General features: G+C 49.4%; 1 long non-coding RNA gene across 2 annotated transcripts; it reads left to right on the top strand.

Annotated features, from left to right (window-relative positions):
• The first annotated feature begins 42,919 nt into the window (after positions 1–42,919).
• LOC141258314 (uncharacterized) lies at positions 42,920–136,717 on the top strand. 2 transcript variants are annotated; one of them, XR_012318285.1, is made up of 3 exons: positions 42,920–43,034; positions 46,148–46,237; positions 136,474–136,717. It is a non-coding gene; the product is annotated as an uncharacterized lncRNA (long non-coding RNA). The 2 variants fall into 2 exon arrangements; XR_012318284.1 differs by lacking the exon at positions 136,474–136,717 and adding an exon at positions 123,797–124,016.
• The last annotated feature ends 7,462 nt before the right edge of the window (positions 136,718–144,179 follow it).

Here is a 144,179-nt window from a genome sequence, read left to right as displayed (position 1 = left end):
CTACGATGTAACGGGGAACCTGATCCTGCGATCAGACCCGCTAAAGTCCTCGGCTAGTCTGTACGAAGACCTATAGATGCAAGGGAGGGATCCCTACAAGAACTAGGGACTGGGATAAAGTTGGGCACCTCCTAGCAGAAATTGTAGCATTAAAAGACAAACACACAACATAGAACACAAAGGTCCGAAGACCAAGCTAAATTGACTGAGAAAGGTAACTAAGCACCAGGCTAACTTAAGAGTAGAAATTACAATGAAGTCCAGCAAGGCCAGGAGGGAGGAGCAGGACCAAACAGGCAAACAAGATCACGTGACCAGCAAGATAGAAAAAACCTAACAGGAGAGTTCTAACAGGTACAGCAGGACTGTCTCGAAGTTCTTATGTCCTAGACAGCACTCCATCAACCGCTGGAAGGTTCCTGGGGCGTGGCAGAGCCCGAATGGCATGCAGTTGAACTCGCTGAGGCCCATCAGGGTTGTGAATACGGTCTTTTCTTTATCCGCCTCTGCCACAGGAACCTGCCAATACCCACTAGTGAGATCCAAAGTAGAGAAATAATTAGCAGATCTTAATGCAGCTAGTGACTCCTCAATCCTGGGTAATGGGTATGCATCTTTGTGTGTGATGCGGTTAATTTGCCTGTAGTCTACACACATTCTCATTGTGCCATCCTTTTTCTTTACAAGAACTAATGGAGCTGCCCAGGGGCTACAACTGTCTCTTATCACCCCAGCCTCCTTCATCTCTCGTAACATCCCTTTGGCATTTTGGTAGTGTGCAGGGGGTACAGGCCGGTACCTCTCTTTAATGGGTGGATGGTCTCCCATGGGGATATGGTGTTGAACCCCTTTCACCTGCCCGAAGTCGAGCGGGTGCTTGCTGAAGACCTTTTCATACTCCTGGACCACCTGGTATACTCCATGTTTTTGGTGTTGAGGGGTGGAGTCAGTGCCCACATGCAGCTTCTGACACCAGTCCTCCATCTGTCCCTTGGAGCCATTATCCTCCGCCTGTTTGGATGGAGGCAAGGGTTCCACTGTCTTTATAGAATTGTGGCTGACGGTGAATAGTTTGGCCAGGGTAGCATACCGGGGCAAATGGACTTCTTTTTTCCCAATATTCAGGATGCGGACGGGCACCATCCCTGGCGAACATCAACCACCCCCCTGGCTGTCAAAATGGTGGGCCTACTGTCGGAGGAGACGGGCTCTACCAGGGCCTGGTAATATCTACCCCGGAGACCGATTGCTGCCCGGCACCATATCAGCATTTCACTTCTTGGGGGCATGGCAATAGGGAATGGGTCACTTATCCTGACACTGCCAATTTCACCACCAGACAGTTCTACCTGTTGTCGTCTCATCAGGGCTCTGATCTCTCTCTGCAGAACCCGCTGCTGACTGGAACTGGCGGTTTCCGCCACCTGCTGTAACAAGACAATAATTTCTGAAAGACAATTTTCAATGACATTAGTGCCTAAGGTTATCATGGGATGACTTTCTCGGCGATCAATGTCAACAATTATCATTCCTTGCGCCGGCAATTCCACTGTGCCAACCTTTATGGTCACTTCTTTAAACCCCACTTGAGGTACTGGCTGTCCATTGCTGGCATAGATGCTTAAATGTTCATCTGGACGGCGGGTAATGTCCGAATCAGTCCAGTATCGCTTGTAAAGAATGTAGGGGATAGTGGTCACCTGGGGTCCAGTGTCCAGCAAAGCACTCATTGGGGTGCCATCAAGCACGACAGGTAGGACCGGTCATCCCCCCACATACTTGTCTCGCCAGCTGTGTGGGCCTGGTGGTCTTACGCCTGGGGGTTGGCCCTCTGCCCCATGTTTTGCTCGTTTAAATTACAGTACCTAGCATAATGTCCTGGCTGGTTACAGCGGCGGCAGATGGGTTGTCCGTCCTGGTCGTAGCGATCACTGTTCCTCCCTCTGGTTGGTGGAATCCTCCTCGGTTGTCGCCACGGAACGTCCTCCGGACTGGAAGCCAGCTGTATCTTTCCTTTGGGAGACACCTGCAAGGACTGCACAGTTTTGGTTAGTGCAGCTACACTTTTAGTCAGTTCTTGGACCTGATGGTGCAGGTCTGTAGACGGGGCATTGTCCAGAGTCTGTGCATCAGCTCCTACAGGCTCTGGGGAAAAGGGTACCACCTCCTGGTGGTAGGTGATAGCTGGGCGCCGGTGAGATGTAGCGCCACTTGGTGTTGACTCTCGCAGCACCCGGATGGCTCTGTCTTTAAATTGTGCAAAGTCCAGATCAGGATTTTGCAGAGCCATTATGCGTAGCTGGGTTCGGTGGGTGCTGGACAGTAGACCCTCAATAAACTGCTCAGTTAACAGTCTGTTCTCATCATGCACACTGTCGGGGTCTACCTGTTTGATGGCCCTCAGCGCCTCCTGCAAGTTTAAAGCATAGTCCTGTACACTGTCCTGCGCCCGTTGTTTGCACCTATAAAACTTCATTTTTCTCTGCCGTAGTGTGGGTGTCAAAAGTGTCCTTTAGGCGGGCCAGTATCTCTTTCACAGTCCCTTTGTCTCTGGCTGACCAAGACTTCACTTCTCTCTGGGCTGCTCCAATTAACTGGCCTATGAGGATGCTCACTTTCTGCTCTTCGGACAGGGGATACACTTTAAATAAGCTGCTCAGTCTTTCTTTAAAGTCACTCAGGGTGTGTGACTCTCCTGAGTTCTGGGGCAACCACGCCGCCACGGTATATATGGCATGGAGAATAGCATTACCGCGGCAGCTGTCGCACCTGCGGCTGAAGTTCCCTCCATATTGGACGTCTTCCTCCCCCCTAGTGAACCGTGACCTACCTTCTTTCACTTTGCTTCCTGGCGTCGCTTGCTTCTGACATCAGTGCTCGCTGGGGCTCCTTCCAGGACCTGTTGGTGCGTCAGTGCGTGAGGCGGGGCTTGGGCTTCGCGCGCTTCCAGTGGTTACGCCCCTCTTCTTCCCACGCGGCGATCCGGAAATGGCGGCCAATGGCGGGAAACAGCGGTAATTGGCGGGGAAACTTCACCACGGTATGCGACACAGTTCGTGAAGGTGCACAGTACCCGGTGGTAACGGGCACGTAATCCTGCCGACTATGCCAAAAGTTGACGCACCCCCTGGGCCGTGGGGTACCCGGATCCGGGCCTGTAGACGCTGGGGGTTGTAGTGACCGTGGTGGCGACCCGGTCAGTGACCCAGGGCGGTCAAACCAAGGGTAGTCACAGACACGGAGTCAGATAGTGCAGTCCCAGGGTCTTTACTCGTGGCAATTATACAGGCGCCAACGGGAGTACTGGCTAATAATAAGGGTCCGGTCGGTCTGGGAGCAAGCATAGAGTCCACCTGGCCAGGTGGAGTTGTAGGCCTGTTGTTCTTGCTATGCTATTTGCCTATCCTGCTTATAGCTGTGTTGTAGCCCACGTTCCTGAGTGTAATGTGCTGTGCTCACCCATATGGCTGGCAACTCGGGCCTTGTGGATTCCTCGTTCCTCTGTGGCGGTACTGGTCCCCTTGTGCTGCTGAGCCTCCGGGCTTCTGATGGGGCCAGGAGACCTGCAATCTCCTGCCCTGCGGTATCTGCTGCTGGGTTTGCAATCCCCACAGCCTCGGACTCCGGTGTCCGGTACTCTGTGTATACTGGCCAGGACGAGCTATCTCCAGCTCCAGTCCCTGGCTCCTTGCTCCTTCGTGTCCACAACTCGACTCCTCACACTGAACTCTCCTAACCCCGCCTCCAGATCCAGTTATATAGGGCAGGATCCTCCCCTTTCTGGTCTGGAGTCAGGATGTGTTGCATGTATTAGGTTCCTGACCAGGAAACCCCCACTTGCCTCCAGACATGGTATTACCTCTTTTAAGGGAAGCAACACCACTGTGGCAACCAGACCCTCTGAGGTGCCACAACTATGTCACATTTACCCGCCACAAGGGCGAGCATGGGTGGTATGCCCTCCAGGTATACCGAGTGACGAAGAGGAGAGACATGCCCCTACAGTGCGAGGCTGAAGACCCGGCTGGGTCAGCCTGCAGGAACCTGGAGTTCCCCTGGAGGGAGCACCCCTGTTAAACTGTTTAATTGAAAGGAACTGTCTATAGTTACCTGGAAGGGTACAACTCTGCCAGTTTAAAAAGTTAAATTGTGTGCCTTTGAAGTTTTATAGTTACCCATTTAAAAGGACTATCAGGTTATGGACGGTGAATAACCAAGGTACTTGCCGTTGTAAATAGTTGCACTTCTAAAGTGGCCCTTATTGGTTTTATACATACAAAGCTGACCTCAGAACAAAAACCCGTTTGGCGTGGCCGAAGACGTGGTCCAACACCTGGATCATCCATGCCCTGCAGCCAAGCCCAGGGCCTACGTTGAGGGTTTTCGGGCGGGTCCCTCATGTTCACTGAATAGCACCTTGTTAAAGAGAATGAACACCCGGTTGCAGATCGTGCTGCGACCTGTTGAAAAATGTTTTATGAGAAAAATGTTTTATAAGAATAAAGAAAGATGTTCGTTAAAAAAAATCTTATAATGTTTTGATACAAACGTAACCAGTAACGTTCAAGAAAAAGTGCCTCCCATAAAGGGAAGAAATGTTATGTTTATGATCTTATATGTGATGCATCTAAAAATTGCATGTCTGCAAAATACCCTGTGTTTTACTCTGTTCCAGCCTGCGGACGTGCTGTGTTTTACCAGGGGGGGTATGTGGCGCCCCTGAGGGTTCGGTCGCCACAGAGGTACTCCATCTCACCCAGAGGTGTGGTATCTCACTCTCAGGTAAGGAAGGAGTACAGCTCGGGACCCTAACACCTGCATCCAACACATTCCACACCAAAGGGGGCAGGGCGAGATTGCTCCTAAGGGAGAGCACAGTCCCTGGTCCCTATCTGAGGGGTGGAACTATGTAGTGGGTGTGGGTGGAGGAAGTAGCTTAGGGGAGCACATGAAGGAAAGTATAAATAGAGAAGCCATCTTGTTTAGAGAAGAGAGTGAGAGTGGTCAGTCAGAGAGAGGAGTTGGGAGCAGGAGCTCTGCTCAGGAGGAGGGCCTGAGGAGAGGCCCAGGACTGAAGGAGACAGGAGAAGGAAGGGCTCCAGAAACGAAGAAAGGACCCCAGGGGTACGGGCAGGGCTGGAGGCCACCCGTACGCCCAAATCTACCAGGAGGTGGAGGGGTCAGGACACACAAAGGGGACCGGTCCCTCAACTAGCGGAAGACGGTATGTCTCAACTAGAAACCGGAGGCTGCAGTATTTCAAGTCCTGCAGCCAACCGTCTATACCAGTCTCACCAAGAAGGTAGCTATAAAGAACCCAGGGGACGGACAGACGTCGCCCGACAAGGCCCGCGGGTACTGGATTGGGACACTAGGTATGAGGTGCAGGGAGATGGCCAGAGAGAGAACACACAGAAGGGGGTCCCGCTAAGTACTTCGGGGATATCTGGGGGTTGACTGAACCCCTCCCTGAGTAAGCGCAGCACGACGAGGGAAGTTACACTGGTACCTGTAACTTGGACTGCAACAACCGTGAGTAAAGACCCTGAAGACTGCACCCCACTGTCTCTGTGATTATTATCTGCGCCATCACCCCTGCACTACAACGCCCAGCATCATCTACTTCACCTACAACATCTACACTGCCCTGGAGCTAAGCTCTGCCTGTGGAGAGCTGAACCAACCCTGCTGCACTAACATCAGCTCCAGAGGTTCTGCACAGCAGCGGCAGCTCCACATAGCCGCAAACCACAGGTGGCTCACGAACTATATATATAAAACTTTATTAATTCCCCTGTAAATATTCCCCTTTGGATTGACCGCCCTGGGTCGCGGACCGGGTCACCGCCACTGTGACATCTCCCCTTGCAACGACCGGCCTGGCACCGAGTACCCCACAATCCAGGGGGCGCGTCACTATTCCATCCGGTTTGCGTTTAGTTGGACCACCATTTATTTTTCAACAGGAAAATGACCCCAAACACACCTCCAGGCTGTGTAAGGGCTATTTGACCAAGAAGGAGAGTGATGGGGTGCTATGCCAGATGACCTGGCCTCCACAGTCACCAGACCTGAACCCAATCGAGATGGTTTGGGGTGAGCTGGACCGCAGAGTGAAGGCAAAAGGGCCAACAAGTGCTAAGCATCTCTGGGAACTCCTTCAAGATTGTTGGAAGACCATTACCGGTGACTACCTCTTGAAGCTCATCAAGGGAATGCCAAGAGTGTGCAAAGCAGTCATCAAAGCAAAAGGTGGCTACTTTGAAGAACCTAGAATATAAGAGTTATTTTCAGTTGTTTCACATATTTTCAGTTGTTTCACACTTTTTTGTTAAGTATTTAATTCCACATGTGTTAATTCATAGTTTTGATGCCTTCAGTGTGAATGTGCAATTTTCATAGTCATGAAAATACAGAAAAATCTTTAAATGAGAAGGTGTGTCCAAACTTTTGGTCTGTACTGTACATTAGTCCCATTGTCTTCTATGTGATTAAAAGTATATACACCAGTCTCAGTGTCTCCTATGTGATGTATATACTGCAATCGTAGTGTCTTCTATGTGATGTATATACATCATGCTTAGTGTCTCCTATGTGATGTATACAGGAGACCTTTCACTGCTTGAGTTTAATAAATGTTAGTGATGAATTTCCTACTTTGAGGAGACATGCAGTGTAATATACATCTGTGTTCAGAACAACTTACTGCTCCAAGTATTTCTTTACAAGAATTATCATTGCTAAGAGTCGACTGCGCTCCAAACCGATGCATACCTGGAAAAGCAATTGTGAGTAGCAACATTATCAGTACCACCTAACATCACAGGTCTCACCAAAGAGAAGCAGTCCCAGCACTCACATTAGGGGGTGAGTTAATTAAGTGTTTCACCAAATATAGCAAGCTAATTTTTAAGTTGAAAGTTTTGTATGGCCCACAACTGATGCTTTAAATATTTAAATTGACCTTGGGAGAAAAAAGGTTCCTCACCCATGCTCATGTGGCGCATCTTGCTGGTCATGGCTAGTGCACAATTAACAATACAGCAATTCTAGTCAGCATCGGCGTTAGGGGGTGAAGACTGGGTAATTGCTTAGGGTCCCCATTCCCTTGGGGCCCCCCAGCGTCTATAGCAGGAGCTTCACTGATAATTGCATTATCACTGAAGATTCTGATGTGGAGACTGCTTCAGGACTTTTGGTGACATCACGATCATGTGACCGGTAATGTGTTAGAACCCTCCTGTTTGTGTTTTCCATCTTGTGTTTTGCGGTCACGTGACCATCTGCCTTTATATTCCAGCTTCGCCATTTTGGCTGTGCTGTACTTCAGTGTTTGACTGTTTCTCTAGCCTGGTGCTTCGGTGTCTTTCTTTGTCAGTTCGCTTGGTCCTTCTGGGACCGCTAGTACCTTTTTGTCAGTTTGTCTTTTTGTGTTCTGCAACAACTTCTCTGTTTAGGAGGTGTATCATTTTTGTCCCAGTCCTTAGTTCTTTTAGGGACCCCTTCCCTTATGCTATAGGTCTTCGTTCAGACTAGCCAAGGACTAAGGCAGGTCTGTTCACTTGGAACAGGCAGCCCGCTACATCGTAGGGATTCAACTTAGTCTTACTGTAGGGACAGCTTTCCCCTATCTTTCCTTAGTACATGCTGCAGATCATAACATAATGTGACCGTGATGTCACCACAGGGCTTGTACTTTGCGGGTCTTCAGTACCTTTGGTGACATCACGATCATCTGACCAGTCGTGTGACCGTGATGTCACCAGAAGCCCTGTACGCTGTGGTAGTTAGAAGGACTGAAGAGAAGATAGACTGGTAGTAAGTGTGTGTGTGCCTCAGTGTGTGTCTCTATGTGTGTGTCTCTCTGTGTGTATGGTTGAGCCTAGAATGTATGGGCTCCTGGCAGGTCCATTCAGATAGATACCTGTGTATGGATGTTCTTCAGTTGCTAAATTTAACCCCTTCACAACCTTTGGCGTACATGTACGTCATATGTCGTGTCCCTCCCTTTGATGCAAGCTCACAAGCTCACATGCTGAGCCCGCATCTTTTCCAGCACATGACAGCTGATTTAATCAACCATCATGTGCCTCCAACAGATGTGGGTGGAGCAGAGCTCTGCCCGCGGCTGTTAACCTGTTAAATGCCGCTGTCAATCTCTGACAGCGGGCTTTAACATGCGTTGTCAGGGGGACGCGTCATTCCATGAGCCCATCAGCGTGCCCGTGACATAATTGAGGCATTGTCCTGACAATTATCTGTTGCTGATAACCTCCGTACCTGTCATTATGATTCTCCTTTGAACACTGGTTTGAAGCTGGCATTCATAGGAGGTTGTGGTTTTCTCTATACATAGCAGTGATGATGCACTGCTATGTATAGCACAAGTGATCAGACGATCACAGCTTCAAGTTCCCTAAGGGACTATTAAATACAGTAAAAAGTTAAAAAAAAGTTTTCAAAAATATGAAAAAAAACAAAAAACACAAAAGTTCAAATCACCCCCATTTTGCCCCTTTAAAAGTAAAGCAATTAAAAAAAAATACACATATTGGTATTGCTCCATTTGTAAAAGTCTGATCTAGCAAAATATAAAATAAATTAATCTGATCGGTAAACAGAGTAACAAGAAAAAAATTTAAACCAGAATTACATTTTTTTTTAGTACCACAACATTGCAATAAAATGCAATAAGAGGCGATGAGAACATTGTATCTATCCCAAAATGATATGAGTAAAAACGTCAGCACAGTGCTCAAAAAATGAGCCCCCACACGGCCCCGTATCCTGAAAATTGAAAGCATTACGGGTCTCGGAAAATGGCGACAAAAGCAAAATTATTTTTTTTTTTACAAATATCTAAATTTTTTTCACCACTTAAATAAAAAAAAACTATACATGTTTGGTATTTGGGTACGTGTACTGACCTGGAGAATCATATTGCCCAGAAAGTTTTACCATATAGTAAACATAAATAAAAAAACAAAAAAACTATTGTGGAATTGCACTTATTTTTGCAATTTCAAAGCACTTGGATTTTTTTGCCCCTTTTTCAGTACACTATGTGGCAAAATGAATGGTGGTATTCAAAATACAACTCGTCCTGAAGAAAACAAGCCCTTAAACAGCTATATTGCTGGCAAAATAAAGTTATGGCTCTTGGAAGAAGGGGAGGAAAAAACAAAAATGAAAAAAAAAGGAAAATCATCTGGAGTGAAGTGGTTAAAATCCTTGTAATAGCCATGTTACCAGCACAAGTGCACCCTGCAGGCTTCATTCTTCAGATGTTCATGATGGGTATACTAACAAACTTAAAAATAATCATATCTATAAAATGTAATTAGGGACCTCCTTAATTCCTAAATGTATAGATAGTTATCAGGCAAAACTTAGAAGGCATTAAGTTCAACATTTCCACTAGTGACCCCTTAACAACACAAGACAGGAAGTGCTTTCATAGGGACTTTGGAACACCAGAATGGTGCTTAATAATTCCCATTCAACTTTATTTTTGTGTAAAATAGACTTTAGTATGAAGTATATAGGAGCTTTTGTTAAAAATTACATTTAAGCAGATGATCCTATGAAACCGTTCTTACTGATGCTCCAGTTTGTAAAACCTATTTTATTAAATAATTCTTAATTAATATAAGGAGTCCTGTGTTCAGAATCCTAATCTCTTGGTCAGAGTATAAGTGTTTACTAGTGATGAGCGAACGTGCTCGCCACTACTCGGTACTCACCCGAGCATCATGGTGCTCGACAAGCTCAGCGCTCGGCTAGTATTTCTGGGTTGCTCGAGCAGGAGCTTGGGTCCCCGCCCTGAATGTTTGGCGCTCTTTAGAGAGCCAATGAACATGCAGTGATTGCCTGCCACGTACTGTAATGCAGTAGCCATGTTGGTTGTGGGCATTACAGTGATTGGCTGGCCGCATAGCGTCATGGGGTCTATGTAAGACCTGGCGCCGCCATGCTCGTCACAGTCTACCCCGGAAACAGGCAGAGTAGGGAGAGGAGCTGCTGAGTCAGGGAGAGATTTGCTTGTTTATAGTTAGTATAGGTATTCCACAGCATATATCTATATCCATCTGAACTAACAGTCCTTCTGAGGACTAATCCAGCTGCATATATTTAGTGGTGAATGGTGATAGCAGGAGTTAGGCAGACAGGCAGGGTTTGTGACAGACTGCAGTGCATACAGCACAAGAGGGTCCATTGCACGTTCTGTCTGCTGCTGCTGTTGTTACAGATATTTGTAGACATAGCCCCAGATATCAGGGGCCAGGGCAAATTGTTTTTTATCTTAATCCTGGTTATTTGCTTAAAAAGCAAGGCAGGCAGTGTATGTGGCAGACTGCAGTGCATATAGTACAAGAGGGTCCATTGCACGTTCTGACTGATCCTGCTATTACAGATATTTGTAGTGTAATGTAGTGGCTTGCTGCATTGCTAAAATGTCCAGGGGGTGTGTTCTGGCTGACCATTTACCTCCCCGTCGGGTGACTGATCACATGACTGTGACATCATCACAGGTCCTGTGTGCACAAAACGATATATAAATCCTGTTGATTTTGAAACAGAGAAAGAGAGAGGCCTGGTGAGGCTTGCTGAGGCAAGAAGCCTGGTCCCTGTGTCTGGGACTCCATTAGCCTGGAAGGCAGAGGCTGGATCCCTGTGTTTGGGATACCAGTAGCCTTGGAAGGCACGTGGCCTGGAGACTACGTCTGGGAGCCTTAAAGCCACGGCTGTGGAAGAACCGAGCTGACAGAAGCAGCTGAGACCCGGCAAAGGTAAATCGGCGCTTTAAGTGAATATTGATGCTGTACCCTGCTGAAGTCTGTATTTGAAGCCAAGCGGGCATAGCTGCCACTGAAAAAGCTCTAGGATACATGCGTAACATTCCTGCGAGCCACTGAGATGGACTATGTTGTGAGCGGTTTACGATGTGTAATAAACTGCTGGTCTTCATATTACCGGAAAACGTTGCATGTGTGCTTTAATTGATCCGGTGAAGCGAGGACCCCCAGCGTGATGAATAGCGCTACCTTACAGTAGACATAGCCCCAGATATCAGGAGCCAGGGCTAATTTTTTTTTTATCTTAAGCCTGATTATTTGCTTAAAAAACAATCCAGAGTACACAATTTTTCTGCTCCATTTGCTTGTTAGCACTGCAGAATACAGCCAAATCTTTTCCATATTACAGCGATAAAAATCCTGAAATTTGAACTGAACGTGGAAAATATTGGCCTCCACTTCCATTTTGTTGCAGTGTGTCGGTGAAGCTATTCACACGAGGTTGCTGTGAAGAATAGTATTAGTAAACTACAGGCCCGCTTTTTAAAACCGTGGTTCTCCGTCAGACGTATCGCATAAAACTGCAGTTCAAATCTAGCCATTTGTAGTGAAAGTGGAAAATATTGTCCTCTATTTAAAATGGGCAAGGTGCGTGGCAAGGGACGGGGAAGTGGACGTGATGGAAACGGAAGCTTTCCGCAACCTGATGGCAGCGACTGTCTCTCGGGTACTCGGTCCCCAGTCACTATTTCTCCCAGTGTGCCGTCCCTGCATTACATGAGCACGTGTCCCACAACATTAGACGTGCCCTCAACAACGCAGTTACTGGGAAAGTCCACCTAAACACGGACACGTGGACAAGTGCTTGTGGGCAGGGATAGTACATCTCGCTGACAGCACACTGGGTTAATATAGTGGAAGCAGGGGCACAGTCGGACCTTGGGATGGAACACGTCCTCCTGATGCCGAGGATTGCGGGCCCTGGGTCAATCAGGGTTGCCCCCACATTCTACAGCTCCTGCACCTCCTCCTTCTCTTCAGCTTCCATCTCCGAAATGACCACATCAGTCACAATATGGAAGCACTGCAGCACTGCCTCGGCCAAGCGGCAACAGGCTGTGCTGAAGCTAATATGCTCAGGTGGCAAACAGCATGGATTTATATAGTGTGACCCGAGAGAGTGGTAAAAATAAAAAAATAAATGTATACTTACCCTCCGATGGCCCCCGGTGTCCCGCTCACTCCGTTCTCCCTTGCTGGCAACAGTGAATTGAAAGACCTGCCGACGTCAGCGGCACGTGACCCGTCACATGACTCTGACGTCAGCGCAGGTCCTTCAACTCACTGCAAAGTGCCGGGAACCAAGCAGGAGCGCTGCGCGGGCCAACAGAAGGTAAGTATACATTTATTTTTTATTTTATTCTTTTTTTACAGATTTTTTAATGGTACCTGGGTGTGGAGGAGAGTCTCCTCTCATCTACACCCGGGTACCATCCGCACATTAGAACGCTTGGATTACGCATCTACATATACAGTGATGCGTAATCCATGCGGTCTAATGCAAGTCAATGGCGGCGAAGACGCAGCACTTCCGCAAAATAATTGGTAGAGCTGCGTTTTTTTCCGCAATGATAATTGGGGAACATTGCTGCCCTTCTACCATGCGTTTTTAATGCGTTTTTAATGTGTTTCCGCAGCTGCAAAAACGCTGCGGAAACGCATTAAAAACGCATCGTGTGCACACAGCCTAACCAAGTTGTCAAGCACTTTCCAAGTGATGCTAAAATCGCTTGGAAAGCGCTTGCCAACCCGCATGCGAAAATGCAAGTGAAGAACGCTTCACATCCGCATGTCCCTGGCAGGAAAACGCATGTACAATCCGCATGTAAAATCCGCATGTACAATCCGCATGTAAAATCCGCATGCGTTTTTTCTGCCAGGGAGATGCAGAAACGCTCAAAAAAAATCCGGAACATTTCTGTATCGTGGGCACAGAGCCTTACATTAATTTTATGACTCAATATTGAGCACACGTAGCCATCTATACACAGCGGGAGGCTGCACGGTGCCATCTATACACAGCGGGAGGCCGCACGTAGCCATCTATACACAGCGGGAGGCCGCACGTAGCCATCTTTACACAACGGGAAGCTACACGTAGCCATCTATATACAGCGGGAGGCCGCATGGCGCCATCTATGCACAGCGGGAGGCTGCACGGCGCCATCTATACACAGCGGGAGGCCGCACGGCGCCCCCCCAGAGACAGCAGGAGGCCGCACGGCGCCATCTATACTCAGCAGGAGGCCGCACGTAGCCATCTATACACAGCAGGAGGCCACACGGCGCCATCTATACACAGCGGGAGGCCACACGGCGCCCCCCCAGAGACGGCAGGAGGCCGCACGGTGCCATCTATACTCAGCAGGAGGCCGCACGTAGCCATCTATACACAGCAGGAGGCCGCACAGCTCCATCTATACACAGCAGGAGGCCGCACGGCGCCATCTATACACAGCAGGAGGCCGCACAGCGCCATCTATACACAGCAGGAGGCCGCACAGCGCCATCTATACACAGTGGGAGGCCGCACGGCGCCAACTATACTCAGCAGGAGGCCGCACGCAGTCACGGACACACACAAACATATACAGACATATACATACACGCATAAACACATTTGAAACACAAAAATACATATAAAGAGACATCACACAATGATATCTGCCTGCACACACACACACACACACACACATACATACATACATACATACACACATACACACATATACACACATACACACACATACACACACATACACACACAGACTCACCATCCCCTGGCTCCATTCCTCCTGCCTGCTCTGACTTCTCCGTTGCAGCAGTACAGGCCGGGCGCGCACTGCGTGACGTCACAGCTAGGAGACACGGCCGCGCACATGACCGTGTCTCCTAGCAGTGACGCGGTCGGGCCAGCACAGGGAAGTTAACTGCTGCAGTGCTGGCTCGGCCGATGAACAAGTAGCGGCGGCCGCTGCTGGGGGAGCGGTCCGGGGCCCCCCTCCCGCCATTGCTACTGGTATGTGCCGCGGCGGCCCGCACATATAATGAGGGCAATCCGGCATTAGACACCCCGCCCGGAGCCGCGGGCCCGCTGCAGGCTCGGGGCCCCGGGCGGTAGCCCGGATTGCCCTCATTATAATCCGCCTATGGTTCCCATCGATCTGGGCAATTTTTAAGCCCTCTGCAGACTGCCTGGGGGAGCCACTGGAAAAATGCTCGAGTTTCCCATAGACTTACATTGGGCTCGTTGCTCGGATCGAGCACCCGAGTATTCCAATTTGCTCGACCCGAGCAATGAGTACCCGAGCATTTTAGTGCTCGCTCATCACTAGTGGTTACAAAAAGCGTCCCTCTCTGGGGGACCCATCCTGTATGACAGAGATAGCCCAATTATATGAATGGACGTGTGCAGGGTCGGACTGGGGTGTCTGGGGCCCACAGGGGGAACTGACTCTAGGGGCCCACCTACAGCAATATGCAAATATCTGTTATCCACTATCCCTGTTATAGTGGAGCGTCTCCTGGCGCCTCCTGCACATCTACTGTGCACATACTATAACTGGGATCTACAATTACTGTAGTTTGCATGAAAGAGCTTCTTCGTTTAAAACAAGTTATCACCGATCCATGGGCTACACAGGATACGTGATCACTTATTGATCGTTTGGGTCAGAACATTGGAAAACGCACCTATCGGAAGAATGGGGAAGTTTTATCCCTGACAAGACACTTATCCCCATTTTAAAATGAAGCGCCAGGTGGGACGTCTGACCGCAGCCTCATTCGTTCTCTTGGGGGCTTCCAAAAAAAAGCAGCGCTCGCAGCCTCTGAGGGAATGAATGGATCAGTGGTCGAGTCACACATGAGCTCCAGTCTAATGGGGATAAAAGCTCCACATTCTGCCGATCGGTGCAGGTCCCAGTAGTCAGACCCCCACCAATCAATAAGTTATCACTTATCCTGTGGAGAGGTGATTACTTGTTTTCCCCGGAGAACCCCTGTAAGTGCATCTCTGCTTCTCTGGTCCAAGTATTTAATCTCTAAAGCCACAGCCCCACTATCAGTATTTGGTCAGTACTCGGTCAGTATTTTTTCTCAGGAGTGGGAGCTAAAACCAGGTGCGGAACAATCAGAGAAAAGGTATAATAGAAACAAGTCACCAATTCTGTATTTATCACCCACTCCTGGTTTTGGCTCCCACTGCTGAGAAAAAATACTGACCAAATACTGATAGTGGGGCCGTGGCCTTATGGCAAAAAATATTTTCCTAGTTAATATCAGCGAGAACAAATGACCGCCATATACAACATAATCCACTATACCAACACCAATAACACCACATACAAAAGGGACGAATATCACCACACCATGATCAGACCACATATTACCACCACATAGTGACCAAATAATACAATACTGATCAGGAATACAAACCACAATACTAACAAAACTGTCACTATACACATGAGCTCTGTATATAGTGTCAGTGTACAGGTAATACTGTGATCACCAGTGACATTATAAACAGGAGCTCTGTATATAGTGTACAGGTAATACAGGGATCACCAGTGATATTATACACAGGAGCTCTGTATATAGTGTACAGGTAATACAGTGATCACCAGTGACATTATAAACAAGAGCTCTGTATATAGTGTCAGTGTACAGGTAATACAGTGATCACCGGTGACATTATACACAGGAGCTCAGTATATAGTGTACAAGTAATACAGTTATCACGGGTGACATTAGACACAGGAGCTCTGTATATAGTGTACAGGTAATACACTGGTCACCAGTGACATACACAGGAGCTCTGTATATACTATATAGTGTAAGTGTACATGTAATACACTGACTCACCAGTGATGTCTCTAGGTGAAGTTCTTCATCTTCGCTTTTCTTCTTCATCTGGCACAGTCCGCCATCACTTCTTCCAGCCAGGATTCATCTCTGCAGAAAATAACACAGTTATCAATAACTGATCTCTTTTAGAGCACATTCCCACTTTTCCCCGGGCTTCTACACTACACCAGTTGAAGAAATAAAGCGACGTACTGCCGCCCTGCACAGTAACAGGACCCCCCTTTTGTCCCATCCCATGGAAAACCGTTTCCTAAAAAGTAAATTATATTACAGAAGTAATAATGTCCCTAATTGGACTCTAAAGTAATAATGTTCCCCACTCGCCACCATAAACTAATAAAGATCCTCAATCTGGCCCCCAAACAGTAATAAAGTTCCTTGTCCAGCGTGGCCCCCCATCTGTCCATCCTGGCCCCCCCATCTATCCATCCTGGCCTCCATGTGTCCAGCCTGCCCACTCCCATATATCCATCCTGGCCTCCATGTGTCCAACCTGCCCACCCCCATATATCCATCCAAGTCACCCCCCCATATATTCATCCTGCCCCACCCCATATATCTATCCAGTCCCCCATGTGTCCAGCCTGCCCCAGCCCATATATCCATCCTAGCCCCCATGTGTCCAACCTGCCCACCCCCATATATCCATCCTAGCCCCCATGTGTCCAGCCTGCCCCACCCATATATCCATCCTAGCCCCCATGTGTCCAACCTGCCCACCCCCATATATCCATCCTAGCCCCCCCATATATCTATCCAGTCCCCCATGTGTCCAGCCTGCCCCACCCCATATATCCATCCTAGCCCCCATGTGTCCAGCTTGCCCCCTCACACCCATGTATCCATCCAGATCCCCATGTGTCCAGCTTGCCCCCCTTCACCCCCATGTGTCCATCCAGGTCCCATGTGTCCAGCCTGCCCCCTCTCACCCCCTTGTGTCCATCCAGGTCCCCATGTGTCCAGCCTGCCCCCCCTCATCTCCATGTGTCCATCCAGGTTCCCTTGTGTCCAGCCAGCCCCCCTCACCCCAATGTGTCCATCCAGGTCCCCATGTGTCCATCCAGCCCCCCTCACTCCCATGTGTCCATCCAGGTCCCCATGTGTCCAGCCTGCCCCCTCACCCCCTTGTGTCCATCCAGGTCCCCATGTGTCCAGCCTGCCCCCCCCTCACCCCCATGTGTCCATCCAGGTTCCCAGCCTGCCCCCCTCACCCCCATGTGTCCATCCAGGTCCCCATGTGTCCAGCCTGCCCCCCTCACCCCCATGTGTCCATCCAGGTCCCCATGTGTCCAGCCTGCCCCCCTCACTCCCATGTGTCCATCTAGGTCACCATGTGTCCAGGCTGCCCCCCTCACCGCCATGTGTCCATCCAGGTCCCCATGTGTCCAGCCTGCCCCCCCTCACCCCCATGTGTCCATCCAGGTCCCCATGTGTCCAGCCTGCCCCCTCTCACCCCCATGTATCCATCCAGGTCCCCATGTGTCCAGCCTGCCCCCTCTCATCCCCATGTAACCATCCAGGTCCCCATGTGTCCAGCCTGCCCCCTCTCACCCCCATATGTCCATCCAGGTCCCCATGTGTCCAGTCTGCTCCCCTCACCCCCATGTATCCATCCAGGTCCCCATGTGTCCAGCCTGCCCCCCTCACCCCCATGTGTCCATCCAGGTCCCCATGTGTCCAGCCTGCCCCCTCTCACCCCCATGTATCCATCCAGGTCCCCATGTGTCCAGCCTGCCCCCTCTCATCCCCATGTAACCATCCAGGTCCCCATGTGTCCAACCGGCCCCCCTCACCCCTATGTGTCCATCCAGGTCCCCATGTGTCCTGCCTGAACCCCCCATATATGCATGATGGCCAATGCTGGGAACACTCACCCAGAAAAACGTGGATATTGCACTTGACTTGAAGTTGAAGCAGGGAGAGCTGTAGGCCTGCAGCCTTGTTTCCAGGGTGACGGTGAGAGAGCAGAGTGCAGATCACCACATACTCAGCCCAGGAGCCGGCGTTAAAAGGCCAAGAGAACAGGAGAAAAGAGGGCGGTGCGCGGTGCTGGTGCGGTGTTACATACCTGGACGGGAGCCGATGTTACAAGGCCAATTCCAAGGGAGCAGGAGCCGGGACTGTAGAGCAGAGCGCTGCGTCGGCGTATCAGAAGCCAGCCGGGGAGCAGGTAGTGCGACATCGGCATGTCACCTGACACACCACTGCCAGCCACCAGCGGGAAAGCAGAGCGCGGTGCGTGTCACCGCCCACCAAGAACAAGTCCTCCTGTCATGTGAGTATGCGCGTCACCCGCTGTCACCACTGAATAGTATGAGCGTCGCACGTGACGCTACATTTCCCTCGGCTGTGCTTTTAAAGGGCCCGCGCTTTTAAAGGGCCCCGCTACCAATTCTCTCACTCTCTCATCAGGGCCCACCAGGCCAGTCCGACCCTGGACATGTGTGTATGTCTCTATGTGTGTGTGTGTGTCTCTCTCTCTGTGTCTCTTTCTATGTGTCTCTTTCTCTGTGTGTGTGGTTGAGTCTAGAATGTATGGACTCTTGGTGGTATATATATGTGAAGATATATATGTGTATGTATGTGCTCTGTATACATGTGTCTGTGCTCAGTGTATACATACATGTATACATGTTTGTGTGTGCAACATACAGTGTTTGTGTCACATACTGTGTGTGTATGTAGCATTCTCATTTATAAATCCTGGCAGCGCAGACAAGAGTTCATAGGTGTAAACATGTCAGCAATCGCCCAACGACGAGCAAAATGCTGCTCATTCATCAGATGATTGGATTGTTTATGGCAGACCAAAAATCATTGTTCTCAGCAGCACATTGCCCGGAGCAAACTGCAGATGTGCTGCTAATACTAACATGATACTGTATGGGGACAGAATGATCTATTAGTGATTGTTCTGTCCCCAAATAAGAGCCGAAGTACTTCAATATTGTCGATCGCGCTTACTTAATGGTCTGAACTCAGCACATGTAAATGCAACTGAAATGTTTGAGTGTGATGGTGCATGTGAGCATTTAGGACCCACCTTAAAATTTTCTCAAGTCCCCACTTTGTCTAACACCGGCCCTGATTCTAGCTATGGTATTGGAGAAGCAATGTAGGATGTATTCTGTGACTACCGGTTCTCTAAATGAATCGTCTATATGGATTGTAACACATTGAACATAGTTGAAATTCCAGTGTTATTTATCCTTGAAGTTGGTGAGCTTAGAACAGGAAATTCCTTTCACAGCCTTTGTCAGGATGATTAATTTATCCCTGTAGATGATAATATCAGAGAGCCGTAACAGCTCATGCTACTGGATATGGCACATTGACATCCATGTTACAAGCCTGACTCATGTACACTGACTGCTATATAATGCTGCCTTTAAAAATAAAATAAAAATTATATATGTGTATATATATATATATATATATATATATACAGTATATATATATATATATATATATATATATATATATATATACAGTACAGACCAAAAGTTTGGACACACCTTCTCATTTAAAGATTTTTCTGTATTTTCATGACTATGAAAATTGTACATTCACACTGAAGGCATCAAAACTATGAATTAACACATGTGGAATTATATACTTAACAAAAAAGTGTGAAACAACTGAAAACATGTCTTATATTTCTAGGTTCTTCAAAGTAGCCACCTTTTGCTTTGATGACTGCTTTGCACACTCTTGGCATTCTCTTGATGAGCTTCAAGAGGTAGTCACTGGAAATGGTTTTCACTTCACAGGTGTGCCCTGTCAGGTTTAATAAGTGGGATTTCTTGCCTTATAAATGGGGTTGGGACCATCAATTGTGTTGTGCAGAAGTCAGGTGGATACACAGCTGATAGTCCTACTGAATAGACTGTTAGAATTTGTATTATGGCAAGAAAAAAGCAGCTAAGTAAAGAAAAACGAGTGGCCATCATTACTTTAAGAAATGAAGGTCAGTCAGTCCGAAAAATTGAGAAAACTTTGAAAGTGTCCCCAAGTGCAGTTGCAAAAACCATCAAGCGCTACAAAGAAACTGGCTCACGTGAGGACTGCCCCAGGAAAGGAAGACCAAGAGTCACCTCTGCTTCTGAGGATAAGTTTATCCGAGTCACCAGCCTCAGAAATCGCAGGTTAACAGCAGCTCAGATTAGAGACCAGGTCAATGCCACACAGAGTTCTAGCAGCAGACACATCTCTGCAACAACTGTTAAGAGGAGACTTTGTGCAGCAGGCCTTCATGGTAAAATAGCTGCTAGGAAACCACTGCTAAGGACAGGCAACAAGCAGAAGAGACTTGCTTGGGCTAAAGAACACAAGGAATGGACATTACACCAGTGGAAATCTGTGCTTTGGTCTGATGAGTCCAAATTCGAGATCTTTGGTTCCAACCACCGTGTCTTTGTGCGACGCAGAAAAGGTGAACGGATGGACTCTACATGCCTGGTTCCCACCGTGAAGCATGGAGGAGGAGGTGTGATTGTGTGGGGGTGCTTTGCTGGTGACACTGTTGGGGATTTATTCAAAATTGAAGGCATACTGAACCAGCATGGCTACCACAGTATCTTGCAGCAGCATGCTATTCCATCCGGTTTGCGTTTAGTTGGACCATCATTTATTTTTCAACAGGACAATGACCCCAAACACACGTCCAGGCTGTGTAAGGGCTATTTGACCAAGAGGGAGAGTGATGGGGTGCTACGCCAGATGACCTGGCCTCCACAGTCACCAGACCTGAACCCAATCGAGATTGTTTGGGGTGAGCTGGACCGCAGAGTGAAGGCAAAAGGGCCAACAAGTGCTAAGCATCTCTGTGTCCAAACTTTTGGTCTGTACTGTATATATAAATATATATACACTGCTCAAAAAAATAAAGGGAACACTCAAATAACACATCCTAGATCTGAATGAATGAAATATTCTAATTGAATACTTTGTTCTGTACAAAGTTGAAGGTGCTGACAACAAAATCACACAAAAATCATCAATGGAAATGAAATTTATTAACCAATGGAGGCCTGGATTTGGAGTCAAAATTAAAGTGGAAAAACACACTACAGGCTGATCCAACTTTGATGTAATGTCCTTAAAACAAGTCAAAATGAGACTCAATATTGTGTGTGGCCTCCACGTGCCTGTATGACCTCCCTACAACGACTGGGCATGCTCCTGATGAGATTGCGGATGGTCTCCTGTGGAATCTCCTCCCAGACCTGGACTAAAGCATCCACCAACTCCTGGACAGTCTGTGGTGCAACGTGACGTTGGTGGATGGAGCGAGACATGATGTCCCAGATGTGCTCAATAGGATTCAGGTCTGGGGAACGGGCGGGCCAGTCCATAGCTTCAATGCCTTCATCTTGCAGGAACTGCTGACACACTCCAGCCACATGAGGTCTGCCATTGTCCTTCATTAGGAGGAACCCAGGACCAACCGCACCAGCATATGGTTTCACAAGGGGTCTGAGGATTTCATCTCGGTACCTAATGGCAGTCAGGCAACCTCTGGCGATCACATGGAGGGCTGTCTGGGCCTCCAAAGAAATGCGACCCCACACCATTACTGATCCACTGCCAAATCGGTCATGCTGAAGGATGTTGCAGGCAGCAGATCGCTCTCCACGGCGTCTCCAGACTCTGTCACGTCTGTCACATGTGCTCAGTGTGAACCTGCCTTCATCTGTGAAGAGCACAGGGCGCCAGTGGCGACTTTGCCAATCCTGGTGTTCTGTGGCAAATGCAAAGCGTCCTGCATGGTGTTGGGCTGTGAGCACAACCCCCATCTGTGGACGTCGGGCCTTCATACCACCCTCATGGAGTCGGTTTCTAACCGTTTGTGCAGACACATGCACATTTGTGGCCTGCTGGAGGTAATTTTTCAGGGCTTTGGCAGTGCGTCTCCTGTTCCTCCTTGCACAAAGGCGGAGGTAGCGGTCCTGCTGCTGGGTTGTTGCCCTCCTACGGCCCCCTCCACGTCTCCTGGTTGAATGGATTTATATAGTGTGACCAAGTTGTCAAGCACTTTTCCAAGTGATGCTAAAATCGCTTGGAAAAGCGCTTGATAACCCGCATGCAGAAATGCATGCAAAAACGCTTGACAAACGCTTCTACCTGGCAGGAAAAACACATGTAAAATCTGCATGTGTTTTTCCTCCCAGGGAGAAGCGGAAAAAATATGCAGCATTTCTGCATCGTGGGCACTTAGCCTATATATATACAAAAGTTTTAAGCTGGTGTGCAAAAATGCTGCAAAGTATGAATGCTTTCAACAATACAAGTGTTTATTTTTATAAATTAAAAAAATGCAAAATAAGAAGAAAAATCTAAGTCAAATACACATTTGGTGTGACCACCCTTTGACTTCAAAGCAACATCAATTCTCCTAGGTACGTTGCAAAAAATCGAGGGTTTTGTAGGATTATAGTCAGATGTAAGAGTAACAAATTATACCAAACAGGTGATAATGATCATGATTTTCATATGTAGTTTAAAACAGTTATTAACAGAAACAGAAAGAGTTTTATAAGAGGCGTAAAACGGGATGAGGAACTGACAAACACTGCTACTAACGTGAGGTTGTGTAAGAGATTTTCATGTTACAGGTCATACACCATGGCAAGACTGCGTGCAGCAACAAGACACAAGGTAGTTATACTGCATCAGCAAGTATCTCTCTCAGGCAAAGATTTCAAAGCAGACTGGAGTTTCAAGATGTGATGTTTAAGCTTTTTTAAAATAAAATGTAGTAAGAGGCGATGAAAACATCAACATCTACCCCAAAATATTAGTAAAAATTTCAGCTCAAGGCACAAAAAAATAAGCCCTCACACAGCCCCATATTCTGAAGATTGAAAACGTTACGGGTCTTGGAAAATATCAACAAAAGCAAAATATTTTTTTTTTTTTTACAAATATCTGAATTTTTTTCACTACTTAAATAAAAATAAACTATACATGTTTGGCATCTGCGTACTCGTACTGACCTGGAGAATCACATTGCCCAGTCAGTTTTACTATATATAGTGAACATGGTAAATAAACCCCCCTCCCCCCACCCAAAAAAAATTTGTGGAATTGCACTTTTTTTTGAATTTCCATGCACTTGGAATATTTTTCCAGTTTTTCAGTACACTATATGGTAAAATGAATGGTGGTATTCACAATACAATTACAAAAGATGAAAAAAAAAAAGATCAACATTGAGTACCGTAGACACTTATTGCAACAGATGAAGGACCTACAATGCTTACTCCACTTCAAAATTGGAAGATGTACAGCAGTGCCATCAGCTCAGGACTGGCAGCCGCCAGTGGGACCCAACTGTATCCATCTACTGTTCAGGGCTTCTGGCCAGAAGTGGTCTTAATGAAAGAACTGTGGATAAAAAGTGATAGCCAAGCAACTCAATTATGCGCGAAAACATAGGAACTGGGGTGAAAAATGGTGGCAGCAGGTGCTCTGGACTGGGGAGTCAAAATGCCCATGAGATTGTATCTTTGGATTTGATCGGTTTCGTCATACTACTGAGGTTTGTCATTTTGTCGCTCTAGGTTTGTTGATCATTTTTATATGTATTATAACAAAAGTTACATTTTATTTTCCACATGTGCAACCACTGTCTTGATTAGCAGTACCCAAATGACAGCAGGGTCTGCTTCTTTTACATCAGGCATGGAAAGCTGAAGGGGTTTTGTTGTGCCTTATGGACATGTGACTTATGTGATTACACAGTCCATATGTGCAACATGTACAGTCATACAAGGAAAAGACATAAAGAGAGTGAGCAGGGGGCCCATATACTGTTCTTGTACAGGGCGCTTTGCTGTCTGTGACCACCATGACCTCTCATTGCTTAAGGAGGCTTCTCTGACCTTGAGGCAGCTTTCTCCACCATAACATATTACAGATTCTTGGCCAAGAACAGTGGCTTTTTTCCACCCTCCCTGGCACTTAGCACTCAAGGCATCTGCCTCTGTGGTAGTGTGACACCCCAGGGGTCTGGTTGCCACAGTGATAGAGATATTATGTCTGAGAGCAGGTGGGAGGTCCTTTGGTCAGGGATCCTGTGCATGCCACACCTCCTGCCCAGTCTTGGGAGGGGAAGAACTTCCCCTATATAAACCCGGGGCTGAAGCAGGGTTAGCAGTCAAGGAGAGTAGAGACAAGAAACAGCAGAAGCAATACTACTACGAGTCAGGGGCTGGCAGCTGCAGAGCTCGCCCTGACTGAGAAGCTTTCTTACCGGACCCGGCGTCCGAGACTGTGGGGACTAACTCTTACCCAGCAGCAGAAACCGTCCGGCAGAGGATTTCAGGTCCTCAGGCCCAGAAACCCGAAGGCACGGTCACACGCGTGGGACCAGCACCGCCATCGTGGAGCGGAAGCCATTAGAAGGCCCCGAGTCACCGGCCATACGGGTGAGCACCACACGGTACACTCAGGGACGTGGGCTACTTATATCCGCTTCTAGCAAGGTAGCCAGAAGAGTACAGTCAGTTTGGGAGGCCTACAACTCTGCCTGGCCAGGGGAGATCCCATCTGCTCAAGGACTGACCAGGCCCCGTTCACTAGCAAGTACTCCGGGAGGGTCTATCGTTGTTACCAGTAAAGACCCTGAATTACACCGCACCGTCTCTGAGTGGTTCCTGCTACCCCCATCATCCACATCTGCTGCCCTGAGGCCATACCCCTCCCGTTGGGGGTTATACCATCTACGCTGCACCATCCATCCACCGGCCTCAGCGGACTGTCCTGCAGCGGCAGCTCCATAGCTGCATTCAACGGGTGGCGTAGTCGTCCTGCATCTACCGCTGTTACATCGCCGCTCAGTTTGACTCCCTGGGCACGGACCGGGTCACCGCCACGAGACTACAACCCTCAAGAGATCCGGCTCCGGGTAAGCTCCCGCGTGCGCAACGCAGCGCGACACAGGCCCAGGGGCGCGTCAACTTTGGCGTAGTCGGCAGGATCTCGTGCCCGCAACCACCGGGTACTGCGTGCCTGAAAAAGAGACTTTTCAAATTTACCTGTGGTGAAGATTCCCGCCATCCGGCGCCATCTTCAGCCTTCTTCCCGCCATCGGTGAAGTTTTCCCGCCATTGGACGCCATCTTGAGGACGCCGCGCGGAAAGAAGAGGGGCGTGGACTCCGAAAGCGCGCGAGAACTGAAGCCCCGCCTCACGTCCGGACGTTGCGTAAGGTCCTGGAAGGAGCCCAGCAGACGCCGACGTCACAGGAGCGCGACAGAAGGTCCTCAACCCTGACGATCCACTGCGGAGCCGCAGCCTACGGAAGAGGATCATCGCAAGGTAGGCCACGGTCCACTAGGGGGGAGGAAGATGTCGGATACGGAGGAGAGCTTCACTGCCTCAACCCCTGCCAGCGCTACCGCTGCTGCAGTTATGCCCTTCACCATGCCCTATATCCCGGGAGCAGCTTGGCTACCCCAGTACTCAGGGGAGTCACATACCCTGCATGACTTTAGAGAAAAGCTGGATAGCCTCTTCCAGGTGTACCCCCTCACAGAAGAGCAAAAAGTGAGCATCCTGGTGGCCCAACTAACCGGGGCAGCCAAAAGGGAAGTAAAATCCTGGCCACCTGGGAGGAAGACTGTCGCAGGGATACTAACCCGGCTGAAGGACACCTTTGATACCCGCACCTCAGCCGAGATTAAGCTTAGATTCTACGGGTGCAAGCAGCGAGCGCATGAGAGTATAAGGGACTATGCACTAAACCTACAAGAGGCCCTGAGGGCCATTAAGCAGGCCGACCCTGATGGAGTGGGAAACGAGGACAGGCTGTTGACCGAACAGTTTATAGAGGGACTGTATTGTAATACCCACCGAACCCAGTTGCGGGCAATGGCCTTACAGGATCCCCATCTGGGCACAGTTCAAGGACAGAGCCATCCGGGTGCTCCGAGAACCGGCACCGGGTGGCGTTGTGACCCACAAGCGCCCTGCTATCACTTACCACCAGGAGGCGGCGCCCTTGTCGGCAGGGCCTGTGGGAGCTGATGCGCAGGCTTTGGACAATGACCCGGCTCCAGACCTACACCATCAGGTCCAAGAGCTAGCTAAGAGCGTTGCTGCGCTAACCCGAACTGTGCAGTCTTTACAGGCTTCCACCCCAGGGAAGATCCAGCTGGCATCCGGACCGGAGGACATCCCGTGGCGTCGACCAAGGAGGACCCCACCGGCCAGAGGAAGACCCAGTGACCGATACAGCGAGGACGGACGACCCATCTGCCGCCGCTGCAATCAACCTGGACATATGGCAAGGTACTGTTCTTTAAACGGGCACAACCTGGGGTAGAGGGCCAACCCCCAGGAAAAAGATCACCAGGCCCATCGAACTGGCGTGACAGATATGTGGGAGGACGTCCAGTCTTGCCTGTGGTACTGGATGGCATTCCCATGAGTGCCCTACTGGACACCGGGTCACAGGTCACCACCATCCCGTACGTGCTCTTTAAGCAGTACTGGAATGACTCGGATATTACCCGCTACCCTGACGACGACTTGAGTATCATCGCCAGCAATGGCCAGCCCGTGCCACAGATTGGATTTAAAGAGGTGACCATCAAAATCGGTAGAGTCGAACTGGCAGCACAGGGACTGATCATTGTAGATATTGACAAACATGAGAGTCACCCAAAAATAACTCTAGGAACTAATGTAATTGAAAATTGTCTTGCAGAGGTGATTTTCCTTTTACAGCAGGTTGCCAAGAACGCCAGCTCCGGCGAGCAGCGGGTGCTCCAGAAAGAGATCCGGGCACTGATGCGACGGCAACAGGTGGAACTCTCCGGCGGTGAGATTGGTAGCGTAAGAATGTGTGACCCTTTTCCTATTGCCATGCCCCCAAAAAGTGAAATGATGATTTGGTGCGGGGCAGCTATTGGTCTGAGAGGTAGAGATTACCAGGCAATGGTAGAACCAGTTTACTCAGACAGTAGGCCCACCATCTTGACAGCACGGGGGGTGGTTAATGTACGCCATGGGAGGGTGCCCGTTCGCATAATCAATATCGGGAAGAGGGAAGTGTACCTGCCCCGGTATGCCACGCTAGCCAAATTATATACCATTAACCAAAATGCTATACAATCTGTGGAACCCTTGCCTCCATCTCACCCGGAGGAAGGTAACGGCTCTAAGAAAACAATGGAGGACTGGTATCAGCAACTACATTTGGGTACTGACTCCACTCCCTCACATCAGAAACAGGGAGTCTATCGGGTGGTTCAAGAGTACGAGAGAGTGTTTAGTAAACACCCGTTAGACTTCGGGCGAGTCAAGGGGGTAGAACACCACATCCCCACGGGAGACCATCCTCCCATAAAAGAGAGGTATCGACCCGTACCCCCTGCACACTACCAACACGCCAAGGGGATGCTTAGAGACATGAAGGAGGCTGGGGTGATCAGGGATAGCTGTAGCCCCTGGGCAGCTCCACTAGTCTTAGTCAGAAAAAAAGACAACACCATGAGGATGTGTGTAGATTACCGGAAAATCAACCGTATCACACACAAGGATGCGTACCCCTTACCAAGGATAGAGGAGTCATTGGCTGCTTTAAGATCTGCTAACTTCTTCTCTACCTTGGATCTCACTAGCGGGTACTGGCAGGTTCCTGTAGCAGAGGCGGACCGGGAGAAGACCGCATTCACCACCCCGATGGGACTTAGCGAGTTCACCTGCATGCCGTTCGGACTCTGCAACGCACCAGGAACCTTCCAACGACTAATGGAGTGTTGTCTGGGCCACAGAAACTTTGAGACGGTCCTGTTGTACCTGGACGATGTCATCGTATATTCCAAGACGTATGAGGACCACCTGAAACACCTGGCGGAAGTGTTCGAAGCTCTGGCGAGTTACGGCCTAAAGGTGAAACCCTCCAAGTGTCACCTCCTGAAACCAAAGGTGCAGTACCTGGGACACGTGGTGAGCGCTGACGGAGTGGCTCCCGACCCTGATAAGATCACCGCAATTAAGGAATGGCCAAGCCCCTCCAGCGTAAAAGAAGTGCGGCAGTTCCTCGGGTTGGTAGGCTACTACCGAAGGTTTATTCCCGGTTTCACCAAAAAGGCAGCACCTATGCAGGACCTCCTGATAGGCCAGTCCCGGAAGGCCAAGAACCAGAAGCCGCCCTTCAAATGGGAGGAGCTGGAAGAAGAGTCCTTCCGCCAGCTGAAGATGGCCCTCACGGGGGACGAAATCCTGGCGTACCCGGATTATAGCCAGCCCTTTATCCTCTACACCGACGCCAGTAACATCGGGCTAGGAGCCGTACTGTCCCAGATCCAGCAGGGGAAGGAACGAGTAATCGCCTACGCCAGCCGAAAACTGCGACCCACCGAAAGGAACCCCGAGAATTACAGCTCATTTAAGCTAGAGTTCCTGGCCGTAGTATGGGCAGTCACCGAGCGCTTTAAGCATTACCTCGCTTCTTCCCGGTTCACCGTGTACACGGATAACAACCCGTTGACACACCTGGACCCGGCAAGACTCGGTGCCCTGGAGCAGAGGTGGATGGCCCGTCTGTCCAACTACGAGTTCACAATCAAATACCGGGCAGGACGCTCCAATACCAACGCGGACGCCCTGTCCAGGATGCCCAACCTGCCGGACGGAGGAGAAGATCCGGAGGGACTGGAAGAAGTTGAACTCCCTGCGTTCCACCGTCATGGGACTATCCAGTATTCCCACCGGGTAAGGAGTAAGCAGGCTGCTACGTTGAACCCCTTACCCCACTACAACTGGGCGGAAACGCAAGACAGCGACCCTGCCGTCCGACTGGTGAAGGAGATGCTGACTCGGCCGGAGGCTCGCCTTGAACCAGACGCTCCGGAGGAAGCCAAACAACTATGGGCAGAGAAGAGTCGACTGTTCCTTTACAAAGGGAAGTTGTGCCGCAGAATGGTTAACTCCCGGACGCATGAATTACTCTGGCAAGTAGTGGTGCCACGAAGAGACGCAGCCATGGTGATGGAGGCATACCACGACGGAGCTGGACACTTCGGGTGGAAGAAGCTGGAGTTCCTGCTGCGCGAGCGGTTCCACTGGGTAGGCATGAGGGGAACCATCGAGAAGTGGTGCAGAGACTGTGGCCCGTGCAACCTGAGAAGGAAGGACCGTGCCAGCCAGAAGACTCCCCTGCAGTCCATCGTCACCCGGCAACCGTTGGAACTGGTAGCCTTGGATCATGTAAAACTGACCCCAAGCAGAAGTGGCTACGTCTACGCGTTAACCATCGTGGATCATTACTCCCGGTTTCTGGTTGTCGTCCCCGTCAAGGACTTAACGGCTCAAACAGCAGCTAGAGCCTTCCAGCAGCACTTCTGCCGTCCACACGGGTACCCGGACCAAGTGCTGACGGACCAGGGACCTGCCTTTGAAGCGGAGGTCTTCCAGGAATTCTGCAATCTGTATGGCTGCCGGAAGATAAGGACGACACCCTACCATCCGCAAACTAATGGACTTTGTGAGAAAATGAACCAGGTGGTAATGGATCTTCTAAAAACGTTGCCCCTGGAAGAACGCAGTCTGTGGCCTGAGAAGTTGCCCGATCTGGTGGACCTATACAACCACATCCCGGTAGGTTCCACCAACTGTACCCCGGCTTACCTAATGAGGGCAAGACCTGGTAAGTTACCTGTTGACCTGGAAATGGGAGTCCTGACACCCGAGGACACTTCACCAGAAACAGACTGGGACACAGAGAGGCAGCAGCAGTACCGGAGAGTACAGGAGAGCGTGGAGCGAAGTCTCTGTCAGGCTAGGGAAAGACAAGAGAAAACTTACAACCAGTATGCTCCCGCTGTTCCCCTGGTACCCGGAGAGCAGGTCTTGAAGAGGAAGAGACGGCTCCACAAGTTGGATGACCAGTGGGAGAAGGACCCGTACACCGTACTGCCCTCAAGCCACGAGAACCCGAAGGTTTGTACCATCAGTAAAGACGGAGGGGAAACCACAGCCATTGTATCCCGGGACCACCTGAAGAAGTGTCCCGAACAACTGAGGAACCCTGAAGAGGAACAAGAAGACCATCGACCCGTAGAGGAAAGGGAAGATATGGTTAGTACTGTGCTCGGGGACTTCCCTCGGTCTTGGACTCAAGTCAATGGTGCAGTTGTGGTACCCGTACTCACCTTCCTCCAACCAGCATCCCAAGCACCTACGGAGCAACAGGTAGAGCTGGAAGAACAGCCGGTCCAGGAGGCAGAAGACTCCACACAAGCAGAACAGGAGGATCAACCCTCTGCTTATAGTGAGTCTGCCGTACCCCTAGTGAGACAAAGAGCCGGTAGACAGCTGCCCAGTTTACCCTTGACAGCTCCTACACCCTGTAGTTCAGGGCCAGACAGTCAGCTCCGTAGGTCCACTAGGGCCACTAGAGGCCAGTTACCCGCACGCTGGAGGATTTGAAGTGTATAAATTATTTTATTTATGTTTATCTGTGTATTGTTGCTTGTGTATAATTTTGTGTTTCCAGTTATTTTTAGGAATCCTTGGTGGATTTACCGGGAACCCTTGTACATAGTTGGAGCGTAACCCAGGATGGACTAGAGACTGTTAAGGACTCGGGGTAGGACAGACCCCTACCTGGTTACGTCTCCCTGTTTTGGTGAAATGGACACCTTGCTTTCTTCAAAGACTGCACCCGGTTACGGACATGCCGTGACCACCTTTATGTGTTTCTTATTGTATTGTTATTGTTATATCTTGTTATGTTTTTCTAAAATATGTTTAGTCCCGGAGTACTAAATTTCACTAGGGGGGAATGTGACACCCCAGGGGTCTGGTTGCCACAGTGATAGAGATATTATGTCTGAGAGCAGGTGGGAGGTCCTTTGGTCAGGGATCCTGTGCATGCCACACCTCCTGCCCAGTCTTGGGAGGGGAAGAACTTCCCCTATATAAACCCGGGGCTGAAGCAGGGTTAGCAGTCAAGGAGAGTAGAGACAAGAAACAGCAGAAGCAATACTACTACGAGTCAGGGGCTGGCAGCTGCAGAGCTCGCCCTGACTGAGAAGCTTTCTTACCGGACCCGGCGTCCGAGGCTGTGGGGACTAACTCTTACCCAGCAGCAGAAACCGTCCGGCAGAGGATTTCAGGTCCTCAGGCCCAGAAACCCGAAGGCACGGTCACACGCGTGGGACCAGCACCGCCATCGTGGAGCGGAAGCCATTAGAAGGCCCCGAGTCACCGGCCATACGGGTGAGCACCACACGGTACACTCAGGGACGTGGGCTACTTATATCCGCTTCTAGCAAGGTAGCCAGAAGAGTACAGTCAGTTTGGGAGGCCTACAACTCCGCCTGGCCAGGGGAGATCCCATCTGCTCAAGGACTGACCAGGCCCCGTTCACTAGCAAGTACTCCGGGAGGGTCTATCGTTGTTACCAGTAAAGACCCTGAATTACACCGCACCGTCTCTGAGTGGTTCCTGCTACCCCCATCATCCACATCTGCTGCCCTGAGGCCATACCCCTCCCGTTGGGGGTTATACCATCTACGCTGCACCATCCATCCACCGGCCTCAGCGGACTGTCCTGCAGCGGCAGCTCCATAGCTGCATTCAACGGGTGGCGTAGTCGTCCTGCATCTACCGCTGTTACATCGCCGCTCAGTTTGACTCCCTGGGCACGGACCGGGTCACCGCCACGAGACTACAACCCTCAAGAGATCCGGCTCCGGGTAAGCTCCCGCGTGCGCAACGCAGCGCGACACAGGCCCAGGGGCGCGTCAGTAGTATGATTGTATTATTTGGGCACTATTTGATGCATCATAAGGGTAACATACTGTACTGGCACCGTCCAAGGTGAGGGTGACCATGTTAGTGATTGCCACATTGTTTCTCTAAGTACTTGTCAGTCTACTTGCAATTTTTCCTGCCTAACAACCTGTCTCTGCTAGTGCATTTGGGGACTTTTAAGTCCACAGCCACTTCATCTACTCAAGATATCATATAAGGAGGGGCACTACATACTCACATTATTAATAACTTCTACAGTAATAATAACTTTTCTCCACAGAAGAATAAATATTGTTATCTCAACTTAAATATTAAGTCAAAGATATTCCTCCAACGTAAAAGTTTTCTTTCTTCTCTAACATTCTTCAAGCTTTGTGGAACTGAAGAATCATGTAAGTACTTGTACCGAGAATGTGGCTGAGAATTCCAGAGAAAAATGTCAATGAACAGGGCTATGTCCGCACCAGACCTGAAGAGATGATACAATATTATATACACTGAGTCATATACTTGTGGCTTGTGAAATTGTACTGATAAAAATGCTAAAAAAAATCCAAATATTTCTGGAAATTGCATTAAAGCGAATCATCACGAAGAACTACAGTTACTCATAGCTGGGAGCTTTAGTCATGACAGAAAGCAGCATCCTAAACAGCTACCGTGACCTTGCTGATAAGAGTCATGATGCTGAGAAAAATGAAATGAAGCTCAGGAAGACATATATTGTAAGTCAATGGGCCCAACAATTACCCATCTGCACTATGAAAACACATCACGCCGTCCTCCAGAGCATGGGTACAAAACCGGCTCCTCAGGGACCACAAGTGTCCCTTGATGCTATTCTTTATGGTACCCAGCCATCTGGTTATAGTCATTCTTGTCTGTGTCTGGTGGCTACGTGAATTTGTCACATTAGAGAGAAAAGGGGCAGTTAAAGGGGTTATCTGGGACTTTGCTTTTTTTTTACTATGGGGCTAAGAACTTACAGTTAGTTGCTAGCAACCTGCCTGTTCTGCCCAATGCCAAACTTTGTTCTTCCGCTTCCGGTGATATCATGTTGACAGAGCAGATTCATCTCTTCTGCTCCGCTCTGATGACATGGCGTCACTGCCGATGTCATGTTGATTGACAGTCACCTCCCCTAACTGTGGAGAGCCGATGTTCAATCAGCATGACATCAGCAGTGACGCCACATTGACACAGTAGACCGGAAGAGGAAGAGTTGCTCTGTTGATGTGAGGTCAAATGAAGCAGCAGAATTGCTGGCAGCAGCGGTTTGTGACTGCTCTGAGCCAGCAGAGATCGGCGCTGGACAGAACAGGTAGGCAGTTAGCAACTACCTGCCTGTAAGTTTTTAGCCCCATTGCAAAAAATACGCAAAGTCGCAGATAACCCCCTTAAGTATGGATACAGGGATGGGTAAGTACTCAAGGTGCATTTGACGCGCCCCCTGGCCGTGGGGTACTTGGCAGCCGGGCCTCTGGTTGCCGCGTGATATCACGGTGGCTGGCCCGGTCCATGATCCAGGGCGGTCAGTGAAATGGGGGGTTTCTTTTATATGGTGTTTTTTCGTGACGCCACCTGTGGTGTCTGGTGAGGATCACCAGCGCTGCAACAGTCCTCTGAAGCAGATATTAGGGCAGCAAATGGTGGGACAGCTCCCCACAGGTGGAGCAGACCTCAGGGCAGTATAGAGAATGTACTGGATGGTGGTGCAGGGGAGAGACGGCAGGTCGGTCCTAGAGAAAGGATGGACACTCACACAGGGGTAAGCTTCAGTACCTTTACTGGTGATGCTGCAGGCACGGTCCAGGGTACTCCAGGTGAAGGGCGCACTTCTGGACTCTCCCCAGTGAGCGGGTATAGGGCATCCTGATCCGTTGCTTTATTCTCTAAGCTTCTGGCCTGCCTGGAGCTGGGCCTAGCTTGGTTACTGTCTCTCTTTGCACCTGCTAACCTGCTGGTAGGGCCTTCTCTTTGGAGATCACTCTCCATAGACACTGGGACCTCTGTGACTCCTGGCTCTGGTACTACAATCAGCATTAGGTGGACCTGGGACCTGTAGTTCTCCAGGGGTTCCGGTGGTTCCTACTGGGTATAAGGAGTCCCTGTAGGCGCGGACCCGGTGTCCGGTATATAAATCGGGGTGAGCTTACTATGCTCCTCTGTCCCCTTAGTTCCACTCTCCTTTTCTCCTCACCGTTGACCACACTCGGGGCCCTTACTACTTGGCAGCTAGCGTGCTGCGTCTTCACCGCTCTCTGAGCGTTGGCACGCTCTCAGCTCACTCAGAGCTGTGTTCCTCTCTGAGCACTCACTGCTGAATCACCTCTAGACTCTAACTGAGCTGCCTGGCTCCACCTTCCCTTTATATATCCCTAACGGGCTCCCTCTGCTTGTCTGAGGTGGAAGGTGGATTTGTATGAATGTAGTGAGGGCCTCTTGTGGAGAAGTCCGTCCATGCACCCTTCTGGGTTCTGTGGCACCAATGCGCAGCAGGGGCGCCACATTTCCCCCCAGTAAAACTCAGTACTCCTAGACTGAAGCAATTTTCAAAACAGGTTAACAATAACATTTCTTCCCTTACGGGAGGCACTTTGCTTGAACGTTACAGGTAACATTATAATACAATAATAACATTAATACATTTTCTTATATACAACACTCTTCTTAAAGTCTCAGTGAGATCCATTAACTGGTGTCCATCTCACTGGTGAAGATGAGCAGCATGAAGGACCCGTCCGAAAACCCTCAACGTAGGCCCTGGGCGTGGCTGCAGAGCATAAGTGATTCAGGTGATGGACCACGTCTTCGGCCACGCCAAACGGGTTTTTGTTCAGTGGTTACCTAAGGGGCACTCCAGGGAGTGCAATTATGTACATGAACAGTTTTTGGGCTGCTCACAGTCCTCAGCCACAGAGTATTTTATATATATATACCCTTACGGGTAACTAAATACAATGCTAAGTGTCCATGTCACCTAAATTGTCCATTGTAAGCAAAACACATCAATAATTAAATACATGAAAATCACACAAGAATAACGTACCCCAGGGACAACTATTTATACTATCAGAGTTTTCCTTTCTATTCTCTATATCTGACAGGGGTCTGACCTTGCGTGCTACGTGTTGACCTACGTAGTACTGGCATGCGTGTGGTACTGGTGTTTGTACTACCTCCCATTCTGTCAGTTCTAAGTGTGGAAGGACTGCAAGACTGACTTTACCTCCCTACGGGACTGGCAATTGTACCATTGGCTGGGCCTTCTTGCTCTGCTCCTACCGGGGATCCTTCTTCCGGGGATTCTTCCTGAGCAGGCTCTTCTGGGGCACTTACAGGTTCTACTTGCTGTGGAGGGTCTTCTGGCTGTTGGTAGAAGGGGATCAAAGTATTATCACTGCTCCTCCTAGTTGGGGCCAATCTGCCAGGAAATCTCCTAATTCAGTATGTATCACTGCTTCTTTAGGCTCCTCCGGTACGATGAGAGGCACTTCTTCCTGGGGCTTTAGCAGACCTGGACACAACTTCAGATGGTCTCTAGATACTGTTGCAGTCGTTCTTCCTCCGTCCTTGGTAATTAAACAGGTCTTCCTGTTATCAAATCTTGAATTTAACACAGTGTAGGGTTTCCTCTCCCACTGGTCATCAAGTTTGTGGCTTCTCCTTTTTCTTTTTAGCACAACTTCTCCAGGTGTAAAGGGTTCTTCTTGTGCACTCTTGTTGTACTGTGCTTCCTGCTTGTCTCTTACCCTATTCAGACTGTCTTCGACACAGGCTTGTACTCTCCAGTACTGTTCCTGTCGCGTCGTGTCCCAGTCCTCAGTGGACATATCTGCTTCGGGTTCTACTACACCAAGCTCCAGGTCCATGGGCAACTTTCCGGGTCTTGCTCGCATAAGATATGCTGGAGTACAATTGGTGGAACTCACAGGTATGTGGTTGTACAAATCTACCAGGTCAGGTAGCTTGTCTGGCCAATGGTTTCTTTCTTCTAGCGGTAAGGTCTTTAACAGGTCGATGACGATGTTATTCATCTTTTCACATAACCCATTGGTTTGGAGGTGGTACGGTGTAGTCCGGATCTTCTTACACCCGTACAGATGGCAAAACTCCTTGAACAATTCGGCTTCAAAGGCAGGGCCTTGATCTGTCAGCACCTGCTTCGAGTATCCATGGGGCCTGCAGAAGTATGCCTGAAACGTCTTCGCTGCAGTTTCTGCCGTCAGATCCTTGATGGGGGCGACCACCAGGAACCGGGAGCAGTGATCCACCATGGTCAGGGCATAGGAATATCCTGACCTGCTGGGTGACAGCTTGACATGATCCAGGGCCACGATCTCCAAGGATCGAGTTGTCTTGATGGGTTGCAGGGGTGCCTTCTGGCTGCTGTAGTCTTTTCTTCTGAGGCTACAGGGTCCACAATCCCGGCACCATCTCTCTATGGAACTGCGCATTCCAACCCAATAAAACCGACTTTTCAGCAGGGTTTCTAGCTTCTTCCAGCCAAAGTGCCCTGCTTGATCGTGGTAGGCCTCCAACACCATCTGGATGTCCGTCCTGGGCACTACGATCTGCCATACCATCTCATGGGTCCTCGGGTTGAAGTACCTTCGGCACAGCTTCTCTCTATAGAAGAACAGCCGGCTTCTCTCATTCCACAGTTGCTTGGCTTGTGGAGACGCGTCCTTCTCCAGGGAGGAACCTTCCTGGGTTATCAGTTCTTTAATACGGCTGACAACCGGGTCGCTGTCCTGGTTCTCCTTCCAGCTGTGGTGAGGCAAAGGGTTTAACGTCCTACCACGATGCCTCCTGGAGGCTCATTGCTCGTGGACCATTCCATTGCGGTGGAAGGAAGGTAGCTCAATCTCTTCCAGGTCATCCACTTCCTCTTCAGTGTCCGACTGGTGAGGCATCCTGGACAGGGCATCGGCGTTGGCATTCTTGCGGCCTGCCCGGTACTTAATGGTGAACTGGTAGTTTGACAGCCGAGCCATCCATCGTTGTTCCATGGCTCCTAACTTGGCTGTTTCTAGATGAGTCAAGGGGTTATTATCAGTGTAGGCAATGAACTTACTGGAGGCTAGGTAGTGCTTGAACCGCTCGGTGATGGCCCAGACCAGGGCCAGTAACTCCAACTTGAAGCTGCTATAGTTCTCTGGGTTCCTCTCGGTAGGGCGGAGCTTCCTGCTTGCATAGGCGATCACCTTCTCTTTGCCATTCTGCTTCTGACTCAACACAGCTCTTAATCCTTCGTTGCTGGCATCAGTGTACAGCAGGAACGGTTGGCTGTAGTCAGGGTAGGCTAGGATCTCTTCGCCGGTCAGGATCCCCTTCATCACCTCAAAGGATTCAGCTTGCTCCTTATCCCACTGGAACAGGGGTTTTCTGCCTCTCCCGGACTGTCCTACCAGGAGATCTTGCTAAGGTGCCGCTTTCTTGGTATAGTCCTTCACAAACCTCCGGTAATACCCGACTAGTCCCAGGAACTGACGTACCTCCTTGAGGCTCTTTGGCTCCGGCCATTTCTGGATGGCAGTGACCTTCTCTGGTTCCCACACTGGTTCCGGTGCTACTCCTTCTGGACTCACGATGTGCCCCAGGTACTGTACCTTTCGCTTGAGCAGGTGGCACTTGGAGGGCTTCAGCTTCATCCCATACCGGGATGCGCCATTTCTGGGGCGGCTGACGGCTGGTGTTTCTAGCCTGGGAGGGGGCCAATATTCATGGCACCCTTCCTGGGCTATTAATATCAGCCCCCAGCTGTCTGCCTAGCCTTTGCTAGCTATTAAAATAGGGGGGACCCCACGTCATTTTTTGGGGGGGGTCCCCCATTTTAATAGCTAATAAAGGCTAGGTATTCAGATGGGGGCTGATATTAGTAGCCTGGGAAGCTCCGTGGGTTTTACCCCCTTCCCAGGCTTCAAACATCTGCCCCAGCTGTCTGCTTATCCTCCGCTAGAGACTAAAATTACGGGGAACCCCACGCCAATTTTTTTTTTAATAAATCCTTTATTTTAACACTAAATGACAAGTACAGTAATCAACACTATCACTGCACTTATTATATATGTGACTGACATGTTTCTATCTATCTAATCTATGTGTGATGCTCTATTCTTTCTGTTCTAAATTGTCGGGTACCGATGCTGAATTGTCGGCCGGCTTTTTTAAAGAGAGTGTCTTCTGAGCAGTTTGTCAGCTTTTGGACACCTTTGAAGGTGTTTTCTATGTGTTTTTATTTGCCTGCCATTGGTTTTAATGGTGTTCGACGGTGTTCGACATTGTTCTAAGGTGTTGGACGAACAGTTCCACGAACATCCCGGTGTTCGATGAACCGAACTGCACCCGAACACTACGGGGGTGGCTCAACACTAGAGCCGAGGTCATGTCCAATGAACTCGGCTCACCTCATGCACGTCACTGACAGCGTGGGAAAATTCTTCTGCGCTTGCCGTGAGCGCAAGAGAATTCTCTCACGCTGGGATGGCATTCTGATGACAGGCTGGATCGCAGCTGAGCGCTGCCATCCAGCTTGTCATCCTTCAGAGACACTGCAGAGCTCAGGCATTATGGGAACTTCCGATTCCGGTATTCAATATTCTAAAAGTATCGGAACTCAGTACCGGAACTCCGATACCGCGAATATCGGTCGATACCCGATATTTCAGTATCGGAATGCTCAACACTAGTCCCTTGTCCTTCAGTTCCACTCTTCCCACTTTTACTGCCACATCCTTAACCCCGACTAGGTTAATGGGGAGGCCATTAGAGGCATACACGGAAAGGATTGGAGCTGGCGGGTGAAGTTCGTCTATGGACCAGAACCTTTTGTAGAGGACATCAGGCATGATGGTTACTGAGATCCTGTGTCCAGCAGGGCAGGTGTCGCGATGCCGTCCAGCACAATGGACAGGAAAGGTCTTCCTCCCACGAACCAATGGTACCAGTTTGATGGGCCTGCTTGATTTACTCCTGGGTGTCGGCCCTCTGCCCCAGGGTTTGCTCGTTTAAAGGACAGTTCCGCGTGGTGTGGCCTGCTTTATTACAGCGGTAGCAGATGAAGTCTTCTGGAGGGTGCCGTTGGTCGTTGGTCCTCCCACGGGTTGGCGTTGTCCTCCTCCGGGGTGGCGTTGTCCTCCTACGGGGTGGCGTTGTCCTCCTTTTTCTTCTCATCCAGGGGACATCCTCAGGGCTATCGGCTAGCAGGATCCTTCCTTCCGGCTCAGGCTCCGTCTGTAGCTGCAGGGTGCTCATGACAGTGGCCAGGGTTTTACTTAACTGGCGCACTTCAGAGCGTAAGCTGTCCAGCTCGTTAGGGGGCACTGTTTGCATCCTTGTTTCAGCCGTCAATGGAGGAACAGTGGGTGCTGTGGGCACTGGGGTGGCCCCACCCAGGTAATGCTGGATAGCAGTGTCTGTGATTTCCAGGGGCTGCAGGCCCTTTAAAGCCATGTCCTTAAGGGTATCAAAGGTGGCATCTGGATGGCCTAAGGCCCACCACCATACAGTTCTGCTCTCCTCCTGGGACTTCAACCCCTGGATGAACTGTTCCGTCAGCATTTTATTTCCTCATGGATGCTGACTGGACTAACCTGTTTCAGGGCCCGCAGGGCCTCCTGTAAGCGCCAGGCATAGTCCCCGATACCGTCCTCGGGTTTCTGGACACACTGGTAGAACCTCATCTGGAGATCTGTCTCAGTGCGGTTTTCAAACGCTATCTGCAATCTTTTAAAGATGATGGACACTGATTCTTGGTCTTTGGCTGGCCAGGTTTCAACTTCTCGCTCAGCGGCACCAGTCAATTGTCCTAACACTACAGCGGCTCTCTGCTTGCCAGTCATAGAATACATATCCATTATGCCGCATATTTTACTCTTGAATCCAGACAGTGTGTCCGGTTTACCATTATACTGGGGGAACCACTTCGCTCCAGGGATATACGGCAGGGCCATAGGGATCAACGGAGTTACGACCCCTGCTGGTGGAGCGGCCGCTCTGGCCTGTGCGGCGCCGGGCGCAGATTGGGCATCAGGAGCGTTAACCGGTGCTCCGGCGGCTTGCTGGTCGTCGGCCATTGTTGCGCCCCCCTAGTGAACCGGAGCCTACCTTCTTCCACAGGTAGGCCGCAGCGACGGTCTTCTTTCAGGACCTTGCGTCGCTTGCGTCTGACTTCAGAGCGTCCTCTGGCTCCTTCCAGGACCTGACGCTTCCTGGTTCGACGTCAGGGGCGGGTCGTGTCCTCAACTTTGCGCGCTTCTAGCGGTTACGCCTCCCAGGTTCCCGCGGTTACGCCCTTCTTCCCGCGCTGCAGCGCGATAATGGCGGCGTTCCTCACAGCAGTTTAACACACAGTTCAGTTCAATAAAGGCGCACAGTACCTGATGGCAGCGGGCACGCAATCCTGTTCGTGACGCCAAAACATGACGCGCCCCCTGGGCCGTGGGGTACTCGGCAGCCGGGCCTCTGGTGGCCGGGGGATATCACGGTGACTGGCCCGGTCCGTGACCCAGGGCGGTCAGTGAAATGGGGGGTTTCTTTTATATGGGTTTTTTTCGTGACGCCACCTGTGATGTCTGGTGAGGATCACCAGCGCTGCAACAGTCCTGTGAGGCAGATATTAGGGCAGCAAATGATGGGACAGCTCCCCACAGGTGGAGCAGGCCTCAGAGCAGTGTAGGGGATGTACTGGATGGTGGTGCAGGGGAGAGACGGCAGGTCGGTCCCGGAGGAAGGATGGACCCTCACACAGGGGTAAGCTTCAGTACCTTTACTGGTGATGCTGCAGGCACGGTCCAGGGTGCTCCAGGTGAAGGGCGCACTTCTGGACTCTCCCCAGTGAGCGGGTATAGGGCCTCCTGATCCGTTGCTTTATTCTCTAAGCTTCTGGCCTGCCTGGAGCTGGGCCTAGCTTGGTTACTGTCTCTCTCTGCACCTGCTGACCTGGTGGTAGGGCCTTCTCTTTGGAGATCACTCTCCCTGGACGCTGGGACCTCTGTGACTCCTGGCTCTGGTACTACAATCAGCATTAGGTGGACCTGGGACCTGTAGTTCTCCAGGGGTTCCGGTGGTTCCTACTGGGTATAAGGAGTCCCTGTAGGCGCGGACCCGGTGTCCGGTATATAAATCGGGGTGAGCTTACTATGCTCCTCTGTCCCCTTAGTTCCACTCTCCTTTTCTCCTCACCGTCGACCACACTCAGGGCCCTTACTACTTGGCAGCTAGCGTGCTGCGTCTTCACCGCTCTCTGAGCGTCGGCACGCTCTCAGCTCACTCAGAGCTGTGTTCTCTCTGAGCACTCACTGCTGAATCACCTCTAGACTCTAACTGAGCTGCCTGGCTCCACCTTCCCTTTATATATCCCTAACGGGCTCCCTCTGCTGGTCTGAGGTGGAAGGTGGAGGTGTATGAATGTAGTGAGGGCCTCTTGTGGAGAAGTCCGTCCATGCACCCTTCTGGGTTCTGTGGCACCAATGCGCAGCAGGGGCGCCACACATTGTGTGCATATCTCCTAAATATTGGCATAAATGGGAGGGTCTCTTAGCCCTTCCAGAAAGAATTAGGTAAAGTGGAGAAGTGGCCATGCATGAGTGCAGCTGTCTTTTTTGTAGTTTATGGGAATAGTGAAATACTTAAAAGAGTTGTCCCACAAGAGGCATTTATCCTCTGGGTCTCGATTCTAACCCCCCAATCTGGATGGTGTCTAACCATGAGTGAGTGGAGAAATGTTAGCCTATGCACCCGCTCTTTCCATTCTTTGCTATCGGAATTCTGAATGCTGCTGAGAGTATTTGGTCGACTGTATTCAAAACGCCTATCGGAATGAATAGAAGTGGCCAATGCATGCTCTGCCACCTCTCCACTCACTGGTGGTCGGACACTGGACAAAATAGGGTACTCTTGTTCTGGAGATAGATGTGGGTCCCAGAGATGAGACCCGCAGTTATCAGACATTCATGGTGTTGGAACCCAACATGGACAATATCTATAATATGTGTAATATGAATGACTGAACTCACAATTTGATCCACAATCTCTGTATTTCACTACAGGTCATCAAAGGACTACATTAAAGAGATCGACCATGTGCTGTGGGTGGTCATAAAACCTATGAGGTATGAAGGCAATTGTGTGTCCTGTTGTGTGGTGCCTTTTGTTTTAGTGATAAAGTAAAGGTTGCATCTACATACGAAATGAGTATTGGCCCTACAGCCTCTTGGATGATACAGGTACACACATCTTCTGTGGTGATCTTGAATGCAGATCCTGTTCGTCACCCATTGTAATCTACATATGTACACTGCCCCTGTGGGTTTGGATTATATACCATTGCTCCTGAGGTAGACATCCTGTCTCTGGCCTATGGATATGTATATTGGTACACAATGCTTATGGCGTTTTATTCTTTTGATGGACATCTTGGAGCCAGCCGAAAAGGAATTGAACCTGTCCTCAGGCCACTTGATACAAAGACCTTTTGGCTGTATGCCAGACACCATCTGCAGGAAGATGAAGACCACTGCAATTATGTATGGCCCTTGACCCTCTTATCCATTCTGGACCTCAGAGCGCCACCTTCAGGAGAGTATCTGCATCAGCAACCATGTGCATGTTTATGGAGAACTCCAAAGACTGTGACCTGATTGGATGGTACCATTATGTGGAGGTGTTACAGGGATGGGCATTGTATGGGCCATGTCTGACGACTGTGTAACTGATATAAAGGTAGCACATCAAACTAGTTAGGCATTCTTCTTCCCACTTCCCATCTTCTACCACCCTCTCCTTTTACCTTTTCCCTTACATTGTTCCCTTGTCCCTTAGTTAGGTTTCCCTTATGTATGTTATTGTAAATATCCTAGTTGTAATAAATCCTCTTTTAAAGATCCACTAACTCTTGTTAATTAATATTAACTAGCACCCCAAAAACTCAGCAGATTCTACTTATGGCATATCCTTTATCGTGAGACACCTCCTTTAATTCTCCTAATGGGTGAATAGAACCAATACTTAACTGACATTTATGGAATTTAATTTCAACATACCAAAAATAGATGGTAATAACCTTTTACGTTATATTACAGTCTTAGGTGTTGGTTTAATCTGCAATGTATCACTCTGACCAGCAAAGATTTTGCATCTGTCGTGGCTCGACTATGGGGCTCAATCTGGTGACCTCTGGTTATGGTTCGGTTTCCTTCTCTGTTGGACCGCACCCTGTATTTTCTCTGTCCAACTGCTGATAATGCTCTTGTCTTTGCTTGGCTTTGCCCTGCAATGTTGCTTCTGTGCAGGTGTTTTCACTTCCTCATTTGGTTTGTCCTATCTTGGGAGGGGCTATTTATACTTTCCTGGCACATGAAGTCTTTGCTGGATCTATTCCAAGTTAGATGGATGTTTGGAGTCCCGGCTCCATAGTCAATGATTATCTTAGTGAGGTTTTCTCTATTACTTCTCCTGCAGTTTGTTTGGGTGTTCCCCTTTGCAGCACTCTACCCATTCTGTTCTATTAAGGGTCTGGGGGTTTCCACGTATACCGAAGGTATTTTTGGGTTCCTTTCTTTTTCTTCTGTTTTTCATGCTTGACTGAGTGAACACGTCTTTAGACCTGTGTCTCACCATCTTTCTGTGTGCACTACGTTCTGTTGTTGTTTTGGGTTTCACTTTGTGTATAGTTGAGGGTGCAGTTAAGGACACTTGGGGCCAGCTGATGTTGATTGGGGGTGCCATTGCATAATTTTAGGGTGCCAACCTTCACAGTCAGGAATGGACAAATCAGGGTCAGGTTAGGGATTTGCCTAGTCTGTATAGGAACCTGTGGTGTGCAGGTTTAACATCTCCCCTGGTTTGTTCATCCCTGTGTGAGTGTTAGGGCTTATTCATAACAGCATCACTGCTCTATATGATGTACATAATTGTGCTCCACTGTGTTTTCCCTTGCATTTTCCCTTACATGTTCACCAGTTGTCCTATTAATATAATATCTTATAGCTAGATCAGAAGTATAAATGGCACACACACATTTATAATTAAAATGTATATCTTTTATTAATCATATTAAAATGTACACATTTATCATGCAAAACAAGTGAATTCTCAAACAGGTTGGAAATAGCCAAGGGGTTGTATCCAATCCCACAGATAATATATTTACATCCAATTAGTTAACACATAATAGTCTTTATTTATCCATCTAATTTATTTAAAAAATTAATTAAATAATAGTTTGGATTCTATTCTCCTAGGTGCTAGGACAAAATATCAAATTGTTGTTCCATGATATTGTCTATACTGTATACTTATGGACAGATAGAAAAGTGACTGGTGCAGCAGTTACAATAAATAATTAATTGATTAATCCTATATCAATTCATCATGTCATTTACTGTGTTTAATAGTAAGGTGATCAGTGCACCACAGACATTGCATGTAAAGTGACTAGTGCATAAAGTTAAATAGATACTCCTTCTTACATCAGTTAATCATGCCATGCACTGTCCTAGAAATAGTAAGGTGACTAGTGCACCATTAGCAGCATTATTATCAGTAATGATCCTCAAAACACCAATGAAGAGAATATACCAGAGAAAGATATAGGGATACAAACCCGCTGCTATTGCCACATGCCCGACGCACGTTTCGTCTTGCTTTCCCGAGGTTAATAAAAGATGTAAATTTTAATTAGAAATGTGTGTGTGCCACTTATAGGTTGTATAGCTAGTAAGCACACACCTACTGTATAATCTGTTGAATTTGTCACTAATAGTGACAGAAGTAGTGTTATCAGATATCAAGCATAAATTTAAAAACAAAGTCAGCTCACCAAAATTTCTATATCCTGCAGGTCAGGTACGTCCCATGCACAGTAAGATGAATGTAGGAAAAGATGAGATTCAGCAGTAGAACTCATGCCTTGTTAAAATTCATCTTCTTTTTTTATAGACTTGGAATCAATCATACAAAAGTTAAAAGTCGCAAATGAATTTCCGAGTTGTGACCATAATAATTGCAGTGATTAAGGATACAGCTCTGAAACCCGTTTGAGACTTTTAACTTTTGTATGATTTATTCCAAGTTGTTTTACTGAGTTACAAAAAAGAAGATGCATTTTAACCAGGCATGAGGTCTAGTGCTCGATCTTATCTCTTCCTACATTTATCAGATATCAGTCCTATACTCCCTGTGGCCAGGGCCGGCCTTTGGGGCGTGCCAGCTGTGCAACTGCACAGGGCGCCTCAAACTTGAGAGTGAAGGGGGGCGCTGCGCTGGCTCCCTCCCCGTCGGTATTTTTCTTATGGAAGAGCAGAGAGGGAGCGCCCAGCGTTTCTTCTGTGCTCAGGCGCCGGCGCCCCCTCTCTGCTCTGAAATGTCCGGCCGGGACCCGGGCGCGCTGCACTCTCTCCTCCTCACACACAGGGGCGGAACTACCGCCCGTGCAGCCGGTTCATTGAACGGGGGCCCCGAGGGAGAGGGGGCCCCTTCAGCCTCCAGCAGGGCCGCCATCAGGGCATGACTGCCCTGACTCCAGTATGGGGCCCGGCCGGTAGGGGCCCCCTTGGGGGCCCCCCTCTTGTGTGTCTCTCTCCTCATGGGGCCCCCGGCCCCATGCTAAGCGCCGGGGCCGGAACATCTCTGTCATGATTTCTCTGACTTCCGGTCATGTGACGGCACCGTCACATGACCGGAAGTCAGGAGAACCTGGTGTCATCGATTTGGACGAGGATTCTGCAGGGATCGCATGGGGGTAAGTATAACAAGTTTTTTTTTTTTTTTAAATACAATTTACTAGGAGTGGGGGGAATGGGAGGTGCACATGTGGGGGAGGGGAATGAGAGAGGTGCACATGTGGGGGAGGGGGATGAGAGAGGTGCACATGTGGGGGAGGGGGATGAGAGGTGTGCACATGTGGGGGAGGGGGATGAGAGAGGTGCACATGTGGGGGAGGGGGATGAGAGAGGTGCACATGTGGGGGAGGGGGATGAGAGAGGTGCACATGTGGGGGAGGGGGATGAGAGATGTGCACATGGGGGGGATGAGAGAGGTGCACATGTGGGGGAGGGGGATGAGAGAGGTGCACATGTGGGGGAGGGGGATGAGAGAGGTGCACATGTGGGGGAGTGGGATGAGAGAGGTGCACATGTGGGGGAGGGGGATGAGAGAGGGGCACATGTGGGGGAGGGGGATGAGAGATGTGCACATGGGGGGGTGAGAGCTGCACATGGGGGAATTGGGAGAAAATGAGCTGCACATGGGGGAATTGGGAGTAGGGGGATAATGAGCTGCACATAATGAATGTGGGGTGGGGGACAGTAAATGATGATGGGGTGGGGAGAGCAGGACATGATATAATGAATTGGGGCAGGGGGTGCATGTAAATAATGAATGCGGGGAGCAGGAAGTATAGAGTAGGGGGCGTTGCGGATGCAGGAGTGTAACTGGTAACAAATTGGCGGAAAGAGTAGAGGTTCTAATTAAATTATATATTAAGTGCCTATTTACAGTTAATGGGGGCACCGTGGTGGATTACAATTTATATTTGGAATGGTAGGTTGTATAATAACTAACCATATATTGATGGTGGATACACGTCTGTATTCAGCTGCGTAATGTAGAAGTTGGGGAATGTGCTCTAGATAACTGTGTTATTTTATGCAGAGACGAGTCCTGGCTGGAAGACGTAATGGCGGTCTGTGCTGGATGAAGGAGAAAAGCGTAGCTGAAGGACTTCACCTAGAGACGTCACCAGTGAGTCAGTGTATTACATGTACACTTACACTATATACTATGTACCGGGCTCCTGTGTATAATGTCACTGGTGATCACTGTATTACCTGTACACTGACACTATATACAGAGCTCCTGTGTATAATGTCACTGATGATCACTGTATTACCTGTACACTGACACTATATACAGAGCTCCTGTGTATAATGTCACTGGTGATCACTAGATTACCTGGACACTTACATTATACATACCATGTATAGAGCTCCCGTGCATAATGACACTTATGGTAATATTAGTAATGTGGTGGTAATATTAGTAATGTGGTGGTAATATGTGGTCTGGTCATGGTGTGGCAGTTTTTCCCCCTTCTGTGTGGTATTATTCGGTCACTATGTTGTGGTAATATGTGGTCTGGTCATGGTGTGGCAGTATTCCCTGTATGTGGTATTATTGGTCATTTTTAAAAAAAAATGTATATGACACATTCCCTTAAAGAAAACTAAATAAAAATATATCTAAAAAGAGTATTGGATATTTTAAGAAAATTTTAATAGGTTAGAGTAGGGCCCTGCCAGAAGAGTCTACCTTATCGTGGTGGCGGCTTTAAAACTTTTCAACTTTTGTTGCTTGTTATTACTTGATCATTTGATTAATAAAAAATGCACTTGTTGTTTTCACCTACATGAGTTTAATTTTTTTTCTTTGGGGGGGGGCGCCAAGAGGGATTTCGCACAGGGCGCCATATACCCTAAGGCCGGCCCTGCCTGTGGCATACGGTGCAGAAAGTAGAAGCTAAATAAAATGAACCTTAGATTGTTAGATCTGATGTTCTATACTAAAACAACCATATATGACACTTAATATTCTTGTAAAAGTAACAGTCAAGGAAATTCATTAGGAAAAAGTCCTTTATATTAAGATCTATTGTCTGTAGAAACTAATGCTTGTCACGTCTATAAAGTTAGAAGTTTGTTCCATATGACTTGCAAAAATATGTGCACTCCTGGAGTTTTGGATCTACTCATGTATCTTGGCATCAAGAATAAAGTTTGGATCACTGTCTCCAGGGGCAAAGCAAAAACACTTGCATCGCCTGAATTTATTTTCTATGTAAACATCATTGCAAAATATATTTGGCTTGTAATGGAATAAATAAAACAAAGAAAAATACAATTACAAAATCTTATCATATCCAATGGACCATTTCACTGAATGAACACTTTTTGGATCTAAATCCCTGCCATAGAGCAAAATGAAAAACATAAAATGCTGACTGGCTGCAGCTGCCACTACTAGAGGGAGCTTTAGAGCTTACTGTATATTGAAAGGGTATGTTCACACTTAGTGTTTTTGCTGCATATTTTATGCAGCATATTTGCGCAAAATACATAGTGTTTTACAGTATCAGCATATTCAATGAGATTTCTGAAATCCTATGCACACACTGCGTTTTTTTTTGTGCATGTGTAGCACCCTGAGGATTCGGCTGCTACAGGGGTATTGCACCTCAACCCAGAGGTGTGATATTCCACTCCCGGGTAAGGATGGAGTGTGGAACTGAGCTCAGTCAGCTGCATGCACTACACACATCCCATTTCCGGAGGGCAGACCAACGGTACTCCCACTTAGAAATGTGCAGGTACGATCGAGTTTGTCCTTGGCTGGAGTGGGAGGGGGGTGGTACATCCCAGTAGTGTAGGGGCAGATAGGGGGAGCAGCCTGGGTAAAGTTAGGAGCTCATTGGGTGCTGGTCACCTGAGCTCACACATAGAGGGAGTATATAAGGTGGGCACCATCTAAGATCAGGGTCAGTCTGAGAGAAGTCAGTCAGCCACAGTCAGTCAGTCTGTGAGTCTTTGCAGAGCAGTGGAAGAGAGCAGAAGAGCAGAGCAGCCCCAGCCCAAGAGTGAGAGAGGAGAGCAAGAAAGACCCAGAGGGGGAGAAAGAAAGAACTCTGAGAGCCCAAATATAATCACAGGGTGAAGAGTTGGCAACAGGGTACCGGATCCCAAACTGGTGGGGGCTACAGCATACCTCAGCCAGAGACCGGAGGCCGTGGGCAGCATCTGCCACGGCCACCCACCATATCCACCCGGAAGGCAGACCACGCGTAGGGTCAGGGGACCCAGAGACAAGGGTTCGCCAACAAGAGGCCCGAGGGAGCCGGACATAGGTGGATCCCTGGTGGGGAAGGCCAGAGACAAGGACAGGACAGAACGGGAGCTCAGAACCACGCTCCAGAACTACTTGGGAGTTGGCCGAGTCCAGGACCTGGTGGACGCAGCACGGCTCGGGTGGTCACTCAAGGCCAGAGTGACCGGAACATCTGCAGTAAGTAAAGAACCCTGAACTGCACAACCCGACTCTGACTCTCATTACCATCATCCCTGCACTTCCACAACCACCATCCTCTGCACCTGACCCCCTGAGGCTATACCCCTCCCGTTGGGGGTTTTACTACCTAAGCTGCACAAACACCATCAGCCTCAGCGGACCTTGCTGCAGCGGCGGCCGTAGTGACCGCAATTCAACGGGTGGCGTAGTCGACATAAAGAACTTTAGTAACATCAGTAAGGACTGCCACACACTGAGCTTGACACCCTGGGCACGGACCAGGTCACAGCCACTCGGAGACTACAACCCCCATCTGATCCGGCTCCGGGTATCCCCAACAACACTGGCCCAGGGGGCGCGTCAACTTTGGCGTAGTCGGCAGGATCTCGTGCCCGCAACAACCGGGTACTGCGTGCCTGAAGAAAAGAACAAGTTTACCTCAAAAAGAAGTCTCCTGCCGGTCCCGGAGGGTCCCCGCCATCGGACTCCATCACAGATCGATTCCCGCCGGTTGTCCGCCATTAACAGCTTTTTCCCGCCATCTGCAGAGTTTCCCGCCACTGGGAGACGATTCCCGCCATTTCCAAAGGTTTCCCGCCTTGGAAGAGCGGACGCCATTATGGGTGTGCCAGAGGGTGGCAAGAGGCCGCCTCCCATCGTGGGCCAGGACCGAACATGGCGCCAAAAGTGGAAACCGCCCCCACCAACAGAGACTGTGATGCTAGAGGTGTCTGTCAGCGTGAAAGAACTGCCCCTGGAGCTGACAATCACCAAGTGGCCCCGGGACCGCCCTCGAAGTGGGAGGACTGAGAACAAGAGAACAAAGATGGGTGTCGCTTGGAGCAGTCTGGAGAGAGCGCACCCGGAGACAAGAAGCCTGGAGCAGAGTCCAGAAAGAGCCTACCCGGAGATGGAGGGAGAGCCAGGCAGCACCGACCCAGTGGTCAGGAGCCTGATGCGAGCCGCCACTCCAGGCAGCACCGACCCAGTGGTCAGGAGCCTGTTGCCGGTCGCCACTCCAGAAGGCCTGCTGGAGACAACGGGAGGAGAGCAGAGCAGCACCGACCCGTTGGTCAGGAGCCTGCTAGAAGCAACGACCCCACTAGGCTTAGTGGAGGTCCTGGCACAGCTCCCCCGAGATCGGGAGTGTGCGCAGACTGCGCTGGAGGGCCTCACACAGAGGTTGGCCCGGGTGCAGCGAGAGACGTTGGCGGAGTGGAGCCGAGAGATGGCCCAGCAGACAAGAACCCGTCAGCGGAGCACGCCACCCGAGACGAGGAGACAGACCGCCTCTGAGGATGGCGCAGGAGGACTGAAGGCCGGAGACGGCGCCGAGAAGGGAGCCGAACGAAAGGAGGCAGGTAAAGGGGACGTCTCTACCCCAAACCGGGAAACCGCGTACCTGCCCCAGCTCCCCGTCGCAGAGCCCGAAGTACCCCCTGCCGTGCCCGTAACCGCAACGTCACCGCCGCCGACTAGGCCTCAAACGGAAGCCGCGACCCCTGTGACGTCACACGCCTCGACCCCGAGCGTGACCAAGCAGGAAGTACCACCAGCCTGGTCGCAAGGCCTAGTACCCCTGGGCGCCGCAATACCAACAGCGCCCCCTACCTCCGCGGAGCCACCGGCCTGGTCGCAGGGCCAAGTAACACAGGGCGCCGCCGTCCTTACGGTGCCCTTTACTTTCAAAGTGCCCCAAGCCTGGTCGCAAGGCTTGGGCAACCCGGGCGCCGCTACCACCACAGCGCCCATAACACCTAAAGTACCGCACCTGGGTGAGGACCTGTTCGCCCAGCATACGTGCCCGGATGGGCAGCCCTTCGTATGGCCCCAGGAATACATCCAGCTGGAGCTGCAAAAAGCAAGGGCCATGTGCGAACCCCTGATCCCGGCTCCAAAGCCCATGAAGAGGATCTCGCCCCCGCTAGAAGAGACCCAGTTTGAGTGGGATCCCACTGGAGAAGACCTCATGGGGTTCACTCAGGAGACTCGGGCAGCCGCAGCGGAGCGTGCAGAGTGCTGCCGCCAGCAGCTCGAGGTCTTCGAGAGGGAGCGGAGAGAGAGGCGGGTCCGGGAACAGCAAGCCCAAGTCAGGAGCGCGGAGCAGAAGAGCCGGACCAGGAGAGACCCCCGTGCAGCGCATGGTTCCCGAACTATCGGGACTGTAATAAAATTTAATCTGCCGCATGGGTGGGGTTTCATCAGGGATCACCGCACCCCAGGCGACGTCTTCGTGACCAGGAGAGACGTTGAGTCCCACCTACCGGAGGGACACAGAGGTCGTGACCTGTATGTAGGGGACGAGGTCACCTTTACCCGGCACAAGTGTGCCAAAGGACCCTACGCCCTCCATGTGCATCGCCTGACGGAGGAGGAGCTGCGGTGTGAGGAGGAGCAAGAGGACCCGGACGGGTCTGAAGTTAAAGTTAATCACAAAGAAAGAGCAGGAGGACGTCGTCGTTGAGTACAGCAGAGTAGAAGCTGTATATAGTTGCCCGTTGGGGCACAGTGAACTGTTACTGCTGCTAGTTAAAATATAGTCCCCGTTGGGACCAGAGAACTGAACTGTTCCAGTGTGTCCCATTTTCCCACTGACCGAGGACTGAGAGCGGCCATACCCCTTGTATATAGTTGCGCTTCCTAAAGCGCCCCCTACCGGTTTTATAGAAGAACTGATTTTTCTTCAAGAGACTGTCGCACTTTACCCGGTCACAAGTTGCACCGTGACCGGAGGTACCAGAAGATAAGAAAGTTTTATATGAAAAGTTTATGCTGATATATATGGTGTTTTATATGTTTTATATGTTTATGTTTATGCAAAAATTGTATGTTTTGGTGTTGTTTATATCTTACAGCCCGAGGACGTGCTGTGATTTACCAGGGGGGAATGTAGCACCCTGAGGATTCGGCTGCTACAGGGGTATTGCACCTCAACCCAGAGGTGTGATATTCCACTCCCGGGTAAGGATGGAGTGTGGAACTGAGCTCAGTCAGCTGCATGCACTACACACATCCCATTTCCGGAGGGCAGACCAACGGTACTCCCACTTAGAAATGTGCAGGTACGATCGAGTCTGTCCTTGGCTGGAGTGGGAGGGGGGTGGTACATCCCAGTAGTGTAGGGGCAGATAGGGGGAGCAGCCTGGGTAAAGTTAGGAGCTCATTGGGTGCTGGTCACCTGAGCTCACACATAGAGGGAGTATATAAGGTGGGCACCATCTAAGATCAGGGTCAGTCTGAGAGAAGTCAGTCAGCCACAGTCAGTCAGTCTGTGAGTCTTTGCAGAGCAGTGGAAGAGAGCAGAAGAGCAGAGCAGCCCCAGCCCAAGAGTGAGAGAGGAGAGCAAGAAAGACCCAGAGGGGGAGAAAGAAAGAACTCTGAGAGCCCAAATATAATCACAGGGTGAAGAGTTGGCAACAGGGTACCGGATCCCAAACTGGTGGGGGCTACAGCATACCTCAGCCAGAGACCGGAGGCCGTGGGCAGCATCTGCCACGGCCACCCACCATATCCACCCGGAAGGCAGACCACGCGTAGGGTCAGGGGACCCAGAGACAAGGGTTCGCCAACAAGAGGCCCGAGGGAGCCGGACATAGGTGGATCCCTGGTGGGGAAGGCCAGAGACGAGGACAGGACAGAACGGGAGCTCAGAACCACGCTCCAGAACTACTTGGGAGTTGGCCGAGTCCAGGACCTGGTGGACGCAGCACGGCTCGGGTGGTCACTCAAGGCCGGAGTGACCGGAACATCTGCAGTAAGTAAAGAACCCTGAACTGCACAACCCGACTCTGACTCTCATTACCATCATCCCTGCACTTCCACAACCACCATCCTCTGCACCTGACCCCCTGAGGCTATACCCCTCCCGTTGGGGGTTATACTACCTAAGCTGCACAAACACCATCAGCCTCAGCGGACCTTGCTGCAGCGGCGGCCGTAGTGACCGCAATTCAACGGGTGGCGTAGTCGACATAAAGAACTTTAGTAACATCAGTAAGGACTGCCACACACTGAGCTTGACACCCTGGGCACGGACCGGGTCACAGCCACTCGGAGACTACAACCCCCATCTGATCCGGCTCTGGGTATCCCCAACAACACTGGCCCAGGGGGCGCGTCACATGCATTTTGAACTCTGCTGCATTCTTGCCATATCAATTCTTTCACATCTTTTGCAATGCTTTTCACCCATTCAAAAAACAGCAAAAATGCAATATGCGAACATACTGATAGGGTATGTGCACACGAGTATTTGCAGAAGGATTTTCTGCACCAAAAGCCAGCGTGTTGGCCGTAAAAATGCTGCCTAAAATACAAATGTTTTTCACAGGTTTTTATGCTAGTTTTATATGCAGTATTAATTACATATTTTTCCCCTTCTGTCACGGGTGTGTCAGGTGTAATAGTCAGTCACTCTGGATCTGGCTGTAGAAGGTCACTGCGCTTGGCATTACACACGCCTTCTTAATCCTTCTGCCTTTAGGATCCAGCTGCAACCTCCCTCCTGCTGCTGATTGACACACCCTTCCCTGGGGGTTTAAAACACTCAGCTTACTCCAGGGAATCGCCGGTGATACTTCTATGTCCAGGCTTGGAGCACTAGCAGTCGGCTAGCGTCTTCTCTGGTGCCCTTGGAGGACAGTTGGCGTTACTCCTCTGGTGTCTGCTCAAGCTAAGTTTATCCTCTTTGTCTGTCTACCTTGTTGTCTTTAGTTTGTAGTGGGGCCTGACCAGTGCTCACTCCTCCCCCTCCCTATCTAGGGCCAAGCTCTAGGGTCAACCAGGGTTTAGGGTCCTGCTCGGCGATAGGTGTGGATCCTATATAGGGACTGTAGGGTAGGCAGGGTTATATTAGATATGCCTAGGGGTCTCCACTCCCCCTTTCCCTAGTGTTTGGGCGTCCTTCCCCTCTTCCCTTCGTGTTGCACTTATTCTTTCCCACACCTTGCACATTCATTTGAATGGCTGAAAATTGGTACAAAAACGCTGAAAAAGTTGATATACTGCAGAGAAACGCTTTCATGGTTCAAATTTGTCTCCCTGCGCAGCCAACACAAATATGAAGTTATCCTGCTTTCTTGTCTCTTTGTAGCACATGTCCAGAAGCAGCTTGGCCCACACTACACAACTGTGAATCCAGCACTGGGGTGAGATAAACCTCTTACTAGAAAGGAACAGACAACAGTGTTTGTGCTTCTCTCTGCCTCTCTAACTCTTCTCCTCCATACTCCTTCCTCTGTCTAATTTTGACCATTGCAGATTTTACCTGTTTTTCAGACTGAATGATGAGTTCAAAAAATGGGAAGAAGTAGCTTATAAGTGGAGAAAAAGCAGATTTCGCTTATAAGTAGTGTTGAGCGATACCTTCCGATATCAGGAAATATCGTATCGGATTGGATCGGGCCGATACCCAAAAAGTATCGGATATCGCCGATTCCGATACCGGAAACCAATGCAAGTAAATGGGACACAAATATCGGAATGAAAATAAACCCTTTCTTTCCTTGTAGGTTAATTCTACATGAAGTAAAACAACTAAGAATAATGTAGAATGACATGAAAAGCCGGCAATTCAGCAGCGGCATTCACCGGTACCCGACAATTTACAACAGAAAGAATAGAGCATCACACATAGATTAGATAGATAGAAACATGTCAGTCACATATATATGAAGTACAGTGACAGTGTTGCTTACTGTACTTGTCATTTAGTGTAAAGGATTTATTAAAAAAAATATTAGTGTTTTCGTGCACCGTCTCTTTAAAAAAGCCGGCCGGCAATTCAGCAGCGGTACCCGACAATTTATAACAGAAAGAATAGAGCTTCACACATAGATTAGATAGATAGAAACATGTCAGCCACATATATAAGAAGTACAGTGACAGTGTTGCTTACTGTACTTGTCATTTAGTGTAAAGGATTTATTTAAAAAAATATTAGTGTTTTCATGCACCGTCTCTTTAAGAAAGCCGGCCGGCAATTCAGCATCTGTACCCGACAATTTAGAATAGAAAGAATAGAGAATCACACATAGATTAGATAGATAGAAACATGTCAGTCACATATATATGAAGTACAGTGACAGTGTTGATTACTGTACTTGTCATTTAGTGTTAAAATAAAGGATTTATTTAAAAAAAAATTGGCGTGGGGTTCCCCTTAATTTTAGGCTCTAGCGGAGGTTAAGCAGACAGCTGGGGCAAATGTTTGAAGCCTGGGAAGGGGGTAATACCCACGGAGCTTCCCAGGCTACTAATATCAGCCCCCAGCTGAATACCTAGCCTTTACTAGCTATTAAAATGGGGGAACCCCCCAAAAAAAATAACGTGGGGTCCCCCCTAATTTAATAGCTAGCACAGGCTAGGCAGACAGCTGGGGGCTGATATTAATAGCCCAGGAAGGGTGCCATGAATATTGGCCCCCTCCCAGGCTAGAAACACCAGCCGTCAGCCGCCCCAGAAATGGCGCATCCATAGGATGCGCCAATTCTGGCACTTAGCCTCGCTCTTCCACGCTGCCCTGGTGCGGTGGCAGGGGGTAATAGGGTTGGGGTTGATGTCAGCTTATAATGCCAGCTGACATCAAGCCCAGGTTAGTAATGGAGAGGCGTCTATAAGACACCCCCATTACTAACCCCATAGTCAAAGTTAAAGAAAAACACAAACACCCAGAATAAAGTCCTTTAATTGAAATAAAGACACAATCCTTTATTGTTCTAAATTAAACCATACTTACCATCACGCCCATTCCAGCTGAAGCCAATGATCTCCTGCAATAAAAGTAAAATAATAAAGCAACCTCATCCTTACCTTTCCATGGTTCCCACGACAGCTTCAGCTCTGCTACATCGAGATGACAGGCTGGACCGCAGCAGAACGCTGCCATCCAGCCTGTCATCCCGCAGACACTGAGAAGCGCAGGCATGCTTGCGCTCCTCAGTGTCTCTCTGTGACGTCATCCAGATGAGCCGAGTTCATGTCCAATGAACTCAGCTCACCTCATGCACGTCACTGACAGCGTGGGAAAATTCTCACGCTGAAGTGCTGAGTGCAGGAGAATTTTCCCACGCTGTCAGTGACGTACATGAGGTGAGCTGAGTTCATTGGACATGACCTCGGCTCATCTGGATGCCGTCACAGCCAGACACTGAGGAGTGGAAGTATGCCTGCGCTTCTCAGTGTCTGCGGGATGACAGGATGGATGGCAGCGTTCTGCTGCGGTCCAGCCTGTCATCTCGATGTAGCAGAGCTGAAGCTGTCGTGGGAGCCATGGAAAGGTAAGGATGATGTTGCTTTATTATTTTACTTTTATTGCAGGAGATCGTTGGCTTCAGCTGGAATGGGCGTGATGGTAAGTATGGTTTAATTTAGAACAATAAAGAATTGTGTGTTTATTTCAATTAAAGGACTTTTTTCTGGGTGTTGTGTTTTTTTAAATACTTTACTAGAAATTCATGGTGGTCATGTCTAATATTGGCGTGACCCCATGAATTTCGGGCTTAGGGCCAGCTGATAATGCCAAGCTGGCCTTAACCCCTTTATTACCCAGTGAGCCACCGCACCAGGGCCCTGGATGAGTTGGGTACAGCGCCAGAAGATGGCGCTTCTATGAACGCGCCATTTTCTGGGGCGGCTGCGGACTGCAATTTGCAGCGGGGGTGGCCCAGAAAGCTTGGGCCTCCCTGCACTGCGGATTCCAGCCCCCAGCTGCCTAGTTGTATCTGTCTGGGCACAAAAATAGGGCGAAGCCCCACGCATTTTTTTTTTAAATTATTTCATGAAATTCATGGAATAATTAAGAAAAAAAGGGCTTCCCTATATTGTTGTGTCCAACCAGGTACAAATAGGCAGCTGGTGGTTGGGGGCAGCCCATTCCTGCCTGCTGTACCTGGCTGGACACAAATATAGTGCGAAGCCCCACGTCAATTTTTTTTTAATTATTTCATGAAATAATTTTTTTAAAAAAGGGCTTCCCTATATTGTTGTGTCCGGCCAGGTACAAATAGGCAGCTGGTGGTTGGGGGCAGCCTGTTCCTGCCTGCTGTACCTGGCTGGACACAAATATAGGGCGAAGCCCCACGTCAATTTTTTTTAAAATAAATCCTTTATTTTAACACTAAATGACATTTGAGGAGTTAATAAAGATGCAGTCCCTAAATTATTATTTATTTTTTAATTAATTTTTCCCAAAACTTTTGACGTGGGCTTCGCCATATTTTTGTATGCCAGCCAGGTACATCATCCAGCTTCTATGAACGCGCCATTTTCCGGGGTGGCTGCGGACTGCAATTTTCAGCGGGGTGGGGCAGAAAGCTTGGGCCTCCCTGCGCTGCAGATTCCATCCCCCAGCTGCCTAGTTGTACCTGGCTGGACACAAAAATAGGGAGAAGCTTCAAGTATATATTTTTTTTAATTATTTCATGAAATTCATGAAATAATTAAGAAAAAAAGGGCTTCCCTATATTGTTGTGTCCAACCTGGTACAAATAGGCAGCTGGTGGTTGGGGGCAGCCCGTTCCTGCCTGCTGTACCTGGCTGGACACAAATATAGTGCGAAGCCCCACGTCAATTTTTTTTAAATCATTTCAGGAAATTCATGAAATAATTAAAAAAAATTGATGTGGGGCTTCGCCCTATATTTGTGTCCAGTCAGGTACAGCAGGCAGGAACGGGCTGCCCCCAACCACCAGCTGCCTATTTGTACCTAGCCGGACACAACAATATAGGGAAGCCCTTTTTTTCTTAATTATTCCATGAATTTCATGAATTTAAAAAAAAAACGTGGAGCTTCGCCCTATTTTTGTGTCCAGCCAGGTACAACTAGGCAGCTGGGGGCTGGAATCTGCAGCGCAGGGAGGCCCAAGCTTTCTGGGCCCCACCCGCTGCAAATTGCAGTCCGCAGCCGCCCCGGAAAATGGCGCGTTCATAGAAGCACCATCTTCTGGCGCTGTACCCAACTCATCCAGGGCCCTGGTGCGGTGGCTCACTGGGTAATAAAGGGGTTAAGGCCAGCTTGGCATTATCAGCTGGCCCTAAGCCCGAAATTCATGGGGTCACGCCAATATTAGACATGACCACCATGAATTTCTAGTAAAGTATTTAAAAAAAACACAAACACCCAGAAAAAAGTCCTTTAATTGAAATAAACACACAATTCTTTATTGTTCTAAATTAAACCATACTTACCATCACGCCCATTCCAGCTGAAGCCAACGATCTCCTGCAATAAAAGAAAAATAATAAACCAACCTCATCCTTACCTTTCCATGGCTCCCACGACGGCTCCAGCTCTGCTACATCGAGATGACAGGCTGGACCGCAGCAGAACGCTGCCATCCAGCCTGTCATCCCGCAGACACTGAGAAGCGCAGGCATACTTCCACTCCTCAGTGTCTGGCTGTGACGGCATCCAGATGAGCCGACAATGAACTCGGCTCACCTCATGTACGTGACTGACAGCGTGGGAGAATTCTCCTGCACTCAGCGCTTCAGCGTGAGAATTTTCCCACGCTGTCAGTGACGTGCATGAGGTGAGGTCATGTCCAATGAACTCGGCGCACCTCATGCACGTCACTGACAGCGTGGGAAAATTCTCACGCTGAAGCGCTGAGTGCAGGAGAATTTTCCCACGCTGTCAGTGACGTGCATGAGGTGAGCTGAGTTCATTGGACATGACCTCCGCTCATCTGGATGCCGTCACAGCGAGACACTGAGGAGCGCAAGCATGCCTGCGCTTCTCAGTGTCCGCGGGATGACAGGCTGGATGGCAGCGTTCTGCTGCGGTCCAGCCTGTCATCTCGATGTAGCAGAGCTGAAGCTGTCCTGGGAACCATGGAAAGGTAAGGATGAGGTTGCTTTATTATTTTACTTTTATTGCAGGAGATCGTTGGCTTCAGCTGGAATGGGCGTGACTGTAAGTATGGTTTAATTTAGAACAATAAAGAATTGTGTCTTTATTTCAATTAAAGGACTTTCTTCTGGGTGTTTGTGTTTTTTTTAAATACTTTACTAGAAATTCATGGTGGTCATGTCTAATATTGGCGTGACCCCATGAATTTCGGGCTTAGGGCCAGCTGATAATGCCAAGCTGGCCTTAACCCCTTTATTACCCAGTGAGCCACCGCACCAGGGCCCTGGATGAGTTGGGTACAGCGCCAGAAGATGGCGCTTCTATGAACGCGCCATTTTCCGGGGCGGCTGCGGACTGCAATTTGCAGCGGGTGGGGCCCAGAAAGCTTGGGTCTCCCTGCGCTGCAGATTCCAGCCCCCAGCTGCCTAGTTGTACCTGGCTGGACACAAAAATAGGGCGAAGCCCCACGTATTTTTTTTTTTAATTATTTCATGAAATTCATGGAATAATTAAGAAAAAAAGGGCTTCCCTATATTGTTGTGTCCGGCTAGGTACAAATAGGCAGCTGGTGGTTGGGGGCAGCCCGTTCCTGCCTGCTGTACCTGACTGGACACAAATATAGGGCGAAGCCCCACATAATTTTTTTTAATTATTTCATGAATTTCCTGAAATGATTTAAAAAAAATTGACGTGGGGCTTCGCACTATATTTGTGTCCAGCCAGGTACAGCAGGCAGGAACGGGCTGCCCCCAACCACCAGCTGCCTATTTGTACCAGGTTGGACACAACAATATAGGGAAGCCCTTTTTTTCTTAATTATTTCATGAATTTCATGAAATAATTTAAAAAAAAAAATACTTGAAGCTTCTCCCTATTTTTGTGTCCAGCCAGGTACAACTAGGCAGCTGGGGGATGGAATCTGCAGCGCAGGGAGGCCCAAGCTTTCTGCCCCCCGCTGAAAATTGCAGTCCGCAGCCGCCCCGGAAAATGGCGCGTTCATAGAAGCTGGATGCTGTACCTGGCTGGCATACAAAAATATGGCGAAGCCCACGTCAAAAGTTTTGGGAAAAATTAATTAAAAAATAAATAATAATTTAGGGACTGCATCTTTATTAACTCCTCAAATGTCATTTAGTGTTAAAATAATGGATTTATTTAAAAAAAAAATGGCGTGGGATCCCCCATAATTTTAGTCTCTAGCGGAGGTTAAGCAGACGGCTGGGGCAGATGTTTGAAGCCTGGGAAGGGGGTAAAACCCACGGAGCTTCCCAGGCTACTAATATCAGCCCCCAGCTGAATACCTAGCCTTTACTAGCTATTAAAATGGGGGACCCCCCCAAAAAAAATGACGTGGGGTCCCCCCTATTTTAATAGCTAGCAAAGGCTAGGCAGACAGCTGGGGGCTGATATTAATAGCCCAGGAAGGGTGCCATGAATATTGGCCCCCTCCCAGGCTAGAAACACCAGTCGTCAGCCGCCCCAGAAATGGCGCATCCATAGGATGCGCCAACTCTGGCACTTAGCCTCGCTCTTCCACGCTGCCCTGGTGCGGTGGCAGGGGGTAATAGTGGTGGGGTTCATGTCAGCGCCAGCTGCCATGAAGCCCAGGTTAGTAATGATGGGCGTCTATAAGACACCCCCATTACTAACCTACAAAGTGTTAAAAAGAAAAAACACACACTACACCCAGAAAAAAATAATTTATTTGAAATAAAACACACAATTTTATTTAATTCTTAGTTTACTAAAAATAATAGTTACCTGTCCACGTTCCTGCGCTGATCTCCCATGCACAGCTGTCACATCTGGAGATGGTGACAGCTGTGCATGGCTGCTGTAAGCTCACGCTGCCGGGAACACGTCCGCTCCCGGCAGCGGGAGCCACTGACTGAGGTCACCGGAGTGCATTCAGTCAGCGCAGCTCCGGAGACCTCCTTTACGGCACTGCTGTACCGTGGGAATTTCTCACTATACAGCAGGGCCGTAAAGCAGCTAACCGGAGCAGCGCTGCCTGAACTCCAGTGAACCCGCTTATGCTGTCATTCTAGCGGCGGCAGCGGTTCAGAGCGGTCACATTCTATGTGGCTGCTCTGAACTGGAGATCTTCGTGGGACACTCGTGGACTACTACGGAGGGGTAAGGATAAGGTTGTGGTTTATTATTTTATATTTTATTACAGGAGATCGATGGCTTCGGGGAATTAGGTGTCTTGGTGAGTATAGGTGTAGTTTTTTATTTTTTACTTTATTTTAGGTGGCGATCGGCGGGGACAGGTAATGTATGAACTAATTTCTTTTAGGTAACCACTGGCCACCAATGACATGTATTTAACATTTATTGGGGACACAGTAGGGCAATTTAAATAGCAGGATCAGTCTGATGGGAACTACTGCTCCCATCGAGCTGATCCTGCTGGCAGGAGTGGACGGGGGACAGACATAGGCCGATGGGAGTAGTAGTGTCACATCGGCCTATGTCTGCCTGCACGCACACACACCGCACACACCCGCACACATCGCACAGACACCCCGCACACACACCCCGCACACACACCCCGCACACATCGCACAGACACCGCGCACACCCGCACAAACATCGCGCACACACCCCGCACACACACTAATCATGACGGGTCTGGGAGGTGAGGCTGACCTGTGCGGCCGTGGGAAAGTTCATGTGAGTTCATGCAGTCAAGCATGAACTCACATGAACCCTCTGAGGGCAACGCGGCGACTTCAAATGAACAGCTGATCAGCATCACCTGATACCTCAGCTATTCATTTGAAATAACCGGCGGGAAAGCGCAGCACAGAACGGGAAAGCCGGCGGTGAAGTCTTTTCACTGCCGGCTTCCCCGCCCGGGTCCTTCACTCCCCGCTCCTTGGAGCTGCGCTCCCCGCCCGGTCCTAACTTACGATCGGGATGGGAGGTGGCGAGGGGAGCGGAGGATCGGGGTGGGAGGCTGCGGGGAAGCAGTATGGGGCTGTGTGATTGTTTAAAAGCCGGCGGCTTTATACCGCCCACCGGCTTTTAAACAATCAGGAGAATTCTCCCCCGCTGGGATGGCATTCTGATGACAGGCTGGATCGCGCTGCCATCCAACTTGTCATCCTTCACAGACACTGCAGAGCGCAGGCATTATGGGAACTTCCGATTCCGGTATCCGATATTGTAAAAGTATCGGAATTAAGTATCGGAATTCCGATACCGCGAATATCGGCCGATACCCGATATTACAGTATCGGAATGCTCAACACTACTTATAAGATATATTAAACAATTCTTATATTTCCATGTACTATTCTTTATTTGTGCATAATTTGTTAAAACAGCAGTGACCATTTAGATGTGTGACTGTGCTGGAGAGTTGGATCTCTATGTTATAAAAACAGAGCTCTGATGGCTATCAAGATGTATTAAGAAAGTAAATGACTAAGTTTGGACCACTAGTGTAAGCGCTTGTGCACACATTGTAGATTTGGTGCATTTTTGCCATGCAGATTTGCTATCAAAACCTGAAGCAATCCTGATGCCAGCAAAGTGAATGAGAAACCTGAAGTGCCATGCACACGTTGCTTATTTGTGACTTTCAGATTGGTGCAGAAAATTATCTCAACTCTCTGTGCATTTTTGCCTGAGTCTTTCACCATTGACTTCACTTAAATCAGTCAAAACCGCAGGACAAAAACGCATCGAAAACACATCAGAAATAAGCTTTTTTGAGCTGCTTCTTTCCTGCCAAGAGATGCAAAAATTGTGCAGAAATTTCTGCATCTATTTACTCAACGTGTGCAAATACCCTAAATGTATCCGCAAAAAAATACATTTGAATACCTTTTTTTATATTTAAGTGTATACATTTGGCAGAGAACATTAAAGGGGTTGTCCAAAACGAACACTGATTAGTAACCCCTTAAGGACGGAGCCAATTATGTCCTTAATGACCAGGCCAAATTTTACAATTCTGACCACTGTCACTTTATGAGGTAATAATTCTGGAACTCTTCAACGGATCCCACTGATTCTGAGAATGTTTTTTCGTGACATATTGTACTTCATGATAGCGGTAACATTTATTCGATATGACTTGCATTTACTTGTGAAAAAAATGAAATTTTGTGAAAATTTAGCAAATTTAGCAATTTTCAAACTTTGAATTTTTATGCCCTAAAATCAGAGAGATATGTCACACAAAATAGTTAATAATTAACATTTCCCACGTGTCTACTTTACATCAGCACAATTTTTGAAATAAACATTTTTTTTTGTTAGGAAGTTATAAGGATTAAAAGTTGACCAGCAATTTCTCATTTTTCCAACAAAATTTACAAAACCATTTTTTTAGGGACCACATCACATTTGAAGTGACTTTGAGGGGTCTATATGATAGAAAATACCCAAAGGTGACACCATTCCAAAAACTGTACCTGTCAAGGTGCTCAAAACCACATTCAAGAAGTTTATTAACCCTTCACGTGCTTCACAGGAAGTGAAGCAACGTGGAAGGAAAAAATGAATATTTAACTTTTTTTCACAAAATGTTTACTTAAGACCCAATTTTTTAATTTTCACAAGGGTAACGAGAGAAAATGGACCATAAAATTTCTTGTGCAATTTATCCTGAGCAGGTCGATACCCCATATGTGGGGGAAAACCACTATTTGGGTGCACTGCAGAGCTCAGAAGGGAAGGAGCACCGTTTAACTTTCTGAACGCAAAATTTGCTGGAATCGAGAGCGGACGCCATTTTGCGTTTGGGGACGTGATGTGCCTAAACAGTGGAAACCCCCCACAAGTGGCCCCATTTTGGAAACTAGACCCCTCAGGGAACTTATCTAGATGTGAGGTGAGTACCTTGAACAGCCAGGTGCTTCACTGACGTTTATAACGTAGAACTGTGAAATTAACAAATCAAATTTTTTTCCACAAAAATGTACTTTTAGCCCCAATTTTTTTAATTTCACATGTGTAACAGGAGCAAACGGACCCCCAAAATTTGTTGTGCAATTGCTCCTGACATACCCCATATATAGGGGAAATCTATTGTTTGGGAGCATGGTAGGGCTTGGAAAGGAAGGAGTGACGTTTGGAGCAGATTTTGATGGAATGGCCTGGAGATGTCATGTCGCGTTTGGAGAGCCCCTGATGTACCTAAATAGTGGAAAACCCTGACAAGTTACCCCATTTTGGAAACTACATGCCTCAAGGATTTTATCCAGGGGTATAGTGAGCTTTTTTAACCCACAGATACTACACAGAATTTGATAACATTAGGTCGTCATGTTGAAAATTTTCATTTTTTTCACGAAAATGTAGTTTTAGCCCCAAATTTGTAATTTTTGCAATGGATAATAGAAGAAAACAGACCCCATAATTTGTTAAGCTATTTATCCCGAATGCGATGATGCCCCATATGTCATCAGAAATTACTGTTAGGCCACATATCAGGGCTGAGAAGGAAGGAGCACTCTTTGGCTTTTGGAGCATAGATTTTGGTAGAATAGTTTGTGGGCGACACTGGCGGAGCCCCAAAGGTGCCAGCACAGCAGAAAAACCCCAAAAGTGACCCCATTGTAGAAATAACACATCTCAATGAATTCATCTACGCCTGCAGTGACTATTATATAACATTCACGGCAGGCTTTATTCTCGAGAATTACAAATATGCCAGCTTAGTGCCCATACATAGTGCCTCCATAAAGTGTAGTGCCCCCATATATTGTAGCACCCCCATACATTTCTCCTGGCGACACATACCCCGTAAATTGTTAAGTGCTCTCCCCGCTCCAATAATGCCAAACATGTGGCTGTTACTGCGGTTTAGGCACAGTGGGGCACAGAAGGAGGTGTGTATTTGGATTTAGGAGTGCAGAATTCACTGGGTTTTATTTGAGGGGGTGGAAGCTGTCGCTTTTCCAGAGTCTTTGTTCTACCAGTAATGTGGGACCCCCTATAGTCCCAGTGCCAAATGACAGACCTTAGGCTGGTTTTGTGTGGGATAAATTAGGGGTTTTATTGGTAACATTTTGGGGTACATAATTTTTGATTGCTTCCAGAATAAGACTGGATTGCCGGTGTACTCTGAGCACTTACGTCGGCGTTTCCATGTAAATCCCACAAACATGTGACTCGCCCCCTGGGCCGTGGGGCACCCGGAACCGGGCTTCTGTGCGATGCTGGGGGTAGTAGTGGCAACCCGATCCCGTGGCTCAGGGTGGTTAGACCAAATGCTGTGGCAGTCTATTTATAGATTTGGGAATGTCCGACTACGCCACCCGTGGATTGCGGTCAGGGATGACCACCGCTGAGGCTGGTGTTGGTGTGCAGCACAGGGATAGGATAACTCCCCACGGGAAGAGTGTAGCCTCATGGCAATGTAGGTGGATGCTGGGGTTGAGGGGCTCGGTCAACCCCCAGGCAACTCAGGAGTGTGGCACAGGACCCCCTTCTATCCTTTCTCTGGCCTCTCGTGCCCCACCAGTGACCACGCTTCTGTCCGGCTGCCTCGGGCCTTCTCTGGTAAAACTTGGCGCCAGTTTCCCTGACCCTATGTGGTGCCTTCCTAGCGGGTGTAGCAAGGGGTCGCACCAACAAATGATCACGACCTCAGGTTCTTGGCTGAGGGATGATTTAACTCCACCAACTTGGGAATCCGGTACCCTTCCGCGGCCTGACCCTTCACCCGATATAACGCGGGCTTGCTACAGTTGCTGTCCGTTGTGCTCTCTTAGGGTCCCTTCTGCCTTCTTGTTTTTGGGGCCTTTCTACTCCTCTGTCTCTCCTCTCCTCTTTCCTTCCTTCTCCTTCTCCTCTTCTCCTCTCTGGCCCCGGCCTTCTCTCCAGGCCTGCCTCGTGGAGCTGAGCTCAGGCTGAGCCACAGCTCCCTGTCAGCTCTCTCTCCTTTCTCCACTAAACTGAACTCTCCCACTCTCCTCTCTTCTGACTTATGATGGCTCCCACCTTTTATCTACCTCTCTGTGTCTGAGCTCAGGTGACCTGCACCCAATGAGCTCCTTCCTATGCTCCAGAAAGCGTCCCCTACTGCTCCTACATCACTGGGTTCTCTCCCCCCTCCCCACTCCAGCCAGGGACATGGTCAGTTGTGCCTGCATAAATGGGAGCACCGTCGAGCTGTCCCCCGGAAATGGGGTGAGTGTGTGTATGCAGCTAACTCAGCCCTGGTCCACACTCCATCCTTACCTGGGAGTGGAATATCACACCTCTGGTTGAGGTGCAATACCCTTGTGGCAACCGAGCCCTCGGGGCGCCACACATGCGATTCTGACGAAACCCCCCAACGGAACCACCCACCACAAAGAGGCAGATGGAGACTCTTTGGAGTCCGTTTGACTTCTGCTCCGGTGGTCTCCATCTTTTTAGGCTTGCACAGATCTGTGGTCGTCCACACTTGACTGCTAAAAAAAAAAGCCTAAAATGATGGGACGCCTCCGGAACAGAGACCAGTCCAATGGGACTCCATCAGCCTCTTAAGTGAGTGGCTCCATCTGGATTTTTTGTCTGAATTGCGGTTTTGGTGAATTTACACAGAAACCCCGATGTAGGTGCTCAGCGGAGAGCGCAGGATAAATGTGAGCCGAGCCTTATTCCGATTTTTTTGGAGGCAGAATGAACAAATAGACAACAGTACAAGAATAGTTCTTATTTTTATTTTTGTGGGGTTCAGTATAAGTGATCAGGCAGATTTATTTTTCATGTCGATGCGATTAAGCGATGCCAGATTTATATTGTTTTTTTTTTTAGGTTTTGCTGCTAAAAAAAATTATTTTTTTTATAAAAAGTAGTTATTTTTGTCACCATGTTTATCACTTTTTATTCCAATTTTTCAGACACAGAATGAACAACAAACAGTAATTCAGTTTACCGTGTGGTAAAAGCACGATTACAGCGATACCAGATTTATATATTTTTTTACGATTTGCTATTTTTACACACTAAAAACTGTTTTTTTACAAAAAAGAATTTGATCTTGCGTGGTCACATTCTGAGAGCTGTAACTTTTTTATTTTTTTTGCCGAATAAGCCATATTATGGCTTGTTTTTTGTGGGACGGTGTGGCATTTTTATTTCAATTTTTTTTACATACGACTTTTTGATCGCTTTTTATTCACTTTTTTGTGAGTCAGTATGATGAAAAAGCGTCATTTTTTTACGTGTTTTTTATTTTATTTGTTCATGGCGTTCACCAAACGGAATAAATAACATAACAGTTTTATAGAGCAGGTCGTGTCGTTATGTGTATGTTTTTTTGTTTATTTTTGTTTTATCACAAACGCTGTATTTTGAGCGGCGAAAAAGATTTTAGTGATGTGTGTGAACTTTTTTGTGCGTTTTTTTTTACTTTTTTACATATTTTATTTAACTTTTTTTACTTTTTCACTATGTCCCACTGTGGGAAACGTGTAATTTTCACCTTGATTGCTGATCTCATACACTGCAGTACTCCTGTACTGCAGTGCATGAGACCTGTCAGTGAGTCACTGAACTCACTGACTCTACCTGTGAGATCCAGCTTATTGGCTTATTGCTGGATCTCACTGGCCACCGTACCCTGGGATCATCACATGATCTCAGGGTACCATGGTAACCATCGGGACCTGCGATTCTTACGCCCCACTTGTAACCACTTAAATAGCACTGTCACGATTGACAGCAGTATTTAAGGGGTTAATCAGCCCCAATTGACAACGAAACCGGCCAGGGCCGATACTGCTGGGTGTCAGCTGACACATACAGCTGACACCCGCGGGAATCGCCGTCACCGGTGCTATACACTTATGCCTCAGCGATGTGAAAGAGCAGCGCTGAGGCTTAAGCACCCTTAACTGTCCCCGTAAAAATGCGTTATTGCGGTCGTTAAGGGGTTAAAATAAATAGATATTTAGGATTATAATCTAATGGCTTTTCTAATATACAGTACTTTAATTAAAGATTCCCTGTCTACTCTGCTTTATTTATTTATCCATTTTACTTCCAGTTTGATGATGATTTGTTTGAGAACCCCCACTTAATGCTGGGATACTTAAACGAGTCATCAAGGAGCAGAAGCTGTGGTTACTGCCTCAGCTGCTGTCCCCACCCTGAAATGAAGCGACATTAGTGATGTTCATTTCAGAGGCTGCGCTAGTCCCTGCTCTACTGAGCATGCGCCGGTTCTCAATGCCGACATATGCTCAGTATCAGCTCTCTGCACGATATTATTTTTCAATGCACAGTGACGGTGCTCTCTCTTGCTGGCTATAATGAAAAGTGACAAGCCGGAAAGAGAGCGCACTTTCAGTGTGCATTGAAAAGGAGAGAATGTGGAGAGCAGCATACGGAGAGCGGAGACAAGCCAGCTCCTTAACCCCTTTCTGGCCCAGGGCGTACTAATACGTATGTGTGCCCTGGGCCTTATGGGCCTGATACTTATTAGTACGCCCTGGCGATTTCGCCCGCACACAAGCGGTGCGGGCGAGATCGCCGCCGGGTGTCAGCTGATTGTTACAGCTGACACCCGGTGCTATGATCGATCACAGCATTCCGGTGGCAAGAGGAGGTTAGCGCCATACTTACCTTCTCTGCCGGCGTCCAGCGGCGTCTGATTACGGTCCCGGATGTTGCCACGGTGACCTAATGTCATCCTGACAACATCCGGGTCACAAGGAGGCAGGAAGTTGCTTTGGTCATGCACAGTGCACGACCAAAGTAACTTCTCCCTGTGCAGCGCTGACAGGCTGCATAGCACAGGGATGGTTCTGCATTCCTGCGCTATACAGCCGATCAGGCTGCAAAAAGTGAGAGTCCCATAGTGGGACAAAGTGTAAAAGTAATAAAAATGTCAGAACGTGAAAAAAAAAAAATTGTAAAAATATAAAAAAAAAATGAAAATAATAATAATAAAAAAAATAAAAATATATTGTACCCATAAATAAATAATCTTATGAAAAAAAAAAATAAACCAATAAAAGTACACATATTTGGTATCGCCGCGTCCGGAACGACCTAACCTATAAAACTGTCCTGCTAGTTAACCCCTTTAGTAAACACGGTAAAAACAATGAATAAAAAATTAAACATAAAACGATGTTTTATCATCATACCCCCAAACAAAAATTGGATTAAAACGTGATCAAAAAGACGAATGTAAATAAAAATGGTACAGCTGAAAACGTCATCTTGTCCCACAAAAAAACAAGCTGCCATACAATTATAGCTCTCAAAATATGGCGATGCAAAAACTAGTCTTTGCAAAAAATGCGTCTTTTAGTGTGTGATAGCTGTCAATCATAAAAACCCGATATGAATCTGGCATCGCTGTAATTGCACCGACCCGAAGAATAAAGACGTCTAATCACTTATACCGTACGAGGAACGCCGTAAAAAATAAACTTTAGATTTAGGGTTGTGCTAGGGTTAGGGTTGTGCTAGGGTTAGGGTTGGGCTAGGGTTAGGGTTAGGGTTGTGCTAGGGTTAGGGTTGTGCTATTGTTAGGCTAGGGTTAGGCTAAGGTTAGGGTTAGGTTAGGGTTAGGCTAGGGTTAGAATTAGACAAGGGTTGGGCTAGGGTTAGGGTTGGGCTAAGGTTAGGGTTGGGATTTTTTCAGAAGTAAAGAAAAAAAAAAAGATGACGATAAGTGCTCGCTATTTGAGTTTGCATCGGGTACTCAGGTATGCACCGAGAATAGCGGGTGCTCGAGTCTCTGCCCCAAATGTTTTGCAGCTGTTATACAGCCAAAAAAACCTTCCAGGGATTGCCTGCCATGCACGAGCGATCCCCGCATGTTTTTTTTGGGTGTCTAATAACCGTGAAACATGCGGGGCAGGGACTTGAGCACCCGTAATACTTGGTGCATACCCGAGTACCCGATGCAAGCTCAAGTAGTGAGCACTTGCACTCAAGACTAATGACAACTTATTCAATATGATGACCTAATGTTATCAAATTCTGTGTTGTACCTCTGGGTTCAAAATGTTCACAATACCCCTTGATAAAATCCTGGAGGGGTGTAGTTTCCAAAATGGAGTCGCTGGGGGGCGGGGGTGATTTCCACTATTTAGGCACATCAGGGGCTCCCCAAACGCAACATGGTGTCCGCTAATTATTCAAGCAAATTTTAAATTCAAAAAGTCTAATGGCGCTCCTTCCCTTCCAAACCCTGCCGTGCGCCCAAACAGTGGTTTTCCCCCACATATGAGGTATCAGCGTGCTCAGGAGAAATTGCACAACAAATTTTGGAGTCCATTTGCTCCTGTTACCCCTGTGAAAATAAAAAAATTTGGGTCTAAAGTAACATTTTTGTGAAAAAAGTTAAATGTTCATTTTTTTCTTCCACATTCCAAAAATTGCTGTGAAGCACCTGAAGGGTTAATAAACTTCTTGAATGTGGTTTTGAGCACCTTGAGGGGTGCAGTTTTTAGAATGGTGTCACTTTTGGGTATTTTCTGTCATAAAGGCCCCTCAAAGTCACATCAAATGTGATGTGGTCTCTAAAAAAATGGTTTTGTAAATTTTGTTGTAAAAATGAGAAATCGCTGGTCAACTTTTAACCCTTATAGCTCCCTACTAAAAAAAAATTTTGGTTCCAAAATTGTGCTGATGTAAAGTAGACATGTGGTAAATGTTATTTATTAACTATTTTGTGTGACATATCTCTCTCATTTAAGGACATAAAAATTAAAATTTTGAAAATTGCAAAATTTTCTAAATTTTCGCCAAATTTCCGATTTTTTCACAAATAAACGCAAGTGATATCGAAGAAATTTTACCACTATCATGAAGTACAATATGTCACGAAAAGACAATCTCAGAATCAGCGCGATCGGTTGAAGCATTCCAGAGTAATTAACTCATAAAGTGACAGTGGTCAGAATTGTAAAAATTGGCCCGGTCATTAACATGCAAACCACTCTCGGGGGTAAAGGGGTTAAACAGACGTCACTGATGATGCTTTGTTTCAGAATAGGGACAGCAACTGAGGCAGAGAACACAGCCTATGTTGCCTCATGGTGCCCCATTTGAGCTTCCCAGCATGCACTGGGGATTCTCAAACAAGGCATTATTAAACAGAATAGAAACAAATAAAAAAATAAAGCAGTTAGATAGAATAGAGAGGACACGCAGGGATGGAGTCACCACCCGGGCAAGTGCCAGGGCCCTGAGCAAGCGGGTGGCCCACTCGCCGTTTGGGATATCAGTGCCCTATGGGGCCCCCCATTCTTTAAACTGTTTACAATATGCACCTATCCCTGTTCTTCCCCAGCTCCGGTGTGTTCCATGTCTTCTGACTCTGTGATGTCTCAGGGCAGAGGGCACGATGACGTCACTACAGCTCTCCCTCTGTTCTGAGCAGTGCATAGAACCAGAACATGCTGAGGAGACTGGACCAGCCACCAGCGAGGAACGAGGAGAGGTGCGTATTTGATTTTTTTTATGTATGGAGTGATATATGGGGCCCATTCTGTATGGAGCATTATAATGGGGCCCATACTGTATGTGTAGCACCCTGAGGATTCGGCTGCTACAGGGGTATTGCACCTCAGCCAGAGATGTGGTATTCCACTCCCGGGTAAGGATGGAGTGTGGAACTGAGCTCAGTAGGCTGCATGCATTACACACATCCCATTTCCGGGGGACAGACCAATGGTACTCCCACTAGAGAAATGTGCAGGTACGACAGTGTCTGTCCCTGGCTGGAGTGGGAGGGGGGTGGAACATCCCAGTAGTGTAGGGGCAGATAGGGGGAGCAGTCTGGGTAATGCTAGGAGCTCATTGGGTGCTGGTCACCTGAGCTCACACATAGAGGGAGTATATAAGGTGGGAACCATCTTAGAACAGGGTCTTTTGTAGAGAAGTCTTTTGTAGAGAGGTCTTTTGTAGAGAAGTCTTTTGTAGAGGGCTGGTCAGTCAGTCAGTCTTTTGCAGAGCAGTGGAGGAAAGCAGAAGAGAAGAGCAGCCCCAAGGCCCAGAGAGAGAGAGAGGAGAAAGAAGGACCCAGAGGGGGAGAAGAGAGAACTCCAAGAACCCAAGATTAGATCAGAGGGTGAAGAGTTGGCACAAGGGTACCGGATCCCAAGCTGGTGGAGGGCCCTAATCCTTAGCCAGAGACCGGAGGTCGTGGGCAGGATCTGCCACGACCACCCACTAAATCCACCCGGAAGGCAAACCAAGAATAGGGTCAGGGAACCCAGAGACAAGGGTTTACCAACAAGAGGCCCGAGGGAGCCGGACTTAGGTGGATCCCTGGTGGGGAAGGCCAGAGAGAAGGACAAGTCAGAAAGGGAGCTCAGGACCACGCTCCAGAATCACCTGGGGGTTGGCCGAGTCCAGGACCTGGTGGACGCAGCACGGCTCGGGCGGTCACTCAAGGCCGGAGTGACCAGAACAACAGCAGTAAGTAAAAACCCTGAACTGCACAGCCCGACTCTGAGTCTCATTACCATCCTCACTGCACCTCCACAACCACCATCCTCTACACCTGACCCCCTGAGGCTATACCCCTCCCGTTGGGGGTTATACTACCTGAGCTGCACACACATCACCAGCCTCAGCGGACCCTGCTGCAGCGGCGGCCGTATTGACCGCAATTCAACGGGTGGCGTAGTCGACATAAAAGAACATCTAGTAACATCTATAAGGACTGCCACACACTGAGCTTGACACCCTGGGCACGGACCGGGTCACCGCCACTCGGAGACTACAACCCCCCCCATCTGATCCGGCTCCGGGTAATCCCCCAAACAACACGGGCCCAGGGGGCGCGTCAACTTTGGCGTAGTCGGCAGGATAACGTGCCCGCAACAACCGGGTACTGCGTGCCTGAAGAAAAGTTCACCGTTACCTCAAAAAGAAGTCTCCCGCCGGTTCCAGAGGGTCCCCGCCATGGGACGCCATCACGGATCGTTTTCCGCCGGTTGCCCGCCATCTGCAGCTTTTTCCCGCCTTGGAAGAGCGGACGCCATTATGGGCGTGCCAGAGGGTGGCAAGAGGCCACCTCCCATCGTGGGCCAGGTCGAAGAATGGCGCCAAAAGCGGAAACCGCGCCCACCAACAGAGACTGTGATGCTGGAAGTGTCCATCAGCGTGAGAGAACTGCCCCTGGAACTGAAGTTGCCCCGGGACCACCCTCAATGTGGGCGGAGACAGAACAAGAGAGCAAAGATGGGTGTCGCCTGGAGCAGTCTGGAGAGAGCGCACCCGGAGACAAGAAGTCTGGAGAGGAGTCCAGAGAAAGCCTACCCGGAGATGGAGGGAGAGTCAGGCAGCACCGACCCAGTGGTCAGGAGCCTGCTACAAGCCACAACCCCACTAGGCCTAGTGGAGGTCCTGGCACAGCTCCCCCGAGACCGGGAGTATGCACAGACTGCGCTGGAGGGCCTCGCACGGAGGATGGCCCGGGTACAGCGAGAGACGTTGGCGGAGTGGAGCCGAGAGATGGCCCAGCAGACCGAAACCCGTCAGCGGAGCACGCCACCCGAGACGAGGAGACAGACCGCCTCTGAGGATGGTGCAGGAGGACTCAAGGCCGGAGACGGCGCCGAGAAGGGAGCTGAACGAATGGAGGCAGGTAAAGGGGACGTCTCTACCCCGAGCCGGGAAACCACGTGCCTGCCCCAGCTCCCCGTCGCAGAGCCCGAAATTCCCCCTGCCGTGCCCGTCGCTGCATCGTCACCGCCGCAGACTAGGCCTCAACCGGAAACCGCGGCCGCGACCCCTGTGACGTCACGCGCTTCGACCCTGAGCGCGGCAAAGCAGGAAATACCATCGGCCTGGTCGCAAGGCCTAGTACACCCGGGCGCCGCCATTCCAACAGCGCCCCCTACCTCCGCGGAGCCACCAGCCTGGTCGCAGGGCCGAGTAACCCAGGGCGCCGCCGTTCTTACGGTGCCCTTTGCCTTTAGGGTGCCCCAAGCCTGGTCGCAAGGCCTGGTCAACCCGGGCGCCGCTACCATCAACGCGCCCTCAACATCTAGAGTGCCGCACCTGGGTGAAAATCTATTTGCCCACCATAGGTGCCCGGATGGGCAGCCCTTTGTATGGCCCCAGGAGTACATTCAGCTGGAACTCCAGAGAGCAAGGCCCATGTGCGAGCCCCTAATTCCGGCTCCGAAGCCTGTAAAGAGGACCTCACCCCCGCTGGAGGAGGCACAGTTTGAGTGGGACCCCACCGGAGAAGACCTCATGGGGTTCACTCAGGAGACTCGGGCGGCCGCAGCGGAGCGTGCAGAGTGAGGCCGCCAGCAGCTCGAGGTCTTCGAGAAGGAGCGGAGAGAGAGGCGGGTCCGGGAACAGCAAGCACAGATAAGGAGCGCGGAGCAGAAGAGCCGGACCAGGAGGAACCCCCGTGCAGCTCATGGTCCCCGTACCACCGGGACTGTGATTAAATTCAACCTGCAGCATGGGTGGGGCTTCATTAGAGACCATCATACCCCCGGCGACGTCTTTGTCACCCGCAGAGACGTAGAAAGCCATCTGCCGGAGGGACACAGAGGTCGTGACCTGTACGTAGGGGACGAGGTCACGTTCACCCGGCACAAATGTGTCAAAGGACCCTACGCCCTCCATGTGCATCGCCTGACGGAGGAGGAGCTGCGGTGTGAGGAGGAGCAAGAGGACCCGGACGGGTCTGAAACTGAAACCAACCAACAAGAAAGAGCAGGAGGACGCCGTCGTTAAAGTACGGTAAAGAGACTGTAAATAGTTACCCATCGGGGTACAGTGAACTGTTGCTGCTTTAAATATGTCCCCGTTGGGACAAGTGTGAACTGTTAACCCGTGTGTCCCTATTCCCATTACCTGGCCGAGGACTGAGAGCGGCCATATCCCCTTGTATATAGTTGCGCTTCCTAAAGCGCACCCTACTGGTTTTATAGGAAAACCGTGTTTCTTCAAGAGACTGTCGCACTTTACCCGGTCACAAGTTGCACCGTGACCGGAGGAACCAGAGACAGGAATGTTTACAAAAATGTTATTTATGAAAACGTTTTATTGCTGATATATATATGATGTTTTATATGTTTATATGTTGATGTTTATGAAAAATAATTGTATGTTTTGGATGTTTTTATATCTTACAGCCCGAGGACGTGCTGTGATTTACCAGGGGGGAATGTAGCACCCTGAGGATTCGGCTGCTACAGGGGTATTGCACCTCAGCCAGAGGTGTGGTATTCCACTCCCGGGTAAGGATGGAGTGTGGAACTGAGCTCAGTAGGCTGCATGCACTACACACATCCCATTTCCGGGGGACAGACCAATGGTACTCCCACTAGAGAAATGTGCAGGTACGACAGTGTCTGTCCCTGGCTGGAGTGGGAGGGGGGTGGAACATCCCAGTAGTGTAGGGGCAGATAGGGGGAGCAGTCTGGGTAATGCTAGGAGCTCATTGGGTGCTGGTCACCTGAGCTCACACATAGAGGGAGTATATAAGGTGGGAACCATCTTAGAACAGGGTCTTTTGTAGAGAAGTCTTTTGTAGAGAGGTCTTTTGTAGAGAAGTCTTTTGTAGAGGGCTGGTCAGTCAGTCAGTCTTTTGCAGAGCAGTGGAGGAAAGCAGAAGAGAAGAGCAGCCCCAAGGCCCAGAGAGAGAGAGGAGAAAGAAGGACCCAGAGGGGGAGAAGAGAGAACTCCAAGAACCCAAGATTAGATCAGAGGGTGAAGAGTTGGCACAAGGGTACCGGATCCCAAACTGGTGGAGGGCCCTAATCCTTAGCCAGAGACCGGAGGTCGTGGGCAGGATCTGCCACGACCACCCACTAAATCCACCCGGAAGGCAAACCAAGAATAGGGTCAGGGAACCCAGAGACAAGGGTTTACCAACAAGAGGCCCGAGGGAGCCGGACTTAGGTGGATCCCTGGTGGGGAAGGCCAGAGAGAAGGACAAGTCAGAAAGGGAGCTCAGGACCACGCTCCAGAATCACCTGGGGGTTGGCCGAGTCCAGGACCTGGTGGACGCAGCACGGCTCGGGCGGTCACTCAAGGCCGGAGTGACCAGAACAACAGCAGTAAGTAAAAACCCTGAACTGCACAGCCCGACTCTGAGTCTCATTACCATCCTCACTGCACCTCCACAACCACCATCCTCTACACCTGACCCCCTGAGGCTATACCCCTCCCGTTGGGGGTTATACTACCTGAGCTGCACACACATCACCAGCCTCAGCGGACCCTGCTGCAGCGGCGGCCGTATTGACCGCAATTCAACGGGTGGCGTAGTCGACATAAAAGAACATCTAGTAACATCTATAAGGACTGCCACACACTGAGCTTGACACCCTGGGCACGGACCGGGTCACCGCCACTCGGAGACTACAACCCCCCCCATCTGATCCGGCTCCGGGTAATCCCCCAAACAACACGGGCCCAGGGGGCGCGTCATATGGAGCAATATATTGGGCCCATTCTGTATAGAGCATTATATGGGGCCCATACTGTATGGAGCATTATATGGGGCCCATACTGTATGGAGCAATATACGGGGCCCATTCTGTATGGAGCATTATATGGGGCTCATTATTCTGAATGGAGCATTACATAGGACCCATACTGTATGGAGCATTATATGAGGCTCATTATTCTGTATGGAGCAATATATGGGGCTGATTATACTGTATGGAGCAATACATGGGGCTCATCAAACTGTATACAGGAATATATGGGGCTCATTCTACTGCATGGAGCAATATATGAGGCTCATTATACTGTACGGAAGACAATGTGGTGCCCATAATACTGTATGGAGGACTATGTGGTGCCCATAATACTGTATGGAGGACTATGTGGTGCCCATAATACTGTATGGAGGACTATTTGGTGCCCATAATAGTGTATGGAGGACTATGTGGTGCCCATAATACTGTATGGAGGACTATGTGGTGCCCATAATGCTTTATGGAGGACTATGTTGTGCACATAATACTGTATCGAGGACTATACTGTCCAGTCTAAAATGAAAACTTTTGAGTCCCCCTGGACACGCATTGTGGGCTACGAGGTTTCTGAGGTTTTGTAGAAGCTATAATAGAAATCACTCGTAATGTAAGAAGTGAAATCTTTGGTACTGTACTATATATATATTTCTCTGCCGTATCTGTGCATCATGAATCGTGGTATTTGTTAAAGGGCCTCACTGAGACTCTTTCACTCGGGCCCACAAAAACCTGGAGCCAGCCCTATGGACACGGTAGGTATTTTTTAGATAAAGTATATTAGAAAATCAATTACATTATTACATTAAGGCATTTAGGATTAAAATCGATGATAGTTTGGTACTACCCCTATCTATTAAACCTAAATGCTATCTCACTAGTTTTCAAGCAATTAATTGTTTTATCATTTCATATGAATTTCTCTTGTGCTGGTATATATGACTTACATTTCTAATTCAAAGTTTCCAAGAATATTCACACCAATAATTCCGCACTGTTCCTTGTGTTTTGTGCTGTCGTGAACTTATAGGGTCACTAATGACCTGCTCATGTGCCCTAATCCCACTGGTACTTCTCGTCAATGGTCCAATGAATAGATGTAAAAAGTGGAGAGATGCCAATATTTTGTTTTTTATTGTGTTATAAATGTGAACAAATGTTAGAGTATTTTTGTACCCGTACTAAGGTTATGGTGAAAGTGACTTCTTTCATTCAGAAATATATCTCCTCATTACAACTTGTCTATAAAAAGTAACAACCACATTTTACATATAATGATAAAGTGTTCCATGTCTCACCAATGTAATGGGAATCGTAAAACGTCTAGCCTCCTTCCTACAGATCTGATTTCATGAATCTGTTTCCAATCTCTCCTGAAATTATAAGCTATGAATTAATTGTCTGTTACCATATTTACATCCATATAGAAGCTGTAACGGGTCTGGGAGGTGGAACCTCTGAGCTACTATACAAAGGGGCAGTCCTTGTAAGGAAGCGGGTGGCTCCCAGGGAAGGCGGGCAGGTAGTCACGGCAAGTGACAGGAACAGTCTCTGGGTAGAAGGGCAGGAGGTCACGGCAAGTGACTGGAACAGTCTCTTGACAGGCGGGTGGTCACGGCAAGTGACAGCAGGGTAAGAGTCTCTAGACAGGCAGGTGGTCACGGCAAGTGACGGCAGAGCCTCCAGGTAGGCTAGCAGGCGGGTAGCAGGTGAGCGCTCCCAGGTGAGCGGGTAAGAGTCTTTCGGCCGGCTGGCAGGTGGTCACGGCAAGTGACGGCAGAGCCTCCAGGTAGGCTAGCTGGCGGGTAGCAGGTGAGCGCTCCCAGGTGAGCGGGTAAGAGTCTCTCGGCTGGCTGGCAGGTGGTCTCAGGCAGGTATCAGGCAGGTATCAGGCAGGTATCAGGCAGGTGTCAGGCAATTGTCAGGCAGGTATCAGGCAGGTATCAGGCAGGTGCTTCCTGATCCGCAGGCGGACTGGTCCATAGACAGACTGGCGGATGCAGGTAGACAGACTGTCGGACCGCAGGAATACAAGCAGGTAGACAGAGCTGGAAAGTAGACTGGCAACGGGACCTGAGGGCTGAAGCAGAGGTGAAAGGCTTTGCAACAACTTTGCTCAGGCACCTCCATTTTGGAGGAGGTGCTTTATAGATGGGAGCTCCACCGGCAATTGGCCGGGGACTCCTAAGGATGGCGCGCGCGGCCCCTTTAAGAGAGAGGGAGCGCGCGCGCCCTAAGCACAGTGCCCGGGAAGTAGCACGCGCTGCCAACAGCACGGGAAGAGGACGCCGAGGACGGAGCAGGGAGGTGAGAGGAGCGGCGTCTCTGCCTAGCAGGAGGCAGGGACGCCGACGCTACAGTACCCCCCCTTTAGGCCCCCCCTTTTTTAGGCCGGAGAGAAATTTATCAAGGATGAGAGGGGCATGGATGTTCTCCCGGGGCTCCCACGTTCTCTCCTCAGGACCAAACCCCTTCCAATCCACTAGAAAAAAGGTCTTTCCTCTTACCCTTTTGGTGGCCAGAATGTTCTCTACCTCAAACTCGTCTTCAGCGGAAACCGGAGCAGGAGGCGTACCTGTAGACTTGGAAAAAGAGTTAAGTACCACGGGTTTGAGGAGAGATACATGGAAGGAGTTGGGGATCCACAAGTTGGCCGGGAGTTTCAATTTATAGGCCACCGGGTTGATTTGTTTGATAACTTCCAGTGGGCCGATGAACCGAGGCCCTAACTTGTAGGAAGGAATCTTGAGCTGGACATCTTTGGACGAGAGCCAGACTTTATCTCCAGGACGGAATTGGGGCGGATCCAGACGTCTTTTGTCAGCCTGTTTCTTCATCCGCTAGGAGGACTGAAGAAGTGCGGATCTGGTACTCTCCCAAATGGAGGATAATTCGCTAACAAGAGATTCCGCGGCCGGATTATCCACCGAGGCGGAGACGGGAAACGGGATCTGAGGATGTTGACCGTAGACAATAAAAAACGGAGATTCGGAGGAAGACTCGCTCTCGTGATTATTATAGGAAAATTCGGCCCACGGTAAAAGATCCACCCAGTCGGAATGGTGGGCATTAGCAAAGTGCCGGAGGTAACTGGTTAAAGTTTGGTTGATCCGCTCTACTTGACCATTGGACTGTGGGTGATAAGCAGAGGAGAAGTCCAAGATGACCCCCAGCAGTTTACACATGGCTCTCCAGAAGCGAGAGGTGAACTGAACTCCTCGGTCGGATACGATGTGGAGAGGGAGACCATGAAGACGGAAAATATGATGGAAAAAGTCTTTAGCCAATTCAGATGCAGACGGAAGGCCCGGCAGGGGGATGAAGTGAGCCATCTTAGAGAAGCGGTCAGCGACCACCCAAATGACCGTGCAACCAGCAGAGACAGGGAGATCAGTTATAAAGTCCATGGCTATATGCTGCCACGGGGCAGCAGGTATGGGAAGAGACAGAAGGCGGCCGGCTGGCAGATGTCTAGGAACCTTGTAGCGGGCGCAGGATGCACAGGCTGAGACCAAGTCTAGTACGTCCTTGTGCAGGGTAGGCCACCAGTAATGCCGGGTAATAAGCTGGAGGGTCTTTTTCTGGCCAGCATGGCCAGCTAGCTTAGACGAATGTCCCCAGTGTAGGACTTTCTCACGATCAGGTACTGTTACGAACGTCTTACCGGGTGGAAGACGATTTAGATCCACGGGAGCCACCAGCATTACCTTGGCGGGGTCGATGATGTGCTTGGGCTCCTCCTCTAGATCGGAGAACAAAAAGGATCGGGACAAGGCATCAGCTTTGATATTTTTGTCTGCCAGGCGAAAATGAAGAATGAAATCAAAGCGGGCGAAGAACAAGGACCACCGGGCTTGGCGCGGGTTAAGTCTTTGGGCACTCTGGAGATAAGCCAAGTTTTTGTGATCCGTGTAGATTATTACCAGGTGAAGAGCCCCCTCGAGCAGGTAACGCCACTCCTCGAGTGCCAACTTAATGGCTAACAATTCTCGGTCTCCTATAGAATAATTGCGCTCAGATGAGGAGAAGAGTTTGGAGAAAAAGCCGCAGGTTACCATTCTTCCGGATGACGACTTTTGGGTGAGCACCGCTCCGGCTCCGGAGGAGGAAGCGTCTACTTCTAAGAAGAATTGTTTGTTGCTGTCCGGACGGTGCAGCACAGGAGCGGAGGAGAAAGCTTGTTTCAAAGACAGGAAGGCCTCCTCTGCCTCGGGCGGCCATTCTTTGGGATTAGCGCCCTTACGGGTGAGCGCAGAGATAGGGGCAGTCCGGGAAGAGAAGTGCGGAATGAAGAGGCGGTAGTAGTTGGCGAAGCCCAGGAACCGCTGGATAGCCTTCAACCCCTCCGGTCGGGGCCACTTCTGGATGGCAGAAAGTTTCTCAGGATCCATTCGTAGACCGGTCTGAGAGATGATGTAGCCCAGAAATGGAAGTGAGGTCTGCTCAAAGAGGCACTTCTCAAATTTTGCGTAGAGGTGGTTTTGCCTGAGCCTGAGCAGGACCTGACGAACGTCCCTCCGGTGTGTGGGGAGATCCGGAGAGAAGACCAAGATGTCGTCCAGGTATACCACCACGCAGGAGTAGAGAAGGTCACGGAAGATATCATTGACCAACTCTTGAAAGACGGCGGGAGCATTACAGAGACCGAAGGGCATTACGAGGTATTCATAGTGGCCGTCCCGGGTGTTGAATGCCGTCTTCCATTCATCCCCCTGACGGATACGAACCAGGTTATAGGCCCCACGGAGATCCAGCTTGGTGAAGACTCTAGCACCCCTCAGACGGTCAAATAATTCAGGAATGAGCAGAAGGGGGTATTTATTCTTCACCTTGCTCTGGTTAAGGCCTCTATAGTCTATGCAGGGACGGAGTGAGCCGTCCTTCTTTTTAACGAAGAAGAAGCCTGCTCCCGCCGGGGAGGTAGATTTCCGGATAAACCCCCGGGCCAGGTTCTCCTCGATATATTCAGACATGGACCGGGTCTCAGCAGCGGACAAAGGGTAGATACGCCCTCAGGGCGGAGTAGCGCCAGGTACCAAGTCGATAGGGCAATCGTATGGTCTATGAGGAGGTAATGTCTCTGCTTCCTTTTTATTAAAGACATCAGCATAAGACCAATAGGGTACCGGCAGGGTAGATTGGCTGGGGGAGGAGAAGGACGGGCAGGACGAACGGGAACTAAACAAGTCTTATGACAGTCCTTTCCCCAGCGAAGGACTTCTCCGGTCTGCCAATCAAGCACGGGTGCATGTCTCTGGAGCCAAGGTAGGCCTAGCAAGAGGGCGTGAGAGAGCCCAGGCAGAACATGGAAGCAGATGCTCTCAGAGTGCAGCATTCCCACCTGCAGAGTTATGGATTCGGTGATGAGTTGGATGGGATGTGGTAAGAGGCCCCTATCCACGGCGGCGACAGATAAGGGTACAGCCAGAGGTTTGGTGGGAATGCGGTATTTCTCTGCCAGGGACTGAGAAATGAGATTTCCGGCAGCTCCAGAATCAAGTTGAGCTAGTTCAAAGTAACGGTTCTCCCCGCAGATGATAAAGACCGACAGAATCAGAGATGGAGAGGGTTTATTCTTGTCTAGGACGACCTCTCTGAGCGATCCTAGACACAGGCGTTTCCCGACCTCTCCGGGCAGGAACGGATCCGGTGCTCCTTAGTGCCACAGTAGAAGCAGCTCCCCTCGGCACGGCGTGACTCTTGACGGGTCTTGACTATCTTGGTCTGGTCGACCTGCATAGGCTCGGGTGAGTGAGCCTGGGGAGTAACAGAGGAAGTGACGGGATTCTGGAAGGTAGGAGCAAGGCGAGGAAACCTCCTCTCACGGGTGACCTCTTTGGTACGCTCCTGGAACCGGATGTCAATCCGGGTGGCAAGTGTTATTAAGTCGTCGAGAGTGGTAGGAATGTCCCGACCGGCAAGTTCATCTTTAATCCGGCCGGTTAGACCCTCCCAGAAGACGGACACCAGGTCGTCGTTATCCCAAGCAAGCTCAGAAGCAAGGGTACGGAACCGTATGGCATATTGGCCCACGGTGAGACTCCCTTGACGGAGGCGTAGCAGAGATGAGGCGGATGAGGTCTTTCGTCCTGGTTCGTCGAAGACTTTCCGGAAGGCCGTGAGAAAGGCTGGCAGGTTGGACACCAGGGGGTCTCCTCTCTCCCATAGAGGATTTAGCCAAGCCAGCGCCTCCCCAGTGAGATGGGACATGATGAAGGCCACTTTGGCTCGGTCGGTGGAAAACTGGTGTGCCAAAAGTTCGAAGTGCAGGGTGCACAGGTTAATGAAGCCCCGTGCCTGACCGGGATCTCCACCAAAACGAGGCGGGGCGGTAAGGCGGGGACCGGGAAGGGATGCCATGGTATTGATGGGCAGCGGCGCTGCCAGGGTAGTGGTTGTGCGAGTGGAAGCAGCTCCCGACGAGGCAGCCAGTGTGTCCAGGCGGGAGTGAACCCTACGCAGGTGGCCCAAGATGGAGTCCTGTTGGGACCTCTGACGGGAAAGTTCATGACATAGGTCCGAGAGCGAGGGAGCTTGGGTGCCACCGGGTTCCATGGCCCGAGCAAACTGTAACGGGTCTGGGAGATGGAACCTCTGAGCTACTATACAAAGGGGCAGTCCTTGTAAGGAAGCGGGTGGCTCCCAGGGAAGGCGGGCAGGTAGTCACGGCAAGTGACAGGAACAGTCTCTGGGTAGAAGGGCAGGAGGTCACGGCAAGTGACGGGAACAGTCTCTTGACAGGCGGGTGGTCACGGCAAGTGACAGCAGGGTAAGAGTCTCTAGACAGGCAGGTGGTCACGGCAAGTGACGGCAGAGCCTCCAGGTAGGCTAGCAGGCGGGTAGCAGGTGAGCGCTCCCAGGTGAGCGGGTAAGAGTCTCTCGGCCGGCTGGCAGGTGGTCACGGCAAGTGACGGCAGAGCCTCCAGGTAGGCTAGCTGGCGGGTAGCAGGTGACCGCTCCCAGGTGAGCGGGTAAGAGTCTCTCGGCTGGCTGGCAGGTGGTCTCAGGCAGGTATCAGGCAGGTGTCAGGCAGGTGCTTCCTGATCCGCAGGCGGACTGGTCCATAAACAGACTGGCGGATGCAAGTAGACAGACTGTCGGACCGCAGGAATACAAGCAGGTAGACAGAGCTGGAAAGCAGACTGGCAACGCGACCTGAGGGCTGAAGCAGAGGTGAAAGGCTTTGCAACAACTTTGCTTGGGCACCTCCATTTTGGAGGAGGTGCCTTATATATGGGAGCTCCACCGGCAATTGGCCAGGGACTCCTAAGGATGGCGCGCGCGGCCCCTTTAAGAGAGAGGGAGCGCGCGCGCTCCCTAAGCACAGTGCCCGGGAAGCGGCGAGCGCTGCCGACAGCGCGGGAAGAGGACGCCGAGGACGGAGCAGGGAGGTGAGTGGAGCGGCGTCTCTGCCTAGCAGGAGGCAGGGACGCCGACGCTACAGAAGCACTTAAAAGGGTTGTCTACTACTCGGACAACTCCTTCTCAATCCCTTTGTTTCCCCCAGGAAAATAACAAGACATACTTACCTCCTGTGCCGTCGCTGTTCCAGCGGTGTCGGCACTGCCTCTCCAGGGGATTGCACGATATTTCTATGTCATGCTATCCCTGCGGTCCATCAGCGCTGGCTTTACCTCCATTCTCCTCCCCTTTTATATATATATTTTTTATTTACTCTTCATTATCAATATTGTTGCCCTGTATGTTACTTTAACAACACTTTCATTTGAGGCTGTAATGATTGCCCCGACATGTATACTTGTAAAACATTGTATACTTACCTAATAGACCCCTAAAAACATGGCCGCACCCAACCGGACTTCACAAAAATGGTCGCCATCGTGCTCATGCTCAGTGTGCCTAAGCGCCATGGTATTCCACGCCAGCCATTGGCTCCACCAGTGGGGACATGCGTATATATATCCTGACAGGAGATTATTGTTTGAGTACCTCCTCTTGAGAAAGCGAAAAGCGCGTGGGGTAGTGTGGAGTGTCCCTATCTCAATATACCATGGGTAAGTTTTGCACTACGATCTGCATCTATCTTTCACTGACACATGCTGACCTATGATTGTTGTCTCTGATACTTCTATGCTTTTTTCTTTTGATTTGGTTATTGCATCTGTGCAAAATCTATGATACTGAGACGATATACACTGCTCAAAAAAATAAAGGGAACACGTAAAGAACAGAATATAACTCCAAGTAAGTCAAACTTCTGTGAAATCAAACTGTCCACTTAGGAAGCAACACTGATTGACAATCAATTTCACATGCTGTTGTGCAATTGGAATAGACAGTAGATGGAAATTATTGGCAATTATCAAGACACCCTCAATAAAGGAGTGGTTCTGCAGGTGGGGACCACAGACCACATCTCAGTACCAATGCTTTCTGGCTGATGTTTTGGTCACTTTTGAATATTGGTTGTGCTTTCACACTCATGGTAGCATGAGACGGACTCTTCAACCCACAGAAGTTGCTCAGGTAGTGCAGCTCATCCAGGATGGCACATCAATGCTAGCTGTGGCAAGAAGGTTTGCTGTGTCTGTCAGCGTAGTGTCCAGAGGCTGGAGGCGCTACCAGGAGACAGGCCAGTACACCAGGAAACGTGGAGGGGGCCGTAGGAGGGCAACAACCCAGCAGCAGGACCGCTACCTCCGCCTTTGTGCAAGGAGGAACAGGAGGAGCACTGCCAGAGCCCTGCTAAATGACCTCCAGCAGGCCACAAATGTGCATGTGTCTGCACAAACGGTTAGAAACTGACTCCATGAGGGTGGTATGAGGGCCCGACGTCCACAGATGGGGGTTGTGCTCACAGCCCAACACCATGCAGGACGCTTGGCATTTGCCACAGAACACCAGGATTGGCAAAGTCGCCACTGGCGCCCTGTGCTCTTCACAGATGAAAGCAGGTTCACACTTAGCACATGTGACAGATGTGACAAAGTCTGGAGACGCTGTAAGAGAGCGATCTGCTGCCTGCAACATCCTTCAGCATGACCAGTTTGGCAGTGGGTTAGTAATGGTGTGGGGTGGCATTTCTTTGGAGGGATGCACAGCCCTCCATGTGCTCGCCAGAGGTAGCCTGACTGCCATTAGGTCCCGAGATGAGATCCTCAGGCCCCTTGTGAGACCATATGCTGGTGCGGTTGTCCCTGGGTTCCTCCTAATGCAGGACAATGCCAGACCTCATGTGGCTGGAGTGTGTCAGCAGTTCCTGCAAGATGAAGGCATTGAAGCTATGGACTGGCCCGCCCATTCCCCAGACCTGAATCCGATTGAGCACATCTGGGACATCATGTCTCGCTCCATCCACCAACGTCACGTTGCACCACAGACTGTCCAGGAGTTGGCGGATGCTTTAGTCCAGGTCTGGGAGGAGATCCCACAGGAGATCATCCGCAACCTCATCAGGAGCATGCCCAGGCGTTGCAGGGAGGTCATACAGGCACGTGGAGGCCACACACAATACTGAGCCTCATATTGACTTGTTTTAAGGACATTACATCAAAGTTGGATCAGCCTGTAGTGTATTTTTCCACTTTCATTTTGGGGGTGACTCCAAATCCAGGCCTCCATTGGTTAATAAATTTGATTTCCATTGATGATTTTTGTGTGATTTTGTTATCAGCTCATTCAACTTTGTACAGAACAAAGTATTCAATGAGAATATTTCATTCATTCAGATCTAGGATGTGTTATTTGAGTGTTCCCTTTATTTTTTTGAGCAGTGTATTTTTACCGTATTTTTCGGACTATAAGACGCACCGGACCATAAGATGCACCTAGGTTTTAAAGGAGGAAAATAGGAAAAAAAATGTAAGCAAAAAATGTGGTCATGATGCTCTGTTATGGTGGAGGGGGTCTGCTGCTGACACTGGTATTGGGGTAATGTCCCCCAATTCTGTTAATATCCTCCATCATGGTATATATGGCCCCTCCTTCCTGGTATAAGTGGCCCCCATCCCATCCTGGTATGCATGGCATCCCTTTATCCCCCATCCTGGTATGCATGGCACCCCTTTATCCCCATCCTGGTATGTATGGCACCCCTTTATACCCCATCTTGGTATGCATGGCACCCCTTTATCCCCCATCCTGGTATGAATGGCACCCCTTGAGCCCCCATCCTGGTATGCATGGCACCCCTTGAGCCCCCATCCTGGTATGCATGGCACCCTCTGAGCCCCCATCCTGGTATGCATGGCACCCTCTGAGCCCCCATCCTGGTATGCATGGCACCCTCTGAGCCCCCATCCTGGTATGCATGGCAACCTTTGAGCCCCCATCCTGGTATGTATGGCTCCTTCTGAGCCCCCATCCTGGTATGTATGGCACCTTCTGAGCCCCCATCTTGGTATGTATGGCACCTTCTGAGCCCCCATCCTGGTATGTATGGCACCTTCTGAGTCCCCATCCTGGTATGCATGGCACCCCTCTGAGCCCCCATCCAGGTATGTATGGCGCCCCTCTGAGCCCCCATCCTGGTATGCATGGCAGCCCTCTGAGCCCCCATCCTGGTATGCATGGCACCCCTCTGAGCCCCCATCCTGGTATGTATGGCACCCTCTGAGCCCCCATCATGGTATGCATGGCACCCTCTGAGCCCTCATCCTGATATGCATGGCACCCCTTGAGCCCCCATTCTGGTATGTATGGCACCCCTCTGAGCAACCATCCTGGTATGCATGGCACCCTCTGAGCCCCCATCCTGGTATGTATGGCACCCTCTGAGCCCCCATCCTGGTATGGATGGCACCCTCTGAGCCCCCCTCCTGGTATGCATGGCACCCTCTGAGCCCCCATCCTGGTATGTATGGCACCCTCTGTGCCCCCATCCTTGTCTGTATGGCACCTTCTGAGTCCCCATCCTGGTATGCATGGCACCCTCTGAGCCCCCACCCTGGTATGTATGGCACCTTCTGAGCCCTCATCCTGGTATGTATGGTACCTTCTGAGCCCCCATCCTGGTATGTATGGCACCTTCTGAGCCCCCATCCTGCTATGTATGGCACCTTCTGAGCCCCCATCCTGGTATGTATGGCACCTTCTGAGCCCCTATCCTGGTATGTATGGCACCTTCTGAGCCCCCGTCCTGATATGCATGGCACCCCTCTGAGCCCCCATCCTGGTATGCATGGCACCCCTCTGAGCCCCCATCCTGGTATTCATGGCACCCCTCTGAGCCCCCATCCTGGTATGCATGGCACCCCTCTGAGCAACCATCCTGGTATGCATGGCACCCTCTGAGCCCCCATCCTGGTATGTATGGCACCCTCTGAGCCCCCATCCTGGTATGCATGGCACCCTCTGAGCCTCCACCACGCTGCCTACAAAAAAAAAATAAACACTCATACGCACCTCCTCTCTCCTCCAGCGCTGTCCTGCTCTGCTGCCGACACTCTGTGTGAGCCGCGCATGGCAGTGCGCGCATGGTGTCCCTGCCATGTGCCCTCACACAGTGTGAGACGCTGTGCTGGAATAGTCACTGCTCCCCACGCCGGGACTGTGCGTGGGGAGCAGTGACTATTCAGTCTGTTTAATAGCCGGCACACTGTACCGCAGCGCGGCTCCTGCTGCGCTCTGTGGTCAGTGTGCCTGCTATTAAAGACAGTGGATATTCACTACAACCCATGGGAGTGGGTTGTAGCGAATATTCATGAGCTTTAATAGCGGGCACACTGACCCCAGAGTACAGCAGGAGCCGCGCTGCGGCTCCAGTGTGCCGGCTATTAAGTGAAATGAATATTCATTGCTCTCAACGCCTATGGGCGTGGGGAGCAGGGAGTATTCATATTCATTTTCTTTAGTAGCGGGCACAGCTTGGCTGCAGCAGGCGGTGATGCCCCACACCTACCACCATGCGGCCATACAATAATATAGTATTCGGACTATAAGACGCACCCCCCACTTTCCTCCAAAATTTTGGAGGAAAAAAGTGTGTCTTATAGTCCGAAAAATACGGTGCCTATTAACGTTGTTACTCGTTTTTTGTGCATTTGTTCATTTTATGTTACCTTATATATGACGTTTGTACTCCCATGGATGACACTTTATATGGATGGGCCCTTCTTTCGTGTTCCTCTTAAAAAGACCTCCTTTTTAACTGCTTTCTAACATGTTCTAATAAAATGATGGCTTTTATTCTATTTGGTGGTTCATGGCTACTTGATCTCTCGTTTTGTGTTTGCAGGTTATAGGAGTACTCCACCCTCCCTAAAATTCTTTATATTTTTTTGTAAGGGAACTGCACTATTCCTATAGTTCCTCACCACATTTATCTAGATGTCCTATTTGAATATTTGGTTAATAAAAACCATAGCTTGTATAGGAAGCACCAGGTCTATGCGTTTTGAGTTCGTGCAAGACTCTTAATCATCAATTAATCAATTAATGGTATGTCCGCATATCCATGTTGCAGACAAAATGCGGTTATTTTTAAATTAAAAACACATCAAAACCCTCATTTGGAAAACCACATGTGTATCTCTAGTAGCATATTTTCTGTTTAGATTTTTGGGACACAATATCTGTTGCATTTTACAGTACTGGTGTTGTACATGAAAAATGCAAAAGCTGTGGAGTATATTCACAGTGCAAATTCACCGACACTGTGGAAATGAAATTAGCAGCATGTCAATTTATGCTGTGGTTGATACTTTGGATTTCACGTTTAGTTATGCAAAGGATTAAATGCATAATGTAACTGTGTCACCCTGGCCTGGATGCCACAAATATAATAAAGCTGTGTCTGAGAGCAAGGGGGAGGTTCTCTGGTCAGGGGAACATTAGCATGCAATACCTCCTGTCACAGGCCAGTAGGGGGAGCCGGCTGCCCCTATAAAAACTGGAACTGGGGGCAGGGTTAGGGAGAACTGGACGACCTGTCTCTGGATTGAGAGGTGTCCCAGAGCAGTGAGGGACAGTTGTATTGCACCCTAAGAGGACGTGTGGCAGTAGGAGAGCCACAAGCTAGGGACAAGAGGTGAAGTACGCCTGTCCTGGCAGATAAAGAACCAAATCTACCCGACTTTGGTGTCTGAGGCTGTGAGGATTCCACGTCCTGCAGCAGATAACCAGTCCGCAGGGGACTGTATGTTCCTTGGCCTAAGAAGCCCGGAGGCTCTGCCACAACAGAAGGGACCAACAAAGCCGTACCAGGCCGGGAGTAGAAAGTGACCCACGTTGCAAACCATACGGGCGAGAAGACACGGTGAGCTCGGGACCGTGGGCTGTTACCCTACCAAGAGGAGATAGCCAGAAGGAGCGCAGAGAGCACGGTAGGCCTACACCCTCACCCTGACCAGGGCCAATTTCCCAATTGCTCTCAGACATCCAGGTCCCCTCCTAGCCGGTACTGTTTGTGGGTCAGTTCACCTGTTCTAGTAAAGACCCTGGACTGGAATCTGTTGTCTGTGTGCTCCTTGCTCCTCCAGCACTACACCATCAACCCCATCTTCCATTATACTGCCCTGGGGCCGCACTCTTCCCGTGGGGAGTCACACTATCCCAGCTGCATATATCATCAGCCCCAGCGGTCTACCTGGCAGCGGCGGTCCGCACTGACCGCAATCCACGGGTGGCGTAGTCGGACATCACTTAAAACTTATAAAGGGACTACCACTGGTCTGACCACCCTGAGCCACGGACCGGGTCGCCACTACTACCCCCATCGTTCCCCTATTGCCCGGCTCCGAGTGCCCCACGGCCCAGGGGGCGAGTCAGCTTTGGCGTAGTCGGCAGGATAGTAACCAACCCGCCACAAACGGGTATTGCGTGCCTGAAAAAGACTGTACACGTACCTGAAGAAGAGGTTTCCCGCCATCCGGAGCCGTTTCCCGCCATTTCCAGCCGTCTCCTGCCATCTTCAGCCGTTTTCCCGCCATCGGACGCCATCTTCAGGACGCCGTGCGGGAAGAAGAGGGGCGTGGACACTCAAACCGCGCGAGACCCGAAGCTCCGCCCCACGCACCGACGCTGCGCAAGGTCCTGGAAGGGCGAGAGAGCGACGCTGACGTCACCAGGACGCGACGCAAGGTCCTCGTCCGGAGCAGCACCAGCGGAGCCGCGGCCTACAGAAGAGGATCGTCGGAAGGTAGGCCACGCTTAACTAGGGGGGAGGAAGATGACGGACGCGGAGGGACCTTCTACCACCAGCGCCTTACATCCCTGGAGCAGCCTGGCTGCCCAAGTATTCAGGGGAGCCCCATGCCCTAACTGACTTTAAGGAAAGGCTGTACAGTTTGTTCCAAGTTTACCCCCTGACAGAGGAACAGAAGATTAGCATACTGACAGGGCAGCTAACTGGCGCAGCCCAGCGGGAGATAAAGTCATGGCCCGCTGAGGAGAAAAGGACCGTAAAGGACATTCTGGCCCGGCTGCGGGGTACCTTTGATACACGTACCTCCGCTGAAATTAAAATGCGGTTCTACGGATGTAAGCAGCGGGCACAGGACAGCATTAGAGACTATGCCCTAAATTTGCAGGAAGCCTTGAGGGTCATCAAACAAGCTGACCCTGGCAGCGTGCAGGATACGGATAAGCTACTAACAGAACAGTTCATAGAAGGTCTGCTGTCTAGCACCCACAGGACCCAGCTGCGCCTCATGTTCTTTCAGAACCCTGACCTGACCTTTGCCCAATTCAAGGACAGGGCCATAAGGGTGCTCCGTGAGCCCGCAACAAGTGGCGCTATAAACCCCCGGCGCCCTGCTCTCACCTACCACCAAGAGGCGGCGCCCTCCTCTATGGACTCTGTGGGGGCCGATGCACAGGCCCTGAACCAAGCCCCGTCGAAAGATCTGCACCACCAAGTCCAGGAGCTGACCAGGAGCGTCGCGGCGTTGACCAGGACCGTCCAGGCGTTACAAGTGGACCCGTCAAGACCCATCGAGTTGGCTTCAAGTCCGGAGGATGTCCAGTGGCGTCGACAGAGGAGGATCCCGTCGTTCCGAGGGAGGCCTACAGACCGCTACGCAGAGGATGGACAGCCCATTTGCCGTCGATGCAACCAGCCCGGACACATTTCCAGGTACTGTAATTTAAACGGGTCCAACCTGGGGCAGAGGGCCAACCCCCAGGCATAAGATCACCAGGCCCTTACAATTGGCGTAATAAGTACGTTGGGGGGCGCCCGGTTTTACTCGTGGTGCTGGACGGTATCCCCATGAGCGCCTTGCTGGATACCGGGTCGCAAGTAACCACTATCCCTTATGTAGTTTTTAAGCAGTATTGGACTGATTCTGATATAACACGGTATCCAGACAGTGACTTGAGCATCATCGCCAGTAATGGCTTGCCCGTGCCGCAGATGGGGTTCAAAGAGATGACCATTAAGATTGGTAAAGTTGAATTGCCGGCACAGGGAGTGATTATTGTGGACATTGACCGTCGTGAAAGTCACCCTAAAGTAACTGTGGGTACTAACGTGATTGAAAATTGTCTTTCAGAGGTAATTGTAATTCTACAACAGGTGGCGGTGAATGCTAGTTCCAGCCAACAGAGAGTCCTCAACAAAGAGATAAAAGCCCTGATGAGACGGCAGCAGGTAGAACTGTCTGGTGGTGAGATCGGTAGCGTAAGAATGAGTGACCCATTCCCCATTTCCATGCCTCCCAAAAGTGAAATGATGATCTGGTGTCGGACTGCAATCGGGTTGAGAGGTAGAGACTACCAAGCCATGGTAGAACCCGTGTACTCAGACAGCAGGCCCACCATTTTGACAGCCCGGGGGGTGGTTGATGTCCATCATGGGAGGGTGCCCGTTCGCATTCTCAACATTGGGGAGAGGGAGGTACACTTACCCAGGTACGCTACACTTGCCAAACTGTTTGCTGTCGAACACAAAGCTATCAGGGCCGTGGAGCCTTTGCCTCCATCTCCACAGGCAGAGGGTAATGGCTCCCAGAAACAAAAGGAGGACTGGTGCCAGAAACTCCATGTGGGTGCTGACTCCACTCCCCTGCACCAAAAACAAGGAGTCTACTGGGTGGTACAGGAGTACGAGAGTCTTTAGTAAGCACCCGCTAGACTTCGGCAGAGTAAAAGGGATAGAACACCATATCCTCACAGGGAGCCACCCACCAATAAAAGAGAGACACAGGCCTGTACCCCCTGCACATTATCAGAACGCCAAGGGTATGCTGCGGGAAATGAAAGAAGCTGGGGTCATTAGAGATAGCTGTAGCCCCTGGGCAGCCCCCCTGGTTCTGGTAAAAAAGAAAGACGGCACCATGAGAATGTGCGTGTACTATAGACAAATCAACCGTATCACCCACAAAGACGCATACCCGCTGCCTAGAATAGAGGAGTCTTTAGCCGCACTAAAATCAGCTAACTTCTTTTCTACTTTGGACCTTACTAGCGGGTACTGGCAGGTTACTGTGGCAGAGGCTGACAAGGAGAAGACCGCCTTCACCACCCCGATGGGACTGAGCGAGTTCAACTGTATGCCCTTCGGGCTCTGCAACGCACCAGGGACCTTCCAGAGGCTGATGGAATGCTGTCTAGGGCACCGAAACTTCGAGACGGTCCTCCTTTACCTGGACGACGTGATCGTCTATTCAAAGACCTACGAGGACCATCTGAAGCACCTGGCCGAGGTGTTCGAAGCCCTGGGAGGCTATGGCCTGAAGGTGAAACCATCAAAGTGTCACCTGCTGAAACCAAAGGTCCAGTACCTAGGGCACATGGTAAGTGCGGAAGGAGTAGCCCCCGACCCTGACAAGGTCACGGCAATCAATAGCTGGCCCAGCCCCTCGAACATCAAAGAAGTAAGGCAGTTCCTCGGGTTGGTAGGCTACTACCGAAGGTTCATCCCCGGGTTCACTAAGATGGCAGCTCCTATGCAGGACCTCCTGATAGGACAGTCTAAGTCCAGAAGTCAAAAGCCACCCTTCAAGTGGGAAAAACCGGAAGAGGAGTCCTTCCGCCAGTTGAAGATGGCCCTCACAGGAGATGAGATCCTGGCCTACCCTGATTATGGCCAGCCTTTTATTCTCCACACAGACGCCAGTAATGTGGGACTGGGAGCCGTACTGTCACAAAACCAACAGGGCAGAGAAAGGGTGATCGCGTACGCCAGCCGGAAGCTGAGACCCACCGAGAGGAACCCGGAGAATTACAGCTCTTTCAAGCTAGAATTCTTGGCGGTGGTGTGGGCCGTGACGGAACGCTTCAAACATTACCTGGCCTCCGCAAAGTTCACGGTGTACACGGACAACAACCCGTTAACACACCTAGACAATGCAAGACTTGGTGCCCTGGAACAGCGGTGGATGGCCCGTCTCTCCAATTATGACTTCGTGATCAAGTACCGGGCAGGCAAAACCAATGCCAACGCTGATGCCCTATCAAGAATGCCTCACTTATCTGAAGGTGACGAAGACCCAGAAGAGCTGGAGGAGGTAGAACTCCCCGCGTTTCACCGGTACGAAGCCGCTCAATACTCCCACCGCGTGAAGGAGGAAGATTTAACCACCGTTATGATAAATCCCCTACCTCACCACAGCTGGGCCGAGACCCAAGATAGTGACCCTGCAATCCGCCTGGTGAAAGATCTGCTGACCCAGGAAGATGCCCGCATAGATCCGGATGCTCCAGAGGAAGCCAAGCAGCTATGGAAAGAGAAGAGCAAGCTGTTCTTCTACGAAGGCAGCTGTGCAGAAGGCTTGTCAACCACCAGACACACGAGCTGACCTGGCAAGTCGTGGTCCCAAGGCGGGATGCAGCTATGGTCCTGGGGGCTTACCATGACAGAGCGGGGCACTTCGGTTGGAAGAAACTGGAGTTCCTGCTAAGAGGACGGTTCTTTTGGGTCGGCATGAGAGGGGCTGTAGCGAAGTGGTGCAGAGACTGTGGCCCTTGTAACCTAAGGAGGAAGGACCGCACCAGCCAGAAGACACCCTTGAGGCCCATCGTCACCACGCAGCCTCTTGAGCTGGTAGCTCTGGACCACGTCAAATTGGCTCCAAGCCGGTCAGGATACATCTATGCCCTGACAATCGTGGACCACTATTCCCGTTTTCTAGTGGTGGTCCTGGTAAAAGACTTGACAGCCCAAACGGCGGCCAGAGCCTTCCAGCAATACTTCTGCCGTCCACACGGGTATCCGGAACAGGTCCTGACAGACCAGGGTCCAGCGTTCGAAGCTGAAATCTTCCAGGAGTTCTGCAACCTCTATGGCTGTAAGAAGATTCGGACAACGCCTTACCATCCACAAACCAACGGGATGTGTGAGAAGATGAACAATATAGTCATTGATCTCCTGAAGACGTTGCCCCTGGAGGAACGCAGCCTGTGGCCAGAAAAACTGCCGGACCTGATAGACTTATACAACCATATCCCGGTGAATGCTACGAACTGCACCCCGGCTTACCTGATGCGAGCCAGACCAGGTAAGCTGCCCATAGACCTGGAGATGGGAGCCCTAACGCCTGAGGACACCTCCCCGGATCCGCACTGGGATACGGAAAGGCAACTGCAGTACAAGAAGGTACAGGAGAGTGTGGAGAAGAGCCTGGCCCAGGTGAGAGAGAGGCAAGAAAAACTCTTCAACCAACACGCCCCTGCTGGTCCCCTAGAACCTGGTGAGCAGGTCCTGAAGCGAAAGAGAAGGCTTCACAAGTTGGACGACCAGTGGGAAAGGGAACCCTACACCGTACTGCAGTCTGATCACGACAACCCGAAGGTGTGCGTGATTACCAAGGACGGAGGAGAAACCACTAGTACCGTCTCCAGAGACCACCTAAAAAGGTGCCCCGAGCAACTCCGTAGTGCAGAAGAGGATCAAAGTGACCTTGAACCCACAGAGGACAAGGAAGAAATGATCAGCACCATTCTCGGAGAGTTCCCGCAGTCCTGGACTCGAATAAACGATGCCATAGTGGTACCCGTCCTGCATTTCCTGCAACCGGCTCAGCAACAACCTACACCAGAGCCGGAAGGTGAAGAAGAGCAAGCGGTTCCAGAGGCAGAAAAGCCTGTACCAGCAGCCCAGGAGAATCAACCCTCTGCTGACAGTGAGCCTGCCATGCGTGCGGTAAGCCAAAGGACCCGCAGACAGCTGCCTGCCCTACCTGTACACCAAACTGGTAGCTGTACCCCTAACGCTAGTGGGGAAAGCCAGGTCGGTCCACCACCAGACAGTGGGTTAAGGAGGTCAACCAGGAGCACAAAGGGGCAGATACCCGCTCGCTGGAGAATATAGCGTGCACTAAAATTGTAAATAACCCTGTTGCCAAATGTTGAAATGTTTGCCAAGTTACCTGCATGATTATTAATAGTGTATTTCAGTTTCTTGCAGTTACCGTACGGACTTAAAGGTTATGGACTTTTAATAACCGGGACCTTGTACGGACTGCGTTCGGAGCCTAACCAAGGAATGAACTAAGACTGTGAAGGACTTGGGGTAGGACAGACCCCCACCTGGTTAAGGCTCCCCGTTGTATTGGTGATATGGTCTGTGACCTTAAGAACTCAATCTGTGCGTCACTTTCCTCATAATGTTTTATGGTCATGCATATTGTCTCTGTTTAGTCCCGGAGTACTAAATTCTACTAGGGGGGAATGTGTCACCCTGGCCTGGATGCCACAAATATAATAAAGCTGTGTCTGAGAGCAAGGGGGAGGTTCTCTGGTCAGGGGAAAATTAGCATGCAATACCTCCTGTCACAGGCCAGTAGGGGGAGCAGGCTGCCCCTATAAAAGCTGGAACTGGGGGCAGGGTTAGGGAGAACTGGACGACCTGTCTCTGGATTGAGAGGTGTCCCAGAGCAGTGAGGGACAGTTGTATTGCACCCTTAGAGGACGTGTGGCAGTAGGAGAGCCACAAGCCAGGGACAAGACGTGAAGTACGCCTGTCCTGGCAGAGAAAGAACCAAATCTACCAGACTTTGGTGTCTGAGGCTGTGAGGATTCCACGTCCTGCAGCAGATAACCAGTCTGCAGGGGACTGTATGTTCCTTGGCCTAAGAAGCTCGGAGGCTCTGCCACAACAGAAGGGACCAGCAAAGTCGTACCAGGCCGGGAGTAGAAAGGGACCCACGTTGCAAACCATACGGGCGAGAAGACACGGTGAGCTCGGGACCGTGGGCTGTTACCCTACCAGGAGGAGATAGCCAGAAGGAGTGCAGAGAGCACGGTAGGCCTACACCCTCACCCTGACCAGGGCCAATTTCCCAATTGCTCTCAGACATCCAGGTCCCCTCCTAGCCGGGACTGTTTGTGGGTCAGTTCACCTGTTCTAGTAAAGACCCTGGACTGCAATCTGTTGTCTGTGTGCTCCTTGCTCCTCCAGCACTAACGGTACTGGGACGCCCTACACCATCAACCCCATCTTCCATTATACTGCCCTGGGGCCGCACTCTTCCCGTGGGGAGTCACACTATCCCAGCTGTATATATCATCAGCCCCAGCGGTCTACCTGGCAGCGGCGGTCCGCACTGACCGCAATCCACGGGTGGCGTAGTCGGACATCACTTAAAACTTATAAAGGGACTACCACTGGTCTGACCACCCTGAGCCACGGACCGGGTCGCCACTACTACCCCCATCATTCCCCTATTGCCCGGCTCCGAGTTCCCCACGGCCCAGGGGGCGAGTCATAACCACAACATATTAACAACTATACCACTGCGGATTTCACTGCCACATTTCCACTGCTGTAGATACGCAATGGAAATGCCCTGCTGTAACGCACACCTTAAAAAACCCTCAAAACCAACTTTACTCTATGTAAAAATGTTCCTATATAAGGATATTTTGCCCCCATGCATTGAAATAATAAAACAAAAACTTATCTAGAGTGACTACGAAACAAAAATCGAATTACCAATAATATTTTGCTCTCCTTTGATCTTTTTGTTCTTCCAGTAAGAATTAATAGGTGACTATTTCTTTTTTAGCCCTAATTAATTTCTAGGTTTTGTGTCCCTTCATGTAAAGGATAACTTGCAGGGAATTCTTACTGATACTATGAATATGAATTACAGACTTGACTTGCTCCATTGATATAGCTCCATTGCAATTCACATATAACTTTTTTTTAGGACATTACTTGTAGAGATCAGCTTGTAGCGGTGACGAGATCTTGACTTCCAGTGGTAGCACATTGTAGTTGTCAGGGTGCACCCTTCACATGTCTCTATACATAATCTCGCCTTTGAGTGAGCTGTATTAGGGAATTATCGGTGACAACACTTAAATCAACCCCAGGCAGGATTTTTTCAAGTGCATTGATAGAGATACAAAACTGTGTTGTTCTTTACTTAGTGAACACTTGAAAATGCCAATCCCACTCACCGAGGCTGCCGACATGATAAATGTAACACAGATACAGTCTGGCCTCTTTGTTTTTGTATGTTTTGATCCTCTTTGTCTGTACACTTACTCAGTTTTACTAGTTAATAACGTACTAAAACTTACATTCATGTCTCATCAGGATAGCGCCCCTTAAATAAGAAAATGTATAAGATGCACTTAATAAACTAAGACTGGGGTCACAATTGCTCTGTAATTGCCCTTTGCTTCCTGAAGTAGCAATCAGCGGGGAGTAATGAACTCCGCTCTCCTCACTTCTGTGCTGTCTGACTTCGCTACCTGGCACTGCAGTGGACGGAGCTGACAGCTGGGTAAGCCTAACCCTAACCCTGGCCCCCATCCTGTAATAATGTCCCTCTATCCTGGCCCCTAACCTGTAATAATGTGCCCCATCCTAGCCCCTTTCTTTAATAATGTCCCCTATTCTGTAATAATATCCCCTATTGTATAATAATGACCCCATCATGGCCCTTACCTTTATCCTGTAATAATGTCATCTTCTTGCCCCTCATTCTGCAATAAGGTTTCCCGTCCTGTAAGAATGTCTCCATCCTGTAACATTGTACACCATCCTGGCCCCATCCTATAATAATTTTGCCTATCTTGGCCCACATCTTGTCATAATGTCCCCCATCCTGACCCCCTTCCTGTAATAATGTCCCTCATCCTGGCCCCTTCCCGAAATAATGCCCCCACTCTGGCTTCTGACGCGCCTCCTGGGCCGTGTGTGGGGGAATACTCGGAGCCGGGTCTCTGTGTAATGCTGGGGGTTGTAGTCTCCGTGGCGGCGACCCAGTTCCGTGGCTCAGGGTGGTCAAACCAGTGGCGGATCTGTTTACTTGGTTTTTGATGTTTAAATGTCCGACTACGCCACCCTTGGATTGCGGTCACTGAGAACCGCCGCTGCGGGGCAGACCGCTGAGGCTGATGTCGTGTGTGCAGCAGAGGGTAGTATAACTCCCCACGGGAGGAGTATGGCCTCAGGGCAGTGAGCGCAGATGGTGAGGGTTGTGATGCACGGGCACAGCAGAAATGACTCAGAGTCCGTGCAGTGCAGTTCAGGGTCTTTACTGTTGTTAATGAAGAAGGCCCTGCCGGGAGTACTGGCTAACATTAGAGGCCTGGTCAGTCTGTGAGCGAACAAGAGTCCCCCTGGCCAGGTGGAGGTGTAGACCTTCCCGTCTGACTACACTCTTCCTGGCTACCCTGCTGTAGTCGTGTAGTAGCCCACGTCCCTGAGTGTACCGTGTGGTGCTCACCAGTATGGCTGGTGACTTGGGGCCTTTGGTGCCTTCCGCTCCTCGATGGCGGTGCCGGTCCCTTGCGCATGACTGAGCCTCCGGGCTTTCTATGGCCAGAGGACCTGAAATCCCCTGCCAGGTGGTTTCTGCTGCTGGATGTGAATATCCTCACAGCCTTGGACTCCGGTGTCCGGTTCTCTGCGTCTTCTGCCAGGACGAGCTCTCTGCCCCAGTCCCTGGCCTTCAGCTCCTGGCTCCTACAGAGCTCCTTGCTGCTCCTCTGTCCCTTCCTCTGGAACTAACTCCCTAACCCCGCCCCAGATCCAGTTTATAAAGGGCAGGTTCCTCCCCTCCCTGGACTGGGGCAGGAGGCGTGGCATGCAATAATGCTCCTGACCAGGAAAACCCATGCTCGCTCTCAGACATGGTATTTCTACCACTGTGGCAACCAGACCCCTGGGGTGCCACATTCCCCCCTGGTAAATCTTAGTACTCCGGGACTAAACACATTTTATGAAAACATAACAGGTAATAAGCAATACAGTAACATATTTACAAGCAGTTTAGTCCTTAAGGTCACGGCGCTTCCGTAACCAGGTGTCCTTTCACCCAACAAGGTGCACTTTTGAGGGACCCGTCCCAAACCCTCAACGTAGGCCCTGGGGTGGCTACAGGGCATAGATGATCCGGCGTTGGACCACGTCTTCAGCCACCTCCACGGGTTTTTGTTCTGTGGTCTGGCACAAAAGGGGGCACTTTACAGGTGCAACTATTTACAAGGTACAGTTCCGGTTATTCACTGTCCATAACCTGTCAGTCCATAAACCCTGTCGGGGAACTTGATAAACATAATTAGTATTCATGCAACAAACATAGAACAATTTAACAATTGCAATATACAGGTATATATCACATTCAAATTCTCCAGCGGGCTGGTATTTGACCCCTAGTACTCCTGGTGGACCTACATAACACACTATCTGGTGGTGTTCTTTCTGGGTCCCCTGTTTCCACTCCTTGTGTAGTGGGCTCGCTAGTATCGGCACTACAGGTGTTTGGAGCTGTTACGGGTAGGTTGGGCAGCTTTCTGCGTACTCTTTGGCTTACCACGGGCATGGCAGGCTCACTACTAGCAGAGGGTTTATTCTCCTGGGCTGCTGGTATGGAATCTCCTGCCTCCGGGGCCGGTTGCTCTCCCAACACTACTTGCTCTTCTGTAGGCCCTTGAGGGGCTGGCTGGAGAAAGGTAAGGACGGGTACCACAATAGCATTGTTAATTTGTGTCCAGGACCAGGGAAATTCTCCGAGTACTGTACTGACCATTTCTTCCCTTTCCTCTGCGGGTTGAGGGGTATCTTGGTCTTCATCAGTGCTTTGCAGCTGTTCGGGACACTTCTTCAGGTGGTCTCTGGAGACAATGGCTGTGGTCTCTCCCTCCATCCTTACTGATAATACATACCTTTGGATTTTCATGGCTTGAGGGCAGTACTGTGTACGGTTCTTTCTCCCACTGGTCATCCAACTTATGGAGCCGCCTCCTCCTCTTCAAGACCTGCTCTCCAGGTGCCATGCTGGTTGTAAGTCCTCTCTTGCCTTTCTCTTGCTTGAGCCAGACTTCTCTCAACACTCTCCAGCACTTTCCGGTACTGCTGCTGCCGTTCTGTATCCCAGTCTGCCTCTGGCGAGGTGTCCTCGGGTGTCAGGACTCCCATATCCAGGTCAATAGGCAGCTTACCAGGTCTTGCTCTCATTAGGTAAGCCGGGGTGCAGTTGGTGGAATTTACTGGGATGTGGTTATACAAGTCCACCAGATCAGGCAGTTTTTCAGGCCGAGACTGCGTTCTTCCAGGGGCAACGTTTTCAGCAAGTCTATCAGCACCTGGTTCATCTTCTCGCACAATCCGTTGGTTTGGGGGTGATAGGGTGTTGTCCTTATCTTCTTGCAGCCATACAGGTTGCAGAACTCCTGGAAGACCTCCGCTTCGAAGGCTGGACCTTGGTCAGTCAACACTTGCTCCGGATAACCGTGTAGACGGCAGAAGTGCTGCTGGAAGGCTCTAGCTGCTGTCTGAGCTGTTAAGTCCTTGACAGGGACCACCACCAGGAACCGGGAGTAGTGGTCTACGATGGTGAGGGCGTAGACGTACCCGGACCTACTTGGAGCCAGCTTCACATGGTCCAGGGCTACTAGTTCTAGTGGCTGCTTGGTGATGATGGACTGCAGGGGAGTCTTCTGGCTGGCACGGTCCTTCCTTCCCAGGTTGCACGGGCCGCAGTCTCTGCACCATCTCTCAATGGCCCCTCTCATGCCTACCCAGAAGAACCGTTCACGCAACAGGAACTCCAACTTCTTCCATTCAAAGTGCCCTGCTCCATCGTGGTATGCCTCCAGGGCCATAGCCGCGTCTAGTCTCGGGACCACTACCTGCCAGGTCAGCACAGCTTCCTCTTGTAGAGAAACAGCTTACTCTTCTCCTTCCACAGCTGTTTAGTTTCTTCCGGAGCGTCTGGGTCAAGGCGGGCATCAGCCTGTGTCAGCATCTCTTTCACCAGGCGGACGGCTGGGTCACTGTTTTGCGTCTCCACCCAGCTGTAGTGGGGTAAGGGATTGAACGTGGCAGAGTGCCTGTCCCTTACACGGTGGGAACACTGGGTAATCCCACGACGGTGGAACGCAGGGAGTTCAATCTCTTCCAGTTCTTCTGGATCTTCCCCTCCATCCGGCAAGTTCGGCATCCTAGACAGGGCGTCCGCGTTGGAATTTGTGCGTCCCGCCCGGTATTTGACGGTGAACTCATAGTTGGATAGGCGGGCCATCCATCTCTGCTCCAGGGCACCAAGTTTTGCAGTGTCCAGGTGTGTCAACGGGTTGTTGTCCGTGTACACGGTGAACTTGGAAGAGGCAAGGTAATGTTTAAAGTGCTCTGTCACTGCCCATACCACTGCGAGGAACTCTAGCTTGAAGGAGCTGTAATTTTCATGATTCCTTTCTGTGGGCCGGAGCTTCCTGCTGGCATAAGCGATTACCCGTTCTCTGCCCTGTCGGATCTGGGACAGCACCGCCCCTAGCCCGATGTTGCTTGCGTCTGTGTGGAGAATGAAAGGCTGGCCGTAATCAGGGTACGCCAGGATTTCATCCCCCGTGAGGGCCATCTTCAGCTGGCGGAAAGACTCATCCTCCAGCTTGTCCCATTTGAAGGACGGCTTCTGGTTTTTGGCCTTCCTGGACTGGCCTATCAGGAGGTCCTGCATAGGAGCTGCCATTTTGGTGAAACCGGGGATGAATCTTTGGTAGTAGCCTACCAACCCAAGGAACTGCCACACTTCCTTTATGCTGGAGGGTCTTGGCCAGTCCTTAATCACTGTGATCTTATCAGGGTCTGGAGCTACTCCGTCAGCACTCACCACATGTCCCAGGTACTGTACCTTTGGTTTCAGTAGATGACACTTGGAGGGTTTCATCTTTAGGCCGTAGCCTGCCAGGGCGTCAAACACCTCTGCCAGGTGTTTCAGATGGTCCTCATATGTTTTGGAATACACGATGATATCGTCCAGGTATAGCAGGACCGTCTCGAAATTCATGTGCCCCAGACAGCACTCCATCAACCGCTGGAAGGTTCCTGGTGCGTTGCAGAGCCCGAACGGCATACAGTTGAATTTGCTGAGACCCATCAGGGTGGTGAACGCGGTCTTCTCCTTGTCTGCCTCTACTACAGGAACCTGCAAGTACCCGCTCGTAAGATCCAAAGTGGAGAAGACGTTAGCAGACTTTAATGCAGCTAAAGATTCCTCTATCCTAGGTAACGGGTACGCATCTTTGTGTGTGATACGGTTGATCTTTCTGTAATCTACACACATTCTCATGGTGCCATCTTTCTTTTTTACAAGAACTAGTGGAGCTGCCCAGGGGCTACAGCTGTCCCTGATTATCCCAGCCTCCTTCATTTCTCGCAACATTCCCTTGGCATTCTGATAGTGTGCAGGGGGTACAGGTCGGTATCTTTCCTTTATGGGTGGATGGTCTCCCGTGGGGATGTTGTGTTCTACCCCCTTTACTTGCCCAAAGTCTAGCGGGTGTTTGCTAAAGACTCTTTCGTACTCCTGCACCACCCGGTAGACTCCCTGTTTTTGGTGTGAGGGAGTGGAGTCGGTGCCCACATGCAGCTTCTGACACCAGTCTTCCATTTGTTTCTTGGAGCCGTTACCCTCCTCTGGTTGAGATGGAGGCAAGGGTTCCACGGCATTTACAGAGTTTTGGTTAACAGTGAACAATTTGGCTAGAGTGGCATACCGGGGCAAGTATACTTCTCTTTCCCCAATGTTTAGGATGCGGAGGGGTACCCTCCCATGGCGTACATCGACCACCCCCCATGCTGTCAAAATGATGGGCCTACTGTCTGAGTAGACGGGTTCTACCACGGCTTGGTAGTCCCTTCCTCTTAACCCGATTGCAGTCCGGCGCCAGATCATCATCTCACTTTTTGGGGGCATGGCGATAGGGAACGAGTCACTCATCCTAACACTACCAATTTCACCACCAGATAGTTCTACCTGTTGCTTTTTCATCAAGGCTCTGATCTCTTTTTGTAGGACACGCTGTTGGCTGGAGCTAGCGTTCATCGCAACCTGCTGTAAAATGACAATTATCCCTGCAAGACAATTTTCAATAACATTAGTACACAAGGTTATCTTAGGGTGGCTTTCACGACGGTCAATGTCCACAATAATCAGTCCTTGCGCTGGCAGTTCAACTTTACCAATTTTGATGGTAACCTCCTTGAATCCCACCTGCGGTACGGGCTGACCATTGCTGGCGATGATGCTCAGATCGTCATCTGGGTATCGGGTAATATCTGAGTCATTCCAGTACCGCTTAAAGAGCACATAGGGGATGGTGGTTACCTGTGACCCGGTGTCCAGTAGTGCACTCATTGGAATGCCATCCAGCACCACAGGCAAGACCGGTCGTCCCCCTACGTACTTATCATGCCAGCTCGATGGGCCTGATGGTCTTATGCCTGGGGGTCGGCCTTCTGCCCCAGGTTGGGCCCGTTTAAATAACAGTACCTTGCCATATGTCCTGGTTGGTTGCAGCGGCGGCATATGAGTTGTCCGTCCTGGTCATAGCGGTCGCTGGGCCTTCCTCTGGACTATGGGATCCTCCTCCGTCGGCTCCAAGGTACGTCCTCCGGACTGGAAGCCAGCTGGATCTTTTCAGGGGGGGACACCTGTAAAGACTGCACAGTTCTGGTTAGCGCGGCAAAGCTTTTGGTCAGCTCTTGGACCTGATGGTGCAGGTCTGCAGCCGGGGCTTTGTCCAAAGCCTGTGCATCAGCTCCCACAGGCTCTGCAGACAAGGGCGCCTCCTCCTGGTGATAGGTGATAGCGGGGCGCCTGTGGGTTACAGCGCCACCTGGTGCCGGTTCTCGGAGCACCCGGATGGCCCTGTCTTTAAACTGCGCAAAGTCCAAATCAGGGTTCTGCAAAGCCATTACACGCAACTGGGTTCGGTTGGCGCTGGACTGTAGACCCTCAATGAACTGTTCAGTCAACAGCTTATCCTCATTCCGCATGCTGTCAGGGTCTGCCTGCTTAATGGCTCTCAGGGCCTCCTGCAAATTCAAAGCATAGTCCCGTATACTGTCTTGTGCCCGCTGTTTGCATCCATAAAATTTTAGTGCGGGGATCAAAAGTGTCCTTTAGACGGGCCAGTATTTCCTTTACAGTCCCCTTTTCCCTGGCTGACCAGGACTTCACTTCTCTTTGGGCCGCTCCGATTAACTGGCCTGTCAGGATGCTCACCTTTTGCTCCTCGAACAGGGGGTATACTTTGAATAGGCTATACAGTCTTTCTTTAAAGTCGCTCAGGGTATGCGACTCCCCTGAGTACTGGGGTAACCATGCCGCTCCAGGGATATACGGCATGGTGAACGGCATCACTGCGTCAGCAGCCGCGCTGGCGGTGGGAGCTCCCTCCATTCCTGGTGTCTTCCTCCCCCCTAGTTAACCATGACCTACCTTCCGTTGCTTCTTCTCCGTAGGCCACGGCTCTGCACGCGATCGTCGGGGTCGAGGACCTTGCGTCGCGTGCTGGTGACGTCGGCGTCCGCTGGGCTCCTTCCAGGACCTTGCGCAGCGTCAGTACGTAAGGCGGGGCTTCAGCTCTCGTGCGCTTTTGGCGTCCACGCCCCTCTTCTTCCCGCGCGGCGTCCCGAAAATGGCGCCCAATGGCGGGAAAATGGCTGCGGATGGCGGGAAAACGGCTACGGATGGCGGGAAACTTCACCACGGTAAATATCACAGTCTTTCTTCAGGCACGCAGTACCCGGTGGTTGCGGGCACGAAATCCTGCCGACTACGCCAAAGTTGACGCGCCCCCTGGGCTGTGTGTGGGGGAATACCCGGATCTGGGTCTCTGTGTAATGCTGGGGGTTGTAGTCTCCGTGGCAGCGACCCGGTCCCGTAGCTCAGGGTGGTCAAACCAGTGGCGGATCTGTTTACTTGGTTTTTGATGTTTAAATGTCCGACTACGCCACCCGTGGATTGCGGTCACTGAGAACCGCCGCTGCGGGGCAGACCGCTGAGGCTGATGTCGTGTGCGCAGCAGAGGGTAGTATAACTCCCCACGGGAGGAGTATGGCCTCAGGGCAGTGAGTGCAGATGGTGAGGGTTGTGATGCACGGGCGCAGCAGAAATGACTCAGAATCCGTGCAGTGCAGTTCAGGGTCTTTACTGTTGTTAATGAAGAAGGCCCTGCCAGGAGTACTGGCTAACATTAGAGGCCTGGTCAGTCTGTGAGCGAACAAGAGTCCCCCTGGCCAGGTGGAGGTGTAAGCCTTCCCGTCTGACTGCACTCTTCCTGGCTACCCTGCTGTAGTCGTGTAGTAGCCCACGTCCCTGAGTGTACCGTGTGGTGCTCACCCGTATGGCTGGTGACTTGGGGCCTTTGGTTCCTTCTGCTCCTCGATGCCGGTGCCGGTCCCTTGCGCGTGACTGAGCCTCCGGGCTTTCTATGGCCAGAGGACCTGAAATCCCCTGCCAGGTGGTTTCTGCTGCTGGATTTGAATATCCTCACAGCCTCGGACTCCGGTGTCCGGTTCTCTGCGTCTTCTGCCAGGACGAGCTCTCTGCTCCAGTCCCCGGCCTTCAGCTCCTGGCTCCTACTGAGCTCCTTGCTGCTCCTCTGTCCCTTCCTCTGGAACTAACTCCCTAACCCCCGCCCCAGATCCAGTTTATAAAGGGCAGGTTCCTCCCCTCCCTGGACTGGGGCAGGAGGCGTGGCATGCAATAATGCTCCTGACCAGGAAAACCCATGCTCGCTCTCAGACATGGTATTTCTACCACTGTGGCAACCAGACCCCTGGGGTGCCACACTTCCATCTTGTAATAATGTCCCAGCATCCTGACCCCCATCCTGTAATGTCCCCCATCCTGTAATAATGTCCCCATCCTGACCCCATCATGTAATAATGTCCTCCTTCCTGACGACCATCATGTAATAATGTCCCCCCTCATGACCCACACACTGTAATGTCCCCAATCCTGTAATAATGCCTCCCTTTTCTGGCCCAGTTCTGAAATAATGTCCCCTGCCCTGGCCTCCATTGTAACGGGTCTGGGAGGTGGAACCTCTGAGCTACTATACAAAGGGGCAGTCCTTGTAAGGAAGCGGGTGGCTCCCAGGGAAGGTGGGCAGGTAGTCATGGCAAGTGACAGGAACAGTCTCTGGGTAGAAGGGCAGGAGGTCACGGCAAGTGACGGGAACAGTCTCTTGACAGGCGGGTGGTCACGGCAAGTGACAGCAGGGTAAGAGTCTCTAGACAGGCAGGTGGTCACGGCAAGTGACGGCAGAGCCTCCAGGTAGGCTAGCAGGCGGGTAGCAGGTGACCGCTCCCAGGTGAGCAGGTAAGAGTCTCTCGGCCGGCTGGCAGGTGGTCTCAGGCAGGTATCAGGCAGGTATCAGGCAGGAGTCAGGCAGGTGTCAGGCAGGTATCAGGCAGGTATCAGGCAGGTGCTTCCTGATCCGCAGGTGGACTGGTCCATAGACAGACTGGCGGATGCAGGTAGACAGACTGTCGGACCGCAGGAATACAAGCAGGTAGACAGAGCTGGAAAGCAGACTGGCAACGGGACCTGAGGGCTGAAGCAGAGGTGAAAGGCTTTGCAACAACTTTGCTCGGGCACCTCTATTTTGGAGGAGGAGCCTTATATATGGGAGCTCCACCGGCAATTGGCCAGGGACTCCTAAGGATGGCGCGCGCGGCCCCTTTAAGAGAGAGGGAGCGCGCGCGCCCTAAGCACAGTGCCCGGGAAGCGGCGAGCACTGCCAACAGCGCGGGAAGAGGATGCCGAGGATGGAGCAGGGAGGTGAGAGGAGCGGCGTCTCTGCCTAGCAGGAGGCAGGGAGGCCGACGCTACAGTAACCCCCCCCTTTAGGCCCCCCCTTTTTTAGGCCGGAGAGAAATTTATCAAGGATGAGCGGGGCATGGATGTTCTCCCGGGGCTCCCACGTTCTCTCCTCAGGACCAAACCCCTTCCAATCCACTAGAAAAAAGGTCTTTCCTCTTACCCTTTTGGTGGCCAGAATGTTCTCTACCTCAAACTCGTCTTCAGCGGAAACCGGAGCAGGAGGCGTACCTGTAGACTTGGAAAAAGAGTTAAGTACCACGGGTTTGAGGAGAGATACATGGAAGGAGTTGGGGATCCGCAAGTTGGCTGGGAGTTTCAATTTATAGGCCACCGGGTTGATTTGTTTGATAACTTCCAGTGGGCCGATGAACCGAGGCCCTAACTTTTAGGAAGGAATCATGAGCCGGACATATTTGGGCGAGAGCCAGACTTTATCTCCAGGACGGAATTGGGGCGGATCCAGACGTCTTTTGTCAGCCTCTTTCTTCATCCGCTCGGAGGACTGAAGAAGTGCGGATCTGGTACTCTCCCAAATGGAGGAGAATTCGCTAACAAGAGATTCAGCAGCCGGATTATCCACTGAGGCGGAGACGGGAAACGGGATCCGAGGATGTTGACCGTAGACAATAAAAAACGGGGATTCGGAGGAAGACTCGCTCTCGTGATTATTTTAGGAAAATTCGGCCCACGGTAAAAGATCCACCCAGTCGGAATGGTGGGCATTAACAAAGTGCCGGAGGTAACTGGTTAAAGTTTGGTTGATCCGCTCTACTTGACCATTGGACTGTCGGTGATAAGCAGAGGAGAAGTCCAAGATGACTCCCAGCAGTTTACACATGGCTCTCCAGAAGCGAGAGGTGAACTGAACTCCTCTGTCGGATACGATGTGGAGAGGGAGACCATGAAGACGGAAAATATGATGGATAAAGTCTTTAGCCAATTCAGATGCAGACCGAAGGCCCGGCAGGGGGATGAAGTGAGCCATCTTAGAGAAGCGGTCAGCGACCACCAAAATAACCGTGCAACCAGCAGAGACAGGGAGATCCGTTATAAAGTCCATGGCTATATGATGCCACGGGGCAGCAGGTATAGGAAGAGACAGAAGGCGGCCGGCTGGCAGATGTCTAGGAACCTTGTTGCGGGCGCAGGACGCACAGGCTGAGACAAAGTCTATTACGTCCTTGTGCAGGGTAGGCCACCAGTAATATCGGGTAATAAGCTGGAGGGTCTTTTTCTGGCCAGCATGGCCAGCTAGCTTAGACGAATGTCCCCAGTGTAGGACTTTCTCACGATCAGCTACTGTTACGAACGTCTTACCGGGTGGAAGACGATTTAGATCCACGGGAGCCACCAGCATTACCTTGGCGGGGTTGATGATGTGCTTAGGCTCCTCCTCTAGATCGGAGAACAAAAAGGATTGGGACAAGGCATCAGCTTTGATATTTTTGTCTGCCGGGCGAAAATGAAGAATGAAATCAAAGCGGGCGAAGAACAAGGACCACCGGGCTTGGCGCGGGTTAAGTCTTTGGGCACTCTGGAGATAAGCCAAGTTTTTGTGATCCGTGTAGATTATTACGGGTGAAGAGCCCCCTCGAGCAGGTAACGCCACTCCTCCAGTGCCAACTTAATGGTTAACAATTCTCGGTCTCCTATAGAATAATTGCGCTCAGATGAGGAGAAGAGTTTGGAGAAGAAGCCGCAGGTTACCATTCTTCCGGATGACGACTTTTGGGTGAGCACCGCTTCGGCTCCGGAGGAGGAAGCGTCTACTTCTAAGAAGAATTGTTTGTTGCTGTCCGGACGGTGCAGCACAGGAGCGGAGGAGAAAGCTTGTTTCAAAGACAGGAAGGCCTCCTCTGCCTCGGGCGGCCATTCTTTGGGATTAGCGCCCTTACGGGTGAGCGCAGAGATAGGGGCAGTCCGGGAAGAGAAGTGCGGAATAAAGAGGCGGTAGTAATTGGCGAAGCCCAGGAACCGCTGGATAGCCTTCAACCCCTCCGGTCGGGGCCACTTCTGGATGGCAGAAAGTTTCTCAGGATCAAGTTGACGCGCCCCCTGGGCCTGTGTTGTGCGTGCACGTGAGTGCGGGGAATACCCGGAGCCGGATCGCTGGGGTTTGTAGTCTCCGTGGCGATGACCCGGTCCGTGCCCAGGGTGGTCAATTCAGTGGCAGACTTATTAGTGAGATAATAGTCCGACTACGCCACCCGTTGATTGCGGTCAGTGGGGGCCGCCGCTGCAAGGCAGACCGCTGAGGCCGGTGTTATGTGTGCAGCTAAGAATGGGATGACTCCCCACGGGAGAAGTATAGCCTCAGGGCAGTTAGTGTGGATGATGGGAGTGATGGTGCACGAGCGTCCCAGCACTGGTAGTGCTGGTGCAGCGAAGAAGCACAGAGACGTGTGGTTGCAGTTTCCAATGCTTTACTCACAGTTTTTTACTGGTCCTAGTCACCTTGGTACCGGCGGTGACTGCCCAAGCCGTGCTGCGTCCACCAGGCAAGGGGCTCGACCAACTCCCAGGCAATTCCAGAGCGTGGCACAGGGCTCCTTTCTCTTCCCTTCTCTGGCTGTTCGCCACCAGTGACTCTACGTTTGTCCGGCTGCCTCGGGCCTTCTCTTGGTACGCTGATCTCTGCGTCCCTTACTCTATGTGGTGTGCCTTCCTGGTAGGTGTAGTGAGGGGTCGCACCGAGATATAGTCACGACCGCCGGTCTTTGGCTGAGGATTAGTTGCCTCCACCAATTTTGGGATCCGGTACCCTGTTCTGACAACTCGTCACCCGCAATCTCCTGGGCCTATGGGGTTCCTGTTCTCTCGTGTCTCTGGGCCTCTCTTAATGTGCTGTTCCTTGTTTCCTTTCTCTTCTGTTCCTGTTCTCTCTGCTGTTTCTGGCCTCCACTCCAGGCCTGCCTCGTGGAGCTGGGCCCAGACTGAGCCGCAGCTCCCTGTCAGCCCTCTCTGGCTGAACTCCTCTCTGAACAGACTCCCCGGACTGAACACTGTTCTAAGATGGTGCCCACCTTATATACCTCCCTCTATGTGTGAGCCCAGGTGACTAGCAACCAATGGGCTCCTACCTTTGCCCAGAGACCCACCCCTATCCGTTCCTACACCACTGGGTTTTCCTTCCCCTCCCCACTCCAGCCAGGGACAGATGCTGTCGTGCTTGCACTTCTGTCTAGTGGGAGCACCGTTGAGCTGTCCCTCGGAAATGGGGTGTGTGTGGTGCATGCAGCTTACTGAGTCCTGGTCCACACTCCATCCTTACCCGGGAGTGAAATATCACACCTCTGGTTTGAGGTGCAATACCCCTGTAGCAGCCGAGCCCTCGGGGTGCTACACATTCGTAGACCGGTCTGAGAGATGATGTAGCCCAGAAATGGAAGTGAGGTCTGCTCAAAGAGGCACTTCTCAAATTTTGCGTAGAGGTGGTTTTGCCTGAGCCTGAGCAGGACCTGACGAACGTCCCTCCGGTGTGTGGGGATATCCAGAGAGAAGACCAAGATGTCGTCCAGGTATACCACCACGCAGGAGTAGAGAAGGTCATGGAAGATATCATTGACCAACTCTTGAAAGACGGCGGGAGCATTACAGAGACCGAAGGGCATTACGAGGTATTCATAGTGGCCGTCCCGGGTGTTGAATGCCGTCTTCCATTCATCCCCCTGACGGATACGAACCAGGTTATAGGCCCCACGGAGATCCAGCTTGGTGAAGACTCTAGCACCCCTCAGACGGTCAAATAATTCAAGAATGAGCGGAAGGGGGTATTTATTCTTCACCTTGATCTGGTTAAGGCCTCTATAGTCTATGCAGGGACGGAGTGAGCCGTCCTTCTTTTTAACGAAGAAGAAGCCTGCTCCCGCCGGGGAGGTAGATTTCCGGATAAACCCCCGGGCCAGGTTCTCCTCAATATATTCAGACATGGACCGGGTCTCAGCAGCGGACAAAGGGTAGATACGCCCTCGGGGCAGAGTAGCGCCAGGTACCAAGTCGATAGGGCAATCGTATGGTCTATGAGGAGGTAATGTGAGGAGGTAATGTCTCTGCTTCCTTTTTATTAAAGACATCAGCATAAGACCAATAGGGTACCGGCAGGCCGGGTAGATTGGCTGGGGGAGGAGAAGGACGGGCAGGATGAACGGGAACTAAACAAGTCTTATGGCAGTCCTGTCCCCAGCAAAGGACTTCTCCGGTCTGCCAATCAAGCACGGGTGCATGTCTCTGGAGCCAAGGTAGGCCAAGCAAAAGGGCATGAGAGAGTCCAGGTAGAACATGAAAGAAGATGCTCTCAGAGTGCAGCATTCCCACCTGCAGAGTTATGGGTTCGGTGATAAGTTGGATGGGATGCGGTAAGAGACCCCCGTCCACGGAGGCGACAGATAAGGGTTCAACCAGAGGTTTGGTGGGAATACGGTATTTCTCTACCAGGGACTGAGAAATGAGATTTCCGGCAGCTCCAGAATCAAGTTGAGCTAGTTCAAAGTAACGGTTCTCCCCGCAGATGATAGAGACCGACAGCATCAGAGATGGAGAGGGTTTATTCTTGTCTAGGACGACCTCTCTGAGCGATCCTAGACACAGGCGTTTCCCGACCTCTCCGGGCAGGAACGGATCCGGTGCTCCTTAGTGCCACAGTAGAAGCAGCTCCCCTCGGCACGGCGTGACTCTTGACGGGTCTTGACCATCTTGGTCTGGTCGACCTGCCTAGGCTCGGGTGAGTGCGCCTGGGGAGTAACAGAGGAAGTGACGGGATTCTGGAAGGTAGGAGCAAGGCGAGGAAACCTCCTCTCACGGGTGACCTCTTTGGTACGCTCCTGGAACCGGATGTCAATCCGGGTGGCAAGTGTTATTAAGTCGTCGAGAGTGGTAGGAATGTCCCGACCGGCAAGTTCATCTTTAATCCGGCCGGTTAGACCCTCCCAGAAGACGGACACCAGGGCATCGTTATCCCAAGCAAGTTCAAAAGCAAGGGTACGGAACCGTATGGCATATTGGCCCACGGTGAGACTCCCTTGACTGAGGCGTAGCAGAGATGAGGCGGATGAGGTCTTTCATCCTGGTTCATCAAAGACTTTCCGGAAGGCCGTGAGAAAGGCTGGCAGGTTGGACACCAGGGGGTCTCCTCTCTCCCATAGAGGATTTAGCCAAGCCAGCGCCTCCCCAGTGAGATGGGACATGATGAAGGCCACTTTGGCTCGGTCGGTGGAAAACTGGTGTGCCAAAAGTTCGAAGTGCAGGGTGCACAGGTTAATGGAGCCCCGTGCCTGACCGGGATCTCCACCAAAACGAGGCGGGGCGGTAAGGCGGGGACCGGGAAGGGATGCCATGGTATTGATGGGCAGCGGCGCTGCCAGGGTAGTGGTTGTGCGAGTGGAAGCAGCTCCCGACGAGGCAGCCAGTGTGTCCAGGCGGGAGTGAACCCTACGCAGGTGGCCCAAGATGGAGTCCTGTTGGGACCTCTGACGGGAAAGTTCATGACATAGGTCCGAGAGCGAGGGAGCTTGGGTGCCACCGGGTTCCATGGCCCGAGCAAACTGTAACGGGCAGGTAGTCACGGCAAGTGACAGGAACAGTCTCTGGGTAGAAGGGCAGGAGGTCACGGCAAGTGACGGGAACAGTCTCTTGACAGGCGGGTGGTCACGGCAAGTGACAGCAGGGTAAGAGTCTCTAGACAGGCAGGTGGTCACGGCAAGTGACGGCAGAGCCTCCAGGTAGGCTAGCAGGCGGGTAGCAGGTGACCGCTCCCAGGTGAGCGGGTAAGAGTCTCTCGGCCGGCTGGCAGGTGGTCTCAGGCAGGTATCAGGCAGGTATCAGGCAGGTATCAGGCAGGAGTCAGGCAGGTGTCAGGCAGGTATCAGGCAGGTGCTTCCTGATCCGCAGGCGGACTGGTCCATAGACAGACTGGCGGATGCAGGTAGACAGACTGTCGGACCGCAGGAATTCAAGCAGGTAGACAGAGCTGGAAAGCAGACTGGCAACGGGACCTGAGGGCTGAAGCAGAGGTGAAAGGCTTTGCAACAACTTTGCTCGGGCACCTCCTTTTTGGAGGAGGTGCCTTATATATGGGAGCTCCACCGGCAATTGGCCAGGGACTCCTAAGGATGGCGCGCGCGGCCCCTTTAAGAGAGAGGGAGCGCGCGCGTGCCCTAAGCACGGTGCCCGGGAAGCGGCGAGCGCTGCCAACAGCGCGGGAATTGGACGCCGAGGATGGAGCAGGGAGGTGAGAGGAGCGGCGTCTCTGCCTAGCAGGAGGCAGGGACGCCGACGCTACACCCATCCTGTAATAATGTTCCCCATCCTGGCCCCTTTCTGAAATAATTTAACCCACCCTGGTCCTCATCCTGTAATAATGTCCCCATCCTGGCCCCTGGCTTATTATTGTCATGATAATTTGTCGGGTGGGAGCTTTGTTTTTCGTGCACAGCCCCATATACACTGCATAGTCATATAAATATATCATGTTACATTGTACATGTAGTCCAATCTGTGGACAGCGGGGTATAGAGCAGAAGGGGCTGAGCTGATCGATGTGTAGGTTTGTGGGTTAAGATTATGTATGACTTGTAATTTTTTAATTTATACATCTTCATTCCGAGTGTAGGAGCTCCATGTGTGATCTGCTCTGTATTACTCCCCTCTCCTGGATCCAGCGCCATGTCCTCCGCAGCAACCAGGTCTCTGCTCCACCACAGCAGCTCAGGGTACTCCAGTGACATCACTCACCTGGACCATTTATAGTGTTAAGGTTGAAAGAAAAGATAAATCCATCAAGATTAACCTACACCCTAACATGTTGATCCAGGGGAAGGCAAAAACCCCACGAGGCAGATGCTCATAGCACCATATTAGGTACTATGTCAGTCAGACTGGGTCCCTGGATAAACATCCCATTGCAGAGTCTACTACACATAAGCTTTGATATTATATTTATCAAGAAACGGATTCAAGCCCTCCTTGAACTTTTAGTTAATTGACCATTACATCTTGTTGTGGCAGAGAGTTCCATTGTCTCACTACTTGTACTGTAAAGAATACATAAGATTTCTATTTTTTAGAAAAAATTGTGATATTTAAAAAAAATTGACAAAAATTTTAAAATATATACTTAACACAAAAACCTAATTGAAACAATAGGTAATTTTCTGACAATAGCTTCCCTTAAAAGACTATTTCCAAGATTATCTCTTCTCTGTCCTTTGGCTAAGATCAAGGGCAGCTGATGTAGATTGATGCACTAATGCACACTGGGCAGAAGTTTGGAGTTTTACGCAAGGTGCCCCCAGGATCAAAGCCATGAGGTTGAGTTAAGTTTGAAAGCACGAGGTGCAAAAGTTCCCCCAGCAATAGTGACCCAGGAGTGCCTAAACTCATGGCACATTTATGTAGAACTTCTCTTTCTCACTTTTTTAAAGCACGTACCCTTTTCTGGGCCTTTTTGGCAAGGAGACGGAACTTTTTAATTTCCAAAAGGATGGTCCAGACTGTATTTACACTGTAAATACCTTCACTATTTTAATTGTATTCATTGGGTGTCACTTTTTACATGTGTGTCCATTACACAAGGACTCCTCTGGGATGTGGTTCCCTTACGTATTCCCTCCTATTCGGTTTAGGGGGTCAAGTGTGTGGCCATCATGTTCCGTTTCTTCCTGCAAACCCCTGGCTCTCCTCTTTTAGAAGGAGAGCCGACTTATGCTGTGTGCCCGCCGTGAAAACGCATTAAAAACGCATGTTAAGTTGTCTGCCATGTTTCCCAATGATAATCCGCATGTGCTGTGCACATGCTGTGGAAATTTCCCCTGCAGATTATCATTGCGGAAAAATACGCAGCACAACCATTTCTTGTGTGTAAACGTGGCGAAATCACTGCCATTGACTTGCATTGAATCACATAACATCCGCATGTATACATGTATGCATGCGGATGTTATGCGGTTTAATGCGCGGATGGTACCCGGGTCTGGAGAAGAGGAGACTCTCCTCCAGACCAGGGTACCATTAGTAAAAAAAGAATTAAAATGTAAAAAATAAAAAAAAACATTATACTTACCTCTCCGGCGGCCCCCGGTCTCCTTCTCCGGTGGCGTCCTCTGTCCTCGGCATGTCCTCGGCATGTCCATTTAGACATGTGATGGTCATGCGACCGCTGACGTCGCGTGGCTTGTCACCTGACTAAATGACGTCAGCGCAGGTCCTTTCAGAACACCGCGGGATGCCGAGGACAAAGGACGCCACCGGAGAAGGAGACCGGGGGCCGCCGGAGAGGTAAGTATAATGTTTTTTTTTATTTTTTACGTTTTAATTCTTTTTTTTACTATTGATGCTGCATTTAAAGAAGCATAAGTTGGTCATACAATATAAATCCATGCCAGTTGCATGGATTTATATTGTGTGACCAACTTGTCAAGCACTTTCCAAGTGATGTTCAAAATCGCTTGGAAAAGCGCTTGAAAAAACGCATGTGGAAATGCATGCAAAAACACTTCACCCTGGCAGAAAAAACACATGCAAAATCCACATGCGTTTTTTCTGCCAAGGAGATGCAGAAATGCTCAGGAAATTTCTGCTTCATTTCTGCATTGTGTGCACATAGCCTTAGACTGAGAGCATAATCTCACTGGGGAAGAAGTCCAGTTGGATGCTCGGAGCGCAACCAGCTCTCCCTAAGCTCCGGCAATGTGAGGCCATCATTCCCTATCCTTCATTGTGGTCTTCTTCTCAGTAGGGATGGGCAAAGGTTTATTGGAGCCATTCTCCAATAGACTGCATCCTTGTGCACTGTTTTCTTTATGTGGCACAATCACAGCACCTGGGTGGAGAGCACAATCTCAAACTTTCTATCAGCTCATTCTAAGGACAAGTTCACACGTTCAGTATTTGGTCAGTATTTACATCAGTATTTGTAAGTCAACGATGGAGTGGGACAATCACAGGAAAAGTATACTAGAAACACGGGCACCTACTGATGTAAAATACTGACCAAATACTGAACGTGTGAACATGATCTTATTCATTTTTTTTGGGCTCAGCTGCAGTATCAGACACAGTCCCACTACACTCCTACAATGCAATGAGGGTCTTTTCCTATAACAATTTACTACATACAGACTTAACTCTATACAGATACTAAGCATACCGGAAATACTCAGTAACTTGCAAAATTGTGAATGCATCTGTGGATTATAAAAGGCTATAAAGCAGGATGTAATTCAGGATCAGTACAAAAATAAGTAATAAAACTTCAACAGTGCTCAACTTCTCATGTAGGTTATTTTATCCTTAGGGTGGAGATCGCCGCCCAAATGATAAAATAACCTACATGAAAAGATGAAACACATCAAAGCTGCTCTCCAGTCATAACTATAAGACCTGTATTGTTGCTCTACTATATGTTGCATTATTAAATCTCCAATTTTTTTGTTGTAGAATAACCAGATTAAATATTTAAAGGTGTTGCAACGACAGCAATCATCTTTTCAGATTTTTTATCTTATTAAAATCCTCTCTGTTTTCAAGAACAGAGGGATTTTTAAATTTTATTGTTTAATGGTTGTTGCCTCATTTACCGGCTACCTGCAGTTTAGCAGTGTAGCCGAGCATGCTCAGTGCTTACAAGCTCTTTTTAATAGAGCGTGTAAGTACTGATCTAAAGCTCTCTGGAATGCCAGCTTTAGTGTGTCTCTGTTTCTTCAATGCTGCAGCTTTAAAGATTGCACAGTTTGGACCACTGGTCCGAACTGTCAATCTTCAGGAGAACACCGCCCCAGACAAACAGGAAGCAGGGAGGCAGAGGAGCGTTGTGCTCCTGAAGATGAAACTTTAGAACAACGCTTGAAGGAATTACCTCTGAATGGATTGTTGATGATAGATATCGGGTGACATAAACCAGCAAGTAAATGAAAGAAATACGTTTAGAAGTTCATTGCCAATTATTCTGGATGTCTGAGATCTTTTAGAAAAATGAAATATCACACATATGGAGAACTTATAAAAGACGAACGTTTTTCTCTGGTGACCGTTAGACCCTGCTGAAATTACAGCAATACCTTGAGATTACTTGAATGTTACAGTGGCCATATGTGAAGTTTATAGATTCTTGTTAATTCCAGTGATCCCTAGGAGTAACAGTCTGGGACCGGTGCCACCACTGTCAGACACATGTGTTAAACAGGAAAAGTATTTGAGGGGTCATTTCAGTTTTCGAGTGATCAACTGGATATTCTAGCATTCTGCTTCTGTGATACATTTATCAGCAATATATAAACACTTCAATATTTAGAATATTTTAGAAATTCGATTATGAATTAAAATTATGAAATTAGAACAAGGAATTTAAAACATTGATCCACAATTATCAAAAATGGTGTAGCTTGCGGCAAAACTTTAGTGAACACACTTTAACTTCACCAATCCATATTTACCAAATGTTGCAAATTTACATTAGTGAGAAAGTTGGCGCAAATTATGCCAGCGTAACTTTGTAAGCATGTTTACTAAGTTCCCTAAATTAGAAAAGAATGGGAGATCAATGTGTCAAATGTCTGCCGTTAATGTTTAACTTTGTGCAAATTGCGAATGTTCATGTTTCTTAAAAATTAAGTTAGCAAAATAAATCTATTTGTTCTACTGCCTTTTTTAAGACCGATATGCCCTATCTATAGTATGTCTTTTTTGTGACTTATTGAAAAATGCGTTTAGAAATATGTCATACTTCATGCAAAAAGGTTAATCACTCCGCCTTTTTCACATCATTTTTAAGTTTTTGCTTTAGTGTTAAAGGGCTGTCCACTACTTGGACAACCCTTTCCTATTCCACATGTTTGGCCCCGTTAAAATAAAACACTTATACCTTTGGTGTCGGCACTCGCTCCACTTATGAGCCCTTTCTCCGACCCACCCAAACCACCCTCTCCTTCTGAACTCCTCATTGTCATTGAAAAAAAGATCCACTCTGTCTTTATTTGACAGGATGGGCTTCTAGCACAGGGAGGTGTTAGGCAACAAATTCTATAAAACTCTCTGGAGAGAGTGGGAAGGAGCAGAGTGAGAAAACAAGCAGAGGTAGACACAGAAAGATTGTGCTGAGCTTTCTAACACATCGCTTACCTCATCTCAGAGTTGGATTCCCATCTGCACTGTTGAGTACGGATATATGATTTCCTCCATTCTGCTATTGCTTCTCTCTGTGTGATAACTAAAAAATGAAGAACAGAAATCCATTTCTGCGTGCTGAGCTGTGTATGTGAGAGATTGCAGCAGCTAGTCTCCTCCCATCAGCTCAGAGTTGATTGCAAATTAAGAGAGCCTGAAGAGGGGATAATTGGTGAAAATGCAGAATACAAGTCATATAATGGCCAGATATAGTGTTATTCCTCATTTTCACTCATTTTCAGTTTATTCTGAAAAGTTACTTAAAAGTATGGTTACCCTCTAATAATAATAATAATATTTATTTTTATATAGCGCCAACATATTCCACAACGCTTTACAGACATTATCATCGCTGTCCCCATTGGGGCTCACAATCTAAATTCCCTATCAGTATGTCTTTGGAGTGTGGGAGGAAACCGGAGAACCTGGAGGAAACCCACGCAAACATACAAACGCCAGGCAGATGTTGTCCTTGGTAGGATTTGAACCCAGTACCCCAGTGCTGCAAGGCTGCAGTGCTAACCACTGAGCCACCGTGACTTGTCCATCAACTGTGCCTACTGATTGAATTGTGAATTGTGTTGCTTGCATGTTATACAGTATTCAAGGTAAACATAACCCCAACACAATATGAAGAATAAAAATTGGAGAAGAAAGGAAAAAGTAAGGACACAGAAAGAGGGTCTAAAGTGTGAGGTAGGGTGTTACAGCAATGTCGCTTCGTCCTGTAAAATATGAACCAATTTGTGTATACCTATGAAGGTCTGCATTAGATTTGTTAACCTTGTTACAAATTCCAGGGGCAAGTTCAAGTTTTACATTTCTAGGTCCTTGGCTTCTGTTAGAATAAGCCCCTCACCAGAGCAGGCAGCATAATGGGGCACGGTAGTCCAGTCTTTACTGATAGCAGAGCTAGAAAAGCAACACTTTATAATTCCCCTGTTACCTTGTTAGTTTTATTCCTTGTCTGTATGGTGACATCTACATTTTTTTAATGCAGTTCTACATTCTCTACTCCATAGAGATTACCGGTAACTCACCAAGAATTGTAATGCTCTGCATTGTAATAGGAAAAAACAGCTCAGCATTAGTAGCACAATATAAGGAGGCCATTGAACTCTAGTTGTAAAATTGGCGTGAGAAGCTCAGGAATAATTCTCGACCATTACTGGCTATACTGAGAAGTTTAGCACTTAGCCAGGTCCACAAGAACAAGAAGCTGTAATGATGCAACAATATACGGTGGTAAGAATTTGGCCATGGTGACTCCACATTTTCAGTAAGAATATTCAATAGGTTATATTTTCCCTTACATGGAAAATCCACATATTTATATCCTGTGTGTGGATTCAGTATCTGTGGATGATGGTTTCCTTGCATATCCTCCTTAAGACTTGCTTTACAGCTCAAAGTCTACCTCACATCCTGGAGTCTCAGCAAAGCCTTTCTCACAACCAGGACCTGCTATGGTATACTGCTTCCCAACCAGTCACCCATTCAGCCCATCACTAGCACTCACATGGTTCCTATTCTCCACTGTGGCAACAGATACTTCACGTCTGTGCATTCCTCCATGTTTGGGTGGAAATCTCAAAGCAGAGCTGCCAGTATATTCTTTCCACCATGAAGGCATCTTCCCTACTTCAAGGAGCAGAAACACAGTTATTAAAGGCACAGAGTCCTTCTCAACTTTTTGCTCATGCCTTGGTGGTGACATGTCTCAGAAGGCATAAGAGTCTCTCGGGGTTCTCCATGTGAATCAGGCAACTTTGTCACCAGTGTGAGGTTCCTTAATGCAGGGTAGATAGCAAGTACTAAGCCAGACATGGTAAAGCTTCTCTTCTATCTCAGACTCTATGAGTCAAACATGGGAGGTGGTATTACTGCTATCAGATACCCACTCTGGTTGGGGAAGAGATAAAAAAAAAGTTACACTTCTCCAACCATGACATCTACAGTACAGACCAAAAGTTTGGACACACCTCATTTATAGATTTTTCTGTATTTTCATGACTATGTGTAACGGGTCTGGGAGGCGGAACCTCTGAGCTACTATACAAGGGGGCGGTCCTTGTAAGGGAGCGGGTGGCGACCAGGGAAGACGGGCTGGAAGTCTCAGCAGGTGAACGGGACAGTCTCTGAGTGAACGGGACAGTCTCTGAGTGAACGGGCTGGAGGTCACGGCAAGTGACCGGGGCAGTCTCTAGGTATAGGGTTGGTACGACCTGTGGCGGCTGAAGATAGACGTGAGCTCCCAGGTGAGCAGGCGAGAGTCTCTGGATGAACGGGTGGTCACAGCATGTGACGGCGGAGCCTCCAGGAAGACCAGCGGACAGGCGACAGATGAGCGCTCCCATGTGAGCGGGCAGAAGTCTCTGGACAGGCGGGTGGTCACAGCACGTGACGGCAGAGCCTCCGGGTAGGCAAGCAGACAGGTAGCAGATGAGCGCTCCCAGGTGAGCGGGCAGAAGTCTCTGGACAGGCGGGTGGTCACAGCACGTGACGGCGGAGCCTCCAGGTAGGCTAGCAGGCAGGTAGCAGATGTGCGCTCCCAGGTGAGCGGGCAAGCTGGTCCATAGACAGACTGACAGGAGTTGGAAGGCAGACCGTCGGACCTCAGGCAAGCAGGCAGGTAGCTGATGTGCGCTCCCAGGTGAGCGGGCAGGCTGGTCCTTAGACAGACTGACAGGATTAGTAAGGCAGACCGTCGGACCTCAGACTAGCAGGCAGGTAGCAAGTAATCAGGCAGGAATCTGGCAGGTAACTGGCAGGTAACTGGCAACGGGACCTGAGGGCTGAAGCACAGGTGAGACACAGGTGCAAACAACATTGCTCGGGCACCTCCATTTTGGAGGAGGTGCCTTATATATGGTAAAGTCCTCCGGCCATTGGCCGAGGACTCCTTAGGACGGCGCGCGCGGCCCCTTTAAGAGGGAGGGAGGGCGCGCGCGCGCGCCCTAAGCACCGTGGCCGGGAAGGAGCGCGCGCTGCCAGCAGAGCGGGAGAGGGACGCCGGGCACGGAGCAGAGCGGTGAGGGGAACAGCGTCCCTGCCTAGCAGAGGGCAGGGACGCCGGCACTACACTATGAAAATTGTACATTCACATTGAAGGCATCAAAACTATGAATTAACACATGTGGAATTATATACTTAACAAAAAAGTGTGAAACAACTGAAAATAGGTCTTATATTCTAGGTTCTTCAAAGTAGCCACCTTTTGCTTTGATGACTGCTTTGCACACTCTTGGCATTCTCTTGATGAGCTTCAAGAGGTAGTCATACCTACCTTTGTCTGCCGTGCCTGTCTGTATGCCAGCTGTACCTGCCTGCATCTGCTGTGCTTTTCTGTACACCAGCCGTACCTGCCTGCATCTGCTGTGCCTGCCTATATACCAGCCATTCCTGCCTGCACCTGCTGTGCCAGTCTGTATACCAGCCGTACCTGCTGTGCCTGTCTGTATACTGGCCGTACCTGTCTACACCTGCCTTGTCTTCCAGTATTCCTGCCGTGCCTGCCTGTATCAGTCAAGTCTACCCGTTCCTGGCTGTTCCAACTACTTGCTCCTTTGCGAGTCAGCTGCCATGCTTCTGAGATCTGTCCTGGAGTAGCACCTGGTGTCCATCCGGAGCCAAGTCTAACCCTACCATCAGGGCCTCTAGCGAAGAGTCAGGTGTTCTCCTAGTCACGCCCCTCCAGACTCTCCTCGGTCCATGGCACAGTGGTTCCACCATTATTCTCGTTACATGTATGCTTGTCTTATAAGGAATCTGTCAGCAGGTTTTTGCTATGCAATTTGACAGCATCAAGAGGTAGGGACAGTCAGAGACCCTAATTCCAGCAATTTATCATTTAGTTTACTGGGTGCAGCAATTGTGATCGTGTAAGGATATGGACATGCTGCCCATGTTTACCGCTTGAAAAGACAAGTTTCATTGTTGTGTGATGTACTGTATTATGATATGTTATGTGAACTGTGGGGTGTAAAGTGAATTGTGCTGTGCGTTAGATATGTGTAGTTTTGACTACGAAAAAAAAAAAGTTGATGTTTGGGACTACCCCACAGTGGAAGGGGGTTGTGTAAGGGAAAGTGACTGTTTCCTGGTAGGAAGACAGATAGGGTTTGGAGTGCGTAGTGAATAGACTACAAGGTCCAAGGTGGACAGTGCCGCATTCAAAGGCACCCCTAAATGAGAGGATACCGAAGAAAAGGGATAGCGAGAACCTGAGCATAAGTGACAGAGAGACAGAGTGGCCTTCCAGAGATGGATCCTAGGAGAGAACGCCCAGCCATGCGACCCCGAGCTTGTAGTGCTGGAAGGAAATGGGCCTAAACAGGACTTAGTATCTGGGACTAGTGAAGGGTCCCGAGTTCCAGGGTGCCAGTAGAGGAAAGATGACGCAGAACCGCAGAACAAGTAGATGACACTTGTTGATCAGGACTGTAGTGTTGAAGCTGGGTTCTGGTGAAGTAGGAAGAAACAGCGGATATAGAGATCCCTAGAGTATACAACTAAGGAAGAAAACTGTGTGGAAAATGTTTCAATTTGTAAAGGAAGACTTTGTACCTGCTCTCCCTTGTATATAACCGTTACCAAGTTATCGTTCAGTAAAGAATTTATTTTTGAACGGTGGTCTCCCTAATTGAACTGTGAAATATCTGATCCTGGCAAACCCATAACAACAGTTAAATGCGGCCTGCAGGGGCGTAAGGCCTTCACAGCACAAGTCCCCACACCAAGCCAGGACCTCCACTTTCCTTTAAAGGGAACCTGTCAGTAGGATCAATCCTTCTAAGAAGTCTATATGGGCATGCAGGTCATAGGAAGGGCAATGGACTGGACATTTATCTGTATGAGAATCTGCCTGAAGAGCTTATTTTAAATAAAAGAGGGCGTTAAGATAGGGACAGTGGGGTGGTTATAATTCATAAGGGTGAACAGTGTGGAGGCAATATTTTATAGAAGAGGACAGTGTGCAGAGCATGTACCATAAATGGACAGTGAGAGGGTCATATTTTGTGCATGGAGCACAGTGAGGGGCAATCATTTATGTAGGGGCACAGCATAGGGCACATATATTTATTCGGGAGCAATATAAGGACACTGCTATTTTTAAGGACACTGAGTTGGGATGGGGTGCAGAAGGGCGGAGAAGATGGAAGTCTGCAGAGATGAGATGTGGATGTGAAATCTCATCAAGGCATCTGTACTATATGGAGACAAAAGGGAAGAGAAAACTAAAATCAGAGAAGATGTCACATATAAGGTACATGGATGTAAATGTTTACTTGTGATACTGACTTTGTCTTATCATTACTGTGGTTCCTGTATGCTCTTCAATTTAATGATGGCTGTTAACATCATTTTCCAGTATCTCCTTACTATTGTTAATGACATACAGGGAAATGTAGGTTCATGCAATATAATTATATATGGGGCTGACCTGATTTTGCTATTGATCACTGTACTAAGCTTGATGATATATTCATGTACTAATGATGGTTCTGGTGAGGTATTTATGTACTGATGATGGTTCTTGTGATGTATTTCATGTACTGAATGTGGTTTTGTGATGTATTTCTGTACTGTTGGGGGTTCTGGTGATGTAGTCAAGTATTGTCGATGGTTCTGGTGATGTATTTCTATACTGTTGGTGTCAAGGTAAAATATATATATTCTAGAAAATCAATTAGTTTCTTTTAATAGATTACCTAATCAGTGTGAATTAATATAGAGATGATGGAATAATCTATGTGTATGTATGTATGCAAATGTGTATATGCACATGGATTATGTTAATAGTTAATGAATATATAACTAACAGTTTCTATTCTTATTGTAGACATGAACAACTAAATGATTTCCTGGGAATGACGTATGCATGTGCATGGCTGATAACAGAGAGATTCATGTCGAGTTGGCAAAGATGGCGCTGAGAGACAACTTCACCCCTCCCATCAGAATTCCTAAGGCATTACTGAGGCCAAGAAATACATAGATGAGCAAATTGCAGTGTGCCAAGCTATCAGAAAGAGCAATGAATTTTACTAATCCCACCTAGAAGTAGAATACTATATAACCCCATGTAAATGTAATAAAGTATGCAATTTTGCGTGGTTCAGTCTCTGAGTGAAGTTTTTCAACCAGATTAGCAAATTTGGTTAATTAGCTTCTTTGCATGCACTGGGACATTTTTAATTTGGAGGAGAGCAGTTACCTGGTGTATCTTAAATTGGTGAAACCTCCTCAAATGGTGCCGTGACTCAGATCACACTCGAGGGGACACTAGGTCTTGGGGTGCCCATCACCGGACCACCTACGGACGAACCGGGACTGCTCAAAGCGAGAGTCTGATCAACTCTCATCATTGAATACGGTAAGTCTGCAGATTTAATGAATCTGTAGTGCTTATTCGTATTTTGAGCGGTCTCTGGTGAGTTTGTGGTGTCTAGATTGGCCCTTAGGGACAGCCCCGTGCGACTGGGCGGGTCCCCGCTGTGTGATTCCAAGAACTCTGGTGTGTAGTCGCTCCTGGCTAACTGCTGCTCTCTGGTTTCTGAGGTGTTCTGTCCCATTAGAATGATCTTTGTACGCAGGGGCGTACAAGTATACACTTGAGAATTTAGGAAAATTTCTTTGTTTATAACGCGGGCATGCGGAGAGTGACGTTGCTGATAAGCCGAGTATTAAGACGCCATTAGGGCGTGGGCACGCGGGGCCCTCTATTAAGTCGTGTATTAAGTCGTGGGACACACGGGGAGTGAAGTTGCTGATAAGTCGTGTATTAAGACACCATTAGGGTGCGGGTACGCAGGGTCAACTAATCCTCTATTAAGACGTGGAATACGCGGAGGGCCAACTGCAATGTTAAGCCGTATATTAAGACGTCACCAGGACGCGGGTGCGCGGGGTGTTCAGTGCTTCATTAAGTCGTAAAAGAATCAATTCAGTGCTTGGTAGGGAGTGTAGGGACCTGTTACAATTCTACTTGTGTATCAGCTGCCTAGTCTGATCATAAGTCTAAGGACACGGGACGCCTGGAGCCAAAATCATGGAAAAACTAAAGACATTGTTTGTGTCGCAGGGGTCGCTAGATCAGGAGCGACTGGACCCCAAAGATATAGTTGCTAGAAGAGAAGGAAAGAAATATGTAGAGAAAACCAAAAAAGTAATGTCATTGTGTGGGTTGTACCCGGGGGGTAGGTTACAGTACGAGTAGTGTTGAGCGATACCTTCCGATATCAGGAAATATCGTATCGGATTGGATCGGGCCGATACCCAAAAAGTATCGGATATCGCCGATTCCGATACCGGAAACCAATGCAAGTCAATGGGACACAAATATCGGAATGAAAATAAACCCTTTCTTTCCTTGTAGGTTAATTCTACATGAAGTAAAACAACTAAGAATAATGTAAAATGACATGAAAAGCCGGCAATTCATCAGCGCATACACCGGTACCCGACAATTTACAACAGAAAGAATAGAGCTTCACACATAGATTAGATAGATAGAAACATGTCAGTCACATGTATAAGAAGTACAGTGACAGTGTTGGTTACTGTACTTGTCATTTAGTGTAAAGGATTTATTTAAAAAAATAATAGTGTTTTCGTGCACCGTCTCTTTAAAAAAGCCGGCCGGCAATTCAGCATCTGTACCCGACAATTTATAACAGAAAGAATAGAGCTTCACACATAGATTAGATAGATAGAAACATGTCAGTCACATATATAAGAAGTACAGTGACAGTGTTGCTTACAGAACTTGTCATTTAGTGTAAATGATTTATTTAAAAAAAATATTAGTGTTTTCATGCACTATCTCTTTAAAAAAGCCGGCCGGCAATTCAGCATCTGTACCCGACAATTTATAACAGACAGAATAGAAAATCACACATAGATTAGATAGATAGAAACATGTCAGTCACATATATAAGAAGCACAGTGACAGTGTTGGTTACTGTACTTGTCATTTAGTGTAAAGGATTTATTTAAAAAAATAATAGTGTTTTCGTGCACCGTCTCTTTAAAAAAGCCGGCCGGCAATTCAGCATCTGTACCCGACAATTTATAACAGACAGAACAGAGCTTCACACATAGATTAGATAGATAGAAACATGTCAGTCACATATATAAGAAGCACAGTGACAGTGTTGGTTACTGTACTTGTCATTTAGTGTAAAGGATTTATTTAAAAAAATAATAGTGTTTTCGTGCACCGTCTCTTTAAAAAAGCCGGCCGGCAATTCAGCAGCGGTACCCGACAATTTATAACAGACAGAATAGAGCATCACACATAGATTAGATAGATAGAAACATGTCAGTCACATATATAAGAAGTACAGTGACAGTGTTGCTTACAGAACTTGTCATTTAGTGTAAATGATTTATTTAAAAAAAATAATAGTGTTTTCATGCACCGTCTCTTTAAAAAAGCTGGCCGGCAATTCAGCATCTGTACCCGACAATTTATAACAGACAGAATAGAAAATCACACATAGATTAGATAGATAGAAACATGTCAGTCACATATATATGAAGTACAGTGACAGTGTTGATTACTGTACTTGTCATTTAGTGTTAAAATAAAGGATTTATTTTAAAAAAAATTGACGTGGGGTTCCCCTTAATTTTAGGCTCTAGCGGAGGTTAAGCAGACAGCTGGGGCAGATGTTTGAAGCCTGGGAAGGGGGTAATACCCATGGAGCTTCCCAGGCTACTAATATCAGCCCCCAGCTGAATACCTAGCCTTTACTAGCTATTAAAATGGGGGAACCCCCCTAATTTAATAGCTAGCAAAGGCTAGGCAGACAGCTGGGGGCTGATTTTAATAGCCCAGGAAGGGTGCCATGAATATTGGCCCCCTCCCAGGCTAGAAACACCAGCCGTCAGCCGCCCCAGAAATGGCGCATCCATAGGATGCGCCAATTCTGGCACTTAGCCTCGCTCTTCCCACTGCCCTGTAGCGGTGACAGTGGGGTAATAGGGTTGGGGTTGATGTCAGCTTATAATGCCAGCTGACATCAAGCCCAGGTTAGTAATGGAGAGGCGTCTATAAGACGCCCCCATTACTAACCCCATAGTCAAAGTTAAAAAAAAAACACAAACACCCAGAATAAAGTCCTTTAATTGAAATAAACACACAATTCTTTATTGTTCTAAATTAAACCATACTTACAACCACGCCAATTCCAGCTGAAGCCAACGATCTCCTGCAATAAAAGAAAAATAATAAACCAACATCATCCTTACCTTTCCATGGTTCCCACGATGGCTCCAGCTCTGCTACATCGAGATGACAGGCTGGACCGCAGCCGAAAGCTGCCATCCAGCCTGTCATCCCGCGGACACTGAGAAGCGTAGGCTTGCTTGCGCTCCTCAGTGTCTGGCTGTGACGGCATCCAGATGAGCCGAGGTCAGCTCACCTCATGCACGTCACTGACAGCGTGGGAAAATTCTCCTGCACTCAGCGCTTCAGCGTGAGAATTCTCCCACGCTGTCAGTGACATACATGAGGTGAGGTCATGTCCAATGAACTCAACTCGCCTCATGCACGTCACTGACAGCGTGGGAGAATTCTCACGCTGAAGCGCTGAGTGCAGGAGAATTTTCCCACGCTGTCAGTGACGTGCATGAGGTGAGCTGAGTTCATTGGACATGACCTCGGCTCATCTTTATGCCGTCACAGCGAGGCACTGAGGAGTGCAAGCATGCCTGCGCTTCTCAGTGTCTGCGGGATGACAGGCTGGATGGCAGCGTTCTGCTGCGGTCCAGCCTGTCATCTCGATGTAGCAGAGCTGAAGCTGTCGTGGGAACCATGGAAAGGTAAGGATGATGTTGCTTTATTATTTTACTTTTATTGCAGGAGATCGTTGGCTTCAGCTGGAATGGGCGTGACGGTAAGTATGGTTTAATTTAGAACAATAAAGAATTGTGTGTTTATTTCAATTAAAGGACTTTTAATTTTTTTTTTATTATTTCAGGAAATTCATGAAATAATTGAAAAAAATTTATGTGGGGCTTCGCCCTATATTTGTGTCCAGTCAGGTACAGCAGGCAGGAACGGGCTGCCCCCAACCACCAGCTGCCTATTTGTACCTAGCCGGACACAACAATATAGGGAAGCCCTTTTTTTCTTAATTATTCCATGAATTTCATGAAATAATTAAAAAAAAAAATACGTGGGGCTTCGCCCTATTTTTGTGTCCAGCCAGGTACAACTAGGCAGCTGGGGGCTGGAATCTGCAGCGCAGGGAGGCCCAAGCTTTCTGGGCCCCACCCGCTGCAAATTGCAGTCCGCAGCCGCCCCGGAAAATGGCGCGTTCATAGAAGCGCCATCTTCTGGCGCTGTACCCAACTCATCCAGGGCCCTGATGCGGTGGCTCACTGGGTAATAAAGGGGTTAAGGCCAGCTTGGCATTATCAGCTGGCCTTAAGCCCGAAATTCATGGGGTCACGCCAATATTAGACATGACCACCATGAATTTCTAGTAAAGTATTTAAAAAAAACACAAACACCCAGAAAAAAGTCCTTTAATTGAAATAAACACACAATTCTTTATTGTTCTAAATTAAACCATACTTACCATCACGCCCATTCCAGCTGAAGCCAACGATCTCCTGCAATAAAAGAAAAATAATAAAGCAACATCATCCTTACCTTTCCATGGTTCCCACGACAGCTTCAGCTCTGCTACATCGAGATGACAGGCTGGACCGCAGCAGAAAGCTGCCATCCAGCCTGTCATCCACTCTTCCACGCCTCGCTCTTCCACGCTGCCCTGGTGCGGTGGCAGGGGGTAATAGTGGTGGGGTTCATGTCAGCGCCAGCTGCCATGAAGCCCAGGTTAGTAATGATGGGCGTCTATAAGACACCCCCATTACTAACCTACAAAGTGTTAAAAAGAAAAAACACACTACACCCAGAAAAAAATAATTTATTTGAAATAAAACACACTATTTTATTTAATTCTTAGTTTACTAAAAAAAAAAAATAGTTACCTGTCCTCGTTCCTGCGCTGATCTCCCATGCACAGCTGTCACATCTGGAGATGGTGACAGCTGTCATTGCTGCTGTAAGCTCACGCTGCCGGGAACACGTCCGCTCCCGGCAGCGGGAGCCACTGACTGAGGTCACCGGAGTGCATTCAGTCAGCGCAGCTCCGGGGACCTCCTTTACGGCACTGCTGTACCGTGGGAATTTCTCACGATACAGCAGGGCCGTAAAGGAGCTAACCGGAGCAGCGCTGCCTTAACTCCGGTGAACCCTTACGGCCCCGTCATTCTAGCGGCGGCAGCGGTTCAGGGCGGTCACATTCTATGTGGCTGCTCTGAACTGGAGATCTTCGTGGGACACTCGTGGACTACTACGGAGGGGTAAGGATAAGTTTGTGGTTTATTATTTTATATTTTATTACAGGAGATCGATGGCTTCGGGGAATTAGGTGTCTAGGTGAGTATAGGTGTAGTTTTTTATTTTTTACTTTATTTTAGGTGGCGATCGGCGGGGACAGGTAATGTATGAACTAATTTATTGTAGTAACCACTAGCCACCAATGACATGTATTTAACATTTATTGGGGACACAGTAGGGCAATTTAAATAGGATCAGGCTGATGGGAACTACTGCTCCCATCGAGCTGATCCTGCTGGCACGAGTGGACGGGGGACAGACATAGGCCGATGGGAGTAGTAGTGTCACATCGGCCTATGTCTGCCTGCACGCACAGACACCGCGCACACCCGCACACACCCACAAACATCGCACAGACACCGCGCACACCCGCACACACCCACAAACATCGCACAGACACCGCGCACACCCGCACACACCCACAAACATCGCACAGACACCGCGCACACACACGCAGACATCGCACACACACCCCGCATACACTCGCATACACACTAATCATGACCGGTCTGATGGTCTGGGAGGTGAGGCTGACCTGTGCCGCCGTGGGAAAGTTCATGTGAGTTCATGCAGTCAAGCATGAACTCACATGAACCCTCTGAGGGCACCGCGGCGACTTCAAATGAACAGCTGATCGGCATCACCTGATACCTCAGCTGTTCATTTGAAATAACCGGCGGGAAAGCGCAGCACAGAACGGGAAAGCCGGCGGTGAAGTCTTTTCACTGCCGGCTTCCCCGCCCGGGTCCTTCGCTCCCCGCTCCTTGGAGCTGCGCTCCCCGCCCGGTCCTAACTTACGATCGGGATGGGAGGTGGCGAGGGGAGCGGAGGATCGGGGTGGGAGGCTGCGGGGAAGCAGTATGGGGCTGTGTGATTGTTTAAAAGCTGGCGGCTTTTTACCGCCCGCCGGCTTTTAAACAATCAGGAGAATTCTCCCACGCTGGGATGGCATTCTGATGACAGGCTGGATCACAGCTGAGCGCTGCCATCCAACTTGTCATCCTTCAGAGACACTGCAGAGCGCAGGCATTATGGGAACTTCCGATTCCGGTATTCGATATTGTAAAAGTATCGGAATTAAGTATCGGAATTCCGATACCGCAAATATCGGCCGATACCCGATATTTCAGTATCGAAATGCTCAACACTAAGTACGAGATGTTGAATGCAGCAATTTGTGAGAACAGGGGAAAACTGGAAGATAATGGGTTGTAACAAAGTGCATACATGTGGAAAAAGGTTGCGCTGAGTTTATCGAAAGAAGGGTTTGTGGAAATTGAGGATAGGGATAACAAAGGGAACATAACTGGTTATTTCTATGTTAGAGAGATGACTCCACCACCGCCTTATAATGGCGGCGCAATGAATTGTTGGGTGTGTTCTAATTGTGGCCAGCAGAATCCATTGTCAACAGATTATTGTGTTGCATGTCACGTGCCCCGTCAAGGAGGCCCACCCCTCGCTACTACCCAAGCCACTCCTAGTGCCCCATCCTCATCCGTTATACCTATGTCCGCCCAAAGTTCCAACCCTTCCTGAACTCTGGTCTCAAGGTCCTGATGATATAGGCCAGCTGCCTGTCCCGTCAGTCCAAGTTTTCCTGAAAGAAGGTGCACGGATTCCCAGACTCCCACAGCACCCACTGAAAGCAGCCCAAGAAGCGTCATTAGATGCCCAGATCCAAGAATTACTCAAGAAAGGAGCATTAATTCCCTGTGTTTCTCCTGCTAATACGCCATTGTTTCCAGTGAAAAAGAAAACTGCAAGAGGAGAACCGGATAAATTTAGGTTGGTGCAAGATCTGAGAGCTGTGAATGCAGTTACAATCCTGGAGACCCCAGTGGTGCCAAATCCACATATATTACTCAATGAAATTACCCCTGATGCAATGCATTTTACAGTAATCGACTTGGCAAACGTCTTCTTCAGTGTGCCTCTGCATCCTGACTGTCAGTATCTTTTTGCTTTTACTCACAGAGCAGTACAGTACACCTGGACCATTATGCCTCAATGAGCTCAGAACTCTCCTCATCACTTCACACTGGTCTTAACTACCTGTCTCCAACCCTGGAAGAGTGAGAACCCTGAAGTCACATTGATACAATATGTCGATGATCTACTCCTCTGTTGTCCCGATGACCAAACTTGCCACAGGTTCAGCTGTTCTTTGCTCCAATTTCTGGCCACCATCGGATGCAAAGTTACTCTGCGAAAGCTACAATGGTGTTGTACCAAAATTGTGTTTTTGGGTCATTGCATATCCCAAGGTACCAAGCATCTCACTGAAGAGCGGAAAGCTGCCATCCGTGACATCCCGTACCCGAGAACTGTCAAACAACTCCAAGCTTTCCTGGGAATGGTCACATACTGCAGGCAGTGGATCCCTAACGCATCAGTTCTCATGCAACCTCTATATGATCGGGTCCACTCTTCTGAGCTTGACCTGCATTTTGACCAAGAAGCTGAGGATGCAATGGACCAGTTGAAAGAAGTCATCATTTCAGCCCCTGCACTGGGGATTCCCAACTATGAATTTCCATTCTTTCTATTTGTCTCTGAAGCGCGTGGCCATGCCTCAGGAGTTCTGGCACAAAAACATGGAGGCCACATGAGACCCATCGGATATTATTCCAGTAAATTGGATCCAGTGGCGCAAACAGCTCCAACATGTCTCAAAGCAGTGCTGGCAGCTACAGAACTCCTCCACAGAACAGCAGATGTTGTACTTAGCCATCCTATAACTATACTGGCCCCTCATGATTTGAAAGCTATCCTTGCACAAACCCAGCACAACCATCTATCTATGCAACGTCGTGTCAGAATCCAATGTGAGCTCCTTTTACCAGAAAATATAGCTCTTCGGCAATGTACTGTCTTGAACCCCTCCACTCTGCTTCCTCTGTCAAGGGGGGATTGCTCTGAAGACTTAGGGGGGACCTCAGAACACCATGAATACCCTGATTCGAGTGACCATGATTGCCTTGAGGTCATGAAGGCAGAAACCTCTCACCTACCTACTGTCTCTGAACAGCCACTGCCTGAAGCGGATCTGATACTGTATACTGACGGGTCCAGATACGCAGATGAATATGGAACTTACCATACCGGATAAGCGGTGGTGTCCCCACCAACGGTTGTTTCTGCTGGACCACTGCTATCTTATATGTCAGCTCAAGAGGCCGAACTGTATGCTCTGACCAAAGCCTGCAAGTGCGCAGAGAGTCGAGTGACCAATATCTACACGGACTCGAGGTACGGATTCAGGATTGCGCACGACTTAAGCCTGATATGGGCCCTGAGGGGCTACAAGACAGCGAGTGGAGCTCCAATCCGGAATGCAGCGGCAGTGAGAAGTCTGCTAGAAGCTCTGAAGTTACCTAGGCAAGTGGCTGTGATCAAAATTAAGGCTCATGGGAAACTGAATTCCCAGGAAGCCAAGGGGAATCATCTGGCTGACATTACAGCAAAAGCAGCATCTATGGAACCAATATTTCCAGAGGAAGCAGAGGTGTCGGGGGTACGGAGGTGTTCGTGCTTACCAGAAGTCAGAGACAACGAGGGGATGAGGAAGAAATGAGAATGAGAAATTTGGGGTTGGAAGGAAAAGAGGAGGAAGATGAAGAGGAGCTAAGACTGGAAGAGAATCCGGCACACAGGACTTTAGTGGACCGGCAGAATGCGGTAACAGAAGAAGTAAAACAAGGATGGATCGGACAGGGAGGAATGTTTTGTAATGACGGAATCTGGAGAGTGGGAAGAAGAATATGTCTGCCAAGAGCACTGTATCCTGCAGTGGTTCAGTGGGCTCATGGAAAGATACATAGAGGGAAGAATCAGATGATTTCAGCTATCAATAAACTCTATATTGCACCCAAGATTTCAGTTCTTGTTACAAACTATACTAGGAGCTGTGAGATTTCTAACACTTGTAATCCCGGAAGAACAGAACATGTGCCAAAGAAGAAACTGGCAAAGTCACAGTATCCTTTCCAGAGAATCCAAATTGATCATATGCAATTACCCAAGAGTGGAAGATATGAATATGTTCTGGTGGTGATGGATATGTTTTCCGGCTGGACAGAAGCATACCCAGTGGCCAACATGACTGCTAGAGCTACAGTGAAAAGGCTTCTGGCAGAACTTATCTGCAGATTCAGGATTCCAGAAGTGATTGAAAGTGATCAAGGACCCGCCTTAATCGCAGAAGTTACCAAATCAATCTGGGAGATGATTGGGGCGGATTTGGGCCTGCATACTCCTTATCATCCTCAAAGTAGGGGCAAAGTGGAAAGGATGAATGGCACTTTGAAAAACAAAATTCTTAAAGCCAGTAAAGAATTGTCACTTCCATGGCTAGATGTGCTGCCTATTGCCCTATACTCAGTCCGAAATACCCTGAGACAACCCACAGGACTCACACCATATGAGATCTTGTTTTGGGGGGCCACCTAGAATGGGTCGATATTACCCACAGCAGCTTAGTTCAGGGAATGATAAGCTTGTGAATTTTGTTATCGGACTTGCTAAAGAGTTAAAACTAACATATGCTACAGTGTGCTCTTCTATTCCAGACTCAGATCTTGAACCAGTTACTCACAGCATCCATACTGGAGATTTTGTCTGGATAAAGAATCACGTGTGAGGCACACTGGATGCCAGATTTGAAGGGCCCTACCAAGTGTTGCTTACATCACCTACGGCTGTGAAGGTCGAAGGCCTAACATCATGGATCCACGCATCCCATTGCAAGAAGGCTCACAACCCTGATGTTCCTTTTTCTGATGACGGTAGCTATGGGGGAAGCCTTTGTTACAGTAACACGTGCATTCCAAGCAATTATTACTAAAGAGAATGATATTCCAGTTTTCTGATACAACACTTTCTTGAATGTGGTGACTTTCCAATTTGATTACTGTGGGATAGTATCTTGTAGGGGGTTTGAGAGATTGAGTAGTGACTGGTTAAGAGCTTTGTGTCACAGACAATTACTGGGGACAAAAATGTGATTACTGGGGTGCTGTTGGGTGGAACACAGGTGACCACGACTTCGGATACAACCCACAATCTGCTAAGGACAAAAAACATAATAACGCAAAATCTTTGCTTGACCGTTTCAAACTACTAAAAAGAGCTTTTAAACCTGGGTGTAGGGTTATAGGTACATGTAATGGGTTGACTATCACCATAGAGAACCCTACAGAGCAAGATGGAGAAATATATATATATTAGGATCCTGGAGTGAAGGAAGGATGGGAGGTCTGGGAAAGTTCAAATTGGCCAGGATTTCTAATAAAGTGGGTCCGAAGATAAACCCATTAGCCCCTCGACACCACATGATGGAAGGTATGGTAGCCATAGCCAATCCCACTTATGAGGATACCCTAAAAGAAACGGGATTTTCAGATCATAACTGGTGGTTAGAATGGATGAAGTATACAGCAACCCAACATAACTTTAGTGATTGTTATGTATGTTCAAAGGCCAGGCCACATTTGGGTACAGTCCCTCTAATTTTCCCAGAGGAGGTGCAAAGGTGTCTCTTGGATATGTATACCAACAGGACTTCAAATTCCAGTGTCCGCATCCCCTGGAGAACGAAATATTTCATTACCGCCGGAATATCAAGCCTCGGACAGGGAATAATCATCTACCCAGGAAATTACACTTGTTTCCAAAATTACCGGCGAAGTGGGAATTTCTTAGGGAATTTTACACAAAGCTACTGTGGGAATTACAGTACTATATAGGGTACAGAGGCCCAGGACCAGAAACAATCTCTGAGTGACGTGTACTGGATTTGTGGTGACATGAAGATTAGGACTAGACTGGAGGGCAAATGGACTGGGGAATGTGCCTTAACTAAAGCAATAATGTCTGTTTACCTTATATCTGAGTCCCAGGAATCCAAAGAGGAAATAAAGGCTGCGTTTGCAGGTACATACAGGGCCAAGAGAGAAGTTAACCCCAAAGGCAGTTTTGACCCACATATATATATTGATGTTCTCGGAGTGCCTAGGGGGATGCCAGACGAATTCAAGGCCCGAGACCAAGTGAAGATTTGAGTCCATAATACTCATAATAACCGTTAACAAGAATGTAGATTGGATAAATTACATATATTATAACCAACAAAGATTTGTCAATTATACCAAAGATGCCTTACAAGGGATAGCTGACCAACTAGCACCTACATCTACCATGGCCTTCCAAAACAGAATAGCTCTGGATATGTTACTTGCAGAAAAAGGAGGGGTATGCAAAATGATAGGTGAGCATTGTTGTACTTATATCCCAGACAATACCGGCCTCACAGGGAAAGTTACTAATGCTCTCAAAAAATTGACAGATTTAAGTGAAGAACTGGAAAGGAATTCAGGTGTGACTGATCCCTGGGATAAATATTTTTCTTGCATGAAAGATTGGAAGAGTTGGTTAATCCAAGGGGGAATTATTTTACTAAGTGTGATAATTCTAATTAGTGTATTGCTGATCTGTGTGATTCCCTGTGTCAAGAGGTTAATTGCCAAAACAGTAGATGCACCAGTACCTATCAGCGTCTTGTCCGAAGAATCTAATGAAGAGGCCTATGAACAAACAGTTCCCCTTAGAACAAAGGTGTTGTACCAGAGAGATTAACGGAAGTAAATGAGTTTGTAAAGTTAATATCCATATTTCTGTGTTAGGGGTGGCCCTCGATTACCCAGTCACTAGATCTTTTAGGGTCTCCATCCCTTTCCTGTAGGTCTTCATTTGAGTTAGATTTAGGAAACGTCGGTGGGTCCGTCTAAAAGGGACGGGGCGCCCGCCACATCGTAGGGTTCCAGAATAGCCTTAACATAGGTTCAATTCCTTCTCCTCCTCTAATTTTTAGCATATGGATATTAAAACCAAATAATTGATTTTAGGGGGTCTGTCAAGGTAAAATATATATATTATAGAAAATCAATTGGTTTCTTTTAATAGATTACCTAATCAGTGTGAATTAATATAGAGATGATGGAATAATCTATGTGTATGTATGTATGTATGCAAATGTGTGTATGCACATGGATTATGTTAATAGTTAATGAATATATAACTAACAGTTTCTATTCTTATTGTAGACATGAACAACTAAATGATTTCCTGGGAATGACGTATGCATGTGCATGGCTGATTCATGTCGAGTTGGCAAAGATGGCGCTGAGAGACGACTTCACTCCTCCCATCAGAATTCCTAAGGCGTTACTGAGGCAAAGAGATACATGGATGAGCAAATTGAAGTGTGCCAAGCTATCAGAAAGAGCAATGAATTTTTCTAATCCCACCTAGAAGTAGAATACTATATAACCCCATGTCTACGTAATAAAGTATGCCATTTTGCGTGGTTCAGTCTCTGATTGAAGTTTTTCAACCAGATTAGCAAATTTGGTTAATTAGCTTCTTTGCATGCACTCGGACATTTTTAATTTGGAGGAGAGCAGTTACCTGGTGTATCTTAAATTGGTGAAACCTCCACATTGGCAGTTCTGGTAACATATTTTTGTACAGTTAGTTGATTGGTGATGTATTTATGTACTGGTGGTGGTTCTGGTGCTGGAATTTTGTACTGTTGGTGGATCTGGTGATGTACTTTTATTGGTTCTGATCCTGTACTCATATAGAAATCCATAACTTGTCAGATAGTAAAGTTTAATAAGGATTACTACATCTGTATTTACAGTGGGGAAAAAAAGTATTTAGTCAGCCACCAATTGTGCAAATTCTCCCACTTAAAATGATGAGAGAGGCCTGTAATTGGCATCATAGGTAGACCTCAACTATGAGAGACAAAATGAGAAAACAATTCCTGAAAAACACATTGTCTGATTTGGAAAGAATTTTTTTTCAAATTTTGGTGGAAAATAAGTATTTGGTCAATTACAAAAGTTCATCGCAATACTTTGTTATATATCCTTTGTTGGCAATGAGAGAGGTCAAACGTTTTCTGTAAGTCTTCACAAGGTTGGCACACACTGTTGCTGGTATGTTTGCCCATTCCCTCCATGCAGATCTCCGCTAGAGCAGTGATGTTTTTTGGGGCTGTCACTGGGCAACACGGACTTTCAACTCCCTCCAAAGGTTTTCTATAGGGCTTAGATCTGGAGACTGGCTAGGCCACTCCAGGACCTTGAAATGCTTCTTACGAAGCCACTCCTTCGTCGCCCTGGTGGTGTGCTTGAGATCATTGTCATGCTGTAAGACTCAGCCACGTTTCATCTTCAATGCCTTTGCTGATGGAAGGAGGTTTGCACTCAAAATCTCATGATACATGGCCCCATTCATTCTTTCATGTACACGGATCAGTCAACCTGGTCCCTTGACAGAGAAACAGCTCGAATGCATGATGTTGCCACCCCATGCTTTACAGTAGGTATGGTGTTCTTTGGATGCAACTCAGAATTCTTTCTCCTCCAAACATGACGAGTTGTGTTTCTACCAAACAGTTCTACTTTGGTTTCATCTGACCATATGACATTCTCCCAATACTCTTCTGGATCATCCAAATGCTCTCTAGCAAACTTCAGACAGGCCCGGACATGTAATAGCTTAAGCAGGGGGACACGTCTGGTACTGCAGGATCTGAGTCCCTGGCGGCGTAGTGTGTTACTGATGGTAGCCTGTGTAACGTTGGTCGCAGTTCTCTGCAGGTCATTCACTAGGTCCCCCCGTGTGGTTCTGGAATTTTTGCTCACCGTTTTTTAGATCATTTTGACCCCACGGGGTGAGATCTTGTGCGGAGCCCCAGATCGAGGGAGATTATCAGTGATCTTGTATGTCTTCCATTTTCTAATTATTGCTCCCACAGTTGATTTCTTCACACCAAGCTGCTTGCCTATTGCAGATTCAGTCTTCCCAGCCTGGTGCAGGGCTACAATTTTGTTTCTGGTGTCCTTCGACAGCTCTTTGGGCTTCACCATAGTGGAGTTTGGAGTGTGACTCTTTGAGGTTGCGGACAGGTGTCTTTTATACTGATAACAAGTTCAAACAGGTGTCAGTGCTACAGGTAATGAGTGGAGGACAGAGGAGCCTCTTAAAGAAGAAGTTACAGGTCTGTGAGAGCCAGAAATCTTGCTGGTTTGTAATTGACCAAATACTTATTTTCCACCAAAATTTGAAAAAATTTTATTTCCAAATCAGGATTTGTTTTCTCATTTTGTCTCTCATAGATGAGGTCTACCTATGATGTCAATTACAGGCCTCTCATCTTTTTAAGTGGGAGAACTTGCACAATTGGTGGCTGACTAAAAACTTTTTTCCCCACTGTATGTTAGGAGCATATATTGTAAAATTAAGCACTGTAATATGCCCAATCCTAACAGTGTGTAATATACTCACTGTCAGGTTATGATTCTGTTTGCCAATTCCATATGTGATTTTCATACTTACGGTCACGTGCTAACAAGCTATGCTTCCTACTTCTTTCAGTGAAGCAGGGGCTCTAGTTTTTTCACAGAACATTGAGAGAATTAGGAAGAGCTGCTATTCTGCATGTGACTATAAGTATGCAAATTACATATGAGCAGTCACTTGACGACTACTTAAAGCTTATGCTGTGTGTAGGAGGGAGAGCCAAACTGAATTTTTACCCCATGTGCAGAAAACCCAAGATATGACTCTGCACTAGTGGTTGTGGATAAAAACCTCTAACAAGACCACTTACACCCAAGAAATAGCTAGTGTGTGACCAAAATTACATATGTATAGTCACTGATGTATAGCAACTTAGTTTGAGAAAAAGATTTACTTATCCATTGCATGTATCTAAGACACATCGTCTATATAGACCTCAAAATCTTATCAGATTTCATTTTAATAGCTGATATAATAACTTATCTTTTACAGAATTTTATTATTCATAGATCAGTGGAAGACAGGATAATGAACTTTGCTAGTTAATAACAGACCATGATTGTTTTTTTGAGCTGCAATAAGTCTTTACAGCTAGAATCCAGTAGAGAATATCATGATGTGAATTTTCCTAAGGCACATTGCTTAATCATTAAAATGTTATCGTCTTGGGTTTGACGATGATATGCATATTGTGCCACAGATCAGTGTATTTATGCAGTACAAGCAGCAAGAAAGCAGGAGCTGAGCACGCATGTGTGGCCATGATCTGTACACTGTACAGTTAGCAGATGTAAGATGGGAACCAGAAAGAGCTTCCAAATTTGCCATTTGCCCACCACCCGTCTAAGATGGTGTTTCCCAAACTCTAGTCCTCGCAACTCCTAGCAGATCATGTTTTCAGGATTTCCTTAGTGTTGCACAGGTGATGGAACTATTATCAAGACATCAGAAATTGCAACAGATTCTCTCACCTGTGCAATTCTGAGGAAATCCTGAAAACATGAGCTGTTGGGGGTCGTGAGGATGGGATTTGGGAAACATTGCTCTAAGGCTATGTGCCCACGTTGCATTTATGAAGCAGAAAATTTCTGCTGCATAAATGCAAGTTCTCTCCCGGAAAAACGCATGCGGAATTCCGCACGCGTTTATCGCGCATTTTTCGCGCGTTTATCACGCGTTTTCCACATGCGGAATTGCCTTGCGTTTTTTATGCATTGGACAAAGGCAATTCCGCTTGCGGAAACGCAAAATTAAATGACATGCTGCGGATTTTTGAACGCGGCATAAACGCTGCGGAAAAATCCGCAGCATGTGCATAGAACTTGCGGAATCCCATTGGGGACCATGGGGTGCGGATATACATGCGTTTTTCAAGCGTTTACGCTGCGGAAATTCCGCAGCATATACGCTTGAAAAATGCTACGTGGGCACACAGCCTTAGACATTGAATGAAGAGAAGGAGAGGGGGTAAGGGGAATACTATGTAGGATATGCAAGATTAACTATCAATATCATCTGCCAGGATAACTTATTTAAATAAGTGCAATTCTTTTCTAACTTTAATTGAGTGCATAAAAGCCATGGAACGACCCATAAAATGTAAATGTAAAGGACGCTTCCATATTAGCTGATTGTCTGAAATATTTTTTCCCTAGGGCAGAGTCGTAGCGTAGGGTTTTGGTTCAAGGGGGGCAAAACTTCTGAGTGGGCCCCTAACCAGGTAACCCTGATTACAGTTATGGTGGCGCACCTAGATAGTGGATGTAGGAGAACCTCAGCAGATGACCGTGCTGTTACTGAAAATAATCTCTATACAAAGACCAGCACTGATATTACTGCTATATGGTGACATATATTGATAGACACCAGTCCTGCAGAACATATAAGAGATCACAGCACAGTTATATATAGTAACTTACAGCTGACGTTCTTTCTGATTAAATTGTTGACTTTTCCCGTCTTTTCCATCTGGCCCAGACCGTCACAACAACGTCTCCATCCAGGACTCAGAGTCTCAGGTCTGCAGAGATCGCAACAAAGACACATTTGACTCCTTACATTTCAGGCCCTGTCCCTATCTATTCCCAACCTACACAAACTCCTCATCCTGCTGATAATCCAATACTGAGCCTCTGCAGCCGTATGTGTCCCTATTACTGAACCTGCTGTGTGACCTCTAGATGGTAAAACAATTCTCTAGAATATAGTAATGCCGTGTGCAAGTGCTCTAGAAAACAGTACCCACATTTTGCCCCCTAGAAAGTAATAGTGCCCTCTGTGTGCCCCTTTGACAGTCACAATAACCTGCGTTCCCCTAAAATGATAAGTGCCCACTTAAGATTTAATAATGTCCTGAGTCTCCCCTGATGTACAGCTCCCTTCTACAGAGTGTGATGCTCTCCTATGCACAGTATAATGTGTAACATCCCTGGCGGCGTGCTGGCATGGCTTACCATCTCCCACCATGCAAGACCGCCAACTTACCTATCAGTCCAGGCTGTGCACTATACTCCTTTACTTGCTGTGTGCATGTCTCTTGTCTGCTGGCTTAGGGCGGCGGCGCTGGCACTTCCTGATCCTTAAAGTTACAGCGTGCATAGTCCTAATGCGTCCCCAGCCTATTGCTGTGAGTCACTGGATACATAAACCTCCTCCACCCAGTGGGAGGTGCCTGAGCAACACTTTCTTTCAGTGTGTTCTGTGCAACTGAGTTGCCAAGTCCTGTCCTGTATCTTGTCTGTTTCCGCCACCCTGGGGGCTGGGTACCCAGGCCCGTTACCTGTATCTGTGACTTCTAGTCTATTCCGTCACCCTGGGGGCTGTATGCCCAGGCTTGTTCCAGTGTCAGTTCCTGTCTGAACTGTGTCCTAGCCCGTTACCTGTTTTTCTCTATGCCCGATCCTTCCCTTTTCCTGCAGTGTCTGAACCAGTACCTAACTCCAACTCGTTGTCTCTGTACTTGTTTGTGAGTTTTGTGTCCACTCGCTACTTCATTGCAAGTACCTTGTGTGTATCTGGTTCTGCTTGTCCCGTTTCCCTGCCTCCGTATCTACCTCCTGTGTTCTATCTATCTTCCTGTGTTTCCCAGTCTGTTCCATGTGAACAGAGCCCTGTTCTGAATGCCTGCACCTGCGGCTCTGCTCCGCTTGCCCTCTCCACCTGCAGCTTTGCTCTGCTCTGCCCTACTCTGCTTGTCCTCCGCACCTGCGGCTCTGCTTTGCCCTGCTTGTCCTCCGCACCTGTGGTTCTGCTCTGCTCCGCTTGTCCTCCACACCTGTGGTTCTGCTCTGATCTGCTTGTCCTCCGCACCTGCGGTTCTGCTCTGCTCTGCTTGTCCTCCGCACCTGCGGTTCTGCTCTGCTCCGCTTGTCCTCCGCACCTGCGGTTCTGCTCTGCTCCACTTGTCCTCCACACCTGCGGTTCTGCTCTGCTCCGCTTGTCCTCCACACCTGCAGTTCTGCTCTGCTCCGCTTGTCCTCTGCACTTGCGGTTCTGCTCTGCTCCGCTTGTCCTCCGCACCTGCGGTTCTGCTCTGCTCCGCTTGTCCTCCGCACTTGCAGTTCTGCTCAGCTCCGCTTGTCCTCCGCACCTGCGGTTCTGCTCTGCTCCGCTTGTCCTCCGCACCTGCGGTTCTGCTCTGCTCCGCTTGCCCTCTGCACCTGCAGCTTTGCTCTGCTCTGCCCTACTCTGCTTGTCCTCCGCACCTGCGGCTCTGCTTTGCCCTGCTTGTCCTCCACACCTGTGGTTCTGCTCTGTTCCGCTTGTCCTCCACACCTGTGGTTCTGCTCTGATCCGCTTGTCCTCCGCACCTGTGGTTCTGCTCTGCTCTGGTTGTCCTCTGCACCTGCGGTTCTGCTCTGCTCCGCTTGTCCTCCGCACATGCGGTTCTGCTCTGCTCTTCTCCGCTTGTCCTCCGCACCTGCGGTTCTGCTCTGCTCCGCTTGTCCTCCGCACCTGCGGTTCTGCTCTGCTCCACTTGTCCTCCGCACCTGCGGTTCTGCTCTGCTCCGCTTGTCCTCCACACCTGCAGTTCTGCTCTGCTCTGCTTGTCCTCTGCACTTGCGGTTCTGCTCTGCTCCGCTTGTCCTCCGCACCTGCGGTTCTGCTCTGCTCCGCTTGTCCTCCGCACTTGCGGTTCTGCTCAGCTCCGCTTGTCCTCCGCACCTGCGGTTCTGCTCTGCTCCGCTTGTCCTCCGCACCTGCGGTTCTGCTCTGCTCCGCTTGTCTTCCACACCTGCGGTTCTGCTCTGCTCCGCTTGTCTTCCGCACCTGCGGTTCTGCTCTGCTCCGCTTTTCCTTCGCACTTGCGGTTCTGCTCTGCTCCGCTTGTCCTCCACACCTGCGGTTCTGCTCTGCTCCACTTGTTCTCCGCAGCTGTGGTTCTGCTCTGCTCTTCTCCGCTTGTCCTCCGCACCTGCGGTTCTGCTCTGCTCCGCTTGTCCTACGCACCTGCGGTTCTGCTCTGCTCCGCTTGTCCTCCGCACCTGCGGTTCTGCTCTGCTCCGCTTGTCCTCCGCACCTGCGGTTCTGCTCTGCTCCGCTTGTCCTCCGCACCTGCGGTTCTGCTCTGCTCCGCTTGTCCTCCGCACCTGCGGTTCTGCTCTGCTCCGCTTGTCTTCCGCACCTGCGGTTCTGCTCTGCTCCGCTTGTCCTCTGCACCTGCGGTTCTGCTCTGCTCCGCTTGTCCTCTGCACCTGCGGTTTTGCTCTGCTCCGCATGTCCTCCGCATCTGCGGTTCTGCTCTGCTCTTCTCCGCACCTGCGGTTCTGCTCTGCTCCGCTTGTCCTCCGCAACTGCAGTTCTGCTCTGCTTCGCTTGTCCACCGCACCTGCAGTTCTGCTCTGCTTCGCTTGTCCTCCGCACCTGCGGTTCTTCTCTGCTCCGCTTGTTCTCCGCACCTGCGGTTCTGCTCTGCTCCACTTGTCCTCCGCACCTGCGGTTCTGCTCTGCTCCGCTTGTCTTCCGCACCTGCAGTTCTGCTCTGCTCCGCTTGTTCTCCGCACCTGCGGTTCTGCTCTGCTTCGCTTGTCCTCCGCACCTACGGTTCTTCTCTGCTCCGCTTGTCCTCCGCACCTGCAGTTTTGCTCTGCTCCGCTTGTCCTCTGAACTTGCGGTTCTGCTCCGCTTGTCCTCTGCACCTGCGGTTCTGCTCTGCTCCGCTTGTCCTCCGCACCTGTGGTTCTGCTCTGCTCCGCTTGTTCTCCGCACCTGCGGTTCTGCTCTGCTCCGCTTGTTCTCCGCACCTGCGGTTCTGCTCTGCTGCGCTTGTCCTCCGCACCTGCGGTTCTGCTCTGCTCTGCTTGTCCTCCGCACCTGCGGTTCTGCTCTGCTCCGCTTTTCCTCCGCACCTGCGGTTCTGCTCTGCTCCGCTTGTCCTCCGCACCTGCGGTTCTGATCTGCTCTTCTCCGCACCTGCGGTTCTGCTCTGCTCCGCTTG

Source organism: Phyllobates terribilis, unplaced genomic scaffold (genome assembly GCF_046119375.1).
Source record: "Phyllobates terribilis strain yellow unplaced genomic scaffold, ASM4611937v1 Scaffold_3__8_contigs__length_932513732, whole genome shotgun sequence".
Lineage (NCBI taxonomy): Eukaryota > Metazoa > Chordata > Amphibia > Anura > Dendrobatidae > Phyllobates > Phyllobates terribilis.
Note: the sequence above shows the minus strand (reverse complement) of the source record. Positions and strands in the feature narration are given on the sequence as shown.